This window comes from Amaranthus tricolor, chromosome 14 (assembly GCF_026212465.1).
Source record: "Amaranthus tricolor cultivar Red isolate AtriRed21 chromosome 14, ASM2621246v1, whole genome shotgun sequence".
In the NCBI taxonomy this organism is placed as follows: Eukaryota; Viridiplantae; Streptophyta; class Magnoliopsida; order Caryophyllales; family Amaranthaceae; genus Amaranthus; species Amaranthus tricolor.
In genome coordinates, this window is record NC_080060.1 from 199,898 (window position 1) to 342,688 (window position 142,791).

Sequence of the window (142,791 nt, forward strand, 5' to 3'; positions counted from 1 at the left end):
GTATTTTACTTATTGGATTAATAAATATAGTTGTAAAAAAAAATAGATACACCTAATAAAGAAAAGGAAAATTTGCAAAGAAACACTTTATAAAATCAGTTTTTTAAGAAAACACCTTTTAAAATTTTTTTTGTAAAAAAACACCTTTTAAGAGACATTTTATTAAAAAAATACCTTATCTCAGTTTCCGGTGACTTTTGTCAACTTTCAGGCGTTGACTATGCCATTTGAGCTCAAAAGTCAACGCTTGAAAGTTGACAAATGGCATAGTCAACTCAACGCTTGAAAGTTGACAAAAGTCACCGGAAACTGATTTAAGGTGTTTTTTTAATAAACAGTCTCTTAATGAGTGTTTTTTTACAAAAAAAATTTTAAAGGTGTTTTTTAAAAGAAACCGGTTTTATAAGGTGTTTCTTTGCAAATTATTCTAAAGAAAAAGTTATTGGTTAAAAAATAATTGTGTTAATATTTTAGTTTGAAAAAAAATATGTAATATTAGTAGCCATCAAACCAAACTTGAAAACATAAAGAAAATGAAGGTTTAATATAGCAAAGTATGAAAATGTCAAAGTCATGAATGGATTAGGCTCAAATCTTTTTCTCTAAGAAATTTATAGAATTAAGTATTAAGTTGGTTTCATATACGTCACTCTCATGATTCTTAGCACGATTTTGGCCAAACAATTAGAATAATATTAATCTTGGAAATTTGTAGTTTACCTAATACAATACTAGTCTATGTTTGAGTTTTCTAGAAGATCCATCAATTTATAAACACATGCACCAAAAATTAGGGAATCAAGAGAAGAGACCATGTATCTAAGAACTACAATGAATTATGTGTAGCCCACCACTTGCCAATCACAATCTTCGAGATACAACTTTGTAAACTATTTAGAGAAAATTCTATAATCTTAATTAACTTTTTTGAAATTTTAGACTTGGTTCAAAAATATATGCCGAGTCTTTGCTTTATCCAAGACCTCCCTACTCCCCCCCCCTCCCTTTTAAATTATATTTCGGTATTCTTTTTGTCTAGAAGGAGGCTAATTATTATATGGCCAATTAGTTGACGTCACACCATGCTAAATATAATCAAATCTTGGTCTACATACATACTAACATTACAACTTATTAACTTTGTCTCAACTAATATTACTAATGCTATTTATATATTGGTCTCAGATTATGGCTCTTTTATTTTTAACTTAAAAAATTAAAAAAAATTGATACTAATAATTTAATTTTTTTACCTATCCGTTAAGAATAATTTTATATTTTGAGTATTTTCTAATATAATCTAACCTTTGACCATACAATTGCTCACAACATAATACTTTATTACAAACAAAATTGGTAATAATAAGGTATGCTGTCAGCAAACTAAAACAAAAATTGAATTATTCACAGCAAATTAAGGACAAATATTGAATTATTAGAGAATAATCTAAAAATAGAATTATTAACATCAGACAAGCAAAAAATTACTTTACTAATTAAAATTTGTCCAAAAATTAATGTTATTAGTAGATCTTTTCTTTGGACAGGTTCCTATGCCCATGGTTCTAAGTCGTCCCATGTACAAATAAAAATGCAGTAAAATAATTTATTAACCATAAATAATTATATGTACAAAACATTTAAAAAAGTATAAATAGAGCATGATATAAATTTCTCCTATTAAAAAATTCATTCAAGACAGTTCATATTTTAAAAAATTATCATCATCATTATACACAGTGTATTTCTAGCGCTTTAAAAACTATGATCAGACTCTGATAAGGAATGGAAAACGGCAACCCATGAGTTAAGATTATCTCCATTACTTAAAATGTAATGGAGAGTCTATTACTCAATTTAATGGTTATAAATGTTTGATAGAAAAAAACAAAAAAAAAAATTAAAATTTTATTTAAATCTTATTCTAAAATAAATATCAAAATCTTAATATGATTAATGAGAAAAAGTAATATAGAGAATTCAAATACTTGGTCTTCAATGCCAATAAATAGTAACATACATATAAACTCTAGTTCACAGTCTGTGTTTGAGGCCCAACACGTCGTACCTTTAAATTTTAAAAGGATCAAGTGCTTTATAATTTTTTTTTTCTGCAATTTGCAGTGAGTGTTTCACAATCATCACAATTCGCAAAGTAGTTAGATTTAATTATGAATTACTTCCTCCAATTTATTATTAATATTTCATTTGCTTTATACACTCTATTTAATACACTTATTAAATCCTTAATATCGCTAAATTCTCGCATTGAGATAAATCAAACAAGATCCCACTTGACTATATTTTAACTTATAGATTAAGAATAAAATACAAATTAAGAGTAAGAAATGAATAGTGTCTAAAAAGCAAATAAAACATTATTAATGAATCGGAGAGAGTACTAAGATTGGATTCATTTTATATATATAATATATATATATCATGATGTCATGTCATATAAAAAAGTCTAAAATACAAGTATTAGATAAAAAAACGCGCTAAATACTCAATTATACTCACCCATATCTCAATGAATTTACTATTTATTTTGGTTTGTATCTTAATTAATAAATGTACTAGATATCCATATTTCAATATGGACGACATATTTCACCTCATCTTATTCACAAAGTTAATAACTCTTCTCTCATCCACTCACATATATATGTCTTTATATTTTATTTTTTGGTGGATGAATAATAATCATATCATATATTGTTATAAATATACGAATATTGTGTACAACTAATAAAATGGTATTTAGTACTAATGGTTAATCAAAAATAATTTTTTTATTATTTCTAACAATTAACTAAGATAGGGTTATATATGACTAAAATTTATACTATAATTTATTCTCATTGTTATTATTATTTAATATTAATAACCGAACCAACTGTTTATTTATGATATTAAATTAAGTAACAAGATGTTGTATATCGAGTACATGCATCAAGATCTAACAGTCCGAGAAGCCCATTAAATCTGAATCGAGGTGAAGCCCAATAAAAAGTATAAGCAGTCCAGCCCATTAAATCATGTTATCTTACATGCGCACAGTTGCACACCTTCCGAACCGTGAAGGTTTACTACGTCCGTTCCATTTGGTTGGCTTAATTCTAACATAAATTTTCATATGAGACAGTCTCACAGTTAAACTATTTTAATTAAGTTGGCCCAATATATATGTATTTTTAAAGTGATAACTTTTAATAGTCTTAAAGTTATCATTTATAACATTAAAGTGATCACTTACAATTTGAAAGTGATCACTTAGAGAAATGAGCTTATTTATATGGGCTCGTCTCATGGTGAGACGGTCTCATATAAGACGAGCTGTAATTCTAATTAGAGTTGTTAATATTACATTCACAAATTATTGTATGAGACGATCGTCTTATAGTAAAATAGTCTCATACAAGAAGGATTGTATTAAGTTATAGTTAATATATATTGAAAGCAGTCTAGTTCATCTATGTGTTTCCATACCATATTCACAACCCATTTGGTAATTATTATTAAATGATGGAAATGCTAATGAAAAGTTAATGTGGTGCGATAGAAAATGTCTGACAACGATGATGGTCATGATAAATTGTGAATGAAAAAACTTTTCTATGATCAAAGTGAGATGACATACTCCGTATATTTAATGAATATTTACCCTTAAAATCATTCTCATTAATATTGTTTATTACCAACAACCAAAGGGTATTATTTGTAACTTAGTGTTTTGTAATTCATTATTATCTTATGAGTAATTGAAAGTATGGAGATTAATTAAATGCCTAAATTATTAAAAAACTACGGTTATTTTAATTAAAAATCTAAAATTAACTTTTTTATTATATTTTCTAAGAATTTGAAAAAGTTGATAATAATGGGATTAAAGGCCTAAAATTAACTTCCCTATCATTTAAAAGCAACGATTATTTTTAATAATTAAAAGCCTAAAAATAAGCCTTGTGAAATTGACATTGTTCGCTGTTACTGACGGCGAACAAAGAAGCTTAGTCAAAGATGGTCAAAATCTTTGTTCGCCTAACAGCAAACAAAAAATTTAACTTTTTAGACCAAGCTTCTTTATTCGCTGTTAATAATAATGAACCCTGAACCTATGCTCTGGGTAAAAGTACTTATTTTGGGAATTAAGTTTAGAAATTGCTTATTTTTAAAAAAATTTTATATTAATTAATTTGGTTTTTGTTTTCAAATTTTTCCATTTTAGTAGGAATAGTTTCTTATCTTATTATCTCTTATTTAGCTATGTATTATTTCTTATTAATTGAATGAAAAGGAAATACAGGAGAGTCTTATATATAAGACTAAGACAAGGAATAAAAGTCATCGAGTAAGTTATAACAAACTCCTAAACAAATGGAAATAAACTCAACTCACTATAAAACAAATTAACTATATTTCACAAACATTAAGGATGTAGAACATTCTTTATCTATGGACCAACGTTGGTTATTAGATTTCTCTATAAATGGAAAAGAGGTGCTTTGGATCCAGAGTGAAAACTAGTGATAAGGCAAAAATATTTAGACAATTTTTAAAATATAAATTGTTGTATAAGAAGGTTTTACTAGAGATGTGCTTCATATATTGATTAAATAGTCTATTTAATACATACTATGAGAATATGATTAAGTTTCTAATCATATGAGGTTGTCTTATCAAAAGATAATATGGATGATATGATTGAAATAATGTAGGTTATGGCACAAGTAGTACAAATACATATGTTAGGTAATGGGGCCTGGGCAAATGATTGATGAAGGTGGGTAGAAGTTACTGTTTGGTAATTAGTTGATTAAAATGGAGCACAAGTGGTCTAATTGTCACTCATGACTACACTATAAATATATGAAACAACAGACTGTCTATAACGTAACCAGTTATTAGTTGACGAAACTCACACATCACACACGGTTTGAAGACACAAGTAAGGAGTAGCAGCCCCCACCCCAACCCCCACATACACCCACGGTATTGAGCAACCCACACAAGCTAAGCTAGCTGTGGGCTGTGCCCTGTGTCACTGTGTGCTTGCTTTCTTAATTTCGCCTCACATTCTTCTCTCTCTTTCACGTGCTTCTTTCGTTTTCTATCAATCCAATCCCCACTTTCATCTCACATTTTTTATGGATTAAGGATTAGCTTTTTAATTGATTTTTAGCTTTTGATTTGTTGATTAGTCAAACAGTTAAAAAATATGTTTGGTAAATGGTTTGTAAAGCAGTTGAAAAGCTAGCTTTTAAGCTAAAATGAAAAGACCACTCTAGCGAGCTTTTTTGTTGGTTTTTGGCTTGTTTGTCCACTTTTTCTCTAATAAACAGTTAACAATCAATACTTAAATTTACCAAACATCTCTACAAATAGCTAGCTTTTTCGGGTAACTCAAAAGCCAACAAAAAAAATCAACATTTCCAGCTGGTCAAACAAGCCAACTAAAAAGCTAACAGCCTACAACTAACAGCCAATCGCCAAACACCTCTTAAGTTGTTGAATCTACATGCGTCTTACCTTTATTTTTCACCGAATACATTGAGAAAGGTGGAAGTTATTTTAAAAACGTGATACTTACTTTACAACTAAGACAAAACCAATTTGCAAAATTTCCCTTCCCATGTGCTTGCCAGCTTGTATATACCTAGTAACATACTACCTCCTATTCAGCCTAAATGTCCCATTTGATTTTTAACACTATTCACTTATCACTCTTAATTTGTATTTTACTCTTAATCTATAAGTTAAAACATAGTCATGTGGGATCTTGTTTGATTCGTCGCAATACAAGGATTATTAATATCAACTTTTTATAATTTTTAATTATAATTTTTAATTAATTAAGAATAATTTAAGATATTAAGGGTTAAAATGTTGTCTCAACAAGTTTAAAATATCAAATGGGACATTTAGGCTGAATAGGAGGGACATTTATTATCATCTTTGTCACCATACTAAGTGTGCTTCGCTCAAAAAATCTATGATAAGAATTTCGGTAGAGGTGGACGACAACAAGACATATCCAAAATTAACTCAAAACACATTTTAAGATGAGTATTAGACTCAATTAACATCCAAAATTCACCACGAGTCTATTGGAATTATACATTAGTAATTTTGATTAAATCGAAAAATGAGCAATGTAAAATAACTCGATCAATTTAACCATATTTTATTGTCCAGAAACATAACAACGTCAAAATAGGAAAACATGAAAATATTACAAAAAACGAAAAGAATTTAAATATAAAGTAAGAAGTTGATCGTTGTGATTATATATATATATATATATATATATATATATATATATATATATATATATTATTCTAATACAAGATTTCAAAACATGTATTGTAAGATCTTTGAAGAAGGATACAAGTAATTAGAATCGATGGATCATTCAATCTGCCCTTTGAGCTTTTATGATCAAGTACAAAACCTAAATGCTAATTGTCCTACCATTATCCCCTTTTGGCCCTTTCCAAAACAGATTTACAAATTCCAATGAAAACGAACCTTTCACACTCTTTATGTTTAAACACTTCTCCGAAAACTTCTACTCTTCCTACTTTTTGTTGGTGTTCCTATTACATAACATTAACATACCAAATGGCATCTTTAATCCCTGCAAAACAAAAGGAAAACATATATTTATTAAAAATGTATAAGGAATAAATATGAGTATGATTATAATTTTAAAAATATTCATAAAAAAGTATTTAGTATAATTAATTGGCAAATAAAAGAGTTATGATTTCAATATTAGAAGAAAAAGAACTACTACTAGTGAATGTCATATATTGATGATCTTTTATTTTCCACTAAAAAAAGACGATACAAATAAATGTGCTAATCGGAGATAATTTTATATTTGCTCAACCAAATTTAGCCTTGAATTTTCATCTTAAACATTTCACAAATTAGCTTTTACGTATTTATCACTATTTGTGCAAATATTTAGCTACTTTATTAGTAAGCTATTTCAAGCCTATGTTTATATGTGTCGTTTATTTAAGAGAAATTCTACATGATAGCATTCAGTTTTCATGAAATGTCATTGGTAGCACTTTTATAAAGTTTTTCCACATGGTAGCATCCAGTTTATGCACTATCTAACTGCCTTAATATTTTCCGTTAAATTGTTGTTAATTTCCGTTTAATTCATCATTTTGTAAGATTTTTTCACATTGTAGCATGCAGTTTTTGCTTTCAAATATTCAGTTTACCATTTTAACGTTTAATTCACCGATTAATTTATCAACGCTCTTAAATGTTGTAACGATTAAGTAGATATGTATTAGCGCTTGGAATACACCTTTTGAACTTATGAAATGCACCTTTTGAGCTTATAAAATGCGCCTTTTGAATTATTTATTAGTGTTTATAATGCACCTTTTGAACTTTATTATGCCAATAATTTGAATGAAAATAAAATTGTTACAACATTTAAGGGCGTTGATGAATTAATCGGTAAATTAAACGTTAAAATGGTGAATTAAACATTTGAGAGCAAAAATCGAATGCTACCATGTAGAAAGATCTTACAAAATAATGAATTAAACAAAAATTAACAAGAATTTAACGGAAAATGCTACGGCAATTAGATAGTGTATAAACTGGATGCTACTATGTGAAAAAATCTTACAAAAAAGTTACCATTGACGTCTCTTGAAAACTATATGCTACCATATGGAATTTCTCAAAATTTAATACTATTTTCAAGCATCCAACGATCTTGTAGAGCAACATACAAAACACACCATGAATATGCATGACCTAAATAAACATTAAAAACGAGTGCACGGTGCACCCCCAATGCATTTTTAGTGTATATGTATTTATTTGTATAAATAATTAAATATCTATCATTTCATAATTAATAATCAATTGTTTAATTCAAAATAAATAAGAAACAAAGTTAATTAAATACTCTACTACCTTCTTTTTTCGTTCTCTAATGTTCTTCCGATTTAAAATATTTCAGTTTGAGGAGAGAGAAATTTAATTGAGATTTTATAGAGATATTGAAAATTTAAATTTACTTTAAAAATGTACAAAAAATAAATTAGAAGAAAAGAAAATAAAGAAAGTAATAACATGTATGACCTGCTTCCGTCTTATGTTTACCTAATTATAATTATACATTTCAAATATTTTGTCAAATTTAAAAAGAGAAGTAATTCAACAAAAGATACTACAAGCCTACAAGGACAAAACCACAAATTGAACACGGGAGGCATGCAGGTTTGAGCAGCAACCACAAAACGCGATGGACAAGATCAAGTTGTATCCATCATTATTCAACCTCATACCAATGCTCTATTTTGCCTAACATCATTTTTCCCCATTTGTACAATTTGTCAAATTGTTAAATATTTCCCCAATTGAATGATTTATCTGTTGTATTTAATTTTTATACCTTCATCTGATATTTGATTTGTCACTTTTTAAATATCTCTCCAATTTGATGATTCATTTGTGTATTTAAATATAATTACACAATTTTCAAATGATACAGCCTTACGATGAAATCATTTTTATTGGGCTAACTCAATATATATATATATATATATATATATATATATATATATATATATATATATATATTGTTTTAAAATAATCGCTTATAATATTAAAGTGATCACTTATAATTTTAATATAATTACTTTTTATAGTTTTAGAGTGATTACATATAACTAAAGTAATTAATTGAAGAAATAGACTATTATATGAACCCGTTTCATGGTGAGACGATCTCATATAAGACGAGTTATATATTTATGTTTTTTGGATTGTTTGTCGTCCAATGTGGATTAATTAAATACAATACGCACACACTTTGTAGGCATTTTCCTTCTTCGTGTTACCATATATTTTTCAAATGATATCTTTTTAACATATAAAGAAAAAAATCTCATATTTTCTTAATTATATACTAGAATTCACAGTAAATTTCACAAATAATTATAAAAATCAAGTCTACGCATTTTAAATCCACATGAACAATGTATTGGTATTTCGTACTATATGCCGACCTATATGAACACAATTATAGCCGACTTAAACACAGGATGACTTACTTCATTATAAAACCACAGTTCACCATTTCCAAAACAATTACAGATTAAAAAAGGCCTAATTATATATTAATTAGATAATTAATTAGAGCTCACCTTAGCGCCTTTACATGATTTGATAACAGCAACTAATAGTCTATCCCCTGCTATTTGTCTCACTATTTTTATTAGCTCTGCTCTTGATATTTTCCTTTCCTGTCAATATTAACAATTAATTAAGTTAATAATTCTTATCAAATAATCAAATTAACCTTAATTATAATTATTAATATAATATAATATAAATTTAAAGAATAAAAACTTACTTTATATTCTTGATGATACTTGCTGATCAAAGTAATTGCATCAGATGGCAAGAATCTTCCCAAAACTGAAATCAGTGCAGGAAATGAAATCCATGGAGAAGCTGGCATTTTCATCCCATTCATCTTTGAAAATCCTAATTAAGATAATCAAAAAATCATTTTAATTAATTCCAACTAATAGAAGTATATGCATAATAATATATTACTAATTAATACTTAAGAATTTACCTTCAATTGGATGAGGACTAGGAGGCAGAGTAGTGAAGCTAAGAACATATTCTGGGAGAATGAGAGAATTCATATTGTGACTCCAGAATATATATTTCTTTGGATTTTGGAAATCATCCACCCCTGAATCAAACTCGTCACAACTCGGTTCATTTTGAGTCGAGTCAGGATGAATCAACTCTGACTTTCCTAGTAAAACTCGGCATAGCAACAAATGTTTTACTCCATCTTCATCTGGAATACATTTCTCCAAACTAAAATAGAAAAATAAGAAATCAGCATTGTAATGATTAAATTAACGTCGCCAATTCGCAAGTATCGTTAAAATTTGAGGATAAAATTTGCAATTCAAATAGATACCTTAAAGCAGGGAAATGATCGGGGGACAGACAAATGGCGGCACTATTAGGATTATCTTGAAGATCATGAAAACTAAAACCACGAGATAAAATCTGTTGTATTCTCTCAAATGAACTACCATACCAAGCATACTTAAAATTAGAATTACCGCCATTGTTATGATTCTTAGAACTTAATGCTTTAGCATGAAGTTGAAACGAATGAGCTCTAGCTTGAGCTACAAAATCTGACGACCAATTTCTCTTATGAATCGAAACAACTTTCGTATTATTTCCCATTGCAGAACTGAATCTTTGATGAATAATCTCATATCCTCTGTCCTCATTACTTAATTCAACAGCAATAGATTCATCCAACATTCCACGCCGCCTTCTGTAGGGAGATGTAGAAGAAGGTGTTGATCCTGTAACGCTGCTTTCGCAATCTGAAGCGTAAGATTCATCGTATTTAGCTGGGGAAAAGGAATCTCCGGTAAAGAACTGAATTGTTTCCATGGATGAAGATCAGGAAGAAAAAAGGGCGAAATTGGGGAAATTTATCTTGGTGAAGAAGAAAACAAATCAAAAAGAGTTCATTTCAGAATATCTGAATATGGGTTTTCTTTATGATAAAGGAAGAATTAACGGGTATTTTTCAAAACTTTCATTTAAATTGGATTGTAAAAGATCGATAAGTTTAGATTTATATATAAAGGTTGTAGATAGAAAAAATACGTAACAGAATGGGCAAGTCTAACCGACTTTAAATCCGGTTTCTGATTTAATAGAAAACATATATTTAAGAATACATTTAAAGTTGGCGGTTCATAACGCAAACAGTTTTTCTAAAAAAATCTTAATGCCGTCGGTTTACTAAAAAAGGTAGGAAGAATATATTATGGACTTTGAAACTTGGGTTATTGGTTATCAAAATAAATTTTAAAAACTCGAGTGGGACCTACTTTTGTAATTACGTTATTATCCTTTTGTGATTAGGCAAAATTTGTGGTGTTTTGGGTTGGATGAATTGACTTGCATGAGAAGTAAATTGATAGAACACTATAGCGGATAATTGTAGCCTTTTTGCTACGTACGAAACGTGGGCTAAAGGTGTGAGAAAGATGAGCGTTTAATTAAATGTCTATTTTGGGAAATTTAACATATTTGCCCAAGGCCTCTGTTGAGACATCGTCTTTATAAGATACGGCTCTTCAGGCTCAGGTTTAATATTTAAAAAAAAAAAGAAAAAACCTAAAAATTGACGCGCACGTTTGACCCTATTTGGAGTTGGTGTTATAACCTATTAAAGTTAGTATTTGAAGTTGGTGTTATAACCTATTAAAGTTGGTATTATAACCTATTTAGAGATACCAACTTTAATAGGTTATAATACCAAACTCTAACAAGTTATAATACCAATTTTAATAGGTTATAACACCAACTCCAAATAGGATTACACGGCGCGCGTTTTTCTGGTAGTTGTTTTTCTAAGTAATAATAGGCCGATCTATTTGAGAAGTATCTCTTATAAAGATGGTCTTAAATAAAAATTTGTGTTAATTATTGAATTTGGTGGGTTTTACTTTCAATATTTGACAAATATTGTTAGTTAATAAAATTAATTGATTTGATCGGCTAATTTTTAAATTTACTATAAACACTTTCTTTCAAAATAGTTGTTTAGAACAAGAAGTAAAGTTATTTGGTCAAAAGTTCACCAAATATTCACCATCTAACAATTTATTTATGTCATCATGTTCCGTTATACCTCATTATCGATTTTGTAAGTAATTCTATTTTGTAAGTGTAGGCTAGAACTAGAAGCATGGGAAACTAATTTAGGAATTGTACGTTTTCTTAGAAAATTGGACATTTTCCTTAAGTAAGAGTACATAATTAGGAGTAGTTTATACTCGGTAAAAGGATATCATTAATTAGCATCAATACTTAATGATGTTGATTTTGAAACATAATATGATTTGATAAGTGAATTAGAAAATATTTTATTTTTATGTTATTTTAGGATTTGGTGGTACACTTTGAAAATAAAGGTTTTAATAAAATACTCTATTTTATTTTTCGTTAAAAAAGATAACACTAGATAACACTAGAGTACTTGTACGTGTTGCTGGATTTAGGTTCAATTGAAGTATAAGTCTAATAGGGTCCAATCAAATAAATTAAATTGAGGCATGTCAAGCTTTTAGCCTAAAAACCTCATTTGGGGTGAATTTTAAATTTTAAGTATTTAACTAAATATTCCATTAATTATTAAATTAAGGAATGAAAGGAAAAGTACTGAATTATGGTTAAATTAGGTATATATCTACACTTAGCTTCAACTGAGATTATAGCTTATTAGTGGAATTGAATTTTATTATATATTTTGAGTACAATTGGTTGATTTAATTGGGTAATCGGACAAATAAATAAGACTTTTTAGTTGCAAATATTATTAGATTCTCGGTAGGAAGGAAAATTTTCACATATAAATTAAATGATTTGCATTAAATATTTCCTTCACATTTTATTAATTAGTACAGTTTCTATAGTAACTACTGTTCATCAACTAATCTTATTTGGTATATATTTTTTCATATATAATATAAAACATAGTTAAGTGAGATATTGTTTAATTCGTCTTAATGCGTATTTTTTATAATATTAACTTTTTAAAATTTGTTATCATATAAAATTAAAAATATAATATATTAAAATCGTGCATTGAATAGCGTGAAAAATAAAAGTATAGTAAATATTAAAAAAGAGAAATTAAGTGATCGGACATAAAAAAATAAGTGAGTCCTGGATTAAAAGACTAATTAGGAGAGGTGATGAGTATATCAATGATGTGTTGACTTTGTTTTTGGAAGAAAAATACTCCAACCGAATAGAGTAATAGACATTGTTTGTTGATAAGAATTAGTAGAAGTCTAATATTACTTCCATCTGGATGCAAGTATAAGTAGCTGTTTTTGTGGTATGACAACCAAAACAAGCTCCTATGTTGCAACTTTTATATAATATGATGTAATCCTATTACTATTTTTTTATAAAATAACTCCTATCTTGGGATAATTTGATCCGACCCGAAAATGAACCTAAGACCCGACTTGACAAAACCCAAACTCGATTGACCTGAAAGCGACTTAACCCGAAACATGACCGACTGGATTATTACTGTAACACCTGAATTTCTTCCCATCCTTCACGATTTTGGTCTCGGGTATTATAATTATCCGATCGAAAATGACCCGACGGGCAACGGACCCGACCGACCCGTTTTGACAGGTCCAATATCAATTTTTAGAGTCCTTTTATCCATCATAATTATTTTTCTTTAAAAAAAAGGATGTTATAGTTATTTTAATTGATAATATATATATATATATATATATATATATATATATATATATATATATATATATATATATATATATATATATATATATATATATATATATATATATATATATCTTGTTAAATCAATCAAATGATTATTTAATTAATCTACATTTCAGTACGCAAATCGATATAATTTATAAGAACGTTTTGCACATTTGAATGAGTTTTTTTGAAAATGAATGTCGCTACCTTAAATTAAAAAACGCGTATCTCATAAGTCGAAATAAGTACTTAGTTATTTGTATACCTTTCCAGCATTAAAATTGTGAAGATATTTTTTGTGAGGAGATGAGAAGATTTTTAACGTTATTTTTATCTAATGTTACAACTTTAATAAACACAATAACTTTATGAAACGCGTATTTTACAAGTCTTTCAAAATAAGTACTAATTCCCCTATTTTCCTTACACTTAAATGAACCCGACATATGAACTATTTTTTGAAAATCTTACATCTGATTTCTCAAATGTGACACGTATCTCACAAATCCAACTATACATAGAAATTTAAAGTTTGGAACACGAGGGTCGCAATTTTTGGTTTCTTATAACTTGAATTCAATTGTATAAGGCTTTAATATTGTGTCAATTGATATGTGGATTAATATCAAAGGGATGAGAAATAGTTTTTTTTTATTAAAAAAAGTTTCATAAATAATAAAAAATGAAAAAATCAATATTTAAATTTTATAAGTCATAACCCGTTGGGCCAGATCGACTGACCCGAAACCGGAAGTGATCCGAGCCAAAAATAACCCGATCAAAATTAATCTGATACATAACCCGTCCGATCGACCGTTTTGCCAGCTTTACTCCTATCAACTGTCTTGACTTGATCTTGATGTAGCTTACTGCCAAAACCCACAACTTGGAGTATATGTGGGTTTGATTTTATTTTTATATTTCTGTTTTCTTAATTTTACCTCATAATTAACCATTTTAAAATATTCTATAGCTAATTCAAATTGATAGAATAATAAATTAAGTATATTATTTTTAAGAAGATAGGGGCAAGCTATATGATTAATCCTCCCTTAGTTTCATTGGATTTGCAACAAATCCACACAAAACTGAAAGCATATGGCTACAATGGAGTTTTGTTACAAAATTTGTCGCGAATAGCTTTTAGTGACAATTTTGGTGACAAAACCCTTTATTACCACCAAATCTATCGTTAAAATAAAATCTTTTCGCCAATGAAAATTTGACAGCGGCGAAAGAAGCACTTTATAAATATTGCAAACTGTATGTGATGGATGAAGTGAAATTCGATAGCGACAAATTAAAATATATTGACGTTAAGCCGTTTATATTTAGTGCTAAGTTTCCTGGCTATTTGGTCTTTTAAATAGTATTCATTAACTTAATACAATATTAAGTTGATCATCATATAAAAATTACTCCATTTATGTGGAGTATTTTATTTTAACAGTAATTATTGATATTTGGTAGTGGGGAGGATCCAAATAGATGGCCATCCTGAGTCAAGTACACAATTGCATCAAAGTGATGAAGAGCAAGAGAAGTTGCTACATCATCAATATTTCAATCCTCTTTGAGCACATAGAGGAAGAAGCACAATACCACTAGTGACTAGACCAAAATTATTTATTGGCTCAATATAAATACTTCTATATGAACAACAGTCAATGAGAAATATTATTATATTAAAATAATTAAATCGAATATGTAATTATGGTTGATGCATCTCACTAAAATTATTACACTATTATTGCTATATCGGTGGTATTGATGGATTGTTTTTGAAGTTAGTAGAAGATTTTACTGTTATTACTTATTACTTGTTAGCAAGTCATAATAAATTGTCACTCTTGTGTGTAACACTCTTTCAGACACGTGCCAACATCGCATTGGATGTTCAAACATGCGCTAAATTTAGCATTGACATACAGTCACCATTGTAAGAGAAAAAGACAAGACACATATCTTTTTGTAACAAAAAAAGTTGTTACTATGGGTGCCCTAAGAAAGCATTAGAGATTTATAAAAATAATTTCAGGACAATTTCCCACTCAAAAGAAAACTATATATTTATATGATTTTATAATACATAGGAGTATATCAAAAAAATAAACTATATTATGTAGAGTTATTTTGTATATAGTTTAGAATCGGGTATGTATAGTTAGTTAGTTGTAACTCATTGATCCCCCTCTGGATGGTATTATGGGCCAAGAAATTGTTGGTGGAGTCAAAAGCCCAAATTAAAGACAATCATAAATACCTTTTTTTCCGCTTTTAGATGAGATGATATGAAGTATACACTTGCATTATCACTATTTACTATAGATCAAATAGTTGGTGAGTGGAATTTAAAGTTCTTATATACTTTGTGCCTTTTAAAATACTTATAATATTTGCTTTATCATGCAGTTTAATATACTAATTCAATTCTAAATATTTCTAATTACGTATAATAAAAGATTATAAGAATTTGATATAAAAAACTTTGTAATAAAACGAATCAAACAAGATCTCACTTGACCATATTTTAACTTATAAATTAAAAATTAATCACAAATTAAAAGTGATGAATAAATAATATCATATATTCTAATATTGTAACTAATATGGAACAGAGGGAGTATATCCTAATTTTTGTTCATTTCTTTGTTGTGGATTGGTTGATACTCTATCTACATTATTTTCTTAACCCACTAACCAAGACACTAAAAAAAGCTATTCTTTTGAAGTACAGGTAGGCTAAGGAGTAAGGAGGGGAATAAATACGAGTTTGATTGTTGCTAAATTAATGAATATATGGAAATAAATTCTCTAAGAAATATAATAGTAAAGTAAAATTGTACAATATTAAAGCTTCAATTAAATAAATAATAATATGCGGGCAAATGCCCTCATACTTGGATTCTGAATTGTTAGAGTAGGAATTAAGGGTTCCAAAAACAACCTTTATGAAAAGCCAAATGTAGCAGAATGGAATAAAAAACTAAATCAAATCTTAATTAGCTTAGCTTGTTGGTTCCTTTTTCTTTTTTTTTTTTTGGTGTTTTCTTTATATATAATAATAATAATAATGCAACTATAGTTGTAAAAGTATTTAATTTCTTTTCAATAAAAGCTTTGAAGCCTATTGGTGACCAAAACAGTATCAATGCAACTACTACTTATAAGTTATTATTCTGAGTTGGATACTTCAGCATTAAGGTGTTTCCTTCTTCCATGCATTCAGCTTCACCCACAAAAATATTCTAAGTTTTGCCTTTTTATTTACTTTTACCAATTATATATATATATATATATATATATATATATATATATATATATATATATATATATATATATATATATATATATATATATATATATATATATATATATATATATATATATATATATATATATATATATATATATATATATATATATATATATATATATATATATATATATATCATACATTCATGCTGATCTTAATTATTGAAGTATCAAATTCTCCAACAATGCAGCAGCTCCAACCATCTTAGAATCTTACTTTTTCTGAAGGAACATTCATCCACTTTTTTTATAAATTAAACTTTGTGTACCTATATGTATGGTGTTTTATTCACCGTTCATTAAAATTTTTAATCAATGACAAAATCATGAACTACTTTATAGGTTAGGGGTTGCCCTATTATGGGCAAAGTTGCATGAAAACATGTTGAGGTGGTTTGGATATGTGAAGCAAAAGAGTGAAAATGCATGGTAGAAAGCCTTATAATAGTAGAGGGTAAGAGAAGTCGGGGTAGATCTAAGTGAATAAGGGAGCAACAACTAAAAGTTGACTTATTTGACCTGCATCGCACCCGTGGGCTTGAGCCCATAAACCCACGAGTAACGAGCGTTGACTTGCATATAATACTTGATAAGTTTCACTATTTTTCAAAATCATATGGTATTAAATGAGTTATTCATCAAGTATTATGTGCAAGTCTACAATCTAATATTTTAACGTTGCGAGATCTACCATATAGATCTCACATATGAAGTATATTCAACAAGATCAGGGTGAAAAGTGGTTGCACGTTAAATAGAGGCGCCCAAAAGCCATTGAGGGAACATCACTTGTGAGATTGTAGACAATTAATGGAGCACAAAATTCATAATTAATCTACATTTTCTAAACATCGTTATCTTCCACGCACATTCCAACTTATCAGTTATACCAAATTCTTGTATGCAAATTCTTAAATGACATAGTGTTATAGTAACAGATGTTCAATATATGTGTTGAATAATTCACGAGATACAAATTATTTAGCATATAGTAGCTTATGACATATCATTGGGTTCGGTTATCAGGTTAAGTTTTTGGTTGAATTGTTCTTTGACATATCAAAGCCAACGTGATATAATGATATATTATGGGTTCGCATCTCATCTAACTTTTATTTTAAGTGGAATATTTAGTACCATTCATGCATGTATACGGATTATAGAGGGCTATGGGGCTTTAATTATTATATCCACTTACATTTTTTGTTAAAATGGTTCCTTATCAATTAGCCGTATTTTTTATGTGAATTTCTGATGTTATAAACTAGTCTCGAAATGCTAGCTGAGCCCGCAATGTTTTTGTGTGTGGGTGAAGACCAAGGAGGCCAGAAAAAATCACAAGACATAGCGGATATTGTTGGTAAAGGGCCAAATACTTATGTTAGTTTCTTTCGTTGACTTGGCCCACACACCAAATGAGAGGATTGTTTTGAGTATTTGGGCTAATCTTTGAAGTAGCCCAACATCTTGCAATTGGAATCTTTGGCCTCAACTCACCACGACTTAAGACTTAAGAACCCCGAGAATCATTTTTCACAAAGTCATTCTTTTCGTTCGGCTTACCCGACAATCCAAAATCGACTTAAGAGCGTCAAATCATAACAGATGTCCCGAAATGACAACAGAAAAGAAAGTTAAAAGATCATTAATCGGGTAGGAAACATGAGGAGGCACTAATGTTTCAGATACATTGGGTCAATTTTTGATAAGGATATGATATATGCCCAAGACATATGTTACATGTTCTATCCTTATTCTTTTGTCTGTATATATCAATTATAGTTAGTCCCTCCTTAACCTATATTACTTGTCTCTTCTTGTACAGTTAGTTTTCTTCCAATTTCATTGTCTTTTCCTAAAGCTAATATATAAAGCCACCTACTGTTCTTTTCCATCATTACATTAAATAATATTTTTCTGTTCTTCTTTCCTTCTCTCAAGTATTGTTAATTTTTCTTATTTGCTGTTATTCTCAAAACAATATCATGGTATCCAGCAACCATAGGTGCTTGATGTTTTTTTTTCTTTTCTTTTTCTGCCATTAATCTTCATTAAGAATCCGTTTCTTGCTTTTTCTTTTCAACTATTTTTTATTCTCACATCCTGTGTTCTTTCTATCAAATAACATGGAACAACAAATTGTTACAGCACCAAACAATACAGCAACTGACCCAACACAAAATTCAAGTAGTGTGTACTATTTACTGAAACAAGGTAGTAAAAAAGGAATTAGGGTTTGAATACTTCTTGTATTGAATTTGATCAATGGCCAATGTCAAAATATATACACAGCTATGAAACTAAGAAAGGTAAGAAAATAAATACAGAATAAGAATATTACTGAATATCCTAAATATGTTAAAGAATATTTCTAAGTATCCTAAATATGTTAACTTTCCTACACTCCCCCTCAAGTTAGGTCTTCGGGTCACCGATACCTAACTTGCATAGTGTCTGTTTGAACACCTCAGAACTAACAGCCTTTGTAAGGATATCAGCAAGCTAGTCCTTTGATCTGACAAAAGGAAGGCTGATAATATTATTTTCCAATTTCTCCTTAATAAAATGTCTGTCAATCTCCACATGTTTGGTTCTATCATGCTGAACTGGATTCTCGGAGATGCTAATAGCAGCTTTGTTATCACAAAAAAGTCTGCAAGTTCGTCTTCTCGGAAAGTCTAATTCACTTAGGAGCTTCTTTAACCACATAACTTCAGCTATTCCCTTTGCAATGCCCCGGAATTCTGCTTCTGCACTTGAAAGAGCAACTACTTTCTGTTTCTTACTCTTCCATATAACTAGATTGCCTCCAATAAGAGTAAAGTATCCAGATGTAGACCTCCTATCATCTCTGTCTCCTGCCCAATCAGCATCTGTGTAGGCAATAAGATCTAAGTGTCCATTCTTCTTATAAAATATCCCTCTGCCACTGGTACCTTTAAGATACCTTAGAATCCTCATAACAGCTGCCATATGGTGAGTTTGGGGTAGGTGCATAAATCTGCTTACAACACTAACTACATATGCAATATCTGGTCTCGTGTGAGCAAGATAAATAAGTTTCCCGACCAACCTCTGGTATTGTCCCCTATCTGCAAGTTTCTCCCCTTCAATCATCTGTAACCCGTGATGAGTCACAATAGGAGTCTCTGCTGGTTTACAATCAATCATACCAGTCTCTGTAAGTAAATCCAAAATATATTTCCGTTGGCTTATAAAGATACCCCTTTTTGACCTCAGAACCTCAATGCCAAGGAAATATTTTAGCTGCCCCAAATCTTTCATTTCGAATTCTCTGAAGAGTTGCTTCTTCAAAGTATCAATCTCATGTTTGTCATTTCCAGTAATAATCATATCATCTACATAAATGATTAGACATGTGATCTTTCCTTGTCGCCGTTTGAGGAACAAAGTGTGATCTGAGTTACTTTGTTTATACCCAAACTTCCTCATAGCTGCTGTGAACCTTCCAAACCACGCCCTAGGAGACTGCTTCAACCCATAGTGAGCCCTTTTTAGCTTACATCCTTCTCCTGGCTTATAGTCACTTGAGAACCCTGGAGGAGCTTTCATGTATACTTCTTCCTCTATTTTCCCATGGAGAAATGCATTCTTCACATCGAATTGATGCAAGGGCCAGTCTTTATTTGCAGCAACAGAAAACAGGACACGAATAGTATTAAGTTTTGCAACCGGAGAGAAGGTTTCTGAGTAATCAACTCCATAAGTTTGTGTGTACCCCTGAGCTACAAGTCTGGCTTTAAACCTTTCAATCGTACCATCTGCTTGATATTTTATAGTGTACACCCATTTGCAACCTACCGTTCTCTTTCCTTCTGGTAGTTTACATTTTTCCCAAGTTTCATTCTTGTTTAGGGCAGAAATTTCTTCTTCCATTGCTTCCTTCCATCTAGGATTCTGTAGGGCTTCTTCAATATTTCTAGGTATGTTATTGGAGTAGAGAGCAGCATTAAAGGCAACAGCTGAGAGAGAGAGATTGTCATTATTTTCTTTAAGAGGATATCTCGATCTTTGTGCTTCGAACTCTGGATCATATCTCTTAGGAGGTATACCTCTCGTACTCCTAGGTAGCAACTCATACCTGTGTGGCAACTCCACATCTGCAATATTGTTATCAGAAATGCTTTCAACAATTTCAGGAACATTAGAATTTACCTCCTGTAACTCCTCCGGATGCTCAGTGGGTTGGACAGCAGAATCAATCTGAAGATCAATCTGAAGAGGAGATACTATGTTTTTAGTGACAACATCAGTGGTTTCACCCACTTGTTCTTTTGGTTCCTGATCAATAGTAACTGGATATAATAACCAGCTCAAGTCATCACTAGTATTCTCCCCCTGAGGACGAGGCTGGGTATAATAATAAGACTGTTCAAAGAAATCACAGTCCATGGTAGTATACATCCGATTATGTACTAGATCATAACACCTGTATCCCTTCTGATGTATCCCATATCCCACAAATACACACTTAAGAGCCCGGGGTTCAAGTTTGGTTTGGGTGTGTGGAGGAAGATGTACATAAACCACACATCTAAAGACACGAGGTTGAAGAGAATGGGAGGGAGGTATAGAAACAAAAGAGGCTAGGGTTGCAAGGGAGGTTTTTTAGTGGAGAGGTTTGGAGGGTAGACGGTTAGGAAAATAGGTGGCAGTGGCAACGGCTTCAGGCCAGAAAGAGCCAGGTGTATTAGACTCAAGGAGTATAGCCCGAGTAATATCGAGAAGAGTACGATTTTTTCGCTCGGCCACTCCATTTTGTTGAGGAGTATATGGGCAAGAGGTTTGATGTATCATGCCATGATCAGAAAAAAAACGTTTCATAGAAGAGTTAACAAATTCTCCTCCATTATCAGAACGGATAATTTTCGGGGTGGCTTGAAATTGGGTATGAAGCATATTATAAAAAGTAACAAACACAGAAAAAACTTCAGATTTGTGTTTAAGAAAATAAACCCAGCTCATACGAGTGCAATCATCAACAAACAGAACATAATAAGAATAAGTACTAGTAGCAAAAACAGGGGCTGGTCCCCAAACATCCGAATGTATCAAAGAAAAAGGTGTACTAGTACGAGAAACACTTGATAAGTAAGAATGTCTATGGCTCTTAGCCAAAACACAAGTTTCACAATCAAGAGTCAACATTTTATTCTTAACTGAAGGGAACAAAAAATTTAAATAAGCTAGGGAAGGATGACCAAGACGTCGATGCCATAACCAGAACAATTGATCAGATGAACCACGAGCAAGCAAAGCTTGACCTTTTTGAGTCGTCTCATCAACATAGTATAATCCTCCTCGTTCAGTACCATGTCCAATGACGGTCCCGGTCTGAGCATCCTGCACAACACAACCAGTGGAAGTCATAAGAATAGTACAATCAAGTTCTCGAGTAAGCTGACTAACAGAAAGTAACTTATGTGATAAAATCGGAACCAATAAACAATTTTTTAAATGCATAGAGGGAGACACATGAATAGAACCGGCACTTTGAACTTTGACACACTCTCCATTAGCAGTTTTAATATGAGATCGATGGATGGGTTTATGATGGGTCAAATCTTGTGGGTCGAAGGTCATGGTGTCGGTGGCTCCACAATCAAAAATCCAAGGTGAATTATTAATTATGGAGCTATGTATTTGGGTTTGTGGGGTATAAGTGGGCCGGTTTTTATGGTTTAAAGGGGAAAAGGAATTATTTTGATTTTTTTTATAAATGGGCCGTGGGTTTGTGGGATGCTTAGGGTTTGTGTTGGTGCTGCTATAAAAAGCCAAAAAAGGCAAGTTTTCATTTTCACTCCCTCCTTCACTTGTGGCCGGTTTTTCCTTTCTCTCTCTAAACCATGCGTCAGTCTCTCCTTCCTCATTTCTGGTTCCTTTTTCATGAGCATCCTCCATTATTTCTTCCTTATACAAACCTCCATGGTTGGGATCCTCTTCGCCGGTAACCTCGGCTGTACTGAGGAGGGCTTTGCCGCCGGCCCGGTGTACCGGTGCCTTGGTGGCAACCTTCTTCTTCTGTAGATCTTCCCACCAATCCGGATAGCCTACGAGCTTGAAACAAGTGTCCTTGGTGTGTCTCGAACCACCACAGTAAGTACACTTCAGGTTTGTTCTATCCTCTCGCCGGAGTGACGTTTTTTCCGATCGGTGATGTGCGATGAAGCCACAACCAATTTCTGAGGGGTGATGTGTAACACCCCGGCCCTTCGGACCGCTGGTGACTACTCTTGGAGACTGTAAACTAGCCCCACAAATCAACACAAGTCTCTCCAGCGCACTTTGGCCTCACTCGTGCGCACCTGGGAAAACTTCCCAGGAGGTCACCCATCCTAAGATTGCTCCCCACCAAGCACGCTTAACTGTGGAGTTCTTAGCAAATGGGCTCTCTAGAAAAGAAGATGCACCTTGTTTATATGAGTAGTCTATCAATCCTTTTTTTTCAAGCTAAATCTTGGGGTATTACACTCACCCCCACTTAAGAATACAACGTCCTCGTTGGACCATAACTTCAGGATCTTTCCCCTCGCTAGGTGCACTGAACACTATCAGCCACGGTCGCAGAGTTGCTCTGATACCATTTGTAACACCCCGGCCCCTCGGACCGCTGGTGACTACTCTTGGAGACTGTAAACTAGCCCCACAAATCAACACAAGTCTTTCCAGCGCACTTTGGCCTCACTCGTGCGCACCCGGGAAAACTTCCCAGGAGGTCACCCATCCTAAGATTGCTCCCCACCAAGCACGCTTAACTGTGGAGTTTTTAGCAAATGGAATCTCTAGAAAAGAAGATGCACCTTGTTTATATGAGTAGTCTATCAATCCTTTTTTTTCAAGCTAAATCTTGGGGTATTACATGATGCCCCAATGATGATGTGTGGACCATAATTCCACGCCTTGAAATCTCCCTTCGAACCGCCGCATAAGCCATATCTAAAGTTGGGAGAGACACTTGATTTATCAAATCTCGTCTCTCCTTATCAAGAGTTTCATCTAGACCGGCCAAAAACTGGTACAATATCTAAGTTTGAATAAATTTATTGAAAATGGTAATGTCCTCATCACTTTTCATAGGATTCGGTTGTCTCCGATCTATTTCTTTCCAAATGGTATTTAGTTTACTAAAGTAAACCTCAATAGTATCATTATTCTGTTTTATTGTACTTGCCTTTGTACTGAGATCAAAAATTTGGAGCTCGTCTCTTCCACTGCCAAGAAGAGTTTCAATACCCTTCCATAAATCCCATGCTGTATTGTAATCTAAAAATTGATTAACTAGATCAGAGTCAATATTTGTGATAATTTATGAAAGAACTATCGGATCTCTTTGTCTCCATTGTCTGTAACTTGGATCTGCAGGTGTGGGGGGGCGGCAATGATGTGTTTGAGCCGTCCTCTGCTGTCTAAGGCTATGTGCATTAGTTTGCACCATTTTGTATAGTTGTGGTAGGTTAATTTTTCGGATATTTTTAGATCTGGTATTGAGTGTTCTGGTTCTGGTTCTGGTTCAAGTTTGTTGGTTTTGTTTATCTGTTGAAACAGACGAAGCACATGCTCCATCTGTGCCATGGTTAAAGTTTGGTTTTCTGTAATTTCGGAATCAGCCATAGGTAAGGTAAGGTTTAGAATAATAAAAGTAAATGATGAGGCCAAAAAATGTTCGACAGCCCTGGAACACCTTTCGGCTCTGATACCATGAAACAAGGTAGTAAAACAGGAATTAGGGTTTGAATACTTCTTGTATTGAATTTGATCAATGGCCAATGTCAAAATATATACACAGCTATGAAACTAAGAAAGGTAAGAAAATAAATACAGAATAAGAATATTACTGAATATCCTAAATATGTTAAAGAATATTTCTAAGTATCCTAAATATGTTAACTTTCTTACATTTACATCCTTTAGATTCAGCAAGTTCTAAATTGGTGTCTATAGTCTTTGATGAACAAGTTTTAGTGATTGGAAGAGATCGATGATTATAAGTCTTGATGCAAAAAATAAAATCTCCTTTGTAGATGGTAGTTTACCCAAACCTGCTGAAGGATCCTCAGATGAGAGAGCTTGGAACAGATGCAGCAATATGGTCAAGGGATGGATAACTGCTTCCCTAAAGAGACATGTGGCCAAGGGCATCATGTATTTTAAAACAGCCACTGCCATTTGGAATGATCTTGAGGCAAGATTTGGAAATCCTTCATCATCTCAAATTTATAGATTATAAGAAAGGCTTATTAATGTTTTTCAATAACCCAACATGAGCATTGCAGAATATGTTACTAGAGTAAAATCCTTGTGGGAGAAATTGATGATCTTCGCCCCTTACCAGTTTGTACTTGTAATTTGAACAAAAATTTTCTAAGGCTTCAACAAGATCAACGAGTGATGATGTTCTTGATGAAATTGCATAAAGATCTTTCCGAAGTTGCTGAGTTCTATCACATGTTACTACAAGAAGAAAGCCATAAAGATCTTAGTAAACCCCTCACTGTTGTTGAACCAATGGCAATTTGCCACAGATAAATGGAATTCCTCGCACAACAATAAAACTATTACCAATGGCAAGAAACCAACCTATTTTTGTGAACATTGCAAGGTAGCAGGCCACAACATCAATAGATGTTTCAAGATACATGGGTATCCAAGTCGAAACAAGAATACTACAAACAAGAAATATGCAGCTGTTATACATCATGAAGATCATGCAGAACATACTCCTAATGGTAATCCCTTAGGATTAACGAATGACCAGTATACTAATTTGTTATCTCTTCTTGACAGAAATGACAATGTTGCTCATAATCCTTCCCCAGCAGCCGGTTCTGCTAATCTTGTAGGTCTTCTTTCTCTAATCTCTCATCTAACCACTACTAAATGGATTATAGATATTGGCTCCACTGATCATATTTGCAATGACTTATCGTTATTCACTAATATGACAAATATTTCTGGTGATAACCACAAGATTACTACCCCTGATGGTACTCAACATCAGGTTACTAAAAAGGGGAACATTGAACTATCTAATAGTATATTACTCAAAGATGTTCTTTATGTTCCTGCATTTCATTTTAATCTTCTCTCTGTATATAAAATAAACTTGGATTTGGGTGTTACTATTTCTTTTTCTCAACAAAGTTGTTTTCGCCAAGATCCTTTAATGAAAACCTCTTTGCATCTTGGTAACAATCACCAAGGTTTGTATTACACAATGGTCCAAAGAAATTTGTCTACATTCAAGCAACACGCATGTTAGCCTAGTGCTGCTTTCACCTCATCAAAGCTAATGCTAGAACATGCCAAACTTAGGCATTTGAGATTAGGTCATGCACCTTTCTCAAAGCTACAAGCTATTTTTCCAGATTTTAATGCAAAGACAATAAAAGATTCCTTGATTTGTACTATTTGCCCAGCTTCAAGACAACCTAGGCTTCCTTTTCATGATAGTTCTATTAAGAATAGTAATATTTTTGATCTTTTACATATAGATATATGGGGACCATATCCTCATAAAACACATCATGGTTGTAATTTTTTCTTGACAATTGTGGATGATTTCGGTAGAATAACTTGGTTTACTTACTAGTGTTGATATGATTAAACATTTGTTTGCTTTTATACACACTCAGCTTAGCGCTTATTTTAAAGTTGTCCGTACCGATAACGCCTAGGAATTATGTGAAGGTAATATGCTAATTTTGTTACAATAATTTGGCATTGAACGTCAACGCAATTGTAGATACACCCCACAACAAAACGAGATGGTGGAACGTAAGCACAAACATCTTTTGGAAACAGCTCGCGCTTATATTTCCAATCTCATGTCCCACCACACTTTTGGGGTGAATGTGTTTTTTGTGCTGCATACTTAATAAATCACCTACCTCTTTAATTTTTAAATAATATATCACCTTACAAAAATTTTTTTGGGAAACCACTTAATAATAATCATTTGCGTTCTTTTGACTGTCTTTGCTTTGTTTCAACACTAAAACAAGGTTGCACAAAATTTTCACCTAGAGCTAATCCATATATTTTTCTAGGTTACCCCTATGCATAAAAGGCATACAAAGTCTATGACCTAGTTACTTATAAATTTATTATTTCTAGAGATGTCATTTTTCATAAAAGGCACTTTCCCTTTCATCAAAAGACTATAAGCAAATCTCCCTTTTCGTCCTTTTATCTGCCTACTTGTACTACTCTTGACTCCTCTTTTCTTTATGATTTTCCTTTAAACAATCCATCCCATATCCCACCTACTACTACCCCTATGGACAATGACCCTTCACGCCATATCACTACTCTTCCTACACCGTTTAATGTTCTTGACATAACTTCTTCACCACACATACTTTGCCTAATGTTTCTCAAGTTTTCTTGGCTAAGCAATCACAGTGGCATGAACCGAAGTCATACAAAGATGCAGCTTTCGATCCAGTTTGGCAAGAAGCAATCGAAAAAGAAATCCAAGCCTTACATTCCAATAACACATGGGATTGAGTCCCTCTACCCAGTGGCAAGAAAGCTATCGGTTCAAAATGGGTATACAAAGTGAACTCCGTTCAGATGGCAGTTTAGAACGACATAAGGCCAGACTTGTTGCTAAGGGTTATCAACGACGACATAGGATTGACTTTCAAGATACCTTTTCTCCAGTTGTCTGCTTCACCACGATCCGTTGTCTCATTGCTTTGGCTGTCAGTCGCAATTGGCCCTTGTATCAGATTGATGTCAATAACGCCTTCCTTCATGGAAATCTTTACGAGGATGTCAACATGACTGTTTCGGATGGCATGTCTTGTCCTCCTTACCTGGTCTGCAAACTCAAAAAATCACTCTATGGTCTTAAGCAATCTTCCAGACAGTGGTTCTCCAAACTTACCATGGAATTTTCTCTTCAAGGGTATACACAATCTAAGAAAGATTATTTTGTGTTCACCAAGAAAATGACTACTTCCATTACTATTTTGGCCATTTAAATTGACGATATCATCATCACTGGAGACAGTATTTCTTCAATTTAGTCCACCAACACTCATCTTCACAAACTCTTTGGGATGAAAGATCTGGGCAAACTTAACTACTTCCTTGGGTTTGAGGTCACTTATGTTGATGCCGACCTTATGTTAAGCCAAAGAAAATTTACCACTGACCTTTTAGCTGATTCGGGTATCACATCTTTCAAAAAAGTGGTCACGCCATTACCTCTACATCTCAAGCTCTATTCTTATGATTTCCCTCCTTTTTCTAATCCAACCTTATACCGATCCCTTATAGGCAAACTTAACTTCCTCACTAATACCCGTCCTGATCTATATTTTTCTGTTTAGACTTTAAGCTAATTTATGCAAAACCCAACTGAAGCCCATTTCAAGGCTCTTACTCACACCTTAAACTATGTAGCTGCAACCTCTGGTCAAGGAAACCTTTTCAAGGGCAGTGACTTTCTCAAGCTTCAAGCCTACTCAGATTCAGACTGGGGTGCGTGTTAGGACACTAGGCGATCCACAACTGGTTATGTGATACTTTTTGGCAACTCCCCTATCAGCTGAAAAAGTAAAAAATAATCTACTGTCTCTAAATCGTCCTCTGAAGTCGAGTATCGCGCTATGGTCACCATAGCTTTGGAGATCACATGGGTTGTCAGATTATTAGAGGAAATGGCGTTACTAATTTGAAGCCAGTCACTTTAGAATGTGATAACAAGTCTGCCCTGCAAATGGCTAAGAATCCGATCCTTCATCATCGAACAAGGCACATAACTATTGATTGCCATTTTACACGCGAAAAGGTTCTTCAAGGTCTCACTGAACTCCGATATCTTTCTACAAACAAGCAACTAGCTGATGCTTTAACAAAAATAGTTCCTTCTCATCAGTTGCAATACTTGTTGTCCAAGCTTGGTATGACTCAACTCACCCCAAGCTTAAGGGGAGATGATAAGGATATGATATATGCCCAAGACATCTGTTAATAGCATGTTCTATCCTTTTTCTTTTGTCTGTATATATCAACTATAGTTAGTCCCTCCTTAACCTGTGCTACTTGTCTCTTCTTGTACAGTTAGTTTTGTTCCAGGTTCATTGTCTTGTCCTAAGGCTAATATATCTTTTCCATCATTACATTGAATAATATTTTTCTGTTCTTCTTTCCTTCTTTTAAGTATTGTTAATTTTTCTTATTTGCTGTTATCCTCGAAACTGTATCAATTTTAGACAAGAACGAAGATATTGATTCAAGTACTTCAGGTTGATTTTCCATAGGAACAACACATATATTTAAAACTTTCATGCTAGCCTTCGGCTATACTTAATGAACTACATTATGAGATGTCACTAAACTTGAATTATTGCCTCGTAAGTGGTATGGATTTCATCATCCATATTTCAAAATTCATACTCAGATTTTGTTCACAAAATTATAAAAGTAGTTAATTAAACTCATCTTTTGCACCAGATATTTGGATTTATAAATTATTAAGTTTCCATAGTTTATATGTTCCAAACTCTATGAAACCAACGAAATATAGTCAACTTTTATTTAACGTATCACATCTTAATTAGTCAATAATATATATTCCTGCTTGTATAATATGAATGTTAAGATAAAGAGTTGGTTTTCTATAATGATGCTCATTTTTCTTATTTAAAACATTTTTTATACTTCCTCCGTTCCAATTTACTTGCAATATTGGAAATAATTGCACTATTTACATACATCTCTTTATTTGTGATTAATTTTTAATCTATAAGTTAAAACATTGTCAAGTGAGATCTTGTTTGATTCGTCTCGACATAAAGATTTTTAATATCAAATTTTTATAATTTTTTATTATATATAAGTATAGATATTATGAATTGAATTAGTGTATTGGACCGCATAAAAAATAACATTGCTAGTATTTTGAAACGGAAAAAGTATATATATATATATATATATATATATATATATATATATATATATATATATATATATATATATATATATATATATATATATGCAACCTTATTATAATTTATTTATAAGAGCTAATCATCCCCTCTATAATCTTTAAGTCAAACTTGAATCAGCTTGATTTATATATTCATTATGATTTAATACATAAAGGTTTTGTGATTTGTTTATAAGATAAGAATGCTTCTTAAACTTGAAGGAAAGAATCTTGAATTGACACATAAAATGATTTACGAATTACTAGAAATTAAATAATAAGATATATAAGGAAACTTGCTACTCACACCTGTTATAACTTGCACAAACCACCAACTAAATCTATACAGATATTCCAACTCCAATTCTCCAAACACTGGTGGGCCTCCACTGCTAAGATTTGTCAGCCCCACTCTCCGTGTATAAAGACAAAAAAGAATGCTGCATAAAGTTAAAGTCAAAGACTCAAATTCTACCAAAACCCCATATTATTTGTGTGGAAATTTTTTTTTTCAATTCTTAGAAATTATTATTTTGAACACTATCAAAATGTCATCATTCTTATAAAATTATATTGATATTTAAATCTTAATATGATACATTCTACAAGCATTACTAAATATTTTGATGACATTTAACAAATATGATATTGATATCTTAAATGTTACAATTGATATTATTATTTATAGTATTTTTACCCTCTAAAATCCAACAAATACAAATAATGAGAATATAATTAATTCAACAAATACAAATAATATATGTAAATAGCTAGATATATTGAACCTCAAACATATATTTTGATTAAAACATATATATATATATATATATATATATATATATATATATATATATATATATATATATATATATATATATATATATATATATATATATATATATATATATATATATATATATATATATGAAAACACAAATGGAAACATGAAAGCAAACAAAGAGAGTGAAATAAAAAGTGTTGACCAAAAATTAGTCCAACCAGCTAGTAGAAGTTTAATAGAGGTAATGTGACCAGGGATGGTCATGGGGCGGGTCTGGAGCGGGTCTGGCCAGACCCGGACCCGGACCCGAACTCTTTTATTTTTTTGGATCCAGACCCTAAGTGTCCAAAATTTTCAGACTCGGACCCGAAATCTACGGATCTGGCGGGTTTAGGGTCATTAATGGGTCTTATACAAAACCTCTTTGATTTGTCAAAATTGAACCTTTTTCGAGTCTTTTTGTATTTTTATATCACAATCAAAAAAATTCTTAGTATTCAGAATAATTATCAAGTAAATAAAAAAACAAATAATCAATGAAGCTTACTTACTTTAGTGATAGAAGAAGTATTATTCATTCATACTAATATTTTGTTCCAAGAAGTATTATGCATCAATTTCAGAATGATTTTTTTCATAATATTAGAATTAAGAAATCATAAATTCAAAATATAAAATTTAAAAGTTTAGGGTCCGGGTTCGGGTCTTCACCTTAGGACCCGAAGACCCGGACCCGGATCCATCAGATTTTTTTTGATTCGGACCCGAATTCATCAGATTTTTTTGGATCCAGATCCGATGGGTCTCAAAAATTAAGATCCAAATCCTTAAAAAAGGGGCGAGTCCAACAGGATGCTGGACCCATGACCATCCCTAAATGTGACTAAGAAGCTATGCTTCTGTATTCACTCAACTTTTTCTTTTACATGAAACCTCCTTTTCTTCTTTTGATCTCATGTCTTTTAACTTTGTTATTTTATGATAAATTAATTCATCCACAGATAAGGATTCAAAACATATGGCATTTTATACATATTCTCGTATTCTTCTTTTACATTTTACTTTGATCTTTTCTTTTTGTTATGATCTTATAAATTTCAATTACTTTATAATAAAATGGAAATATAGAAAGGAGGTAAAAAAATGAATTAGTTTGTTAGATTAATATATAACAAAAGAAATATACAAAGGATAAGACTTTATAATGTGGCCTGGCATGCATATTTCTGCCTTTTATTTAATTAGTGTCTAACTATTTATGCATATATAATATAGGATATAATTTCCATCAAAAGAAAGAAACATGTTTTTATGACTAAAGTTTTTAGAAACTATGTTATATATATCATTGGAGTTTAAAATGAGTTTTGTATGAACATAATATACTGGATATGATGATGATGATGGAGTTTAAAATGAGTTAAAATCATTGATTATTTCTTTGTAACATTTATTTACTACAATTACATTTTAAAATTTGGGAAGCGTAAAGATAATTTATCAAGAATATTATGTAAAAAGAAAGATAGTCTTTTATTTTTTGTTTAAATTGTGTAATTACATATTTTTACAATATTAATTTGTTATAATTTTTTAATATTTATAATTTAAGATATAAACAATCAATACAAGAAAGGAACGGAGTACTTATATTTTGATCCATGGGACAAAAAGAGTACCTTATTATTTACTAGTAGATTATTTGTATCCATATCTTAATAAAGTGTGGTGACATACTAACATGAATGGAAAATGAGTTACTATAATAATAAAATTATAAAATAAAAAAAAATAAATTAAAATAATAAAATTCTTATCCTATCTTACTACATAAAGATGAGTTGTTAACCTTACAAATAACTGTTATTTATTAAGATTTTCTCAAAAGTAGGAATCAGCTGCTTCTCATTCATAGATGGATCAGACTAATGAAGACATGATCACAGCCGTCAAATATATACGAAGTTATTGAGGTAAGAGAGTAGGATTCATTATTGTAAGAGTAGACAAGACTAATGATATTTGAAAGGGACTCAAAAGTGGGACCGAAAAAATTGTCATATACCGTGGACGCTTCTTTGAACACCGCAGTTTTTGGTATCTGAGACGACATCATATATCTATCATTATTACATCGTTTAATTTCATCACATCATCTCATTCGTTTGATTGTATTTAGGAATACTTCTAAAAAATAGGGCTCATTATTTAATTTCCCTTAATTGAATTAACTACTAGAAGTACTCAATATGAGATGCAATTAAACTTGAGAAATTCTTGATCCATTTTAATAGAAAATGCATCTTTTGAAAAACTTATTATTATTATTATTATTATTTTAAATTGTCGAGTTGGACTAGAAATAAAAATGATAAATAAGAATCTAACTCAAGACGTCATCTATATATAAAAAACAATGTTTAACTTTTACTGAAACAAGTTGTCATCCTCGAATAAAAAAACTTTATTAACTCAAGTTTTGCTAAATAATATACAACAAGTGCATAAAAATAATGTGATAATAATGTTAAATTAAAAATACTAGTACTTTCTTTGTTTTTAAAAATATTTGTATATGAAAGCGCAAGCTTCAAAGAGGTTCAACAAAGAAAAACAAATGAAAAATATAATGCAAAATGAGAACACAAGTGTTTATGAGGTATCTTGAATACCTCCCCCTCAAATGTAGTTTATTATAATGAATTCAACAATTACAAGTATAATAAACTCCCTTATCTTGAGAACAATCTCTCAAGATCACAAATACTAGAGCAAAGTAAGAACACTCTCAAGTTTCTAACAATGCAATAGCCCTCTCAACAATATGTGTGTTTGTGGTGTGTGTTACTATGGGTGATGAATCCTATTTATAAGCAAGGCATTCATCACCCTTAGTATTCCCTCATAAATCACCATAAACCACAATTAACATCCAATTTACTATGACAATAAACATTACAATAAACAATAGAAGTAATGCACCACATAATTGCATAGCCATTTCACATTCTGACGAAAACAGAATCCAATGTAGCCTTCTGAACTTCCGCTCGACCCGAGCCACTACCTCGCTCGGTCGAGCGAGCTTCCAGAGAAGCTACTGACCTGATCTGCACATCTTGCTCGACAAGTTGCTCGACCGAGCCACCCCCGCTCGACCGGTCGAGCGAGCCCTTACTCGATCGAGCGGCTGGTCGAGCCACACACAGCCTGTTCCTCTTCTTGTTGCTTCGATCAAACAACTCTCATTAACCGTTCCAAACCTTAAACCACCCATATTCGACACATCTTTATCGACCCTCTCTAAAGTACAAGACAAAGCATGTTCGACTATATGTTTAAAGTTAACGTCATCACTAAGATTATTGGCACTTGCTTTAACAGTATACAATTTCTAGTTTATTTTATATATTGGGGTTAATGTATAAAAAAATATAGTCAAGAGAATCTTTATTATACCGTTTAGATAATACATATATATTTTCATAATATCAATTTTTTATAATTTTTAATTATAAATAGTTTAAGATATAGATGATTAGAATTATATATTAATTATGTAAAAAGAAATTAAATGTAACAAGTATGTAAGCATGTTGTAATTGTTAACCCCGAGGGCGGGGACGGGGACAGGGACGAGGCCCGGGCTGAAGAAAATAGATAATGCAATGAAGAAAATAAAATGCTGGAATTGGGTTTTTTCATCTGTTTTCATATTCATTTGATATGACTTGTAGCTACATTTATACACAAGATTAGCTACTAAACTTGGAAAGAATAATAAGAATAATTACATCAATATTATGATTCCCAAACTTATGTTATTAGAATATTTGATCTATTCTACTTTCCTACACTCCCCCTCAAGTTAGGTCGTAGTGTTCGCCGAGACCTAACTTGCATATAGCATCATTAAATGCTTCGGATGCTACTGCCTTGGTGAGAGTATCTGATAGCTGATCTTTTGACCAGACAAATGGAAGACTAATGATCCCCTTTTCGAGTTTTTCCTTCATAAAGTGCCCGTCAATTTCCACATGTTTAGTGCGATCATGTTGAACTGGATTTTCCGAGATGCTAATAGCTGCTTTGTTATCACAGTAAAGTTCACACGCCCCCTTTTGTGGGAAGTTTAGTTCCCCTAGTAGTTTCCTGATCCACAAGACTTCAGCGATTCCCCAAAATTCAGCCTCAACACTTGAAAGAGCTAATACTTTTTGTTTCTTACTTTTCTATGTGACAAGATTTCCCCCTACTAGAGTAAAATATCTTGAAGTCGATTTTCTGTCATCTCTATCATCTGCCCAATCTGCATTTGTATAGGCTAGGAGGTCGAGATTTTCATTTTTCCCAAAGAGAAGTCCTCTACCGCTGGTACCCTTAAGATACCTTGGAATCCGCATTACAGTCGTCATGTGTTGTATATGGGGCATGTGCATAAATCTGCTTACCACACCAACTACATAGGCAATATCAGGTCTTGTGTGTGAGAGGTAAATAAGTTTCCCTACCATCCTCCTATAGCGATCTTTATCTGCCAATTTTTCCCCCTGAATTATCTGGAGTCCATGATTCTCTATGATAGATGTCTCTGCTGGCTTACAATCAAGCATGGCGGTCTCTGCCAGGAGATCTAGGATGTACTTTCGTTAACTAATGAAGATCCCCTTATGTAATCGTAGAACTTCAATGCCAAGAAAGTACTTTAGATTTTCCAAATCTTTCATCTCAAACTCACATGATAATTTTCTCTTCAAAACTCAAATCTCCTTTACATCATAACCAGTAATAACCATATCATCTACATAAATAATCAAACAAATGATCCGGTCGCTTTCCTTCCTGAGGAACATAGTGTGATCAGAGTTACTCTGTTTATACACGAATTTCTTCATAGCAGAAGTGAACCTTCCAAACCATGCTCGTGGAGACTGTTTTAGACCATACAAGCCTTTCTGAGTTTGCATCCTTCTTTTGGAGTGTAGTCTTCTGAGAATCCTGGGGGAGCTTTCATATAAACCTCCTCTTCGAGTTCACCATGCAAGAAGGCATTTTTCACATCGAATTGGTAGAGCGGCCAAACTTTATTTGCTGCTATTGAGAACAGAACCCGAATTGTATCGATCTTAGCCACTGGAGAAAAAGTTTCAAAATAATCTACTCCATGTGTCTGAGTGTATCCTTTAGCTACTAGCCGAGCCTTGTTACGTTCAATGGTTCCATCTGCATGATACTTGATCGAGAACACCCATTTGCACCCTACTAGTTTCTTTCCTTTAGGTAGCTAACACTTTTCTTGCGTCTCATTTTTCTTAAGAGCTGATATTTCTTCCTGCATTGCCTTTTTCACTTCAGATTCCTGAGAGTCTCTTCAACATTCTTAGGCAAAATGTTAGAGTAAAGAGAAGTATTAAAGGCCATAGCTATATGAAAAAGAATTTCATTACTTTCTCTACTCACTGGATATCTCGATCTTTGTGCCTCAAATTCCGGGTCATATCTCTTCGGTGGTATTCCCCTTGTGTTTCTAGGCGGTAACTCATACCTGTTTTGTATCTCAACATTGGGCATATCAATATCATTAAGCACATCGTTAGACAATAACACATCATCAGTTGGCACTGTACCGGGCATATCATCAAAGAATAGTTTAGGTGTTACCTCTAGCTCCCTAGGATGCTCATCAGATAGGACTGGAGTAATTTGAGGAGAAGATACTATGTGGTCAGTAGCAGTGTCAGCGGTGTTACCTACTTGCTCTAGAGGGTCCATCCTTGCTGGATATGTCAGCCAGCTTAGGTCATCACCAACACTCTCCCCCTGAGGACCAACTTGGGAAAAATAGTAGGACTCTTCAAAGAATTCACAATCCATGGTGGTATACAACTTATTATGAACTGGGTCAAAGCACTGATACCCTTTCTGAGTAACCCCATAACCCACAAAGACACATTTAACAGCCCGAGGTTTAAGTTTGTTTCCATCCCGTTTGAAGAGATGAACATAGACAACACACCCAAAAACACGAGAAGGTAAAGAGTGGGAGGAAGGAATAGGGGTATGAGTTTGGAGGGTATATGGAGGGGTTTGGAAGTTCAGAGTTTTTGTGGGAAGAAGATTCGTCAAGTAAGTGGAAGTAGCAATGGCTTCTGGCCAAAAATAAGGGGGAACATGTGATTCAAACAGAAGGGCTCTGATAATTTCTAGAAGGATACGATTTTTTTTTTCAACAACCTTGTTTTGTTGGGGGGTATCAAGACAAGTGGTTTGGTGAATTAGGCCATGGTCTGAAACACATTTTTTTCATGTTTAAGTGAACATATTCACCCCCATTGTCAGATCGAAGGATTTGTGGTTGGGTTTGAAATTGCGTGAGAATCATATGATAAAATATGACAAACACATCAAAAACTTCAGACTTGTGTTTCAAAAAATAAACCCAACTAGTTCGAGTACAATCATCCACAAACATGATATAGTACTCGAAATCATGTGTATTACAAGTGGGAGCAGGATCCCAAACATCAAAATGTATTAAAATAAAAGGTTTAAGACTATGAGCTGAACTAGGGGCATATGAGTGTTTATGACTTTTGGCTAAAACACACGATTCACAATTTAAAGAGGTATTGCAATTAGAAAGAGAAGGAAAGAGACGTTTTAAGTACTCTAAAGAAGGATGACCTAGACGTCAGTGCCACATCCATAATTAATGATCAGGAGACCCATGAGCAAGCGAAGTGTGACCTTTTGGAAATGCCTCGTCCACATAGTATAGGCCTCCTTTCTTAATACCACGCCCAATGATTGTCCCGGTCTGAGCATCCTGCACAATACACCCATCAAAGGTCATGAGAACAGTACAATTAAGGTATTTAGTCAATTGACTAACAGATAACAATTTATGGGATAGACTAGAAATTAAAAGACAATTTTTTAAACGAAGAGAAGGAGAAATATCAACACTTCCAACCCGATCCACACTGACACATTCACCTTTTGTAGTTTGTATATGAGTACGAGAAGTAGAAACAATGGATAAAAGATCAGACGGATCAAAAGTCATACTATCCGTTGCCCCCACAATCGAAAATCCAAACGTGGTTTTATGAGTGAGTAAACCCACACCCTTTAAATAAGACGTGGGTGCGTGGGAAACCGGGTGGGTTTGTGGATTTTTAGGAGTACTAGTGGCTAGGGCTACACACGGTCCGGTCTGGTCTGGTTTGACAGAAAAATCAGACCAGACCAGAAATTCCGGTCTGGAAATTTTTCAGACCAGACCAGACCAGTCAAAAGACCGGACCAGACCGTTCTAGAACGGTCTGGTCTGGTCTGGTCTGCGGTTTTTTTTTTTTGTATTTTTTTAATTGAGTGAGAATCTAAGATAAACGATAATCTGTAGACAAAATACATTTTCTTGCATTTTCATCGCAAACTATAAAAGGTTCATCCATCGACATTGCAAACTACAATTGATCATCAACAATCTATTTAGTCTACAAAGACTAAAATATCAACCAATATCAACAACATATATTATCAACCTTAATTAATGAGGATAGTTTCTTGCATTTTCTTGCATAATACAGCAGCAGCAACATATTAACATTCAACATATCAAATGATTAATACCAACATATTAACATTCAACATTCAACATAATTAACAATTTAACATTCAGAAATGTAGATTGTGATTTTGGGTTGATTGTGATTTGTGATTGTTTAGTTTGTGTTATAAAAGAAAGCTAGAAACATTTCTTCATTGTTAAACACATTCTTGCTTCTGATTTTTCAAGTGCAAATTGTGAAGGTGTAAAACTGTGTGAAAAGTAGAGAAGATGAGTTTTGGAACAAGTCCAGGAAATGTAGCTGTCCACCATGGAAGCTGCACTGCTAAAGTTATTGAAAAGAGGGTGAAAATTGCAGAATTGGTTTTAAGGGTTTTGATATTTGGGCTTTATGTTCTTGCTGCTTCTCTTATTGGGTTTGATTCTGAAGTTAATGTCATCTTCTCCATCACAAAAAAGACTAAGTTCATTGATATGAAAGATTCTACACTTGAAAAATCAAAACAGAAGGCTAAATTCTCCAGTAAAACAGAAGGCTTGAAAAAACCCTAAAAAATCAAGCAATATACTTACATTACGAGATTCTACACTTGATTCCGTGGTGAATGCTGAGATTCTACACTCGAAGAAGCACAGAAGCACTGTCGATACTCGATTGTCAATGGGTTGAAGGCGAGGAGGCAGGCGATTATCAGAGAAGCCAGGAGCACAGAAGCCTCGAAGAAGGAATGAGAGAGAAGGCGAGGAAGTCTGAAATGGAGATGGAGATTGGAGTGGAGGCAGCCAGGAATTTCAGATTAGGAATTCATGAAATGAGTACTGACTTACTGAGTAGTTGCCCAACCCTAATGCCTAATCCCCTAAAATTTGATTTTAAAACGGTTTTACGGTCCGGTTTGGTTTTAAAATTTTAAAACCGGGACCGGACCGTAAACCGTTTAAAAAAAAAACCAGACCAGACCATTTAGACCGTAGACCAAACCAAATATTTAAATTACGGTTTGGTCCGGTTTGGTCTACGGTTTAGACCAAACCATGTTCAGCCCTACTAGTGGCCTCCATATAAAATACTTTGGAATTTCTCTCTCCTCTCAAAAAATCAGTTTCTTTTTTTTATGGTTTATGCTTTCTCTCTCTACTCCTTTATTCTTCACTAAAATACTGCCATTGTTAATGCTTCTCTCCTCTCCCTACTGCCTTGACACTATTTTTAAAGGGCAGGCCGTGCCACAGGTTCGGATTTTCGAGTCCTTGGTGGCGGCCTGCTCATGATTGAACGAGAGTAATTTTTCCTTCGCCGGATAAATAGGAAGAAAGCAAAGGCTAACTTCGATTTGGCTGACTTTGATTTTTTCTTTTTCACTGTATATGCTAGATCTGGTTTTGTGAAGTTGGGTGGGTTTCCCAACTCCGGTCAGGTAGTTCATCGGAAAAAAAATTCCGGGATTAGAGACACTTTTGTTGGTGTTTAACTGCTCAAGTTGCAACAAAGGTGTGGGTGAAGACAACCGGATTTTTATTTCCATTTTAGGTAAGTTATTTTGGGTAGATAATGAAAATCGATAAGGTGAACCGGTTATAGGTCGTCAGAAAACAACATCGACACTGATACCATAAAGAAAATAGATAATGCAATAAAGAAAATAAATAATGCGGAAATTGGGTTTTTTCTTGTGTCTTTCATATTCATTTGACATGATTGGTAGGTACATTTATACACAAGATTAGCTACTAAATTAGGAAAGAATAATAAGAATAATTACATCAATATTATGATTCCTAAACCTATGTTACTAAAATATTTTTATTCTACTTTCGTACACGGGCCATATCCAGTTATCCAGCAGCATCACCTTTTTGTTCCTTCATATTCACGATGAAACCCACTCAATACTCCCCACTTTTTCTCTATTACTTCTCTCTTATTATCTTCAAAACTAACTTTCTCTCTCTATTCCTTCTTCTTCTTCTTTGTATTATATCTCTCTCTGTAGTATGCAATGTGCAAATTAATTAATCTCTCTCTGGATCCATAAATAAGCTAGCTAACCAGTCTCCATTAATTCAATTCATAATCCATTATCCATAATCCGTTAATCATGGCGCATACTTCTCTACAAGTTTGCATGGATTCTTCTGATTGGCTTCAGGTATATTATATTATTATTATTATTATTATTATTATTATTATTATTATTATTATTATTATTATTATTATTATTATTATTTCTGCCATTAATGCCAATGTGAACCGCCTCCACCACCTCCACCTAGCTCATACATACCGTCGTCTTTCTCATTGTCTTCTAATTAAACTTCTATTTGCTGCTTCTTTTAATAATAATTAAATTATTATTATTATTTATTATTAATATTAATATTCTAGGATAATGATGATGTAATCATGCATGTGGTTGCCTGGTTGGTGTATTTCTTAATGGACAATAATTTACATTATTATTTGGCAATCATGTTAATAAATTAAGTTAATTATGACCTACCTACATAAGTATCCCTGTTATCATGAGAATTATCAAGCCTCCATCCATGACTCAACGACTCATTTGTTTAAAACCTGGATAACATATAACACCTAAAAATGGTTCCTATAATTTTTGTTATCAAGAGTGTAGTAATGTAGCTCACATATTTAGCTAAGCTTGTCCATTAGGCAGCTGCTGATGATTTAGCGATTGGGCGTGATTAAATGGCGATCCTCACCGTAGTTATTTTTTAAATTGATTATCTACACACTCATAGTGTTCAACCAACTCTGATCATTTGTATCCTGAATTTGTCACAACCTTTCATTTTATTTATTATATTTTTCATTTATGTACTTAATTGTATTTTAAGTTAAAATGCAGCAATTTGAATGAAATTGATTGTTAAATATTTTATATGAATTGAAGATTAAATTGATCTAAAATTAAATTATTCAGGGTACAATGTCGGAGGAAATATCAACAGGGTTAGATTCATTATTATCCTCACCGTCAGGAGGAACTACAAGCGACTGTATGTTAGCAGCACCATGTTCGTCCAGGACGGTACCGCCATTAATGGAAAGAAGGTTAAGGCCACCCCATTACCAAAACCTAAAATGTCCAAGGTGTGATTCAAGTCACACCAAATTCTGCTACTATAACAACTATAGTTTATCACAGCCTAGGTACTTTTGCAAGACTTGTAGAAGGTACTGGACTAAAGGAGGAACCCTAAGGAACATTCCAGTTGGTGGAGGTTGTAGAAAGAACAAAAAGTCGAGCTCAAAGAAGTCCAATAATGAACCACAAAACCAACCCATTTACGTCCAAAACGGGCCTATTACGGGTCTTGGATCCCCTTTTACTTCTAATAACCCTATTGATGTTCATCCATTATCATTCCCTTATGAAGTTCAATTTCCTCCTCATCTTGCAAACCTAATTGGCGCACAAATCGGGCTTGGAGGAGGAACTTTCATGCAGGCTGGAGGGATGATTAGACCAATTGATTTCATGGATAGTAAGTATGAAGGTACCGGTTTTGTTGGAGGAAATAGAGGGCATGATTTCATGGGAAATGGTAATACTAATAATGGAAGTGAACATGTTCGTTTTTTAGGTGGAATTGGAGCTGGTTATAATACTGCTAATTTTGGCACTATTTATTCTTCTAATTCCCCATTTGGATTGGCATCTACTAATAATATTCATGATTATGAAAATTCAGGAATTAGCGTTATGGATGAGAGGCTATTGCTCCCATATGATGGTAACAATCATGATCATCATGAAAGTGGAGTAGATGTGAAGCCTAACCCTAAGCTTTTATCCCTTGAATGGCGGCAAGACCAAGGTACCGGTTGTGCTACTACTTATCACAATGTTGAGAAGAACACATCTTTTGAGTACGACTGGTCTTAACTCTTGGAATGGCTTAAACCCATTAGTCTAAATTAAACTCATGTATACTTAACTATTACACACTATATAAATTATATTAAACAGTTAATCCATATATAGCTCCTTAATCCAATTCCAAGATCGAGTATTTTGAAATTTGTTTTGAGTTCTTTGAAGTAATTTAAAGCCGTATTAGTATATGAGCTAATTAAGGTAATGAAGTGCATCTAAGGAAGGTGGGTTATTATATTGCATGCAAGATCTCCAATTAATTAGAATGGCAATTAAAAAAACATGATGATGATGATGATGATAATAATAGTGTGAATGGGAGCTTGTTTAAGTCAAAAAGGGAGTACATAATATAATAGCATGCCTAACTAAGTGGAGTATTATGAGTTCTTGTATTTTTGCTTTCATTCGATTTACTCTTACATATATACGCTTGTGTTAGTGCTTTCTAATTATTAATTAATACACAAATTTCATGCATGAAAGTTGTTTATTATTATGTAGTGCTTCACATTTGACAACAGATATTTGGTATATGTGTATATTTGGACTTGGTGCAGCTTTTTCTACTCCACCAAATTAAACATGATAATGATGAGATCAACTATATCCATATAACTATATCCTTAAGTTTATTGATCCACCTATTTATTTAGTTGCTAATTAGAGATTAAAAAAATCACAAATAGAGTAATTTATGATAGAAAATTAATTTTACTAATTTATAAGTTAGTACTAAATTTTCCATTTATGCCATAAACTTATTAAATTAGTTTATAGACATTATAACAAAGGGACATAGGCCAAATGGTGGTCTAGACTTACTTTAAACCTATTAATTAGATTTAGAGTTTGAAACATAAGAAGCAGAAAGAGAAAGCTAGAATATGAAAAAGGGAAAGCAAGAATATGAAAAAGGGAAAGTAAGGGGTGGATGAAAAACATTTGATTAACATTCACTTTAAAACCTGATTGTTGGTGCAAAATTAATTTGATTAAATTAAATATCTTGACCAAATGGTCCTATATATACACTTCCTCCTTTCCATATTAATTGCAACAAAATGTACTATTTATTCATCACTCTTAATTTGTGATTAGTTTTTAATTTATAGGTTAAAATATAGTCAAGTGAGATCTAATCTAATTCGTCTCATTGCAAATATTATTAATATCAAATTTTAATAATTTTTTATTATACCTAATTAGAGATACTAAGGATTGAATTAACGCATTGGACAGCGTAAAAAAGCAAATGTTGCAAGTAAATTAAAACGGAGGAAGTATGATGATATCGATTCTAAACCAAATATAGTGTTGATAATTGGTGACTCGATTCGAGTCTTAATCGTGGTTGTAGATGAGTTGAAGAAGAACGAGTGAAGGTAGAGGTCAAAGACTTACCGACGAGTCGTCGCTTCTAGAGTAGAGAAAGTTTGCCACGAGTCATGGCTTTTTGGGGGACGACTCATCGCTTTTTGCAATGAGTCATTGCTTACTGGAGATGACTCGTCGCTTTTGACGGTTATACGTTTTCTCTTATTTGCTCGTGGGTTTTGGACAGTTATTTGAGTTTTTTGGAGCCCAAGTATCTTTTAGTTAGGTTTTAGTATATATATCTCCTTCTATTAGTGCTAGGGTTTCATTATTTACAAATAGAGAGATCACAAGAGAGCCATTGTAATTTGTGAGTGAAATTCTTGATTCATCTTGTAATTCTTTCCGATCATAGTGAAATTATTTGATCTCGTGCTGGTGGACGTAGCTATCACATTGGTAGTTAACCACGTTAAATCTATTGTGTCATTTTCTTATTGTTTGCATTAAATTTTTTTATTGTTCATCGATCTTAGTTCTTGTGTCGCACAACATATAGCATGAGTAAGGTTGGGTTTAAAGGTTCAAAAGACAAGTCTAGCTAGCTGCTTCCACTTTAAATCATAATCATTTAGAACCAAAATATGAAGTACTTCTACTATGTTTCTCTTTTTGATTTTTGGAAGTTTAATTTTACTTCTACTAATTACTACCACTTGGGATTATTTAATTTAACTCCACTTTATTGAACAAACCAAACAATGATGGAACCTGAATATTTCTCTAGCAGTGTCTTCCACCAGTAAATTCAAAACAATATATAAAAGTTCTTTGTTAAAATTATTTTTATAATTCTTAGTAAGAGAATTAGACAAATTAAACATGTGTATGTTTGAGACCAGGAGAGTGATTGAGAATGTGGATATATCGCTCATAACAGGAATGTCAGGTTATAAACAAATTACAAATATAGTAACATCAGTAATATGCTTCTTAAAGATAACATATAAATTGTATCGTTTAATTAGTTTCATGATTTGTGCTCAAGAGGGATCGTAGTTGGAGTCTCTGAATGAGATGATGTTTATCATAAAAATTTGCATATTAATTTTCATAATGTGAAATTTATTATATAATAATAAAATACATGTAAAATAAAATGCTCAGAGTTTAGAATTTTGTATTACTCTCCAAGTTGTTGAATATTTTTGACCACCAAGAAGTGAGTTTATCAATTAAAATTATTGCCTAGACAGCTACGACTGATGAAAAGTTATATTTAAGCCAGCAAGAATGATGGATGAATATTTTAAAAAAAAAAAGGGGCGTTCCGAGAATCGAACTCGGGACCTCTCGCACCCAAAGCGAGAATCATACCACTAGACCAAACGCCCTTGTTGTTGTGTAGTGAAATATCTTAAGACTAAATACAGGAATCCTAATTTGTAACTATTTGCAGTTGTTCCCAAAATGACACATTCGGATAACATTTTTTGGTCTTTGGTATTACATTACATGAAATCAAACCAAATAGAAATCCAACATCCAAACTTGAAACTATTTGAAAGAAGTTCTGCATTACATTACATGAAATCAAACCATCTGTATTCTGTACATAGAATATATTGAAACTCTGTTATTAATTATTTGTAAATGAATTTCATTTTAACAAAACTCTTAGTTTGATGGCTCAAATCTGCAGACACAGTCGTATATGTTTCCATTAAGCAACTTCTCTGCTAATCTCTGGTTCTTCACCATTGCCAGCTGCAAATTGTTATTTCAGACGTCAAATTAAACATTGAATGAAGCAAAGCAACGAATACGATAAAGGGTAACACTACTCACTACTCACCTTTAAAACATCACATTTAAACTTTGCATTGAAATTGGTATGAATTGCTCTACCCATGCCTTCCAATATTATCTGCATTGCATTTGCATACATCACATTTTTGTACCATTTCTCTTTGCAATTAACAAAGCAACAACGTACCAAATCGGCATCTTTAGCAGCCGCTGCTAACTCAGAGCTGACTTGCCGTAAGTCAATACACGGACTACCGCATCCATTCTCAACAACCATGAGTGGCACTGAAGGACATTCTTCTTTTGAACTGTCTTGGATATTTATCATTGCGTCCACAAGAAGACCACCAGCTTCAGCTGCTCTTCGCAGGATATCACAGTTCTGACAAATGAACAATCAACTATTTTTAGATTAGGAGTAAGGACACATCCAGCCCCTTTTATTTGCTCATAAAAATGCATATTAACACAAACAATAAACAAATTCTGTATTTCTTCTAATCCAGCCGACCAGCCCCTTTTATTTGGGAGCAAGTAGCGACACAATTTGTAAGGACTTGAAGAAAATAAAGATGAATGAATACACACCTTTGCTGCCTCTGCAACAATGTCAGGAAGCTCCATTGCAGTAACATCGTTCAATGCGGGAAGCGAGTTTGCTACGAGAACAACCTGCAATAAAATCACCACATCAATTAAGTACATTCATAACCCACAGCAAAGTTTGTATTAATTCTCTGTTCGCTTTCAAATACGTTCAGATGTCCACAGTACCAAAACCACCAGTAATCACTTCAAATTACTATGTGTAGCATATCTTTTGTTCACTAATGTCAGTTTGCATCTAGTTGATTTTCATGCATATAAAGTCCAAAGCAACAACACCCAACAACAAATCAGAGAGAAAAGGAATAAACAAAACACCCCAAAGAGCTAGGAAACAACCTCAGGGAAATATCGGGAAAGGAAATGGATATTTTGTTTCATAAAACCAGACTCACCTCAGTTCCACACCGAAGAAGCTCTCTAGCAAGTGGAAGCATTCCTAATACAACGTCAGCACCTGAATTATCCACAAAAAGCAACGCTCGTTTATGTGCTGATGGCTTCTTGCCATCAGATCCAAGCATTTTCTCCTTAAATATGTCATAATCATCCACCTGATGCACAAGCTCAAATGAGCAACTGTCTTAATTTCAAAGTATATTATATTAGTACTTAATAGTAGTTACTACTTAGACATTGAACTGTCACTAATGATATATACTAATGACCTCTGTCTGTTTGTATCAAATGGCAATTATTAATAATGAAAATTTGATATTTTGCTAAAAAGTTCACTTGATAATCATGTTTGTCCTACACTAGCTTTCTTTTTTCTTCAAAAAATTCATTCTCATCCACTACCTTTTCGAAATGTAGTATTTGGTGGTAATGAAAAATTTTGAAGAAAAAACATCATCATGACAATGATGAGGCCTTCATTACCATGGGATAATATGGCACATCTCATCAAAATCAACACAAAAAATCATTCTTATTACTGCCATTCAATACCATTAACCAAACGGGACGTAAGAGTGAGATGATTTCACTATTTGCCATGATGTTTAACTTTGCCACTGAAAAGAAACACAATCAAAAAGTCAAAACACTTAACCCGCCATGGTCTTTGCATCTTTTTGCGACTCATCCTGTAAATCTCAATAATTGTCCCTTTGTGATAAAGCTCCACACAAGCACGGGATCCCCAGTCAAAAATGTTTGCTGCTAGCACACCCTCAATCAAAGTAAACAATCTAGCCTCCTGAACAAATAATGAAATCAGGTCATGTTGCATGGATGCGTTCATTGTGTTGAAGAGATGTGAGATCACATACATACCTCGGTCATGCTATCAAGCTCCATTAGAAGGTCAGGTAAAACAGCAAGGGAAGCCTCATTTTCTCTGACACGTGATTGAATAAAAATTTCAAATAATGGTTAACGAGAGTACATCTCACATCGGCCTCCAAATCATCGAGTACCATACCTTTGTTTTATGCTTCTATATGCATCAGTAAACTGAAATTCCCTCAAGCACTCCTCCCTTAGTTCCAGTAGATTGGCCAGCCCTAACTTCCCATAAGCAGCAGGCTCTTCCATCAACCTTGGTAAGGAGTTAAAATCAAAATTTCATGAATTTTAATCCCAAGGAAAAAATTCTCCTTCGATGTACAGGTTGGTGAAGTTCTTAAGAACCACACTCATCATTTAATTGAAGCCAGTTGGCATGTTAAAAAGGTCTTCAGGTCTGTAGTAAGGCAGTAAAGGTTCTTTGAGATTCCAAAGCAAACCCATTTGCAGATAAAATGGTTTCAAACACAAGTCAATGTTTCCAACAGTCGGAAGCATTTCCTGCTGTTAATTATGATATTTAATAAATATACTTTATTTAATTGGTTGTGCATCACCCAAGAAGGGTGAATGCTGATATCATCATCACTAGCATAACAGAACTTGGGATCTCCAACATTAAAGGCTTAATCAGAAGTATAAGAGTGCACTTATATAGAAGTATAAGAGTGCACTGAGATATGTACCTGGCCAAGTGCGCAGAAAATGCACGAGCAAAAGCATCACCCCTCCTTTTAGCATCATCAGTTCCTCCTTCACTAGCCACAGCCTATGAATGTACAACCAAAAATTGATTCCTCATACCAGTAAATTACAACACAAGTAAAGAAATATTAACTATAAACCTTTACCTTGTCCACAAGATCAGGCAAATGTTCAGACAACACAGTAAGCCAATACCTATGATACAAACAATAAAGAGTACTATTAGCGTACGAGACATTTTAATGGTTGACGCTTTAAATATCCTAGTTGAAACCAAGTAATAAAAAAAAATAGAAGTATGTGACTTACTCTAGCTCACCAGGGTCTGATAAATCAATAGTGTTAGGTTCATATCTGCGCAAAATAAATATTATCTTTAGCGCAAGTAATCAATAAATGTTGACGAGAATTACAATTCCTTTCCAGGAGATATAAACTCCTTTTTCAAAACAGCTCGAAACTATTGTTAAAATAGCATTTAAGGAATAATCTTCAAAATCATAGTGCAAAGAAAGAGATGATTTTAGACCACTCAAAATTGATTCCCATGTTATTCTGCAGAAATATATGAGACAACATTAACAAAGTGCCAGATAAGATGGTTGAAGAGTGTTCCTACGTTTTTGGGTCAGCCAGCAAAGGAAACACCTCCAGAGTAGGAACGAGGTGCAAAACCCCAACATTTAAGCTGCTTGCATCAGAACGCAAAGTATCTCCTCTTGATAAAGGGACATCAAAGCCCCCAAGTCCAGTTGTTGCAGGAGAGGTCATCGGAACAGGAGCAATTATTTTCATTCCTTTTTGTACAAATTTTTCCATCCATGATATCTGCAATTTTGAAGCCCAAAGACTTGTCTTAGAAGCTATGTTAAAAAACAATTACTTTCTTAGTTGAGGTTTTATTTTTACTTCCTTTCCAAGAGACCATCAAAGGCATGGCGGTAGTCATGTGGAAAAGGAGGATAAAAACTAGATGAGTTCAAGATGCTTTACTGATACTAAATACAACTAAATAGTCTCAAGGGTTAGATATGCAAAAAATTAGCAATTATGAATATCTTGTCATCCTACACATTTACTAGATTCTGCCTTGAAATAGACTCCATTAATGTACAAAATACATGTAGAACAGAAGCTTTATATTATCCATTAGAACACTCCAATCCACTGCAAAATATTAAGTAGAAATGTAAATGTTATTGTATTAGTGAAATTCAAAAATACATTGATCATGATACAAGCTTTCGAGAGGCTTGCAATCTTTCAAGAATGAGTTTAGGACTCAAGTAAAAGTGTGTACAAAATATTCTGATATCTATCTCTAGTCTCCCTTTCTTATTTATACTTGTTTTCCTTTCCCCTAATATTATAACTAATACTAAAATACCTACAGTAGACATTGATATGACACTTTATCACACCTATTCTCATCTAGTTACATATAAAATTGCGAAGAAATTACAGTTCAAATTCATTACCAAGTACAAATAGCACACAGTTTACTATCGGCATGTGGCTTGAAACATGGACTACTTTGACAGAACACTTCGATCACATAATAATTCTATGAAAATATGAACTTACATATTCTTTCAGTTGGTGAACATCAATAATTTCAGGAAGTAATTAACAATCAAAATAGATATACGTTGATAAGGGAATAATTTGTGCAAGTATTAACTATGAAGTTTATTTATTATAGTTACCCACTCCTATGTCCTAACTAGTTCTTCATAATACACATTCTGATATCAAAGTTTTTCTTTGACGTTGTTTGCAGTCGTCATACTTATAAAAGAATATAAATCAGCTTAGATAAGTTTGAAGCAAATAACAGAATCAAATATTAAAATTAGCTTCGAATGGGTTGACAACTTCAGCCTTGATCTCCGTGTCGTACAAATAGTTTACTGTAAAAATCATTTTTAACGACTTTCTATCGGTTAAACATCATTTTTCTTTACAACAAAGTAAAAATAAGAAGAGAACATGTCTTTCCTGTCATGCAGGATATAGATGAATAGATCACAATCCAATTTATGTCCTGCACCTTCCATGTTTTGATATGTCATTGACTTAGCATAATTGATTTAAGTTAGTGATGAATGCAAATGATTGCGCAGAAAGAGTTAACCTAGGATGACACTCAAACGGACAAATTTAGCTGTCTCGCAATACCTTCAGGCTGCACCGCCTTAGCAAAAATGGGGGTTGAGAATGCTGGCATCACACATGTTATTAGCTAACAGGCTTTACCTTGATGAGTAGATAGGCACAATGCATGAAAAAAACCACAGTTTTCTCATCTATAACCATCAAAACCCAAAGTATTAATGGCATTTTTACCTTCTCATTAAGATCTCCCAAAGGTGGGCCATGTATCTTTCCCCCGACATATGGTGCACCCATAGGGAACCGTTCCACCATTTGATGGACCATCACATCGTCAAGACCATGTTTTTCATAACTCATAAATGCACCCAAAGCTCCAAGAAAGCCTTCATGCCGCAAAAACATCGCTCTGGCTTCCCCTTTGGACCTAGATAAAGATCATATACAGGAACAAACGTTGAGGACCAAACAGTGAGTCTTCATTCAACTAGTTGGCCAAGTTGAATGGCCCATGTAGACTATCATCATTCTCAAATCTGATCTAACAAACCGATATTAATTATTACCAGAATTGCACAGCAAAAGAGATGGTGTCCATTGTGTAGGCATGGCCTCTGATAAAAAATCCTCCAAAGAATATGGTTTTAAGGCCAAAACGGAGAGCATTTAAATAGGCTATCTGAAAATAATCCAACATAGAAGAATGAAAATTATTTCTTCCAATAAAGTAAAAATTTAGGCATAGGGATATACAGTTGTGTCAAATTGGAATCATACGAAAAAACCCATATATATGACTATATGAGTATTATACGGTGAAACCTGATCGAATACAACTACGTTTATTCATCAACAAAGAAACTGATTAGGAAACACCCCTAAAAAAATCCAGTATTATACGGATAAAGCATGAGATGGTATTTCTTGTCAAATCACCATCGAAAGAATTTTGAATGTCATAAATTTTCAAAAACACGGGTTACTTCTATTGTTGAGCTATTATCATGCTTTTCTTCTAAATCATACTGGTCAGTGGTTATGGAAGAGCAAACTTCTATTTATTTTTTACCAAAAATTTTTGCAATAACCTCTATGGACTATTGTCCCCTTCAAGTAATAGAAGAATTGATCACGTAGACACAAAGGCTGTGTACAGGTGTCACTTCTATACACGAGGAGTCAAGCGCTAGAAAAATTATCCCCATAAGCTATCATAAGAAAAAGTGACTCAATCAATAGTAATTGATCTAGAAAAGAATGAAAACTGTGACAATTACTATAAGCCAAGGAACCAGGCTACTGTCAACCTGTCTATCACATAGTATTAAATAGATATTGCTCATTCCCATCATATAGTTTACCTGGCAAGTGCCACTAATCCAACAATTTGAAAAATCTATGAGAAGAGAAACATTATCATTTTCAGTTCTAGAAAAGTTTACAACACCGACACCATATCATATCTCCAGTATACCTGTCCAATGTTGTATGAAATCATTCGAAGGAGTGAAAGGGAAATATCTTCAGGTCTATAATTTTCAAGCTCCTTGTTTTCAGAAATGGTCTTGCCAAAACTAGAAGCAATGGTTGATGCAGATAGACCAATCTGTGAACATTAGAAGTAAACATAGAGCATAATTACAAGCGATAAGAATGCACATCAAAAAGGTACCAAAGAACTTAAAACAACCTTGGAATAATCCAGACCGCCATAAATATCTCCAACAAGCAAGTCTATGGTTCTATTATCTCCACGTTGGCTCAACTCTAAAAGTTCATCAAAGCTGCATGAGGGAACATGGGGTAAGGCTTAGTAAAATTTTAGAAAGGGACAAAACTCGAGAAGGGACATAAAAAATACACCCAATATGACCTCTTGCACTTGGTCAAGAGCTTTCCTAGACCCCAATATGTACCACCTCCAACATTAGTACCACTTACGCGCTCAAACTTCCCATCCCCATCAACCTATATCAATTGCGAGTTCAAGCACAACATCATTATCAGACATTGAACAATAAATAAAAAATAGCTGTAACTAAAAAACATTTATATTTCTGTGGAGAAGGGAAGTGTAAAAAAGAATTACCTTTATCATACTAACACCAGATCCAATGTTTACAAGGAGGTAAGGGAATAGATCATTTTGATCAATCTGCACAAATTCTTTCTGACCCTCTATATGTGTGAAAGCCTCATGACGAATAGCCTATTCAGGAAATCAAATGATACTCAGAGCATGCTTGGATTGAGTGTAAATATTTAAGGGGGAAATAAAGTCAAACTAATGAAATGAAAGCAAATAGAGATGCATTTAAAGTAGTTGAGATAGTTGTGAAGAAGGTAAAATGAGCATGAAATAAAAATAATAATGGAAAAAGAAGATGATTTCCTCTACTATAGAGGTAATACATTCCCCCACCCTCCCCTAGGATAAATATTTACCCCACAAAATGAGAGCTCCCTTCATTTTTCATCACTTTGCGACCATTCTTCCACCACTACAACAATCAAATTTCACTAATTTCTCATTTATCAACTTCATTTTCTTACTTTGACTTTTTTTCAACCCTTAAGTATTTACACCCAATCCAAGCATGCCATCAGGGCATTTCCTCTTAAAATTTGATAGCATCATATTAAAAGCAACCACTATAAAATTTAAAATTCGTTTTCTTTAATTGTTAGGCATGCGTATTGTACTAATAATAATGCATAACAAACCTAATCTTAAATCTTACAAGGAATATGATGACTATCCTAATTCAAACTAAGTATTCTAAGATAAACTAGGATCTGATAATTAAAACTCAGAGAAAGTAAACTTACATAGCCTATTTAATTAAAAAATAATAATAATAAATCAAAATACATTAACCCTCACTTAAGAGTAAGGAAAAACCATGTGATTGACATACTGAAACAATTAAAGATAGCATAAGAAGATGGTGATTCGAATTATATGATTATTGGGAACCAAATTATTTCAGAAACAATATAATTTATTACAAAATTAAGGAAATCAATAGCTGGATGATATTACTAACTGCATATAACCAAAGTCTGCAACCATAATATTTATTTATTCAAATACTACTAGTTGAGAAAGCTATCTAAACCATTTGAACATGCTAACACAAAAGATAACATCCATTGTCCAAACCAATAAAAACACTTTACCCAAAAAAAAGTGTTGACCCAATTTCTTCCATTGTCCAATACCCAAAAACCACAATACAGAACAAAAGAAGCTGTTTGAGCTAGCTATCTAAACCAATTAGAACATGCCAAGATAAAAGACAACATCCCTCACTCATTTTTATCAATTGATGTTGTTTATTATATTCATAATCAAAACAAAAGGCAAAAGAACTATCAGAGCAGTATAAAAGGAAAAAAAATGAAGGAATTACATGTTCACCTTGAGCAAAAAATTCGCACCAGCTACAAGACAATTCATTTCATCCTCCTTGTCAAGACTAACACCAAGTCTTTCTTTAAAAAGATCTGCAAATTTGTACGCTCCACCTCCTGTGGCCTTCACTCAAATCCAAGAAAATAAGAGACAAAATGTGTACAAACATCACTAATGCATAAATGAAGAGCCAAAAAAATACTAAGTGGGGTATATGCACATTATATGCTGATAAATATTGAGAATCCAAGTTGGCAAGCATCTTGCATTTGTATATGAAAGGCTTACAGAACTAAAGAAAGATATATGAGATTCAATTCTGAATAAAATCATAACTTCACCACTCAAGCCCCCCCCCCCCCCTCAAAGCAAGAAAATACATGTATGTGGACATAAAATGTAGCGTCCAGCAAAGTGTGTATGCAATAGTCTCCCCTTAAAAATTAATACAAGTAAATGCAAGTAAGCAAAATCATATCAAGTGATAATCCTCTGAGACGGTTCCGATGATTAAGACGAGATATCAAAAACCAGTTACCTTGACTACGACATTTTCATTTGACAATGCATCAGAAGGCCAACGAGCCACCATCCCTGCATCATAAGTGAATTTTATTTTGGTAGCAAGTGTATATAATAGAAATTTCACAACAGCTACACCAGAATCCAGAGGAAATAGTGATATACAGTCATGTAACCTAGTATTACTAATGCAACATTTTTGCAGACTTCTCATAAACAAATTAAAAAAGGGCCGTCTCACTTGAGAAAAAGGCATACCTCCACAATGTAGTTGCTTTGACTTGATGAAGTCCAAACAATCATTTATCTTGGTAGTTTCAAACTTAACAAAATGGAGTCTGCCACCAAGTACTGGATAGCTTCTCCACGTACCATTGGAAATACCAAATCTTTGCTTCAATGACCTCTTTCGCTTATCTTCAACAGACTTATCCTCATGTCTTGAAAAATAGACAAGCTTGATGAGGGATCCTAGCACATAGATAGAAAGACGTATTTCCAATTGTGTCATGGCAGGAATTACTACCTTGAACATAATAAAAAGTGACAAAAAGGAGCAGGTTCGATCTGACTTTAGCAACATGGTAGCGAAACACGACCAATATATGTTTCTAAATCAAACATTATTAAACAGCCATTTGTCATTACCACAATGCTGAGTGGCTCCCGCTTAGGCGGGATATCGGGATTGGATGTTCACATTACCCTTGTAATAACAATTAACGAAGATGTTTCCAAATGACTATCGTAATAAATCAAACTTTATCAAAGTAGCAGCAAGATTGCATGCTCACAATACTGTACTAAGACATAAACAAGTCTTTTAGACTTAGATGTCTTCCCAATGCACCTTATTTCCCACAAAGCCAGATAAAATCCATACTACATTTTCGCACAAACAACAAATTCAACATACAAAGTACAAACAGATGACCCTAGTTAGATAACACTCACATCAAGTGTTATATCTATGTTTCTCATTCACACCTCAACCTCCACTTCCCTTGCATATACTATACAACAGATCTCATCACACTTCATTAATGACCAAATTAGTAGTATTAGGATTTGGGACATTCAACAAGAATTATCAGCACAAAGTAGCACTCTAAGAGTGACCTCTGAGCATGGTGCATAATTGATTCTAACATTATCCCTAACCACTTCAGCATAAAAAGAGAAGCTCAATAAATCCAATCAAATAAAAGAAAAACACATTTGCAAAAACCCAACTCAAAATTCAAAGTTACAAACTTTCATATCAGACAATCAAAACCTAGTCATCAAAACAATGAAATGCCAGTAAACTAACCAAAATTAACCTAAATAAGTCAAAATTCAAACATAACAGTTAACACCATAATAAAATTTGCAAAAACCCAACTCAAAATTCACAAAATTACAAACTTTCTCAGCACAAATCAAACCCAATCAACAAAAACTATAAACTAACCAAAATCAACAAAAAAAAAGTCAAAAAAAAAAAAAAATCACGCACAACATCAAAAAAAAGATGAGAAATTCACCTCCAATATCCAAAGCCAAATGAGAAATATCATCAGATTGATTAGGGAGCAAAATAGTTGGGTCTCTTTCCTCAGTATTCCCTTGAATAGCAGCACCACTAACATCAAGTTGTGGTCTTGAACTTGACCTGTGAATTGAATTACCAGTAGCAGGAGCCATTTCTTTTTCTCTATCCTCTAATTTTCTGTCTTCTTGTAATTTAGTAGTAGTATCATTTTCTGAATTTATTTCGTGAATTCCAAGAATTGGGTCTTTAGGTAAACCAGCCATAATAAACTACCGGAAAAATCGCCTAACTCCCACCAATATTTTCTGGGGTCAGACTCACACTATCAATATTTGTCTTGTTTGAAACACCCAGAATTTAACCATCTTTTTTTTTGACATGTAGTAGTGTAGTGATATAAAAAGGTCAGAATTAAATTAAAGTAATTTTGTCCTAAAAATTAATAAAATTGCACAGAAAATTGAATTTATTGTATAAAAATTACAACCTCTCTGGTATAAGATGTCTCACCATGAAACAAGTTCATACAATAGATCTATTATGCTTAAAAGTTACTATTATTGAGCTATTCAGATCAAATATGATTACATCTCACGGAACACACTCTCATATAAAATATGTGTGAAAATTAAAATACACTATAGAAAACTCCTACAAAAAGATTTTTAGTGCATATGGAAATAGAGAAAACTCCTACAATTACCAAGTATTGTATAAGTGATCTTTGACTAAGGAGGGATATTCTGTAGGTTAAGCAAATCAAGATTTGATGTCCATAGACCATAGTATCGCAAATACTCTATTTGGAGTTAACCAGATATTTGCCCTCAAGAATGTCTTTTGAGAATTTATTTCCCACTATATGTTTATGCGAAACTTATTTCTCATGATACCGTTTATGTAGAAGGGTACACAAAATAAATTTTTTATTTATTTTTTTAGATACGCTTTGGTATAATTTATTTTAGAAAACCGCTATATGAGAAGGCAATTTAATCTAAACTATAATATTAAAAAAAATTTTAAATCTAAGAGTAAACCGCCATCTGAAATAGCAATTTATCTTATTTAAAATTTTTTAAAGAAAAAACAATTATGAGTTCTCTGAGAGCTTGAGAGGTTGTAGGCCAAAGCCATATTCATTAGTTAAAAACTATAGGAAAACTTTTACAACATTGAATTGCATTGAGTTAGGTAATAACAATAATTTGAGTTAGTGATTTGTTATCGAAATTTTTTTTTTTTTTAAATATTATTGATATGGAAGGAAAAATATTTCACTAATATGTAAAAAGGGAAATATTTTATAAAAAGATAATATTTTAGGAGTAAACTCGAACTGACCAATCAAATTTGGACTTCTATTAGACTAGTGGGTGTATTTCAAAAACATATACAAGTACAAACTATCTAACAAAAAATGAATAAAAAAAAAGTTAGTAGGACTGGATTGAAATTCATTGAATCAATTTTAAATTATATACTCTATTTTGTTAATTGTGAATCACATTTATGAATCATCAATAATTAAGTTTAAGCTTACATTTAAAAGATAAAGATATACATTAAAAATTAAATTTAAAACGAAAAGTATTAAAGGTTTTTACTTTCTTATAGATAATTTTAATAATAAAAAAAAATCTATTTCAAAGATATAATTAATTGGACCAATCAATAAAAAATTTAAAAATTTTAGTGTGTCTAATTTACTCAACATATATAGGAGACTATAAGAGCCTTTTTTGAAAAGTGGAGGAAATCAACAAAAATTAGAAGTTTGGATTAATCACATTACTTTTGATCCATCCTTAAAAAAGGAGACAAATTACACACTAATCAATACTCTCGTAGCTTTTGATAAAACAAAACTTCACAACAGCATAATTCAATATACTCCTAATACTAATACAAAGGTTTAAAATCCATTTTCAAAGACAATTTATTTGTTTGTATTAACAGCCAAACCATAATACTAAGAAGTAAGCCCAGTTGATTGTATCCTCAGCAGCCTTGTTGGATGATGCAGACACCGAGCTGCTACCGTTTGTCTTCGGATCTCTTTTTATATGTAGTAGTAGTAGTATTGAACAGCTTCTCCACAAGCATACTGCAATGCAGTTTCTCAGGTGGGAGTGACAAACGTTCTGCAATTTCACTGTGAATGAATCAGAAGTCGAATACATCAATATTCAAAACATGCTCTTCCACAACAGTTCGACTACGCAAATGTTTTGTAATTTCTCTTCAAGAGTCTCATCACAAAAAGGCTTACCAATTTTAAAAAATTGGCTTGCCACAAAGCAATTATGATTTAATAAAAAATGGGTCTAGAACGTCTTAATCAAAGTTGAAAAGCACACAAATGTTCCAAAATTAGCTCAAAATATCAAAATTTCTATTATGGTCGATTCACTTGTTTGGGAATCATAAAATTCAGTTTTAAAATTTGGTCCAATTCCAACCCAATTTCTATCTTCTTTAAAATAGTCCACTATGAAATGACAATCTAAGTCCTGTTATTTCAATTCCAATTGGCAATTTTTTTCAAAATCCTATTTTTCATCAGTTACTCTCTCTGTCTTCCATATTCTGTGTTCTCTCTCCAGTCTCGATCCCTCATTGTCACTGGAGTTCATTGCTCACAAGCTCTTCGACATTGATTTTCAGGTATTCTCTTCTTTCATCTATTTTGTTGCAATTGTCATTGTTTCTACAATTATGATCGAGTATATTGGTCATACCAACTTAGTATATGAGTTATTCTGTAGATTGCGTATATGAGTTGACTGTAAGAGTACTTTGAGAGATTGTTGCTGATTTTGTTTAAGTCTACAATCTGATCCGCGGATGAATTGATAAGCCCTACAGTCATACTCGGTATATTGTTTGGGAGTTGTCTATAGTCTACAATTAGAAAGATATTTTTAGTCCTGTAGATCTTAGTAATTGATGCAATAGTAACTGGAATTAGTTTCTCCTACTTTGAATTGATTAGAAATATGAATTTAGGTTTGTTGCACCCATTAATGACTTGAATCTTGATTTTCTATTTGGTTGCCTATTAGCATTGTGAGATGATAAGATATGGTATTCTATTTAGATGCAAAATCATTAATGTAGTATCTCTCCTGTTAAAATCAAGTTAATTTATAATTAAGGAGAAATATTAGATTTTTCCATGAGTATACAGCAAAATTGAATAGTTGGAGAATAATAAAGTTAATACTTGGTTGTTTGATCAAATATCTTGTATGCTTGCAAAGAGATGATAAGCAGGTGACTTCGTTTCTTTCCCTGATTGTATATATATTGAATGAGTAGATATTAGTTTCTTGGGTTTGGTAGGAGTATAAATTTTATAGTGCTGAATCTTTAGTCCCTTTAAAACCGTATAATAAAGATTTCTAGGTTTTGCTTTTTTATGAAAAATCAAATTGTGTACTATCAAATTTGAAAGTTTCGTCATTCTACGAACTTTATTTTCTCATCACTTCATTATTGAATCTTGTCCCTCTTCTATTATTTTAATGTTTTATTTTATTACTTCATTTACATTATTAAAGGGTTAAAAGTTAAATCATATACTTCTACTAGAAGTGTCAAAGATTCTTAATGCTAATAATAATTTATACAATTTGTAAGTACTTATTAATTGCAAAATACTCCCATGTATCCTAAGTGACAAATATTTTTTTTTGTGGGAAGACAAAAAATGTCTGATCAACTCAGTATTCAAGAATCCAGAAAACGTGCAAGGGAGAATGTGGATAAAGATAAGAAAGTTGTTATGGCATTTGTAGGTTTTTTCATGATTGTTATTGTGGCTTGGTTTGATTTGAGGTATGGAGTAAAGGAAATAACATGAAATCAACAAGAACGTACGAATAGACGAACAATTTGGATGGACACGTTGATGACTGATAGAATATGTAGGGAGTAGTTACGTCTAGACAAACGTTGTTTTGAGAAATTGTGCAATATTTTACAATCCAAGGGTGGTTTAGTGACTACAAGATATGTTACAGTGGAAGAAATTGTTGCAACGTTTCTTCATGTTCTTGCACATGATTTGAAAAATAGAACAATACAAGCAACCTTTGCTCGTTCTGGAGAGACTATTAGTCGACAATTTCACGTAGTCCTTAAAGCACTACTCAAGCTTGGAAAGTATTATATAAAGCCATGTAATAACCAGAGCAATTATACAAAAGATACAAAGTGGAATAAGCTTGAGGTAAGTTATAGTATTAAAAATAAATCTATGTTTTTACTTTCTTAGGAGGTTTGATTTGTCGTATTAACTAGCATAAACCATATTAGGGCGTTGTTGGAGCTCTCGATGGGACTCATATTAAAATGACTGTGCCTATTGAGGATCGAGCTCGCTATCGAGATAGAAAGGGGGACATTAGCACCAATGTTTTAGCTGCATGTGATTCAAATCTTCGTTTTACTTACGTTTTGCCTGGTTGGGAAGGTTCTGCTTCGGATCTACGCGTTCTTCGTGATGCTCTTCAAAGGCCTAATGGTTTGAAGATTCCTAGAAGTAAGACTTTATATGTATAACAACCTAATAATTTACACCAAATATAAAATGAAATGCTAATATATGTATAATAATTATATAATGCAAATAAGTATTTTCTTGTGGATTTGGGATTTGCTAACGCTGAAGGTTTTCTACCTCCTTATAGAGGTACGAGGTACCATTTCAATTTGTGGAGAGCTTTTTAATTTTTAATTTTAAAATTTTACAATATTCTTCAGCTCGAAACACAATTGATAGGGTTTTTGGGTTATTGAAAAAGCGATGGAGTATACTTAGAGATCCAAGTTTTTTTGAGAAAAGACTCAAATTAGAATTATTAATGCTTGTTTTATTCTTCATAACTTTTTGAGGGATGAAATTATGGATGAAACAAGTCTTATTAATGAGGTAGATGAAGATTTACTAAATATAGAGACAATTGATGAAGAAGATGTAGAAGATGATTACATTTTTAGTACGCAATCAAGTAATGAGTGGAAAGTGTTTAGAGATAATCTTGCTCAAAAGATGTTTGAAGAATATCAACAGCGAAGGACACATGTTAATTGAGATTTTAGTTAGGAGATCTTTGTCCTAAATGTCTTAAATGCTTGTAGATATTAAGCTAGATTGGAAGTCTTATTACTCTCTTAAGTATTATTTGAAAGAACAACTTAATTATGTATTGGTACTTGCACTAAAGCTTTTAAAGTAGGTTGTTTTGTTGCGTACATAAAGACTTGTTTAAAATCATATGGCTTCATTATTTGCACTGCTACTCGTAATTGTTCATACGTAATTGTTTCGCTGCATATTCTGTAATTTGTCTTTATATTGCTGAGGACATGCTTGTTAATGTTGATTGACTTTGCTGAGACATACTTTTAGCATTCGTCATGAAGAGATCCTAAAAAGAGCCAATGGTACCAAAAAAACAACCAAAACGATCTTATCTTACTTGGAACCAACAAATGGATGCTATACTTATCTCCACTTTGTTTGAGCAAATCAGTGAAGGAAATAAGGGAGATGGAAAGTTCAAACCACAAGCATATCAAGCTGTTGCTGATAACCAAAGGAACCAATTGGGTTTATTAGCTACCACCGAACATGTAAAGAATCGAATCAAAGTATGGAAGAAACATCATTCAGTTATCACAGATATTCGCACTTACACCAAGTTTAAGTGGGATGATGATAAGAAGATGCTTGTTATCCCAATTGAAGACCACGAGGAATGGAGTGTCTATTGTAAGGTATAATCTCATAAATTGACTTCATCTAAATATTTGCTAGTAATGTTCTTAATTAGTTTCAATTTCATATTATCATCTATTAAAATTCTCCACCTTATTTTCAGTCTTTGCTTGTCTTTGCCTTTTGTATTATTTTCAGCCCTTGGTTTTTATATGAATTTCAGTGCTTGTGATACTTTTTATAATAAATAAATAGAAGTATAAATAACTTGTATTTTTGATCTTTATAATATTTATCTAGTAATTTTTTAAATAGGTCGATCCCGTGGCATCTGCTTATTGAAATAAGAATATTGATCATTGGGATGAAATATGCACACTATTTGCCATGGATAGAGCTACAGGTCAAGAAGCTGAGCAACATGAAGAATCTATGGCAGTTATGGAGAAAGAAAATGAAACTTGCAATGCATCTGAGGTAAACTCTGCATCATCTAACAGGAGGTCAAAGAAAGATTCTATCGTGGATGCTATTTCTAAATTTACAGAGTCGTTTGAAAACTATCTACAATCAAACAAACTTCCACCTAAGCCCGATTCCAAAGAGGTTTATGATGTTTCAAAGGTTGCCGGACTAGATCGACATGAAGTCTTGAAGGCAACAAAGCTGTTTTTGAAGGATACAGAAGAGTTTGTTATGTTAAAGGGACTACCAGAAAATGAGAAATTAGACTGGGTGTTACTATGTCTTAACTCTTGAGTAGTTTTTTTCAGATTTTATTTTTGTTTATATGGACAGTTTGGATGTGTTTAGAGTAGTAACTATATTTTTCCAAAAAAGATTTTGAACCATTATGTTTGATTAAATGTTACTATTGAATTCAAGAATTGTAATTCTTCATTTTTGCCAAACAATGTTAAAATTTGGAACTTAGAAATTGAAAATCTCATTGATTCCAAACAAATTTTAAGATTTGTAATTATGAAATTGTAAATTCTAAGATTTTCCAAATAATAAATTTGAAATTGAAATTCAAAATTTAGAAATTCAAAATTAAATTCTAAGTTTTCAATTCAATTCTTGGTTCCCAAATGCTACCTTAGGGAATTAGGTAATTATAATAGTAGTATTTCCCCAAGCAGAAAAGCACAAATACCCGAACAAAAACCAGTTTCAACAATTTCACACAAGCTGTATGAGCTAACAAATGAATGAAATCATCAACCCATTAAAATTTTCCAGCAGAGAAAAAATAAAACTAAATCCAGAAGAAACAACTCCAATCAACCAAACCCAGAAGCTAAAACACACAATAAAAGAAAAAAGAAAAGATTAACTTACCAAAAGAACAACAAGCAATAGCAGAACCACAATCAAAGGTTTTAAAACGAGCATCAACAATCTTTTCAGGTTTATCATCAACTTTAATCTGAAGTTTTGTCAAGTTCTCACCAAAAGCATTTCCCACATACGGATCATAAATGCTTAAATTGCCCACATTTCTTGGGTTATATATTGCTCTGCTACCCTCTAATGGTAGAGGATCCGGTGATCCTCGCAATTGAAATTGGGTTTGCCCGATTAACTTCTTGCAGCTTTGACGCAACAATTTTTTTAAGCAGATTGTTGTATGGAGAAAAGACGAGTTATTTCTAGCAGGGCAAAACCAGAAAAATATAAAAGTAATAATAAGTGACGTCGAAAATTAAATATATACGTTCAAGTGCGTGAAAAAAATTACATTTACCCTAAAAAAATTGAAAAATTCAACAATAATACTACCTTTGAACCATCATACCATTTAATCACAGTTTAAACTTTAATTATTATTTAATCATTATATCATCTAATTTGAATAATACATCTATGATCCATATTCTATAATCATCAAAATAACACAAAATTCAAAAGACCTAATTCTTAAAAACAAACCCTAAAAAATAAAATTTACCTAAGGATTAAGAACCAGTTCATCAAAATGATATTGGTTCAAAAATCAAAATGAAATTGGTTCAAAAATCAAAATGAACTAAATTTGGGTCATCAAAATTAAATTGGTTCATCAACAGTGCAATTTAGATTAAGGATTTTGCATAGTTGAGTACAATTATCAAATAACTTCTATCCTTTTCATGATTCCTTCACCAACCAACAACTAAAACTGAACTACATAAGGTACCAATTAAATCTCACTTATTATCAAATTTCCAAAAGACCAACAATTTACAATCTTTGAACTTATTTATGAACTGCAGAATTGGATTGAAGACACCGTAGATTTCAATATTTAAAAGCTAATCAGGTCTAATGTTCAACAACAATAATAAGATCAATCATTCACAAAAGATATGCATTTTGTAATAGAAAAATAGTATACTCTTAAAAACATACTCCCATAGAAGGAAAAACGAAAAAAATAGAGCAAAGAAACAGATTGAGAGAGAAGGGAAGAAGAAAGGAGAACAAAAAAGAACGTACCTGGCGCGTAGCGGTCGACGGCAGAGAAAGAGGCTGGCGGAAAGCAGGAGCGGGTGAGGGCGGTGTTGAGCAGTAATTCCAGTAAAGATGGGGCAAGATGATAATGGCAAGAAAGAGAGAACCTCTCAGGCTCTCCTTCGAAAGTTTCTAGGATTTGTGTACGATAAAGAATTTGGATAATGGAAATGAGTAAAGGGTTTTGCAAGTATGGAAGACAACAGGATAGGATGTCAGCTCGTGGGTTTTACCAGTGTCATTTTGTTGCCCATATAATTGGAAGATTTCTATTTTTTTTACTTTTTTCTGCATACTAATAATGAATAATTAGTTCACCATCATCATACTCAGTAAGCAGGGTAATGGAGAAATAATGGATAATTATGTGATGGGCCTAAGTGAGATGTCTTACAAGCATACCACTCATAGTACATTGCAAGAGACCAAGAACATGAAATTGATCACAAAAACTTGGTCCAGAAGGTCTCATTTTGAGACCGTCAATTTAGACCGGCCCATTTTGCGTGTGTCATGACTTCCATAATTAACTTTCTTTTTTTTCCTTTTCTATTTTATTTTCTTTCTTGATTCTTGTCATTTTTATTCGTTCTAGTAAATGCAGTAATGGAAAATTGAGATATGCTGGCTTACGTTTCTCTTTAAAAAAAGTGAAGCGGGAAGCAATTAATTGATATTATATAACTGTATTTCTCTGAGTTTGATTCCTATTTTTTAGAGCTTTTTATAATTAAAAAGGCAAAGATAAAGAGACAGAAATAATATAGGGGTATAGAACTTCTATCACTGATCAAAAGTATTGGACAATCTTATCAGTGCAAATGTGCAATAATTTATATTATCAAATCTCAAAAAATAATTTAGGATTGAAAACTACTTACATTTTCATCATTGTTAAACACAAAGATATATAGTTATAAATAGTTAAAATTGAATACGTTAATAGTTAAATTATAACATATAAATTGACAATTAATGCTTTATAATCTAACTCATTTTAAACGTACAAGCTTTAATTATCATTTTAAAAATAAATATTCAAAGTCTATAAAGATGTATACGTTTTAATTCAAATTGAATATGTTAATAGTTGTATTATGACATATAATTAGACAATTGATGTTTTATATTATAACTCAATTTTAAACTTATAATCTTCAATTGTCGTATAAAAATAAGTATTCAAATTGCATAGATATGTTGTAAAATTTACTTTAAATTTAATATGTTAATAGTAAAATTGTGACATATAAAATTGACAATTAATGTTTTATGATCTAACTCAATTTTGAACTTATAATTTTCAATTATTGATTTATTCATTAAATCCTCCATTAGAAAGATTTTTAGAGTTTTACGGTTGAAGTGTCGATATTCTGGATAGATGATTGTTGCATTCGATTTTGTGATTGTGCTTGATCATGGTTCAGTATTAGGTTTTGGCATTTTCATCTTGTGAGTTTGATGTAGTTGTTAGAAAATAGTACATTTTTATTTGTTTGGTTTTTGTAGCTTTTGTTATGGACCATCACTAAAAAATGCTTCATTGTCCCACATTACAGTTGGTTGTAATGCTGATGTAGTGAACATGGCCGGGGAGAAGTACACATCATTCTTAAATGTACCGGAGATAGTAGGAAGGAGCACTTCCGTTTTCAGTCAGTATAAGTTTCCTACAACATCATATGATAACATTTGCCTGAATGATGCTGGTTTAGTCAGGAATGTGTTGAGGCAAGTCCCTGTCTCTACTGGACTTAAGCTTGCATATGGAGAAGAAGAGCCAAATACTTCCATCTCATCTGCTGGTGAATGCGTAATGCATTCATCGACAATGTGCCACAATGATAATCTGCTAGTAGAGTTTGCTCGGCAGAGTGATGAATATGATCATTTCATCAGAATACAGGTGCATTTCCTTTACTTGCGTTATGCAAATACCGCGTGTTTAATTTTGTTTGACGTTCTGTTTATACAATCCTGTTGGAATGCTGTTGTGGAAACGGAAATTTTCAAGGCATATCATATGATGATTTGAAGGGCTAGGTAGCAAGAATCGATTATAATAAGTCTTGTATCAACCCATTTCTTATCTTGCGATTTTAAACAGGGGGAAAACTTTAGGAAGGGCATCGCAGAACTAAACCAAAGGCACACAGTTTCTCTCTTGAATGCTCTCGAGAAAGAAGTAAGACACAGAATGCACGAGAAAGATGTTGAGATACAGAATCACAACCAGAGAAACAAGGAGTTGATGGAGAAAATGAGGCAGATCGACATGGAAGCACAGATGTGGCACTTGAGAGCAAAACAAAATGAGTCTCTTGTCGATGTCTTAAGGAACAACATCAATCACGTATTTCAACAAGGCGCTGCAGCATTGAAGGAAGATTGTGGTGAGAGCATGGCAGATGATGCTGTTTCTTCATGCAATCAGAATGTTGTAGATCCATCGTTCAAGTCTTCGAAAGAGCTGGTGAACTGCAAAGCATGCAAGAGTAAGGAAGTTTCTGTTCTGGTGTTGCCTTGTAGACACTTGTGCCTTTGTACAGATTGTGATGTTTCCATTGATGTTTGCCCTGTTTGTCGAGCGAACAAGGTAGGAACCTTACAAGTATACATGTCTTAAACTCGCGAAAAAGAAAAAAACCCACAATTGGATGAGTTTTTTGATCAACAAAGTTATATTGTAGTTCTTGTGGGATTTTCTTTCCTTATCGACTTCCTCATATCGGCCCATCTGTCTATAATACTATTTTTCCTTGCGACGATTTGTGTTGTACATAAGACGATAGGAAATTGAGAAACTTTGTGGCTAAGCTCATCAAAGGGAAAGGCAATAATCTGCCGACAAATTTTGAAAAGATATCATCCATTAACTTATCACTTCATGTACTGTTTGGATTTTGCTACATTTTAATTTTATAAACATATATATATATATATATATATATATATATATATATATATATATATATATATATATATATATATATATATATATATATATATATACATATATACATATATACATATATACATATATATATATATATATATATATATATATATATATATATATATATATATATATATATATATATATATATATATATATATATATATATATATATATATATATATATATATATCCTTTTAACATCATCAAAGTTAAATGAAAACATGCTTACTCGGTCTAACAAATATTTGTAAAGAATTAAATGTACAAATTTTTTTGACTTTGTTTCTTAAATGTCAAGCTTAACGTTTTGATGATTTGAAAATCGTTTCCCGTTAATATCAACCTTTTCTTGTTTTTAAACATAGTTATGAGTATCTCAATTTCGATAAATTTGCTACTAAAATGAGTGAATGACAATCTCATAATGATTGTGTACAAATTCAGAAGAACAACGGGGTATAGTAAACAACCTAAGAAGGGTAAACACTCCAATTAAAAACGTTCAGATCATAATAATTGTGGAGTGTTTTTCTATTGAGTTATTTTTGTGAGAGATTGTCTCTCGGAGAGACAATATCAAACAAAAAATCCATATTCTCATAATATGAATTATATGAGCAATTTAACCCCATTTATAAGACGTGTCTCTAAATTAAGACCGTCTCGTACATCAATTTGTATTTTCTATTAGGCTCTTAAATCTTAATGTACATTACTACATTACCATGGGTTTCCACTCTTCTTTGCTAGTAAAAGGAAGTGGAAAGTAGGAAAGCAAACTTAAGAGTGCAAAAACGTACCAACAACCCTCATAACAAGAAACATTGCACTCTATTCTTTGTATTTTGCATTACAAAACGATTTGGTGGTAATCTTGCAATCATACATGTTGGAAATCTTGGTTAAAATCCCAACATAGAGCTTGTTAGACCGAGTAAGCATGTTTTCATTTAACTTTGATGATGTTAAAAGGTAATATATATATATATATATATATATATATATATATATATATATATATATATATATATATATATATATATGTTTATAAAATTAAAATGTAGCAAAATCCAAACAGTACATGAAGTGATAAGTTAATGGATGATATCTTTTCAAAATTTGTCGGCAGATTATTGCCTTTCCCTTTGATGAGCTTAGCCACAAAGTTTCTCAATTTCCTATCGTCTTATGTACAACACAAATCGTCGCAAGGAAAAATAGTATTATAGACAGATGGGCCGATATGAGGAAGTCGATAAGGAAAGAAAATCCCACAAGAACTACAATATAACTTTGTTGATCAAAAAACTCATCCAATTGTGGGTTTTTTTCTTTTTCGCGAGTTTAAGACATGTATACTTGTAAGGTTCCTACCTTGTTCGCTCGACAAACAGGGCAAACATCAATGGAAACATCACAATCTGTACAAAGGCACAAGTGTCTACAAGGCAACACCAGAACAGAAACTTCCTTACTCTTGCATGCTTTGCAGTTCACCAGCTCTTTCGAAGACTTGAACGATGGATCTACAACATTCTGATTGCATGAAGAAACAGCATCATCTGCCATGCTCTCACCACAATCTTCCTTCAATGCTGCAGCGCCTTGTTGAAATACGTGATTGATGTTGTTCCTTAAGACATCGACAAGAGACTCATTTTGTTTTGCTCTCAAGTGCCACATCTGTGCTTCCATGTCGATCTGCCTCATTTTCTCCATCAACTCCTTGTTTCTCTGGTTGTGATTCTGTATCTCAACATCTTTCTCGTGCATTCTGTGTCTTACTTCTTTCTCGAGAGCATTCAAGAGAGAAACTGTGTGCCTTTGGTTTAGTTCTGCGATGCCCTTCCTAAGGTTTTCCCCCTGTTTAAAATCGCAAGATAAGAAATGGGTTGATACAAGACTTATTATAATCGATTCTTGCTACCTAGCCCTTCAAATCATCATATGATATGCCTTGAAAATTTCCGTTTCCACAACAGCATTCCAACAGGATTGTATAAACAGAACGTCAAACAAAATTAAACACGCGGTATTTGCATAACGCAAGTAAAGGAAATGCACCTGTATTCTGATGAAATGATCATATTCATCACTCTGCCGAGCAAACTCTACTAGCAGATTATCATTGTGGCACATTGTCGATGAATGCATTACGCATTCACCAGCAGATGAGATGGAAGTATTTGGCTCTTCTTCTCCATATGCAAGCTTAAGTCCAGTAGAGACAGGGACTTGCCTCAACACATTCCTGACTAAACCAGCATCATTCAGGCAAATGTTATCATATGATGTTGTAGGAAACTTATACTGACTGAAAACGGAAGTGCTCCTTCCTACTATCTCCGGTACATTTAAGAATGATGTGTACTTCTCCCCGGCCATGTTCACTACATCAGCATTACAACCAACTGTAATGTGGGACAATGAAGCATTTTTTAGTGATGGTCCATAACAAAAGCTACAAAAACCAAACAAATAAAAATGTACTATTTTCTAACAACTACATCAAACTCACAAGATGAAAATGCCAAAACCTAATACTGAACCATGATCAAGCACAATCACAAAATCGAATGCAACAATCATCAACAGGACATTAACTATTAAGAGGTGCGCATTAAACTACAATCATTAGGTAAACAGAACTCAAAATGGCAACAACCATAATTCGCTACCAAATCATTGTGTTCCTATATGCAATGAGCCCATCTTACAGTAATGGTTAAGTATATAACATAAATATTACATATCATGGGCTTCAACCAAAAGACGATCAACTACATGACATATGTTAGCCTTTAACCAAACGTTTTAATTGACGGTTGAAGTCTAAGCATGTGTTATGTACTCTATCAATTAAGACATTGCTTCCAACTACCACATCACCAATATTAGAAGTCCAAATAAACAAACAAAACCAGTAATTTGACAATTAAAGTTCCAATTAGTAGTAGGCGAAAAGAAAATGACTAGAGACTGACCATCTAATTGCATTTGAGGTACCACATTTGCATTGTAAGGCAATCTGACACCCTCCATTGATATAGGTTGAATAGGATTAGTATCATTTGTTCCAAACATGCTCCTACAGAAATCCAACCAAACTGTTTAAACTCAATAATAATGTATGCACATCATTAAAGATGTTCCAAACCACACAAAATACAAGGTAATAAGAAAACAGGGGATCATGAATGTTCCACATTTAGAAAACTAATAATAATCTACAATAGTTCATAAGTCAATGTCATTAAGAAGCTCTCATCTCAAAGGGTTTTGGGTATCGGATGTACACAATCTGCTCATAACAAAGAGACTATTTCTCATTGACCCATATTAGAAAGTATAATATACAACATCTTAATATAGTCCAATAAGAATAAACATCTTAATATAACAAACTAAGAGAGGAAGAATAAACTTCTTGCTACCATCATTTTTACTAGATTCTAATTTGTGCATATAAATAATCATTTAAGAAGACATCACAACAATAAGTATACATGATGATGATAAAACTGAAATAAAAAAAAATATGATATAGTGCCTACTTTAAGGTAAGTGGAAAAGCCAATAATACTAATTATTGGAAAACTTCATCACATCACAAGAAGATTCAAATATCAAGCATAATCAAAATCACAAACCAATTGAAGAACCTGATAGTACGAGCACAAGTTAAAATATAGAAAAGCAGGATCCATCATAATACAAGCATTCTATAATCCCAGAACATTAATCTAAACCTAATGAATGAGAAAATAAATAAAGATTTATTTGGTAGAATATTATAAAAATACAGAAAAATTTACTACCCTGTTTCTATATGCAATTCAAGAAACCAAAAGATTTCCTTCAAGTTTTGCAAAATTTCTAATACCCATGCAAAGAAATGAAGTCATAAACGACATTTCATAATCAGATTCAAATGGGATATAATTAACAAGTTTATAAATAGAACAAGCATCTTTAAAATCTACACCATCAAACCTAACATAATAAATCAACATTAAAATGGAATCTTTTTTAGAAACAAAAATAATTTCACCCACTTAATGACATTATAAATCAACCCTTATAATCAAACCAATATCATATTAAAAAACTAAAACTTGCTCATCAACACAGCTTTCACCAAAACAAAACAACCCACAAACCCAAATCAAGAAATGGACGAATTTCACATTTCAAAACAAAACCATGACAAAAATAGAAGAATAATGTAACCTTTACAAGAAGATGATGATAGCAATGAAAGAAAGAACAAGTAAGAACTTAGAAGTAGTTTAGAATTAAGGGTGATGTATAAAAGAAAAAGAAAGAAAGTTGAGAGAGAATCATTTGGAATTTTAGAAGAAAATGATTAAAATAAACTAAAAAAAAAAAAAAAAAGTAAAGAAAACTGTAGAATGGTAATGTAGCAGAAGTTACAGTTGTGAGGGCAAAAGGAAAGGAACGGGATTATAGCTCCATTCCATTTCTGAATTCCCTATCTTTCTCTTTCTATGAATCCTATGCCTAATTGGCTTATGTGCGTTATTATCTTTGCAGCTTTCTTTACATTTTTCCCACCAATAGTCACTTGCTTTGATTTTCTTTATTTTTTTTAGTTACTATCCGTTTTTTTCTTTTCTATTTGTTTTAGTGTTTAAGTTTTATATAAAATTGTCTCTTGGTAAAATGGATTTATACAAACAATTCAATTAATATTTTTTTAAAAAAATAATTAATTAAATAATTTTTAAGCTTTTTTAAAACTAAATATTAAGTCAGCTAATATTAAATCGTTTCACCATGAAACAGTTTTAATAAAAAATTATCATATTTCTTTTAATCCCTATTCTTTTTCCCCTTAATTTCATGGGGTAACGTTTACTATGCACAACTCACATCACAAGTCAATACAATGCAACATTTTTTTTGAATTTTTTTTAAAAAATTGTTGAGAGTAAACGGTAGAAAAAAACAAAAATATAATTTATTGAAAAATTGTGAGGATGAGAGGGTGGATTGCTCCTATACTTATAGGTTATAGCACTTATAATCGGCATCTTTAACTTCATGTCGCTCAAAAGGTTGGGATTGTGCCCCCAACCATGGGAATGGTTACATTGTAAAATGTAGCAAATCGCACTAAATTTGAAGGTACCCTCATTAGTTGCAATGCCAATGTTTTGCATGAATCAAGTCATAAAGTTCCATCAATACTAACTCATGGTATGCTTATCAATCCATAAAAAAAGAACCTTTTGTCTCATTAACAAACAAAATCACATCTCATATGATTCGTGGATGCCCATCCAAGGGAATCATGTAAGAGTTTCTAAATTATTTTGACAAAACAAGTACTCTTTCCGTTCTTTTTTTATCTTCCACATTACTATAATGTGTAGTTTCAAAAGTTCTTTCACTTTAAAATACTTTTTATTTTTAAAAAGTTTTTATCCCACTTTTACCCCTTAAAACCCCCATTTTCTTTTAATGTACCCCTTTTCTTTTATTTATAATTATTTGTTCTCTCATACTTTTAATACTATTATTACTTCACACTACTATTTAATTAAAATAATACCCATTACAATGCAAAGATTCTATCTTCCTTAATATGTGTAAAAACCCAAAATAGAAGATTAAAAAAGAACAGAGGGGGTATTTTTTATCTAATTACAATGTACTCATAGCATACTCTAATTAATTAGTTTGCATGTGATACGTAAATCTTTCAAAGTAATTTGTGATAGAATTAATAAATTATTAATATGACTAATGGTAATGGATTCAAAGAATTAGAGTTTAGGAAGGAAATTTATAAATCTGATATTATGATAAAAATATTTGTTGTGTTCATTCTCATTTATCTTGTTAAATATATAGAAGAATAATAAATTTAACCAAAAATTTACTTAAATATTTAAAATAATAAATAAATTATTATATGATAATACTTATTCAGTCATTATTTACCGAATTTAGGAAGACTTTTGGAGGTAAATAAAGTAAATAATTCAAAAATTTCAGTACCCATTTTTATCGTTGATCAAGACAAACGTAAAATGCATAGAATATTGATGAAAAGCAGTAAAAAGATGTAAAGTCATATTCTTATACTCCTATAATGTTATTTCACTAATGTACACAAGTATATTAGATGTATTTTCGTAGTACCATTTACTTAATAGTGTCATAAGTTTTTCATGCTATAGTATCTAGCATGCTTACATGACGTTTTACCTATTAACACCCCTTGTTAAATCTAGCTATTTTAAATTAATAAAAATGATATTTTTCTTCTAGGTGTATGAGTTGCCGGTTTGTTGCGACCTTCCTTTACTTTTTAGATCCTGATCATAGTTTCTTTTGGGTGGATTACACTGAATACATTGATGATGATAATTTGAATTTAAATCATAAACGGCGTCTAAGTGCTTTGAAATTTCACTTAAATCTAACTTGAATTGAATTTTTTGTAACGTGACCAATAATAAATATAGGGATAATTCAATTATGGACTTACAAGTTATGAATTTAATCATTTAATTAAAATCTTATTAAATAAATTACTGATAAAAATGATAGTTTACGAGGTTTGTTAATTTAGCATACATGAATAAAAAAATATTGGATCCAATAATGATTTAAATATAATAGTTAAAAGGGTGAAATTTAGGGTTTAAGTCATACATAGTACATGTTAGATGTGGTACACTCAAATTGGAAGACCACACTAGTAATGGTGAGTAGATACTTGGATAGTAGTCCACCACCAAGTTGATGGGAATTTAAAAAAGTGGGGGCAGCTTTAGTAGATAAACAATGGCCAACTTTGAAGTGATTTATGTGATGACTTAATTTAGATATAGACATAATATATGATGCTCCGTCACGAGAACCTTGTTTCTATTTTTATGTCATCATTTTGCGGGTGGGGAGCGTGCTCCACTCTTTCTCTTTGCTGGACTGTCGGTTCATTTCATTTTTTCCCTTCTTTTCTCAATTTAATACTCTATGCTTTCAAAATTTTGATTTTGTCTCAAACAAACTAAATATTACTTTTTCATATAAAATTTTGATTTTTATCTACCCTTTTTTTATTTACCTTCTTAAAAAACTACATACTCTTATGTTACTAATTACAAATTTGATTAATTATAAATTAATTCTACTGTATAATATTGATTAATAAAATTGGTAAATCTTTAGTATAAATACAACTTACTTCGTTTTGAAATTGTTGTTACACTATATTTATTGACATTATTTATCATTCAAGTTAATTTTATAAATTTTGGGTAATGTGTCAGAAAATATATAGTCATATAAAATCTTGTTCAAATTGTTTAATCGCATAATTTTATAATATTAATATTTATAGATGTATATAATTTAATATATAAATGATCAAAATGAAATATTGTATTGTGTAAAAAGTTAATACAAATCTTACTTAGTTATAATCTTCGGTTCATTTGAGATTGTTACTGACAATAATAATTTTTTCTCACAATATATAACTATCATTGCAATATGAAAATAACAAAGTGAATAATAATGATGGATTAGGCATTCTGATTATATCATCAAAGTAATCAATCTTTAAACAAATTAAAATGAGCTAATTAAAAACAGTTAGAAATGGATGAACAAATTAAAACAGTCAACATGAACGAAGTAACTAAAATGAGGACCAAGTGAGAACGAAGGAGTTAGTAATTATAAAAAGGTCAGAAATTACATTTTCACATAAATAGTAAATGGTAAATAATAAAAAAAGCAATTGAAAATAAAATTAGAAAGAAGAATAAGAAATGATAACAGGGTTGGGACTTGGGAGTGAGTGATAACTGATAACATAAAAACTACTCCTACAGACTACAGTACTATTATAGAAGCAGATTTCAGCACAGGTTAGCCATCATAATCCTGTACGGTACGTCGCACCAGACATGATGGTAGTCCCCATAATACTTCTAAGTTGTTGCTGTGGGCTCTACTTTTCAAATAGTTCCTCTGTTCCATGATAAAGTATTTACTACTAATAATAATATTTTTTCGTACAATATGTCACGTTCAATAGTAAGTAAAAGTGTAGTATACTAGTACTGTGCGATTTGATTCTGGCGTACGTTGTGTCTGCCTTGGTCTTAGGGACAGTCCTCCAAAATAAATGACCTGCAAAAAAAAACACAACCCAAAGTCCCAAACCCACGCAAACATAAAGAAATACTAGTATGATGAATTACCCCAACTCTTCCGCGATTCTCGCACCTTATACTTGATGATGTACCTCTTCCCTCTTTCACACCCTTTCCACTACTAAGTTAAATATTTTTACTACATTTTTATCCTTTAAACACAAAACTAAAAAGTTAAAGTATAATAAATTAAATCACTGGATACATACAAATAATAAAGGTCCAAGGATATAAAGAGTTAAAATAATTACACAAATTGTTGGGAGAAATGAACTCTCCGAAAGACACATAAAATCATATCTAAAATTAAGATTAAATTAATTCATTAAGCCGGATTAAAATAGAGCACTTGGAACTTTAATCATTACTCCACTTTTACTGCATTTTGTTTGAGGAGACTAATATTTTAGGGGCGTCGATCTCTGAATAAGTCGAGTTAGGTTTGGGTTCGATTGAATTGCATTGATGAAACATTTATATGGCTTAGTCCCGACTTTTTAATAGGGGTGGCATTTCCCAATTCATATGACCTTTTATATTTGTGACATTTAATCTATAACCCGTAAAAGCTTTTTGACTCGAGACTTGTAGCAATAATACATACTAGCTCCTTTTGTTTTGAAAATCATATATATAATAAACGTTAAAATTAAAAATGCTGAGCATTACACATATTTGTACACTAATTAAAAAACAAAAACTTTTGAAGATTTTGTGGATTGTTATCAACTTATCATCAATATCCTTTTTAACAATTGACCAAAAAGTCGCAATAAATTAAAGAGTCAAAGAGAGACGCACTTTTAGGTAACCAGCTCTATTTGGGTCAACGGAAAGTTGTAGCTTGTAAGTTGAAGAAAATTTGAAAAAAATAAGATGTTTTAATGAATTTATTCAAAAAACAAGCTTTGTTCAAACTTTATTCCCAAAATAAGCGTATTTGGATCCAAAGCTAGGTTTGGTGTATACTCGCACTTACTAACAACGAATTAAAAGAAATGGTCAAAATTTAAGTTAAACCTCAAGTCGCTAATACTAACAGCGAAATAAAGGTTGACTGGTCAAACCCTTATTTCGCAGTTACTAATAGCGACTTCAGGCGTGCCTAAATACAACAGCCTTCTTCCTCCTTCCTCATTTCACCCGATTTCGTATCAGCGACCTAACCCACGAAATCTCCCTCTTCTTTCCACCATTGAAATCAACTTCAATCCTTCAATTAATCTCATCAAATTCCAAGTTTCTACTACTTATTAGTTCTGTCACCTTCCTACATTCACTTAAGATACTATTTTTTGTATTTTTTGTTCTTTTTCTGAAAAATTAGGGTTCACAAATTCTTCATCAACTTTCACATATATGCAAGTTCATAAACTTGCAATTTACTACTTCTTGTTGATCTATAGCTTATTAAGGTACCTTTTTATTATAAATTTTTTAGTTCTGTTTGTTTTTAAAAAATATGTCATTTATAGTGGTCATTTACACTTTTACTCTATAAATATGTCAGATGTACTTGTAATTTTCCATGATCTTCATAATGAGGTTGTTTGTTCATAAATTTAATGTAGAAAATGTTTTGAGTTTAATGTAGAGAATGTTTGAATGTAAACGCTAAATTTGAGTTTAATGTAGAGAATGTTTGAATGCAAACCCTAAATTTAATCAATGTTGTTATATATGTATATATTTATGAACTTGATGGTGATGTTCATTTTGTACATATTGTTGTAGAAATGACTTTATTTCGTGCGACTGTTGTATGTTTTTGGAATGGCTCAATTCGAACAAGTAGTAGCAATGTTAAGTATGTTGGGGGAAGATGTGAACTGTTTGCATGCAACTCAAACATGGATTTGAATGAACTTAAACATCTTATATGCTCTAAGATTGGAATTGACACTACAAGAAATACTGTTAATGTAAGTTTTAAATACAATATGAGTGAAGAGTTGTTAGCTCTTTCGGAGGCTATGGATGCAATGTGGGAATATTCAAAGTCTACCTCTATTCCTTCTTTAGAGTTATATGTAGAAGAGGTACTCCTAGGGAATTAAGATGTCAATGTCGTAGAAACAAATGCATTCCTGAATGTAACTTCTTCTGCTCCTTATCCTACGCCCTTCCCTACTCAAGAAACCTAAAATCCCATTATGCCATCTTCCTCTTCTCCTTCTAATGATGATACTTTTAACTTAGAAGATACAAATGAGCCTTGGGATGATGTTAATAATGAGAGTAATGAATTCGTTGAAGCTCCTTCTGAGGACGAAGTGGGTGTGGATGAGGAGGCTTTAGCTAATGACATGACCTTAGGCAACATTCCAACAATCGTTGCTCCTAAACCTTATGCACTAGTTCCCCCTCTAGATGAACACGTTGAGGACAACTCTTGGAGGTCTTGGGCATGTGATACAACCTACACAGATGAAGGAAAGTTTCAAAAGGGTATGATGTTTGATAACAAGGATGCCTTGTTGGACGTGTTAGATTGTATCATATTCGTAGGAACGTTGAGTACCGAACTGAGACTTCGAATCAAACCGTGCTCACCTTGAAGTGTAAGAAAGGGTGTGCTTGGAGACTAAGGGCTAGAAAGAGCTCCTATTCACCTTCATGGGAGATTGTTACATATAAAGGGAAGCATGGGGGTTGTGTATTAATACTAAAAATGTGTCAGCTGGACACATTCATTTGACATCTTCCGTGATTAACAATGTTATTAGAAATTGTGTTGCTGAAGACCCATCAATTAAGGTCTCTGTAGTGCGACAAATTGTGAAAGACCAATTTGGTGTCGAAGTGACCTATAAGCGGGCATGGTGTGCTAATTGGGGGAAGTAAGTACACTTCACACGCCACAAGAATTATCACCCGTAACACTGAGAAGGCAAACTTTCATGAGATCGTCGCATTTGACTACAGATGAGGCCTTTTTCAAGTTAAGACTGGACGTGGTAATAGAGGATCCGCCAAGGGTGGTAAAATACAAAGTGTGCATTTGAGATAGATGAAATGCACTTGTAACAAACCATCCATATATCACTTACCTTGTTCTCATGTTCTTGCTGTTTGTATTAAAAGACACTTATCGTATGAGCGTTTTATAGACTCCTGCTACACTACCCAAACCTATGTTAATACATATGAATCCATATTCATGTCGTTGATTGATAAGAGGTCATGGCCTCAATACACCGGTGTTGAGGTGATACACGATCCAGATCACATTCGTGGAATAGAGAGACCTAAGTCAAGGAGGATCACCAACGAGATGGACGAAGGATCAAGGAGACGCAATGCTTTTCGATGGTGTGGTAGTGAAGGTCACAACACTAGAACTTGCACGTCAAGGTAAACAGTATCTGTGTTTGAGTATAGAAACATAAAGACTATGGAAACAAATAAATAAACATAAGTAATCAATTTGAGTATTTCTTAAGTCTTTTTAAGTATAATCATAACTACAACTAAGTTATTCTTGACTTACAGTTGTTACCTTCAAAATCGATTAACTAGAACAAGAATGATGGACTTTGGATACAATGAAGTAGGGAAATGATGGAGTTATTTATAGAACATAATAACAACAACTATTTTCAACTTCATAACAAATATTTTTCAATTTTACAACGGCTAGTTTAAATCATACAAAAAAAGTCAATAAAAGTCAAAATTTTAGTCAAGCCTGAAGTCGCTGTTAGTACCATTTCTTTTAATTCGCTATTAGTAAAAGCGAGAATACACCAAGCTTAGCTTTAGAGCCAAGGACGCTTATTTTGGGAATAACGTTTGGCCAAAGCTTATTTTTTGAAAAAAGTTGTTAAAAAATCTTATTTTTTAAATAAAGTTGTTAAAAAATCTAATTTTTTCAAATTTACGTAAGTTGAACGCACATTACCTAAAGAAACTCTGTAGGCCCATCAAGAAAAGGCGATGACATATTATGGGCCTATTATTATCCATTGCTTATCTTTGAAATATGTTGTTTGGACATTTAGTTATCAAAAAATCATCTTAATATGGGCCGGTTTGGGATGAACCCTCTTTATTCTAGAATATTTGAAAAAAAAAAGTCATTTGAACAAAAATAATTAAAATCCACGTTTTGTGCAAACTTTAATCTCAAAATAAATGTCGTTGCCTCCAAAGCTAGGTTTAGTTTATACTCGCTATTAATAACAGCGAATAAATATAGCAGTTGAAATTAAATCAAGTGTTTGGTCGCTGTCAGTAACAGTGAACAGTGATTTTGATAAAAAAAGGCAACATCTTTGTTCGAATTTTTTTTTTTACCTGCTTCCTAAGTTCGATGTTACTAACAGCGAACACAAACAGAACTTAACTTATAAGCCATAGACACTTCTTTTGAGATTAAAGTTTGCCCAAATTTTGAATTTTGACTATTTTTGTTCAAAAGGCTTTTTTTTTTCAATTATTCTAATACAATATAAAGAGAGTACACAAACTCTCATGCGGGACTAAGCCGACTCAATAGTCATGAAGGGAATTATGTTGAACAGTCACTCTTGTGGGAAATCTTCTAAGTGAGATTTGATCACTTGACCTTGTCTAGAAAAGACGTTATGTGCTTCAAATAAGGCAAAATCTAATTCTCAATATCTACTCGTATCTTTACTCCTTATTATTCAAATGAAATAATATAAAAATTACGATCATGATAATATACCACCACAATTAATTCGGAAATCACTAGCATAGACATAGTAACTTAGAATTGATGCAAGTTAATCAAAGATGCACCTAAAAGTGTTCCTCATCATGTAAAATTACTTTATTTTGTCAATCATCACTTACTACTTAAGTCTTAACCAAAGGTTATGAAACACCAAGGGGAACCATTAATTTCCAAGGTCCTCTTTACTCATACAAATTGTTTTCATAGGAGATGAATGATATGAACACATGGAATTTTCTCTTCCATGCCAACCATAGACCTTACTGTAAATCCATTATTTGTGGTTGTGGCTCACTTTTTAAGGACCACAAAATTGCCTAAAAATATCACACCAAAATAATGAAACAAATAACCAAAATTATCAAAAAAAAATTCTCTATGACAAAACAATTCATGTTAATCATTTAAACAATTGTCATTGTTAGTGGCAAGTTGTGTAGATTTAGAGAATGCCCACTTACAAGTCAAGTCATCAACTTATAATTTGTTGTATATTTAAGTATACATTAATATTATTAATTATTATTGAATAAAAGTTAGGTTTTATTTTACAATACATATTAATTTCAATCAATTTTTGTCTTGTTTTCCTATTATCAATCAATAAGAAATTAATTTTATACGAAGAAAAGTAATAAAATTAAGGGACAAAGAAGTATACTTGCTCAGTTGCTACAATTCTGAATTTACAGCAAATATCATTTTAATCTATCTTACTAAATTTAATACTTTTTTATCTATAATTTCTCACCCATTGTTGTTCAATCTAATTGATCTCTTTGTATCATCCATATATTTTAAATATTTTTTTTGTTTTAATCCTCCCTAAACCAAGTTTAGAAAATTTAATAATAAAAATTGATATTTATGACAAACTCACGTACTTCAAGACTCAAAGAGCATATAGTTAGGCAATCATGTAGACGTACAAAATAGTAATCTTTTGACAAAAACTAAATTAAAAATCTAGCTGTGGATACAATAAAGAAAAATCTCAACATTAAGATATTATTTAAATATACTTACATTTGAAGGCATCTTATTCTAAAAATCCCAATTTAAAAAAATTATTTCAAAATAAGTCCTAATATTAAAAAAAATTAAATGCCACATATTTATTATTTTTACATTTTATATATATTGATAATCAGAATGATAATGACCATCAATACTTTGAATGATTTGTCAAATGGGTGTTGGAAATAAAAATTTTTAACTTTAATATTCTCTAAAACTTAATTCCTAAAATAGTGTTTTAATGGGTAAGGAGTGTTACTAAATCAAAATATTTGGTTTGCAAATCCTATCCTAACAAACTAAATAAATTGTAGTCATGATATTATTTATCTTGTATTTATTGTCTTACCCTAAGCTTGTTGATGTTTACTTTGTTAGTCAATCTATCAATTGACTTTGTTTTACAATACTTTATTATTCATTGTTAATGCACTCACAGTTTTTATTGAGATTGACTGTAAACAAAGAAAATGGTCGCATTCACATCAAATTTGCTACCGCACTTTACCAAAGCTTATTATACCAAAGCTTATTATTCACGTCAAATTACTATTTTTATTTTTATTTATTTATTTTTTTACCAAAGTTTGCATCTCTCTTTTTTTTTATTTTTATTTATTTATTTTTTTACCAAAGTTTGCATCTCTCTTTTTTTTTATTAACAAGAGATCACAAGGATAATGCTATCTTTATTTAGAGGTAGCCTTGCACATTTCATATTTGTTAAACTGTTATGTTTTTTTTAGAGAATGTCTGTTGAATTTGGCTATGGTAAATGTGGATTTTTGTTTGGTTTGATATGTCTTATTGATTTTAATCATGGTAAAGTCACACAAGTTCTATGGCAGCTTCAACCAATTTGCAAATCAAGGATAATAGTTTCGATTAACATCTTTATTGATTTTGACTTTTAGACTTGATTGAAATTTTTGATTGTATATAGAAGTATTTTTTGGATATTTGGCTCTTTCTACAAGACTTGTGGATTTTTTTGAATTTTTTTAACGCATATATTTGCTTGACAAAACAGCATTATCCACTTGTAGGTTTGAAATTATCAAACTAAAAAAATTATAGCTTAGTAATACTATTTAATTATATAAGCACTATTTTGGGAATTAAGTTTTAGAAAACACCAAATTGAAATTATTTTTATTTTTCAACCCCAATTAGATAAATCACTTCAATACTTTAATAAGTTTAAGTTCAAATAAAGACAATATTATAATTTTATAAATAATGCATCTATAATTGGGATTTTAAAATCAAATTTTCTATAATATAGTAATTTGGTAAACTTCATTTTCCAAAACTGATACATGGCATATCCGGTAAAAAGCAATCTGTTTATTACAGCCGCAAATTCTGCTGTAAACAATTCCAAACTCGCGTAATACTGATTTCATTACTCTCAATTCTCAAATGTCATTCTCATTCTCCTTTCTTTTTAATCATAAACAACAGAACCCAAAAATCTTTCTCAGTTCTCACCCTTCAAATCTCAACATCCAACAAAAAATAGAATCTTTATTGACCATAATTTCTTACTAAGCAGAAAAAAGAAAAAAGATGCAATCTTTAGGTCTGAAAGTGTTCACTGATTTTGGAATAGTAGCAAAAAAATCTTACAATTCAAGAAAACATTCTAACGGGTTGTCGGATTTTGATGTGGGTATTCGGAAAAATTGGTGTTGTTCCACCATAAGGAGTAAAAATGGTGGGTATTGTAGAATAGTGGCTTGTTGGAATGTTGGTGGGGAGAGCAGCCCAAGTTCAAGCTCGGGCCCAGGCCCAGGCACAGGACCAAGTCAAGTTCCGGGTCAAAGCCAGGATTCTGGTAGGGTTCTTTCTCGAACCCAAACATATCAATTGCTTAAGCAACAAATGGAGGTGGCAGCTAAAGCAGAGGTATAATTGTTGTTGTTATGTGTGGTTGATTTTATTAATTTTGTTATGATTATTGTTTTTGGATTTAATTTTTTTGTGGGTTTTGAGTTTGTTGGAGTAATTATAAATTAATTAAATTGTATTTGTATAATTGGTTGATTGAGGTAACATTTAGAGGATTTAATTAGTGAATTGTGGAAGTGGAATTTTTGAGTATAATATGTAAGTTATTGATTGAGGAATTGCTACTTCTTATCTTATAAACATTCAACATGTGTTTGATCATTTTGGTTTTGCTAGTGTAGATAGATGATGAATTTACTGGTATTTTAGATAGTGGAGGGAAATTTGTTGAGACTTGACAGCACTGGTGTTAAATTATGATGTTCTACATGGGATCCTTGCCATCACTTGTGGAGTTGTGTATATTGAAGAAGTATATACTTAATTGTCCCCAAAATATGTTGATTTGGTTTGTATTGCTATAATGGGGTTATTTGATACTCCATGTTGCAAGGATTAGTTGAGGAGAGTCATGAAAATAGTGAAAGAGAGATGACTTAATATAGCTATTTTCAGTTTTCACTACTGTGTTCCAAGTCATTCAGTTTTCTTCATCCTCGTTTTCCGTCTCCCGAGCTTCAATTTTCGATCTTTCTTACCGGTTCGCTAATACTCTATCTTTGCACATGCCCAAACCATCTTAAACGATTCTCTTTCATCTGTTCCTCGATATTTGCAACTCCTAAATCCTTTCTTATATCTTAATTTCAAATTCTATCCCTCAAGGTATACCCACTCATATATCAAAGCATTCACGTTTTCGGAACTCCCATCTTTCTGCTATGATCCTTTCTAAAAGCCCAACATTTTGATCCATAGAGTATCATTGGTCTAATTGTCATACAGTCAAACTTGCTTCACCCATACTTAATTCTATGATTCATATATTATTGGATGTCCCCACTACTCTGAAATATGAACCCAAGGTATTTGAAACATCCACTTGGAGCGATTTCTTTCTCTTTTAGCTTTATAGTGCATTTGTTTATCTTGTTTGTACTAAAGTTACACTTTATGTGCTCTATCTTGCTCTGAATTAATTTGAAACTTCGTGACTACAACTTTTATCTCCGTTGTTCTTACTTAGCATTTACCCCATTCTTGGTCTCATTTACCAAAACAATGTAATCAAAAAACAACATGCACCAAAACATGTCTCCTTGTATTGATCGAATGATCTCATCTTGGACTGCTCTAAAAAGAAAGAGACTGAGGGCCGAGCCTTGATGAAGGCCAATTATGATTGGGAAATCTTTTGTTGCCCGTTCACATGTCCTAACATTCTTTTTACTTCTCGATATAGATCTTGCACTATATTAATGTTTTTCTTGGGAATATTCTTCTTTGTCGTTGCCACCAATATACTTCTCTTGGTACCTTGTAGTATGTTTTTTCCAAGTGAATAGATTTCATGTGCAAGTTTCTTTTTCTAGCCTAATAGTACTCCATCATTTGTCTCATAAGATGAATTGCTTTCATTGTAGATCTACCCAGCATAAATTCAAATTGCCCCCTTTCTCATAATTTCATAGTATGATTTATGAGTTTTATTCCTCAACGATTGGAGCAATCTTAGACGTCTCATTTGTTCTTGTAAATGGGCACTAAAGTACTTCTCTATTCATTAGGCATCTTGTTTGTTCCTCAAAATTTGTTAAATAGATCAGTTGGTCGTCCGTAAGCATTTCCACACCTCAATAGGTATACCATCTAGCCCAATCCTTAATTTTAGCTTCATTTATTATAATGTGTTGGTAGTTCTAATGATATTTTAAAATTAATTATTAATAAGCAATACATGTAGAGTATTTGTGAAGACTCTTCACGGGTCCTTTTTTGTTTGATTTCATTTTTCTAAAAAAAGGGTTCTTGCCTTGATTTTCTACGTTCAGGATTATAAAGAAGCTGCAAGACTACGTGATTCATTGAGATTATTTGAGGATGAAGAACCAGTTTTGCGTCTAAGGAGGCTTTTGAAAGAGGCTATCGCTGAAGAGAGGTTTGAGGTAAACATCTTGGCTTCAGTTCACCATATCCATTTTCAAAAGATACCAACTTTCTATCATCTGATATAAAGGGGTTATTCTCCAATTTATTGATGCAGTTATTTTTGTGGGCAATGTACATGGTCACCCAATTTGTTGCAGCATACATTTAGAATCATGCATATAAATTGGAACAAAGGCACCCTTTTCGCTGGCTCGAACATGATGCTTCATGTGCTGTGTTCATTTATATCTTATTGCCAATAGTTAGAACTTAATGGCTAACTGTCTACTTTTTCTTAGTCTACATTTTGTTCTTGTTTGTATGTTAATGTTCACGATAAAAATCTTCAGGTTGTTGGTTGGAATTGAATCTTTAATCGTACATTTAACTCTAGTTTGAATTATGTTGGTAGTATGATCTATCCTTGTTTTCAGATGTAGAGTTTAAGGAGTATTGAGTTATGATCTAGGTTAGCCATTGGAATGGACAAATACAAAAGAACAGAAAAGGATAACCCGGGTTAAGCAAACTGATATAAATGGCAGAATTGAAATATATTAATAAATTGCCTTAATCGACTTATATAGACTTGGGAAGGTCTAATGCCAGTCGTAACATGTTGAATTTTTGTTATACTTCACGTAAAAGACCGACCAAGTGTTCTTTTTATTAGTAGATTTAGCTGAGTTGATATCTCTGTAATGTGTCTTTTCTATTGCTTCATTGCTGATGACTCTCTTTCCTGATTTGTTTCTTTTTCGAAAATGATTTGTCTTTGGTGTTTGATGATCTAGGACGCTGCCAGACACAGAGAGGAACTTAAGGAGATCTCTCCACATTCTCTTTTGAAATGTTCGAGTGATGCTACTACCTTGGTACGCTATAGAGCTCTTCTTCTGTGAATCAATGTTTGATCTTTGATGTTACTTGTGCGTCTATTGTAACTTGAGAAATTCATTTTAGTTAGTGTGTGTTCTTTTTTATGTTCTATAGTTCTTTAAAGTTGTGTTTTCCTCGACTTTTCTTTTGATTTTTAATAACAATCTGTTCCAACATCAGAACTAGGTAGAGAAGCCTTATTTCTTGCTTGCCTTTTTCTCGAGTGGTGAACTATTGGGCTAGTAGTAACACGGTTACACCATTAAGAGGGGTGTTAGTCCTATTGACTGTTGATAAATGGTGACTCAAACTAGCAAGCACCATTGAAGAAGATGAGTATGGGTCAAAGAGGAGGTCCGCGGGGCGCGGAAAAGCTGCTGCCTCAGTCCACGGGGCGCGGAGAACTCCGCGGGGCACGGAATGCGTTTTGTCTCCATTTCGCGGCTCGTGTAGTTGTACACGGCTCACGAAATGGTGGTTTCTTTTCAGGGGAGGTGTCTTTTGGGACGGTTACTTTGTGTTTATTATGTAATAACTTCCTTTTATTGGGCATTAGTATATAAACTCCCATTTTAGGATTAATACATAATAATTCTCAAATTGAGAGAGATCACAAGAGAGTCATTAATTTGTGAGTGTGATTGAGATTCATCTTGTAAATTCTATGCGATCATAGTGAAAATATTTGAACTTAGTGCCGGTGGACGTAGCTATCACATTGATAGTGAAATACGTTAAATCTTTTGTGTCATTTTCTTATTGTTTGCATTGAATTTCTTATTGTTTCATTATTGTTCATCGAACTTGCTTCCGCTGTCGCACAACAATTGGCATCAAGAGCTCGGGTTTAAGTCCTTGGAGAGTTTTTTGAGTGGAACAATGGCTGGAGATTCTACAATAAGAATCGAGAAATTTACCGTGAAAAATAGCTTCGGGCTATGGCAAATAAAGATGAAGACTCTGTTGAAACAGCAGCAAATCTGGCATCCGTTGGCTTCAAAGAGTACTACTGCGGGGTCGGATGACGGATTAACTGACGGGCAATTAGCAGTAATGGAGGAAAATGCTCATTCTACCATTTTGCTAAGTTTGGATGATCATATCATCACAGAGGTCGCTGATCAGGCTACAGAGGCGGAACTATGGATGAAATTGGGGTCATTGTATATAACTAAGTTGCTGACCAACAAATTATTGCTGAAGCAGCGGTTGTTCAGCCTCTGAATGCAGTCAGGTACTCCCTTACGGGAATATCTTGAAAAACTTAACTCTATTTTAATAGATTTGCGTAACTTAGATGTTAAAATAGATGATGAGGATGCTGTGATGATTTTACTTGTGTCTCTACCGTCTAGCTATGAGAATTTTGTTGAGTCTTTTGTTGTTGGTAAAGACTCACTGACCTTAGAAGAAGTGAAGGCAACACTTCATACTAGGAAACTTCGTCAGAAAGCTATAGGTGATAACGGGGAGAGTGGCAGTGGGTTGTTAAGTCCGGAAAATCTAAAAAGAAGAAGGGGGTTAACAAGGGCAACAATATTGGGTCGGGTGCTGGAAACGGCAATGAGGGATCTGGTAAGACTGATGGGAAGACCTGTTATTACTGCAAGGAACCGGATCACTTTAGGGCTAATTGTCCGGTGAGGAAGGGTAAGTCCCAAGCTGCTGTAGTTGAGGAAACCGAAAGAGAACTATAATTCGGAGTTGGCATTAGTGAGTTCTGCTAAGTCTGGGGTTCTTTCTGATGATTGGGTTCTAGATTCGGGGTGTTCGTTCCATATGAGTCCGCGTCGAGACTGGCTTGACACGTATGAGTCTTGCAATGGGGGTAATGTTATTGTAGGTAACAATGCACCTTGTAAGATTACGGGTATTTGGGTTCATGAGATTGAGGACTAGTGATGGGCGAAAGTTGACATTGACTAGGGTGCGACATGTCCCTGCTTTGGGAAAAATCTGATTTCATTGGGTACCTTGGATGATTTGGGGTACAATGAAGTGTTTTTGGATGGGGAGTTGTCCATTTATCAAGGTTCGGAGTTGGTACTTAAGGGCATTAAGAGGAACACCCTCTATGTCTTTGAGGGTGTCACACTGTCTAGTTCTGCGGTTTGCGCATCAGTATCTCACCAGGAGATGACCAAGATTTGGCACATGAGGCTTGGTCATATGAGGGAGAAGAGGATGCAGCTATTGTCTAAGAAGGGTCTACTATCCGTGATCAAGGGGCGCGGAGTGCGTTCTGTCTCCATTTTGCGGCTCTCATAGTTGTACACGGCTCACGAAATGGCGGTTTCTTTTCACGGGAGGTGTCTTTTGGGACCGTTACTTTGTGTTATTATGTAATAACTTCTTTTTATTGGGCATTAGTATATAAACTCCCATTTTAGGGTTAATACATAATAATTCACAAATTGAGAGAGATCACAAGAGAGCCATTAATTTGTGAGTGTGATTGAGATTCATCTTGTAAATTCTTTGCGATCATAGTGAAAATATTTGATCTCGGTGCCGGTGGACGTAGTTATCACATTGATAGTGAACCTCGTTAAATCTCTTGTGTCATTTTCTTATTGTTTGCATTGAATTTCTTATTGTTTCATTATTGTTCATCGAACTTGCTTCCGTTGTCGCACAACATTGACACAATAAAATTCCACTCTCCCAACGCCATTTTGTGGCTCCTACTATGGTAGGGTTCAAGTTTCAAATGTATGCAAACTTATCCTTCTTAGTGATGACAAAGAGGTTGTTTGCGATTCACCCTGAGCAGCAAACATCAACTATATCTTCACATAAATAAAAAGTAGACATGATTTAATGAACCATTTAAAATATAGTCCATATGTGAGAAAAATAAAATCACCGCAGACTAGTGTTCCTTCTCACTGACCTACACATTACTTTTTGTTTACTCTTCAACTAGTATCATTTATAAAATATCCCCTTAACGCCCTTAATAAACATTAGTAAGATAGATTGTTGACTAATTTTGCCTCTTTTCAATTTATATGGAATCCATGAAAATCGTGTTAGTGTATTGTTATAGGTGCATTGGAGGGTTAAAATATGACCCGAGTTAGGGTGTCGTTATGGGTACATTTGGTAGTAAAATTGTAATTAGTTATAAGTGGATGTTTGTGTTAGTCTTAGACTCTTAGTAGTATAAAAGGGGACATAAGAGTGTATTAGAGTTTATGAAATAAAACAATATTTTTCTCCTCTTCTAAATTTGTTCTCTTCTCTTTCTCATTCCTATTCACATGGTTGCTTAAGATTGAAGAACCTTAACATCGAAAAGATTTGATTACCTTCTTTTGTTTGGCCTCTTCAAGTTGTGGGATAATTGGTTCTTCAATCTCAAGCAAACATGTGAATAGGAAAGAGAAAGAGAAGAGAAGAAATTTAGAAGAGGAGAAGAATATTGTTTTATTTCATAAACTCTAATACACCCTTATGTCCCCTTTTATACTACTAAGAGTCTAAGACTAACACAAACATCAACTTATAACTAATTACAATCTTACTACCAAATGTACCTATAACAGGTGTTTTTCCGTTAATTTTCTCTATTTATAAGATGGAATCATGAAAGTAGTTGCATTCCAAAGATTTCTGGATATTTGTCTTGGATTTTTGTATGAACCTTTCCTTTCTTGAAGAGGGAAATGTTTATACTTGAAATGTTTCCCTAGTAGGATTGTTCACTTATGATCGCTTGATGTCCACTTTGTTATATTGCAGGGAATCCGAGTCCAAGTTAGGAGTGTCTACATTGAGGGACGTAGTCAACCTTCGAAAGGCCAGTACTTTTATGCCTATAGGATCAGAATAACCAACAATTCCAACCGCCCAGTGCAACTATTACGGCGACATTGGATAATAACTGATGGCAATGGGAGAACTGAGAATGTTTGGTAAGTTGTTTCTTTCATGTTCGAGAACTTCTCAGCTATTTAGCGTATTCTTAAACTTTGTTCTTACATTATCTTTATTCCCTTTCCAGGGGCATAGGAGTCATCGGTGAGCAGCCAGTTATACTTCCAAGTACCGGCTTTGAATACTCTTCTGCATGTCCGTTGAGTACTCCAAGTGGAAGAATGGTGAGAAATTTTTTTCACTTAACCAATGAGGAAATTTCTGTGATTCTTTTGTTTTGTCGTATGCATATGGTCAGGTCGCTTTTGAGCTATTTTGGGCCAAATTGACTGAATCACGCATTAGCTAGATTCCATTACCCTCATGAAATTAAGTAGCCCCAACCTAGGTTGAGTTAGGAAGAGTCAGATGTATGCAACTTTACTTAAGTAAAACAAGAAGGTTATTTCCAATTGAGAAACATCATTTCTTCACATATTAAGAAAAGTACATGATTCATGGTTGATTACACGGTTATTTTTTATGCATAATGTATCGTAAGGCATAAGCTTCTTGTTGATGGTTTTCATGTTTTGTTTTTCCGTGTGGTTTGCAGGAGGGTGATTTTGAAATGATTCACATCGATAATGTAGGATCAAAAACATTCAACGTAGCAATTGCGCCATTTTCACTCTCAACATTAGGAGATGACAGTGATCCTTTCTGATACGAGACCTTTCAAAACCAATATATTTAGACTCAAGCGTAAGCATTTCGTAGCCCCCTGAAGTAAATTGGTTCTAGTTTTGTTCGTCAGTAACCACTGAAAGTAGAAGAGAACAACTTGTCTTCTTTGGTGTTGTAAAGATGATGTGGAAAAGCCAGTAGTCGATTATACGATTTAGTGTCGATGTATTTGTCGTGTTATATGTAGTATTGAATGTAATATAAGGCTCGACAGATTTGCAGACGTTAGATGTTAATGTGCAGCTTCCTAGGTAATAAGTTGATTGGCAACAATCACTTCTGTTCGATTTTACGATTTGGTGTCGATGTATATGTCGTGTTATGTGTTATATTGATTGGCAAGACACAAGAATTAAATTAACTCTGGGCACTTGCAAGATGCAGAAAGAATTGAAGCTGATTTTCCATCGAAATATACTTTGAATTAACTCTCGAACGTACAAAGTATTATTCGACTTTGTGACTTTAGAGATTGCGGGTTTAATTCTTTTAAGCCCTCGAGAAACAAGATCGAGGGGTCAATACGATAAGATTGAGTCGAATAAAAAGAGAAGAAATTTACATTCCCAACCTTAATTTAATTTTTTTCTCTGGCTTGGAGCACGTAATTTCAGCTACATGTCTAGTTACATATTTGGGTCAAATTGGAGCCTTCAATTTCCATGTCAAAAATGTGTGGGTCTTCTTAATAAGGCCAACTAAGTCCAAGGCCAATTGTCTCAACAAATAACATTAAAGTAAGTACATGAAATAACTCTTTCATTTTGCAACACTTATCACTTATAATTTCTCAATTAACTTTGCAACACTTTTTTAAACTAATTCTTATCTCTTTTCTTTCCACTTGCTTAAGTTGCCGTTTTCCTTCCTCTTAATAAACTAACAAAAATTAGTAGTAACAAATTTTAAATACAACAAAACAGAAGAAACACTATTGAATTTGAAGTGAGTCATATTGAAACGACGACGTGCATGAAATATGAATCATGATCTTGTGGTGTTACAACAATAAATGAAGTCATTCAAAAACCATTACATGCATAATTTATAATATTATATAATTTAGGGAACAAATAAAGAACATGAACAGTTTGCCTTAACAAATTAATCACAAGGAAATCATTACCCAATACACCTTCTATTTAAACCCACTTTATTCTTCCTCAATTTCAGTCTTAATTACAATTCTATTACTTACACAATACTAATTTTCTTGGACTTGGCTATTACATTTTTGGAGTATGTAAATGAATGGACAAACTTGCGGACCATGTCCTAAAAATAATGTATAAAAATACTAGCGTGCTTATTATTTTCTTCAAATGATCTTAAATCATATATACTTATAAGATCAGTGTGGTTCTTAAGAATGAAACGTTTTAAACAAAATGTCCTATGCTCTTTTGATAATTATTTTGTTTTTATTTAAAACGAGCTATTTTATTCTACTCATTAAATTTACAATGTTCACTAAAAATACTTTCACATTATAAAAATGATAGTAATTCTAACAAATTAAATAGAATGAAGAAATAAAATATGATAATTAAAATTTTTTGATTAATAATACAATAATTTAATCGTTAATAATAAAATAAAGGGTAGGTGTTAGAAATGTTGGTTTCATGTTAATTATTTAACAACTTAGTAGTCACACTATTGTTGCAACTTGCAAGTAACAATTTCAGAATCTTCTGAATTAGACGACACCATTCTTCTTTAGTCGCACTATAATTGCTTTCATAGGAAGCTTACGTTGGTGCAACAAGCTAAGTTAGGTAGGGCTACTACCCATTTGCTTCTCATACTTCCACATTTTATATCATCTCGGAAATAATCCTTACTCATGTCTTATACTTTCTCCGTCCTTCTAAACTTACATATCATATTTCAGTATTTTTATTTAAGTGTTGTTTGTATAGTGGAGGGAAATTCAAAGAAGTATTAAAAATATATTACGTGTATTAGCCTAATTTATTATTCGACTTTATATGATCTTAGGTTTAAGATTTGATATTATTATTATTTTATTTAGTATGAAAATGTAATTCAATTCACAAACATTAGATTCCAATTTAAAAAGAATTTGATAAATCATTTACCATTTACTAATTTATTAGTTATTGGAGTAGCTTGTTATGTCATGGTTTCACAACTTGTTAGAGAAGCCAAGTGTTAAGAAAGTATACTTACTATATGGAGTATAATACTAATATAAAGTAGAGTATACCAATACTTACTATATGGAGTATAATACTAATATAAAGTAGAGTATACCAATAGGCAATAGGCAATAGGCGATAGGCAATACGCAATAGGCAATAGGTCCACTCCTAGGCTGTAGTAGTCAATAATACCCGACTTTACGCTGTATTTTTACAACACATCTACATAACGTATGTCTTGCATGGGGATTACACTCTTGCCTACCTATAAATAGCTTTATACACACACCTACGCTTTCTTGTCCTGTCCAATTTACTTCTAGAATTGATCTAGGCTTTTTACATTACTTCTATAGATGTACTTCATTTATATAGTAATTTATAAATTATTTTATTTATTCATATTTTAATTTTATTTCATACCTCATTAAATCTCAATACCTTGCTATCAACCAATTATTTTTCTTAATATTTTTGTCAATTCTAAAATGGTGCAAGTATTACCAAACAAAAGTAGTATAAAGAATTACTTCGATAATACTTAATTTCAAATACTTGTTGTATTTCGATTATCATTTATCATTCAAACTCAATTCTATTTTATACTTCCTCCACACCAATATAATTGTTACATTTCCTTATTTGGCAAAATCATATCAATTGTCACATTTCTATTTTTATCAATCTTTTTTTTACCTAAAAATCCTTAGTTCACACAAGTAATTACGAATATACCCCATATACCTTACTTACCCAACTACCCTTCACTACTTACCCTTCACTAATTACCCTTCACTACTTACCCAACTACCACCTTTTTAATGGACCTCACACCACCCTTAATATTCATGCCCAAGCAAATGAGACATTTATATTGGTGTGGAGGGAGTATATTGTAGCTTTTTATATAATAAACATAGTGAAGTCAAATCTTGTTTGAATCGTTTAATCACGTACTTTTTATAATTTTTAGTTATGATTAATTTCATATATAAATGATCAAAATAATACCTTAAATAGCGTAAAGAGTCAAATAAAATAGGTATAATGCAACATAGGAACTATACTTCTTTTATACAATCTTAATATATTTTTGTTCATAATGTACTTCCTCCAATCTGAAATACTCGTTACATATTCTTATTAACATTATTCATTGTTCAAACTTATTTAATATATTGCGGCTAATGTATAAGAAAAAATATAGTTAATGGGGTCTTGTTTGAATCGTTTAATCGCACACTTTCATAATATTAATTTTTTATACTTTTTAGACGTGTATAATTCAATATATAAATTATCAAAATAACGTATTAGATTGCGTAAAAAGTTAAATGTAGCAAGTATAGTGAAACGGAGGAAGTATGTAGTGCTAAAGATATATCTATGGCAGGATATATTTAATTTTTGAAAAATAATTTGTTTTGTCTAAAGATATAAATGATATTTACTTTTCTTTTGTTTGGTAAACTATAAAAGTTTGAATTCAAATATTAGAAAATTTTAAATTTTTTTTCTAAACTTTAATACAATATGTCTTCAAATCCATACATAAACCATTTCATAGTAAAATTCTTTTATTTTGAACTTTTATTTGGGTAATAGGGTAAGCTGATGAAAAAGTAGGAGAATTAGATGAGAATCGAACTTATCAGTCAATAACCATATTTAAAAAAAAGTAATACATACTCCAATTAGTACAAGATACAATTTCTATCATTTTAACTTCATAATCAAATCAACTTAGGAAGAGTAAAACAAATTTAGTGAAAGTATTTTTATCAATCCAAAAAATTCCATAAGTAGTATTTTTTTGAAATTAAGATTATTATACTTCTACTAAGTATGTACTCTATCTAGTTTTTGCTTGTTCACATTTAAAAATTGTGACATTAAATAACAAGAAAAGTACTCCCCTCACTAGCTAGGGTTGTAAGTACAGAGACAGCAGGGTTGTACTCCTTGCATGAACCAAAAGCAGAAATGGCAGATATGTCTTGGACCTTTTGGTACCCATTTCTACACTTGTGTGACCTACTTCGTTGTCTCCTTACACTAACAGAAACCCTCAATTCTCTCACTTAGATCAATTAATATCCAATGATAAAAAGTTAATTTGATCATTTATATATTAAAATTTGTATATCTAAAATTTATAAAAATTTAATATTATGAAATTATACGATTAGACGATTTAAACAAGATTTTACTTGACTATATTTTTCCTTACATATTAGTCGTAATATATAAAATAAACTTAAATGATAAATAGTACCAAAAATTATAATGTAGCAACTATTTCAAAATAGAGGAAGTATTTAACAAATCAAATAGTGAATTTATTAAAAAAAAAAAAATCTAAAATTTAAAAAAAAGATAATTTGAAGTTTTGAGTTTGAAACAAAGTTAGATGAGACTTTATTTTCAATGTGGCTTTGCTAATGCAGAACCCATATGGCATATCCCATATATAATATGTGTAATTTTAAATTAAAAAGATGAGTTATTACTTATTACACAATTGAAGTGCAACTTGAATACGACACATGAGCTTAAAAAGGAAGCACTCATTACACAATTTTCACTCAATTATTAATATAATATAAATGCAATAGAATTTGTATTTTGATTGATGTTTTTAAAGCTTCTGATGGTACTAATAACAATAACATTCACAAGCATTTATTTATTCTAAATTAATTATCAAATTTATGGAAAATGGCAGCTTTATTTTTGCCTTTATTGTGAAGTGTAGTGTAATATGGAGTCAGGAGTATACTCTGTCTCTGTAATCTGTAATGTAGCCATGCAGGTGAGAGATTATTTACTTTAGTAGAGAGAAAGCATCTTCAACATTTAATCCAAATATAATAACAGAGTCTTGTCTCCCCTTGTTTTTTTACCTATTTAACTTTCTTTTCGGGGCTGCTCTTAAAAAAGCCAGATTTAGACTATATTCAACATGTTTAATCGTATGTGGTCTAAAAAGGTTAAAGGTCTTATTATTAGATTATGTATTATATGTTAAATATTTAAAGATATAAATTTGTTAGAAAAATATCATAAATTTTTAAAATTGTATAATATCTTTAAAAAATTTATCAATTTTTAGTCCCCGACGATGGTGAAACAAAAGGTGACAAGACATTCATATGTTTGAGGAGTAAGAGTAGACCCTTTAGTTTTCATGCACATTGCACATAGGGAGAATTGGAGATTGTGACAATTGATTCTTTTCTCTAACTAAATTGAGCTTGTGGTCCATGCTACACTTATACATTCATTAAGATTAATTAGGTTCGAAATGAAATAACTTCTTAACAGATTGAATTGAGTTTTATCAAAGAAGAGAGTAGAGAGTCTTAACGAGTGATGTTGGGTTAGTTACTTAACCACCTTGTGTCTTTTAGAATGAATTAGATATCAAATTAATTTTTTGTTGGTTTGACCTATTGAACAATTCTAATTAAAGCACAATGGTACAAATTACGAGATTTGAATTACGTAAAATGTTAAGTTTAAATGTACTTAATTAAAAGAGAAAAAGATCAGTAACAAAAGTATTATTTTATCAAGTCAACTAATCTAATTTTTTAAAATTAAGACTTTACATCGTTATTGTTGTATTTTTTATTTTTTTGTGTTGAAACTAAAATTTTAGAAATAATATCACCCATGTTTTGTCTAATGTCTATTGATGTCTATTGATGTAATTAATTTATATTCTTTAGTTAAGTGATTTTAAAATCATAATAATTAGTAACTAAAAATCCATATAATTACTTAAAATTATAGTTGTATTTTTATATATATTGATTGATTTTTTAAATAGGGAGTCAACTATTAATCAAGGTGCTTATATATATAATGTTTTCTTTTTAAGATATGGTGCATGTAAAAGAAAGAAAAAGGCTTGTTTATTGAGCATATTACTTAGCATTTAGCACAACATGCTTTAATTGTCTCCCTTTATATTCTCCTTTTCATTCTTGTCTTAATTCAAATATTTGTTTTTGAACCCAAAGCAAAGAACAAGAAGCAAAGCATCTCTCTTGCATACAATCCACATGACCACCTTTGCCTTGTTTTCCCATGCAAGTATCTAACCTTTCCTTTGCTTACAATTAAGATCTTTTTGGTGTTTAAGTATCATTCTTTTTTCTTATTCTCTTAATAATAATTCTACCCAAAAACATTTATATACATTATTCCTCCCAAAAATACTCCATTTTTATACATCTATAATGTATAAATCAATAAAATAATTAAAAATTCCTTCTTAAAGCTAAGAATCTTCTCTTTTTCACAATCAACTTATGTGGGTTTTGGTATTTTTGAGTCATATAAACACCCATTTTATCCCAAAAACCCCACAATTTTTTTAGGAGCTTTTCTTATTTAAACATTGATTTTCATTTTTCACAAGCTTATATAGTACTCCTACTACAAAAACACCGAACTTTCTAGTCAAGTTTCATGATTTTTCTTCATTTCCTAAGTTGATCTTTGATTGGTTTTCTATGTTTTATCAAAACCTTTTTTCCCAATAATTATAGTTAAAAGTAAGATGTTGAATGTTTGTCTCAAACTTTTGGTTATACACATTGAATATCCTTATTTGATCTTCCCATGTTCATGGCATTGAAGAACTCCCCTTTCTCAATCCCCTGCTTTTTTGTAATCTTCTCTAATCTTGGATTTTGGTTTAATTTTCCCATAAAAATCATCTTTTTTTTTCTTTTTTGTAGTGAATCTTTTCTGGGTTTTGTCAATATCCCCATTTCCAAAACAAAACAAATTATAATAATCCTTTCTTCCCTTTATGGGTTATCAAAAACCCAGATTCTCCCCTTAAACTACTACTTTGATGCAGAATTTTTGTATTAACCCACAAAAAATTAACCCTAATCATGTACAAGCAGTGAATTAATTGAGAGTAGAGAGTTAATCAGACTAATAATGGGTGATTTAGCAGGAACATTAAGAGCAGGTTGGCAACCAATTACAACATATGATACATCAACTTCAAGATACTGGTTAAATTGGAGGGTTTTACTTTGTTCAGTTTGGGTATTAATCTCCATGATTTTTGCAACATACCTTATATCAAGACATGAAGGAGTTAGAAATATTCCTACAAGAACAGATAATAGTATACAAAATGGGAGAGAAAGAGATACAACAAGAAGAAAAACAGAGGAAAATCAAGGAATTTTATATGGTGATGAAGTTTGGAAACCTTGTCTTAGAGGAATTCATCCTGGTTGGCTATTAGCTTTCAGAGTTTGTGCTTTTTTTGTGCTCTTGATTCTTCTCATTGTCAATGCAATATATGATGGTGGGTCCATTTTCTACTATTACACTCAGTAAGTTCATCATATTTACACTTTTTTTAATTTTTTATTTTCCCTCCTAAATTTCCAGTGCTAAGCATGATTCCTCAAACTTAATGGGTAATGGGTAATGGGTAATGGGTTATGGGTTTATTACGTAAATCATGATAAATTTATTATTTAGCATGATGATTGATTACTCAATGTTAATTGGAATGAGTTATGGGTTGATTACATAAATCACTTCAGCATGATTTGTCAATGTTAATGGGTAATGGGATATGAGTTAATTACTTTAATCATGATAACCTTAACATTTAGCATGATTTCTCAATGTTAATGAGTTAATTACATACATTATGATAAAGCTTAGGCTTATTTGTTTGTGAGTTTATGAAAAAAGGTGATATTTAATGTTCGGTTAATTCATTCAAACAAGCAATTCGACTAAAAGCTCAAGCTGATACTACAAGCGGCACAATGTTATATATTCGGGTTGAGTTTATGTTTTTTTAGAGTGATTGATCACAAACAAGACACATAGAGGGTTGTAAACATTGATATATTAAAAGTGGGTAATGGGTTTTAAGTACATTGTAATATACTCCAATGTAGTTCTATAATTTTGGGTCAAAATCTAAATGGGGTTTGTTATATGATGATGTTTTGTATTGATGTTCTAATGATTGGCAGGTGGACTTTTACTCTTGTCACCATATATTTTGGGGTAGGTAATTCAATTTCATTCTTTTCTAAATTCATAATTCATTGGGTGTGTATTCCATTTAGTTCCTTCAATTACAGTTGTTTACTTGTGCAAATGTTATTGGTTGTTATAGTTAGGATCAGTGCTGTCAATGTATGGATGTTATGAATATCACCAAAACATAAGTGGTGATAGAGTTCATAGTGATCAGATGGTTGATGCAGAAAGAGGTGCATTTTCTAATACATTCAAAACCTCATTAAGTCTTCAACAACCCATTAATCATCCTTCCCGCCTCGCCGGTTTCTGGTGTTATGCCTTCCAAATCATATTTCAGGTCAGAATCATCACTCTTGCCCTTGTTCTGTTATTGCTCTGCCTCTGAAGCAGGGGACTTGATAAGGCCTATTGTCTACTTATTGTTAATATTTTGGCCTTTTGGGTGTGCTTTTCTACACAGATGAATGCAGGGGCTGTGATGCTCACAGATTGTGTATTTTGGTTTATAATTGTTCCATTCCTTGCAAACACAAACAAAAACTATGATCTTAATTTTGTAAGCAAACAAAATCCCCAATCAAAACTTTGCTCATACAATGCAAATTCACCTTAAATGACCTTATCTTCCTATTACTAATATTATCATTGTATGAATAATATTGTTACAGTTTGTCATAAATATGCATACAATCAACCTTGTGTTTTTACTTGGTGACACGGTCCTGAATTGCTTGGTAAGTCACATATATTCCTGAACAATACTCTGTTTGTTCCTTTGAATTTGCTATATTATATAAAAAATATCAATTCAATCAAAATTTCTTACTAATTCGTATGAAATTTTACTCTCAGAGGTTTCCTTGGTTCCGGATTGCATATTTTATACTTTGGACATCATTTTTTGTCATATTTCAATGGGTTCTTCATGCTTGTATATCCATTTGGTAAGCTATTCTCCTTTAATTAATATGGTTCTTCATTGTTTGTAACAAGACTTTTCCCTGTATGTCTTATTAAATCATCATCTTGTGGCTCATTTTTTCCATCAATAAAATATTATCACAGGTGGCCATATCCCTTTTTGGACCTATCTTCATCATTTGCTCCCTTATGGTATGCATTTCAAATCTCTTACCTCTTTAGACTTTTATGAGGTTCCTATATTATTTTTAGACTTGCTTATGTTACATGTATGTCTCTCTCAAAATAGCTAAAGATTTATCATACTACATCTGTTCTATTAAAACTGCTTCTATTTCATTTGCGTTTTAATCACTATTTATCAATCAATATTAATTTAAATTATCTTCTTAGGTTAAAACATCGCCGAGGGCGAGATTTGTTTGATTCGTCTCTATGTAGGTTTTATTAATATTAACTTTTGATGATTTTTAATTACACATAGCTAGAGACATTACAATTCGAATTAGAGCATTAGATGTAGAGCAAATTTAATTGGACAATTGTGCCGGAAGAAACTGAATGTATAAATGTCAATAATGTTTGCAGATTGCAATCAAGAGTAAATTAGAAACAATTTCTTTGCTATTACAACGGTAGAATTATATATATCCGATTGGCACACCCTGTTTTTGTCTAGGCGGGAGCCACTTAGACATTTATTGTTGGCATATTTGACAATGAATGGCATCATATGCTTTCAATTGGTGAATTTGCAGGTATTTTGTAGTAGGAATAATGCACTTCCCATGTTATGGCATCTTCTTTTTGATAATGAAGCTGAAGCATAATCTCTTGTCAAAATATTTTCCACAATCTTACCAATGCTCCAAGTGATCAAGACAAGAAAGCTTGTCCAGTGTAGATGATAATTGATAACTCAAGTCTAAACTCAAAAGATTCCAAGATTTTGCACATATTTTATTGAAGATTGGTTTTCCCATTGTTTCCAAGGTAAAGTAGAGGTACAAAATTCAGAGCAAACTATACATGTCAGGATATATTTACAAGCTGAATTGTTGGCAAGTTTTGTTTTTACAAATTTGAAGATTGTTCCAAGTAAAACCATACAATATGGATCGAAGTGTATTACCAGAAACAGCTTTTGTATAAATATACATATTCATATACTGATGAAGATTATATAAAGTACAACCAATTAAGTTTATTGTTTTCTTAAAAAAATATATAAATACTCTTTTCGTTTCTTTGAATTTGCTACAAAGTATTTAAAAATGCTATTATTGTAATAGTGCAATTTTTGTAATGTAACAAATTTAAAGATACAGAAAATTAAAATGTTGTGACGAGGAGTTAGTAATAAGTATAGCCAAATATCTAAAATAATATTTGAAAATTAGGTTTTGACTCAATTGGAGAGAAGTATTTTTTTTATTAGAATTATAATCATAATACTTTGCTAATATACTATTATTAGTTGGGATATTGTTAAAAATTAAAATATTGTCAGTCATGTTTTTCAAAATATTGTTAAATGTAAAATGATTTAACTCTGTTGGAGATTAAATATTATTTGAAAATTAAAGAATATTTTAATTATTGCATGTTGTTAGCTGAAAAAGGCATGTTTAAAGTAGCACATAATTACTGTATGGTGTTCTTTCATCTTTGGAGCGTTGAGTGCTGTAACGAAGTACTTCATATTTTTAGATTACTGAAACTTGGAAGACTGGAATTATTTTACATAAAGTGGATCAGAAAAAGCCTAAAGGTGTAGTCAGATTCTTTTACTATTCAAATTGGTAAATTAATTACAGGTTATTATAACTTTAAAGCTTTAGTAGGGTGATTCTCAATTTTTACTTCTTTAGGTTTAAAAGTAAGAGACACTAGTAAAAAAATCAAAAGTCCTGAATAAATTTAAAATATGTTTAGGTATTTTGTCTTTATCTATTTGTTTTTATTATTGATTTTTATTAATGTTACAACGTGTTGTTATTTCGGGAGAAAATTTAAAGGATAGAGAAATATATAATGATGTCCTCACCGAAAAATTATTGGTTGGCCACTTAGCCTCGTAATAGAAGTTTAGTCAAAAAATAAAAAATAAGAAGGTCGAAATTATATGAAGAGTATAGTTAAAAGTATCTCACCTCTCCTCTCGTGTAATATGCTGAATGAACTTGAGTATTGAACTATGCACAATTGCTGCTAAAAGGACTCAAATCTTCAACCCATGCAATATAATCATAAAAGATACGAGAGCAAACAAAAAATAGATCGCTTTTCCTTTTGTCTTTATAATAAGGATATGATTTTCACTGCCTATACTAATATCAATTTCCCTTCCCTCTTTGGACAAAAAGAAGCTGAAATTGCCATCATTGCAGGTTATTTAAAGTGAATTGGCATAACAAAAGAGACACTTTAAAATGAGATGAGGCTAAAAGGAGAAGAACCAATTAATGATATGAAAGTTTGATGCTCAATGTTAGTGATGCAGCTAAAATAATAATCTTAGATGATCATAGATGCAAAGAAAAGGCAAAACATAAGTGTTTACCGACAGCTTTTGTAGTAAGACACAAGTAGTAGTGTTTATTATCAAATCAGAACCTGAATATATAAGTTGTAAGCATGCACTGCAGTATTCTTTTATTTACCTGTAGTATAAATTGAATTCTTCTACAGTAATGCAGCAACATAAAACAAGCGCATTTAAGATATTAGTATAAACACTCAACTCGTCTACTATTATTTTATTGTTTAAGCCAAAAAATTATACTATTTTCGTGCTATCACCAAATATTGATGTATAGCAATTAGTTGTACTCCAATGTAAAAGATCTTTATCTTTTGAGTTTGATAATGAAAGCGACATTTTTCCTCACTTATCCATTTCTGTAGCATTTTCAAAGGAAAAAAAATACACCTTAAAAACTCCTTGCAAACCTATAATTTCTTTTAATTATTCGTAGTTTTCAAGTCATTGGCTCTTTGTGCAATGTGATTCCCATAACCATTTTCTTGATACTATTGATCCTTTTTAACTCAAATTAGTTAACTAGAATTTATACATTTGCTAATGATTACTTCCAATTCAGATTCTTAATTAGAAAGTTTCATTCCTGTCATTACCTTTTTTGCCCCATTATGAGCTACGCTTCTCTTAGCAAGAGTGGGGGAAAAATGTAATGAAGTGACAGAAATGTATGGATATGATGAAAAAATAAGTTAAAGGGTAGATCATATTCAGTAAAAAAAAAAGGAGTGAGTAATGACCACCAATAAAAGTGTAGCACTTTATGGAACAAACATAAAAGGAAACTGTAGCAATGAGGAAGTATCTGAGGACAATAGTTGTAGAAGCTACATGGGGAAAAACTGAAGCATCAACTGCAGATTTTTAGCTTCCAAAAAGTTTAGAACATTTAGTACAGTATGTGAGAGTCATTTAGGCACACCTCACACCACTAGTCTCTCCGTCTTTGTTTGAGATACTTGAATCAAAAGTGTTGACTCAAAGGGACAACGCAAGTAGCTCTATCCTCTGAGTCGAAACCACAATCAGACTAGAGAAGTTTGAGAAAAAAAATAATGAAGTACCTACATTTCTTCTACAGCGATGGCTCTGAGTCTCATGTTTTACAAAGTTCTAGAAAAGTCAGAAGTCATAACAAGAAACAAGAGGGGGGAAGAGAGGAGGGAAATGGAAACAGTTTTTGCCCTATCAAGGCTTTACATGCTCTCTAATGAATGCCTCAACTTGAGAAATATCACCTGTCAGGCCAGAGGCTTCAGCAAGAGTGACCTTGTTATGACATTGTGAGAAGGTGAATGGCTGCCCGGATTCACCGAGGGTGTATTCGCTAGTAATATCGGCATCTGACATCACTGTCCTCGAAGCCCGCAATTTATCTCTGCTAGTCAAAAAGTCATTATTAGTCTCGAACGCGTATTTTTTGTGAAGGGTAGATAAAGCGGGCAACTGATAGACGTAGTTCAAAATAACAAAAAAGCCGAATTCACACTTCTAAAAAAAGTGACAGAATGGTGCTATGACAATTCAACTCAGTTTCGTATTATCCATACTCAAACGAAGCAACATAGTGGTGGGAGCTAAATAATGGATAGAAATGCAACCATTAATAAAAACTTTTGAACAGCTAGGGAAACCATGAAGCAATCCAAATTAGAGTTTGCAATAGGGGAAAGAAATTCCCTCTAGCAATTACAAAACGGCAAATATGAAGCATCATTGGACAACGTTGACAAGATTCCTCAAAATGTATTTTGATGTCTAGCACAGAAAGATAAAAAATAAAAAACTTTGTTACGCAAAGATGAAATCAGAAGCAAGACGAAGACTTACATTTCTTTCTCCAGCTGTTTGCGAATGAAATCCTTAGAATGAGCAGTAACTTTTTCAGTTTTGTTGCAAACAATAAGTAAGGGAATACTCTTCTTTACAACACTAGCCTTGGTAAGGATATCGTACAAGTACCTAAAAAACGAAAAAAAAAAGAATAAAAAATCAGAAGATTGGTTTAGAAAAAGAAAGGGCTAAAACAAAGTTCAGAGCAGAAATATCAATTACTCTGCGGCAGAGCGGCAATTAGGCAAGAACTCTAAAGAATCAACAACGAAAATAACACCAGCAGCCTGGGGCATATAATCGTCAAGCTTAGGCCGAAGACGCGAGTGCCCAGGAACATCAACTAAATGCACAGGTTTGATTTTCGCACTCTGCCCATATAAAAGTTAGAACATTGCTCAGAAATTATACTCAAAAAAACTTATTTCCTCACAAATAAATATTCTTGAGCTTGGCAGTGTTGCAGACCAAGCAACAAAAATTAAGTACTTTAAGAACCAAACAGAAGTGGTCAAAGCTTCCAAAACTGTACTTATAGACTTATTAGTTATTAATCCCTAAAGTCCTCTCGTTTTCTTTCCACCGGCCCCTACTCAAGACAGCAACTAACAATGACAATGAATTATTAACTCGCAAAATGATGAATAACATGGAAGTTTTAGTGAATGCTATAAGCCAGTTTAAAGTTGAACAATTGAACTCTTGAAATATAAAATGCAACAGCTGAAAGCCATATGGAAGTATGAAAGTGTAAAGCAAGCATAGCAATCTAAAGAAATTGTCTCTAATCACTCATTCCAGCAGCATCCATTAGAATTTGAAATATTCTTACCAAGGAAAAACTTGATAAACAACAAAAACCCCAACCATTAGTGGTCTTCTACTCTTCTCAAACAATTTTCAACTTTGGATACAACTTCCTTTTAGAGCAGTTACAAGATGTTCATACCTCTTACTCTACGTCTCTAAATTACATAAAGTATAACAGGGTGAATATAATAAGTAAAGAGGTCAATAGCGTTAAGCTAAAATTACATAGTTGTCAATTGAACACTCATAAACCCCAAAATAATAATGGACATAGATCTCAGATATGGTTTATGAAACTACATTTATAGGAAACGGCATCCTTCAAAGATAAATCAATTCATTAGCGTACCTTGCTAGTTTCCGAATGCAGCACAAACGTACCCTCATTTGGGTCCATCGATGTCACAGTTCCTTGATGAGAAGAACCATCTCGAAGCTGATAAGAGAATAAGATCTCATTCATATCCACAAAACATTGAAGATGAACAAAACTAATGAGATAGCAACTTAACTATTAAAAGGAAATGTAAAGAGAAATCATCGTCTCACCTGGTAAAAGAGAATAGTTTTCCCACTCCCAGTAAGCCCAGCAAGCACAATAGTGTTGGACTTTTTACGCTTGAACAACCGCACTAACATAAACAAAAAAAAAAGAATGTTAAATCGTACACATTTCTCTTACATAAATTAAACAAAAGAGAAACTTGAAGTTAAGTAAAATGTATCCTTGAAAGAAAGTGACAGCAACAAACAATATATTAAAGAGCAAAAGCTTTCCACGGTGACAAAGATATGCACCCAAAACATTACTCATGAACAGAATATAGTTCATACTATGAAGATAACATGCACTCCATTATAAGTGGAAGTTGAATTCTAACTATTTTTATCTGGGAAACAGATAATACTTGACTAAAATAGATGTACCAGATACTATGGATTAAACATGAGTATGCAAGGTGCTACAGTGTTAGTGAGACATACCCACACTTTATAATGAGACCTCACTATTTTGGGGTATGATCATGATATGTCTTTATTTGGTTGTGCAGGAATTGCCAGAGCTAAATGAGGTTTCAACTTCCCAGAAAGCATTAACACAGTACAGAAATCTTATGAAAATCATTGTAAATTTAGTCAAAAGGAATTTGTCATCAACCAATGTCTCATTTGTTTTATTAGAGAATTGTTATTCCACAAGGATAACTTCACATCTTACGTCACGCCTCTTAGAATCAGAGAATACAGCTGTGCACCGCAAAACAAAGAAAATGATTTTTGTTCTCCTTGATATTTCCATATTTCCATATTCATAGTAGCAAAAGCAAAAAATAAGTAGAGATAGCTTCATGTGGTTGAAACTTGAAACCAAGGGTATGCTTAGATAGGGAGTAGTGTATTGAAGGAACATACAAATCAAACTAAGCAACATAAAGAGATGAGGCGGTTGTAAAATAAATCGAGGGGAAAATAGGTGGTCATAAGAAGAAAAGGCGATGGTTATATTATAAAATTAGAGATGGGAAACGATTCATTTGAGAGTTAGTAATCCCATAAAAATGAGAGAATAATTTGTTCCTTCCTTACTCTTTTCACACTACCACTACGGTGTTTCCCTTTACCACCATAGTTGTTTCCCTTAATATCAACTCTTTCAAATTTATTTTGCTTAATTTGACTTTCATAACACCTTTGATGCATAATCCCAATCTAAACATACTCTATGAAGTAATACCGTTAATCAAAGCTCATTAAAATCCTCTATCCTCCAGTGGAAAAGGTGATAGATTTCCCAAGTTAAATTATACTTTCCATTCTCCCTACAAATAAAAAAAGAAAGAAATATAGAACAATACAGCCACACTACATTAATTTAGCTAGCTCATATTCCCCTCCATATGTGGCCCTGTGAACCCTCCTGGTATCTGCTTGAGTGCTACATTAAGCCATTGCTACGCTCTCTTATCTAACAAATCTTAGCCCAACCACTCGAACCAAAAAAAAAATATTGATAATATGCCTCTTGCCTACATGGCAGAAGATTAGCATCATAAAGTACAAGATCAGATTATCGCCAAAAATCCAAAAGCTCAAAGAACTATTGTTCATAGCATTTTAGTTAAGACAATATCCACATCATCATTAATGTTCTATATAGCAATGCACATAGAAATCAGCACAGAAGAGCATGATAGAATAGAGAGCTTACAAAGCAATGAAACAAGTATGGTTAGGAATATAACAGAAGCTGCAATATACAACTGGACATCAGGGTTCTCTTTGATTTTCTGCTTCAAATCTGGAACATCCTTAAATTTCTGCTTCATATCTTGTATGTCTATCTCTTTAATTTTCAGCTGTGCTTGAGCAACAACATCCTGCATCACACCCTTTCCCTGCTCGACCACGTCAAGAAGTTTCGCCTTCCACTGTTCCATGCCATCCATTTCGTGGTTCAGCCAACTATAAAATAAGAGGAGACAGAAATGAAAATCAATTCGCAGAAAAACCGTGCTGTTTCAGATAAACGTACAGGAAAATAGGAAATGATCATGAACATACAAATGCAAATACCAATAACACAATTCACTCACATAAGAAGACTAATATAAGACTTATTTACTGAAAAAATTCGATGTATCATTGATTTTAGCAAAACTAGATTATACAATCATCCACCAATATATGCTCTTTTTGAACCCAAATCAATCACAAGGTTAAATTCTCATTAATATGAGTTTCAAACTTCCAATTAATCAGAAACCTTCATCGCCCAAATTGAGCACCCAAACACTTCCCCCTTCCTTAAAATCACCAACACATGCACATCACTAATAAATACATCACCCTTTCTCTAGTTTTATTACCAGCAATATTTGACCAAAATTTTGAAGCTTGTTTAATCAAAAAAAATTCATGATGGTAAAACAAATCTAACCCAATTTTGTAAAGATTAAAAATGATCTAACTTTTAGAAAACTAAAATCAAGTATGTGTTAAAGCGTTTAAGTTGAATATCAAAGATTTCAGAACAATTCACTCCAAAATTGAAATAAAGAGTGGCATTAACAACAGTAGCAAATTAAGTTCCTAATCAAAATAAAAATTAGAATCAACAAAAACAAAAACATCTTTAAACTTTAGCAAAAATAATGCACAAGTTCCAAGAATCATTTCAACGGGATTAAAAATGCAGATTGAAGGCACATAATTCTATAAGCAAATGAAAAATACGTAAGTCAGAGGATAAAGAAGCAAAGTACTGTAAGTTTTGAAACCCTAATTCGTGATTCCAGAGTGGAAACAACAACACATGAATCAAACAGTAAAAAGTAGATGACAAAATTAGGGTTACGAACAATTAATCATTAAAAGTTAGATAACAATTAACAAAAGAAAAAAACATGAAGAAGCGTACTGAAGAGTGAGAAGCAGGAACTAGGTGAAGAGAGAGAAATCTCAAAGCTTTGCGAAATTTGCAGATTGCTTTGCACTCTTTCTCCTTTGATTTCTGTGAAGGAGACCGACTGTTCTTGGGTTGGGTTGGGTTGGGTTGGGTTGGGTGAGTGGCGCGGAATTTCCCTTACCAAACAGTAACACCTATTCTTCTACTCCTATTATTTTGAATTTACCATTAAACATTTAAAAAAATGTAGACTTATTTTGTGTAATTTGCTACAAAACATATAAAAAATTAACTCTATTTTGTGTAATGAAGTAAATTAAAAAAGTTTAAATGAATATTTTTTTGTATTACTGAAACAAGTTTGAAGCATATTTATAATATTAAAAAAAACAAAATATATTGAAAAGACTAAAATGGTAGTCTAATGGAAATCCTTCCTGTATTGTTAGCTTAAGAATGAATAGTTAAAAGGAAAAGTCAATTTAATTAATGGAATTCATACATCATTAAGGAGACTAAAAAAACATAAGTACTCCAAGCAAACAAATCAACTGAATAAGATTTGAGTTAATTATTTTTCAAATCTATTAACACATATTAGTTTCGTATTTAAATTGAAATACTGTATAATATTTAAAGTTAATTAATGTATGTAGGACATAACAGTACATTATACAAAAGTAAATGTGTTTTCATCTTTCCTTTATATTTCCCAATTACAACCACAATTTTCATACAAAAGAATAGCCAAAAATTTTATACAGTACAAAAATGGATATACTTCTAAGAGACAGTTCCATTAGAACTTAGTCATAGTGAGTTATTTGGCAAAGACCCCATCAAGATAACATTATCTTTTTCTCTGTTTCCTTTCTCCTGCGCCGAAAAAGAGAACAGACTGGAAAGGAATCGTGACTGGCAATTTTGAGTCGGATTTCTTCACCAACAAAGATGATGATCCTACTGCACTGCCAGCTTTCACATGTCTCGGATTAGCCGTTGAATGATTTTCATCAACACGGTTGAGGATTGCTCCACATCGACACTCGACAAGTTTATTAAAACAATGCTTATGAAAAACCGATGTACAAGAGTTGCATCTCTGAATCACCTCCTCCTACGATATAATGAATGATTCACGACAGTCAGTATATCAAGTGAGGAGACAATAATGAGCTTCAAAAGTGATCACTTTACATTATTAGTCGTGCAATATCCCCCATAATTTAGGTTTGGAAAGATTTTACTTGGGTACTCTGTGTAATACCTTTCTTCTATCCATCTTCTATCCAACATTCCATTTCAATATTTAAAAATACAGCACAAGATACTTCTAATTTTCAGCAAAATATGCAACTTTCCTGGAGGTCTAAATTCATGATGCTTGGTGAAGGGGGTAGATTAATGTCACATGGAATAGACATTCAGTCATAAATCATAATCAGTATTCAGAAACATTCAGTCATAAACTGGCCGGTGCATGCGAGGCTGTGTTGCTTGGACTCAGATGTCTGACATGGATAGGCATACAAGGATCAGACTTGGCTATTTCTTGAAAAAATTCCCTAATTTTGATCCAAAATGCAGCTTCGAGGTGTCACGCTGATGTTGGAGTGCCATTATTCAATAGTTTGATACGATTATTTGAGGTGCAACGAAGAGTCCAACTAACATATATAGGCTAGAGTTTGGTGTTTCGGGCAAGATAAAATGAGCCCGACTTTATTTAATCATGGACTTAATAATTAATGACCCAAAAAGCATTGGAGCATCAGGCATAATGACATACTATCGAGGTTTTCTGGAGTCTGGAGTGGCAAAGAAAGATGTTCATGACTCCTCATCTTTAATTTACCTTGCTTCCCTAGCTAGGAGCAAAAATCAGGTGGGGGAAACAAATTGTAGGGAAATTACATAGGATAATCAAAATGTGATAAAAATACCTGAAAAGGGAAAATAAGAGAGGATGGGTTATCACAGGCCTGTCGAGCACCACACGGAACTCCATGGTCGCAGCACTCAAGACAAAGCTCCGTAATGTGCTCCTCTATTTTCTTCAAGACAGCTTCTAATATAGTAGGAAGACCTACATGAATGTCAAGCATAAATATCAGCACAAAAATCTATCGGTGTTGACTAATTAAATTTAACCTGAGCAACATTGAGCGACTTCATATTACATACAACACAGTCAAATAAAAAAGAAAATAAAAGACAGACAGAATCACGTCAACTTTTCAATTATCTCTGATAGATTGCATCAAGCTATATAAGCTTAAGTGTGATCTCGTAATATGACGGAAATCTAGAAAAAGAAAAAATATCACAGGCTTGGTAGCATACACTTAAATTTCTGAAATTGTGACCGAACAAAATTACCCTGGCATACTGGAACATAGGGAAGTTATCTAGAATCCAAAAACCCAATGCATAATATCAAATCAACCATAACATCCACAGAACATATTACAAAATTCTAAAGGTAGCTCATTTCAAAAGTAAGGTTCAGCATCCAAATCCAATATAATGGCAAGCATTGTAAACGTGTGAGCATCAAATTTTTGTTACAAGGGGGAGGAATGGCATACAGACTGTATTTAGAAGAAAATTTTAAAAGTATTAAGAATAGAGTATCTCCGGAATGTTAATACAAAACCTCACTTGAGCCTCATACGGAGGTAAGTTTAAGTTGCCCCAATATAAACTAAAATTTGTTATTCCACTGTATTTCATTACTTGCTACATTTTCCTTTTAGAGCTTTTTAAATCAAGTGCATTTCTTATTTCTAATGTTTGAGACAAACCTCTTTGCTATCACCTACGCTACTTGAACCACCTACGCTACTTGAACTCGGCAACTGATGTTAGATATTGGTACGTGTCCAAATGTCGGATATATCTAAATATACAATTTTACGCCTAACATGAAGTGTCTAAGTGCCATACAAATATCCGAGGATCAACGATTAGACACGGGTACGTAAGGCAAAATGAAGAGTCCGAGTAATATAGGCTATCACTAATAACTAATAAGTATAAAGTTGCATAATTGCCCATGATCTCATGCAATCCAACCCAGATGAGTAAAGTCAAGTTTAAACAATTGGAAAGCACTTTATACACGTTTGCGAGATCACAACATGCAACTGATTTGGGTTTTTTTATAGAGGGGGGAGGGGGTAATACCTGCAAATGCTCCTTTGGAGAGATCAAAGAGATCCCTTAATGCAAAAAAATCAGTTGTTTCAAGAAGATATTTACGATGTCCAAGTCTTTTGTAGATAGACCTCCGAAAAGAGCAGGTGATGTATGGAAGCATTGCCCCAAGTTTCCTCCTAACACCCACAACATGACGCAGCACAGAGACACGAGAAAGGAGGAACGGATTTGCTGCACTCACACAGAGCATAGGCTGCCAAATGAGGTGAAAACATCAAATGTGGCAACACGTGAGTAAACAATTTATCTGTCAGCTGCAAGTCAAAGGACACCCAACTCCCAAGCAATAATAATAACAATTACAAGTCTGACCTTTACAACAAACTATGTGTCAACTGTCAAATTTAGTAGGATATTTGGAAGGTAACTTAAATTTGAAAGAGCCATAGAGCTAGCGGGTGACATATGCATTACAGAAAAGATAACTTAAATTTCATCAAACGATAGACACTTGAGTGATGTTCTCTTCATCATATGTCTGCGACATGAGAGTTGTACTGATTATTACTAAATCTAATGAATTGCTTTTTTCGAGTGATGTTCTCTTCACCATATTGTCCGCTGACATGAGAGTTGTAGTGGTTATTACTACAACAACAACAACAACATTCCATTACCCCAATGTCATTAAGTGGCTCTCACCTTTGTAATAATGCCAAAGAGATTATTTTCGATAGACCTTTGGTAGATGACATTATTTCAGCTTCACACAAATACAAAGTGCACGTGATTTAATGAGCCAATTTCGTATAGCCCACTATAACCGAAACTAAAGAACTATAAATCTTTGGCCCCACGGGAATAAAGAACATGTAGTGGTTACTACAAATTTACTGAATTTTTTTTTTCTTTTTTTTGGATTAAAACCGATTTTAGGTTTTGGGAAATAAGAAATAAAGGGAAACAAACACCTGAGTGGTTGAATCACCTTTGTGTGTTTGTTAAGCAAAACTTTGATTCTCTTTCTCCTATTTCTGATGTGAAATCACCCCAAAGCCTCTACAATGAGTGAAATTTTGATCGGTGGTAAATGGTAATCAAGAAAGTAAAAAGGTAATGATAGAAAAACGTTCTTTATACCTTTTGTTAGTGCTTGGTCTGTCTTTTGTTTAAATTTTTTTGACTCATTTCACAATAGAGTTAAATTGATGTTGAAATTTGTACAAAAAATCAGCTACCTTGTCAACAATTGAATCCAGATATGACTTGGCCATTTGAGAAACTGGATATGGAGTAAAATCCCAGTTATGTAAAACTCTGGCAGGCAAAACGGCATTTTCATTTGTATGACATGAAGAACAAAACAGCTGTCCAGTATATTCACAAAATCGTGGTTTGCCCCAAACAAAGGTCTGTAAAATCTCTAAAATGCGTGTCTTACCATTGTCAAAATGAGTATGGCACCCAGCACATGAATAATGTTGTGCATCTAGAAGCTCATTCACAGACTTGTGGGGTCGGATATCAACTATCAAAGATATTTTCTTCCCTAAACTAGGAACTCTTTCGGTACGTGCCCCCACATTAGGTTGCCTCATCACATCATTTGACTGAGCAGAATTCAAAAGGGCTTCTGGTGGAGAGAGAAACCAAATCAGGGCACTTGGAGGACTGCAATAATACTTGGATTGAAGAATGGAACTTAAGCATTCTTGGATAAGAGAACTTCTCTCAGCAACAACATTTGGAGAAGTGTTACCAAAGAATTTTCTGGATTCTTTGTCCACATTAGACCACACAAATGGAAGAATCCATTCTCGAGCGGCAAAAGATGTTTTCAGTTGATGATAAAGTGCATAAAAGTCACGATACCTACGCTCAACCTCCCACCGATTCTTACCACTCCAAACCCGTATTATGTATGTAGTATATTCCTTAATCCCAACCAGTCTTTCACTAAGTGAGATATCTCCCTTTCTCTGCTTTGCACCCACTACTTCAACCCCATCAATCCTAAGAGCATGATGAATCAAGGGGTTATCATCCTCAAAACCAGAAGTACGGGCACTAGAATTCCCACCATTCAAAGATGATGACTGCTCAGATTGGAACTCAATAGTCCTTTGTGTTAGCCTCGTCAAAGGGGAATCACGAGATTCTAACAAAATCTCTTCCATTTCATGTACCAACTCATCATAAATATCATTCAACTCCAAATCTCTGTCCTACAAAATGAATTCATTCTGAAGTCATGATACCAGCGACACAAAAGAGGAGAGAAATAAATGACACTTTGTTGTCAGACAAAGAAAATAAAATATAAATGACACTTAAGCTAAGATCATCACAACCATGTGAAGCACATCAATCTTTATATACATGGACAAACAGAAGAAACAGATTAACTAATAATTAGATCAATCCTAAGACTACTATTAAGTCTCCTTATCAATCAACAGCAAAATAGTTACTTGCGATAATCCACATGCATACAAAAAAGATACACTAGCAACACATGTCTTGTATAATTGTATAAAACCATTGTTCATAAAAGGTGCAACCAGAGAAACTGAGATGCTAATAAATAACTAGCTCCAATCAATGTCAACAATGCTGTCAAAAAATCCTCACGTTCGTCAAATAATCAACTAGGTCAAGCTAGATTTAACCAAAATTGACTTACCTTTCTGCTTGTGCATTGACTCCCGCATAGATTTATGTCAGTGTAAATCCTTCCCTCTTCACTCTCGAGCCGCGTTGATGTTGAATTTAACAAATATCCCTCAAAACATTCCACTTGAGGACCTTGAAGGAGATCCAACTCAAGATTTCCATGGGCATCATTTGCACGAAAAGAAGCTTCCCCACCAGCCTCAATATCAGGCAGAGGATTCGGATATTGTTGTGCGACCGGAAGGTCATTGTCACCACTTATTGTATCACTAGTCATATCCAGTTTCGTTCTTTCCTTCTCGCATGTTGTTGAGACGATTTCCGAGACAACATGTATAGAAGGACATTGATACTTTTGGAACTCGTTGTATAAAGAACAATTATCAAGATACTTATCCATATCATCATTACTGATAGGATATTTGCACCTTACTGATATGTCTCCGGTGCCCTCTGGAGCCCCAGATTCCACAAATTTAGGCGTACAAGGATTCATAGCTGAACCAAGGGAGCACTCTGGGACATCATCGTTGTCTGAACAAACGTCCCTCTCATTGCTTTCTTTCTCATGCCAAAGACAATCTTTGCTGAGAGTTGGCCTCATCAAAGTCAAATCTTGAGAATCAATTTCGTTTTCAGAACCTGATTTCTGCCTTGTCCAAAAATTATCAGGAAGCTGCTTTGTATCTCCCATTCCATCTAACTCAAAATCTTCCAAATCATTAGACCCAAAAGCCACCGACGGATTCATCAGCATTAAATTCCCACTTTTTGCATCTTCACCATGATGATCCCCTGCATTCCTCACATAGTATGCACTAGGATTTGATCCATCATCAGAACCATAGTTAAACATTGAATCTTCACCTTCTGAGTGATCATACCTAGAAGACGTCTTGTCTACTTCTCTACATCTCTCATCATCCATTTCATCCGCTTGATCATGTTCCAACAAGTTCTCAGCAACACTTCTTGCAGCAACTGCTCCTTGCAATAAAGCATTCTCAACATTCTTTAAAAGTACAGCCAAATCTTCCTTCCTCCCAACGTCCCCATCAAACAACTTAACTCTTTTAGCCTCCGCTTTGCTCCCTAACACTTCCATTTCTCGACGACTAGACGATGAACTCCCCGCATTATCCTTAATCCCCATCTTCCCCTCATTTTTTGACTCACAAAATGCATCATCATCCAAACTATTACTTAAACCATGCTCCCTACCAAACATTGAATCCGCATTCCCCTCGAACTTCCTAGGAATTGCAACACCATCCAACATAAAACCCTCAAACCTCTCCGATGATCCACCAACACAACTCAATCCTTCCTCCTCATTTTTTGACTCTCTAATTGCATCATTAATCGAACTATTTCCCAAACTATGCTCCCTAGCTGACACCAAATCCCCATTCCCCTCGAACTTCCTAGGAAGTGCAACACCATCCAACATAAAACCTTCCAACCCCTCCAATAATCCACCAACACAACTCAATCCTTCCTCCTCATCTTCCAACTCGCAAAACTCACTGTTAATCGAACTATTACCCAAACCATGATCCCTACCTAATAATGAATGAGATTTCCCCTCAAGCTTCCCATGAAGCCTACCACCACCCAACTTAAAACCCTCTAAGCTCTTTAATGACCCGAAATCAGAATCCAAAGAATCATGAAAAACTCCCATAAAACTACACACGCTAGGAGTACCCATCACCGAATTTGCACTACAATATCGATCAAACTCCGATTCACCGTCACACGACGAATACTGTGAAGATATTGGGGATAACCCTTCCTCCCCTTCTTCACCATCAAATTTATGAAACCCACCATTTAAATAATCTTGAGAATTTCCCTTTCCCTCCATTTTTTTTCTTCCTAATACATTTTCTATAATTTGGTAAATTCAACCCAGATAAAATACAAAAATTTAAGCAATTTCCCCCAATTTTTTCATAATTTGGTCATTGTTTACTTGCAGAAATGCATAATGGAGCAAAATAACGGAATTCATAAGGTGGGTTTTCGTTGTTTTACCTGAAATGCGAAGACAGAAAGATAATCTGTATATTCAATCGACGAATTTGGCAGTTGAAGAAAGTGCATAACTCGTAAGAGCTTAGTTTTGCATCGAAGTATCGAACTTTTACCTTTCAAATCGATTAGTTGATTATGAAGATCAGGCTGCCACGAATAGTGAACATAACATCGAGATTTGTGTTTGGGGGGGGGGGGGGGGTTTCTACGAGTAATGGTTGAACTGTGTTTCTTCTACGGAAGGTTGAATCATCAATGGTTCATGTAATCATGTAAAACTAGCGATTAGCCACGAGTCCGATGGTGTCAGCTTCTGGCTAAAGCATTAACGCTTCCGCCCCTATTCGATTTGGTTGGGGTAGATAATCCGAACGCTAATCCGACAATCTCTATTGTAAACTGTTAATTTTGATAATGAGAAATTGTAATTATATAGTATATACTAGAATTAACGAGTATTACTAATACTATTATGAGAAGAAAAACTAACAGTAATAGGCTATAGCTATCAAACTATTATTTATATTTATATAAAACATAATTATTTTTTTCAGAAAAAAAGTTAGTGTTTGAAATTATTGTTCTTAAAAATTAACTTCGACTTAATATTCCACCGGTAAACACAATTTGCATTCGTAATTATGATTCACAATTAAAAATAAGCTTGTTGGATCATTTTTTTTAATAAATAAAATAACCAATAGACTATACATAGTTTTATCAAATATATTTCTAAACAATTAGTTTATATGTCAATAAAAAAGACTAATACTTTCAGTTCAACAAATAAATTAAATAAAAAAAAATCAATAGCTAAGAGACAATAACTATTTACCAAACTAAACATTATATCGTTGTTTTCTTATTTTTCTTTGTAAAATATATTGACATGTCATAATCATGTTTGAAAGATAAGTTAATTGAGGTTTGTTATTCAATCTATTCATGTTAAATTGTCCACTTGCTACTAAGTCTCACATGTGAGATTGCTTAACATCTCATTTGAAGTATTTTTTTTTTTCTCCCCTTTAAATAACATTTTGTAAAAACAAAACAAATTGTTTTGGCTAATAATATAAGTTCACATTTAAACTAATATCAACTTGTTTGCAAAACAATTTTTACTAGCCACCTCAAAAACAATTCCAAAGAGTAGCACATTTTTTTTGTCATTTTTGTTTGTATTAATATATTATTGATTTTGACAGTTTAAGATTATATTATATGAATATATTGAAAATTCCTAGAATTATCTTTTGTCAATATTGGAGAACTCACCAACTTTTAGGAGTTCATTTAAGTACTCTCAAATTGGATTAGGGAAAAAAATGACTCTTCCATTACGTGAAAAGGAGTTTGACTAAAAATAAAATATACTACAATTCTAAATTTTTTTTCCGTCTCCATAGTCTATAGATTCTCCTCAGTCCTCTCCTTCAAATTCAGTCTCAATCTCTCAGATATTCATCAAGAACTCTTTATAATTTAATTACACATTACAAATAGGCAAAAACATGTTTGCTTCTTCATCACCAACAATGGCATTATTTCATGGTCAAAGTTCACCAATTTGCTTCTCTAAACCATTTTCAAATCAAACCCAATGTATTTTCCCTACAATCAATCAAACATCCCCATTTTCTTCCAAACTGTTCTTCAATCGTCCACTTTTTGCAAGCCATTCGACTCCTATATCTTCATTTTCATCTACGTCTTCATCTTTCAAAGAGGTTAGCTTTATTTGAAATTTGAATTCATGGGTTTTGGTTTAATTTCAATAAAGTTTTATCCTTTTTGTATCTTTATTTTAATGGGTTTTGGTTCAATTTCAATGAAGTTTTGTTCTTTTTGCTTGTGATTAAGATTTTAACCCTTTTTTTAAAAAAAATTTAATGGGTTTGATTTGATTTCAATAATGTTTTGTTCATTTTGCTTTGTGATTGAGATTTTAACTATTTATGGGTATAATTTAATGGGTTTTTGTTTAAATTTTAATGAAATTTACTATGGTTTTCTTGCAGGTGATTGAGAGTTTAATTGATAAAAATGATTTGTCTGAATATGATGCTGAGAAATCATTGAATTTCTTGCTTGATGATCCAAATGAAGCTCTTATTAGTGCTTTTCTTGTATTGCTAAGAGCTAAAGGAGAAACCTTTGAAGAAGTAAGGAAATTTCTTCTCAATTTTAGTATTTTGATATCTGTTTATAACCCTTAATCTCAAATTTGTGCTCAGAATTTTTGCAACTATAACAATGTCAAATATTTAATGCTTTAGCCAACATTGATCAACATAAGAAATTTTGCAATCAAAATTTTGGGGGAAATAAAAAATTCAACGTTAAAATTGCAAATTTTTATGGGGTTTGACTATTGAGATGACTGATTAAATGAAGGGCTTAATTTGATCCTGCTTAGCAAAGTTAAGCTTGAAGAGTAGAGCCTTAACCCAGAATTTCTTTCTAAGATCAATAGTTGATGACTTGTGAAGTTGTACTTTTGGAACCCAGAATTTCTCTTCAACAACGATCTTGATTTTATCAATTCAGAGTGTTATATGATCATAATTGTTAGTATTTGTTAGTTTTTAGTGGTGATGTAGACAACAACAACAACGACAACAACAAATTTCATTAACTCAATATCATTAAGCGACTTCTGCATAGGATGAGCTTTTGAGGATCGAATTTACACAGTCTCACCCTTGTTACTTGTCAGTGATAACAAAAATTTTGTTTCCGATTGACCCTTAGCTATGTTACTTGGACTCGGATACTAATGTCGGTACTGGTATGTGTCTAAGTGTCAGATACGTCTGAATATTCAATTTTACGCCTAAAATGAAGTGTCTATGTGTCATACCAATCTTCGAGCACCAAGGATCAGACAAGAGTACGTGAAGCAAAACAAAGAGTCCAAATAACATAGACCCTTAGTAGCAAATATTACAAGCAACTTCAAATGAATTCGAAATCACATGATTTAATGTGCCGGCATGTATATAAAGGAAAAAAAAATTCTTTTGGGGGGGCATAACGATAAACTGTAGGATTTCTATGACACACTTCGGAATCTTTTTTTTACATTTAATGTGCACAGTACACCTAAAATAATGATTTTTGGGTTTTTTGTCAAACTGTTTAATTTTTGATATTTTAATTATATTGAAGCCCCCTAATTTGAATTAGTCTAACACAACATCAGCTGCAGCTAGAAATCTACTTTGAATGAGTTATCAATTTTAAATTCACTTACTTGTTTCTGTATCTAACATCACTAAGAACCCAACAACCATAACTGTTAGAGTTATCAATTTTGACTTTAAGAAATTTAATTCTGCAATTCAAGATCAAGAACACCAATAATCTTAACTTTTTTTGGATTGAATAATCTTTAACTTTGATTGTGTAACTTTATTTGATATCCGAAATGATTTACCTGTGTTTCTAATTCCTCGATGGTAATTCGGGATGACAGATAGTTGGACTGGCAAAAGCAATGATGAAACACTGCAAGAGTGTAGATGGTTTGGATGACATGGTTGATATTGTCGGTACCGGTGGCGATGGTGCAAATACGGTGAACATATCTACCGGCGCCTCCATACTAGCTGCTGCGTGTGGTGCTAAAGTGGCCAAGGTTCAATCTTATTCTCTACTTCTGCAATCAATGTTGAATCAAAACTAAAAAAAGGTCCTCTACCCCCTTGTGTTGGGGCAAGAGTCAAGTTTATATTGTGAAATAATGGTACAGGTTGAAAGTTTGTGAAATGTTTCAGCTAAATATGATACTGAAATAGCTTTGTTTTCTGCGTATAAATGTCACTGTAACATAATTCGCCAACTATTTTGCCTTTTGAATTCACCAAACAGACTATAATTCACTTTTTCGATCTTCGATTCGTGAGAAGATTAGTGAATCATGTAACGATGATAAATACGCATTTGATCGGTTTTGATGATGTGTTGTTGCGTTTTTTTGTTGCAGCAAGGGAACAGATCAAGCTCTTCAGCTTGTGGAAGTGCAGATGTTTTAGAGGAATTAGGTGTTGCCATTGAGCTGGAACCTGAGGTGTGTCCTTGCTATTTATACTAGTTTTTGTGTTACTTCTCTGTTGCAATGCTATCATTTATGTGCTTGCTCCTTATATGACTTTCATAAATGCCATTATGGAATCATTTATGAGCCTTAGGTAGTTGTTAGTTCTGGGTTTTTTGATATTTCAGAAGCATTAAACTGGAAAAGCCACCTGTCATGATGCTGTTTGCCTTAGTATGCACAATTTTTTTAGGATGTGTTAGTTACTGACTTACTTCATCTGTCCAAAATATGTCATTTTAGCTTAAAATTTATGCCGCTAAGATAGAATTGTAATTTCATGATGTTGATAAGTAAAACGAAGCTAGACCATTACTTTCGAAATTCGGTGTAACATAATTCGCTACTTAATTAGCCTTTTGAATTCACAATTATGAACCAAATATAGCCCAAATCATTCACAATTCGCTTTTTTCTGATTCTCTATTAGCAAATCATGTGACACCATAAGTCACTAAGATCTCATTTGTTTTCTTCCGGTGATAACATCAAAATTCAAAAGTATTATTATTTCAATGACTAGTGAGTAGGGGGTTAAATCTCCCTCATCAATTATTTTTGTTTTCACTGCACATATAGCTTTGATTTACTTGAAAAACATTTGATTTGTTTTAACACCTATTAGCCCTAGACCTAGACCCAAAAAACTCTAATCTTGTTATTACAATATCATATAGCAAATCCACTACATTTTATGGTTGTAGTCTTTTAGAGCCGTGCACGAAGCAGTATATAATAGTTGATAACCAAATGTCTGAAACTAGTATCCTAATTGAGGAACTAAGCTTATGATATTGAGTAGGAGTATTTGTTTGTATATACAAGACATTTTTTTTTCTAGCCTCCATTCACTACTTGGAAAACAATGTTATTCAGTCATTGTAGCTTTTAGAATATTGTCTGTCATCTTCTGCTAGAAACTTGCATAACAGAGGCATCAAGGCAAACAATTACCATTCTTAGGTAACACTTGATGTGCAATGCACAATCACCTGCGTTTTGGTTAATACTTAAATTTGTTGGAAGTTTGCACCTATATATACTGAATTTCTATTATATCTCAATCTAATATTCTAATATTACTTAAGTTATTATTTTTTTTACTTTTCTCCTACCCTCTTGATTAGGGAATAAGAAAATGTTTGGCAGAAGCAGGAATTGGGTTCATGATGTCTCCAACTTACCATCCTGCCATGAAGGTTGTTAGACCAATCAGGAAGCAGCTAAAAATCAAAACTGTGTTTAACATATTAGGTCCGATGTTAAATCCAGCTCGAGTTCCTTTTGCAGTTGTTGGAGTTTATTCCGAAGATATGGTAAGTCGACATTTTAGCACGTGAGTCATTGTTCGTTGAAATTGAATGTTTTGTTTTACTGATGTGCATTTCTTTCTTTCCTAGGTTGCTAAAATGGCCATGGCCCTTCAAAGATTTGGCATGAAGAGGGCATTGGTAGTGCACTCCGAAGGATTGGATGAAATGAGCCCTATGGGTAATGCCCTCGTTTTATAGAGTATTTTTGTACAACCTGTATTTATAAATTTACGTTTTTGTGAAGCTCGTACATTCTATTAACTAAAATGATTGAAATTGCAGGCCCAGGAATGATTCTTGACGTGACTCCGGAGAGAATAGACAAATTTTCTTTTGATCCATGTAAGAATTTATCAGAATTTGTTTCTATGCCTTCCCTTTTGTAAAAAGAACCAAATTTCACGACTTTACCCTGTGTTAATTGGCAGTGGAATTTGGCATACCTCGCTGCACGGTGAAGGATTTGCGAGGAGGTGGACCGGAGTACAACGCAATGGTTCTGAAATCTGTACTAGGAGGAGAGACAGGATCCATAGCAGATGCATTTGTGAGTACAGCCTTTTTAGTTTTTACTATATTGCACATTACACGTAGACCGTAGAGGTTCTCAAATCCGACCAGGGGGACCCGGTCTGAACAAGCCTGTACAATTGACGAAAACTGAAACCTGGTCCAAAGTCAAGTGGACTTATCCCATAAAGCCCAATTTTTGGGCCTGACGGCCAGACCTATGGGCTATCGGCTATCAGGTAGTTTATGAATTCAAGATGAATCATTATTTTTAGGTTGTATTCCCTATTCCTGTTTTCGTTGGGTACCATTCTAAATGTCGAGTAACAATGTGACTAAAATAAACCATTACAGAAGAAGCTTTTTTCATACATCATTTCGTTATCTATCAGTTAAATAATATTGATTATGGTTTATTGTGTTACAAAACTAGGTACTAAATGCCGCTGCTGCGCTCTTGGTTAGTGGAAAAGTCAAGACACTGGGTGAAGGAGTAGCTCTTGCTCGTGAAACACAAAAATCTGGCAAAGCTTTAAAAACATTGGAATCATGGATAGATGTATCAAATGTAAGAAAAGTGGACTACGTTTCTCAAATTTCTTTTTGTGAGTTCATACTCTTAATTTTTATTAACATTAAAATTTTGCTATGTTACAGAAAATGAAAGAAGCTGCAATTGTGGCGGCTTAACTCAACTAAACACCCTTTACCATATGTCCTGTGACTTTTACCATATTTTCTGTATGAGGAAGCAATGTTGTAAATTTCAGAGCTTGAAATCATGTATTGTTTCTTGTGAGCATCATTGTATTACTACAAAGTTTTTATTGCTTGCAGTTTTTGGTTACTGCTACATGAAAATGAAATCACGATAAAGAAATAAACAATACAAAGCATAAGATGTTTCTGAAATTCATCCTTTGTAACTAGTTGTTTTTTCTTGTACTAAATTCATCTCTATCTCTATATGAAAGAACATATTGATTCTAATTAATGACATGAGAAGGAGCATTTATTTACTTAGAAGACTTGACAAACAGACATAAATTCAGACAATTAAATTTAGCAAAAGTTACATTTCAATAGAGGAGTGTCAGACCCTTGCAGTAGCGCAAGGCATGGACCTTGCTTGAAGATCCCAAGTGCAAGCACTTGTGGTGGGTCTTCACTCTTGAAAATTTAATTTAATATCATTGTGTACCATTGGCCCACGTATCAAATATTAAACTGATAAGAACAGATTCTACGCCTGATCTTAGCCAAAAGGCCCAGAAAGGTATGAGTTTAAACTTAAAGCCCTTGACTTTTTATATTGAAGTTGTACTGATACAAATTATAGATCTTCGATGTGGGATTCAGCCTTTACTTAGTAATAAACTAATAGTATTAATGGAGATGCTATAGCATTATGGAAGGTTCTATTATCATATATCAGAATTACTTATCTTTATTTTCATGCATGAAAAATTACATCACAGGAGAAAATTGATAATCAATCTATCTATTAGCTTTATTTCACAACATTCATAAGCATCCATGAAAGAATTACAATAGCAAAGTATATACTTACATTCAAATACTTTTACTTGGATCTGAAAATGGCTTCCAGATCTTTGTATGAACTCCAAGTCTTGACTTAAAATCAGAAAATGAAGTCTTTGATGATGAACTAACATTCCCATAATCCCATTCCCTCGCCAAAAGTATTACTGCTTAAACAAAGAGTTCCACTCGTTGCAGATTAATGCAAGAAATCCTAACAAAAACAGACACAGCATGAATATGCCAACTGCTCTCTCAGCTCCAGTAGACATTTCTCAGTCTAGAATAGCCAAGCAAGCTGCAAACAAACCCATTTCACAAGCAATAGAGATCATGATCTCATTCTCAACTATATTCCACCTTTTTTCCTGGATAAAAGGCTTCTTGAGAACCAGGAAGAAAAGTTGGAAAGAAGTAATGCATAGCATGATAGTAGGACACTTAGAACATGATTTTTAGAAGTATAAACCAGCTAAAATTCCAAGTTAAAACAGCCTAGTGTATTCAAGTAAGGTATTGTAGATTCTCAGGATGCCTTCATGAATGAAAGGTGCTTCTGCACCCTCGGTCTCATCTTCAGAAGTAATGATTCAGACAGTAGGCATGTCAGTCCCACTGGTGGTCAACGACTCAACTGGTCATCGATAACAATCATAGCACGTACTTTGATTGGACTCATAAATCTACGGATACAGGACTAACCTTTTGTCGTATTCAAGTTCTTCCCCTTCAAATTTTTGAGCAATTTTCATGTTCCCTTGAGCAGCTTCTGTTTCCAACCAACCAGAGGCAATTTGATCTATAGAACTTGGCAGTTTGCAGAACCAAAAGCGAGTTCCGATAGTCAATCTTGCATATTTCTCGTTAATCTATCCACTTGTAATCTAGAAGGTAAATTATAGATGATTTTTTTTGGGAAAATAATATCAATGAAAAAAATTCTTTCACAAAGCAATCATGTAATATAAAAATATCCGAACCTCGTTCGAACAGCCATACATAGTCTAGATGACTCCAAAACATAATTTAAAATCCGATTTGATTTTACAATTACAAATTCAGAGATCGAAACAACAGCGTCAAGCAAGAATATCGGCCTCAGTAATCCAGACTCGAAGAAGTCTATCATAAAACGAGCAAGTAGCCACCACATTACCCTCTTTCTTCCCTTCCTGATCTGGCCTTTTTCGCTGCCAATCTGCTCCATAGGCAAGCGAGCCGTGCTTATTATATGTCTCAATTACTTTCAGATTTCCATTGTTTATTTTAACAATGGAAAAGCCATTATGCATACAAGCTGCCAACACGAGGCCATTAATGTGAGGATGATTCTTAATCCTCCAAACTCCGCCCCCTAAACAGATGGAAGTTTCGTGGACTGGCTTTGAGATAGACCTGACATCCCAGACCCTTAATTGTTCATCATAGCTACCGGTAAGTAAAGAACATGGATCATGAGGGTTCTTCACAATGCAACAAATCCCCATTTTGTGGACCTTCGAGTTTCGAAATGCTGGTATAGAAGTATCACTTCTCAAATCCCAACCAATGAATTTGCAATCATCTGAACCAGTGTACACAACAGATGGCTGATGGGGGTCAAAGGAAGCCGCCCATACCTCAAAGTCATGAGCTTTCCATTGTTGATCTTCAATGAGTTGTGATTCTGCAAGAGATGCAACAGAGACGGAACCATCAGAAAGCCCGACTGTAAGTGATGTGGCTAAGGGGTTCCAATCCAAGCAAAGGCACATTGAGGAGCTGATTTGAACACCACAGCTCTCTTTAAGTAAGGTTCCTGCATTGCAAAAACAACACAAAAAATAACACTGAATTCATAAGTATGGCGGATCTAGAAAACATATTTTGTGGGGTCGAATTGCAATTATAAAAATTTGGAGTGAATTTATAAGAAGATATACAAATATCTTGAATTTAATACAAGTTTTTAAAATTTTGAGTTTAAAGTGGGGTCAAACGACCCTCAATTTACAAGATGGTTCCACAACTGTTTACTATATCACTTAATAACCTTCTGCATCACAAGAGTTACCTCTGCAAGAACAACAATATCTTGTGCATTATCTCCTTTTCCTATGGCAAAACCACAGTATGTCCACTAATTAAGCTAGTAATTGACCATCTACGGTCTATACCCCATGAAATCATTTGACAATAGACACATTATGCTCTACTCCTCTGCTCTTTAAATTTCCTACTTGAAGGGACATGTTGTGAGGGACCTTTAGTAAAAAAACTCAAAGGGGCAGATGAAATATACATCTTTTTGAAAGCATACAAAATTTAACAAAAAAAATTGATTCCAAAACCATAATTCGACATATATATATATATATATATATATATATATATATATGCAAGACAGTAATCACTAATTAGCACAAAGATAGCTTTTTTCACATGAGAAAGACCATGAAACATGTTGTAAAAAGCAATAACAATATTTTCAATTGACATGAAATAAAAAAAAATGTTCTTTTGAGATGATAAAGGCAATAACTGAGAATGTTCAACTCATTTAGCTACTACGGTACTACCTAACATCATTAATATACATTTTTAATGGGACCAAAAATTTGTACTTTTTGATTTCAAATTCTAATAAACTAAATTATAGTGACTCAATGATTTATATGTAGTATTAAATTCGTGTTAATCTTGTGAAGTTGCAAATGATTGCTACCAAGAAGTTAATAGAAATTCAGAACAAATCATGTTAAGAGTATACCATAAACTTAAGCTTTAACTTTTGGTTGAGTTAGTTTCTTAATATGGTATCAGAGTCAACGCGACAAAAAGCTCACAAGTTCGAATCTCGTCTCAAATTCATGTGAAATATTTCGCGCTAGGTATGACGAGAGTTTGTGATGCATCCACCCTTCTACCCCAAAGGGCACTCGTATGATGGGTGTGTTAAGAGTATACAAAATATCCTAGAGCCTCAACCATCAGCTTAAGTTTTTGGTTGAGTTGGTTCCCCGACAAATCTCATGTTATCTTAACTAACAATGGTAAAGTTGCGTACATCCAACCCCAAAGCTCATCCTGGTGGAGGCCATTTATTGCATTTGGGGTAATAGAATGTTCTTGTAGACTTGTAGAGTTGTAGTGTCTAGCAATACATCATTAGCATTTAGCTCCTACAAGGTATGAAGTACATACAGGTTCAAACTTCAAATGAAAGTAATTATTATCTAAAATAGTAAAAGCTAAAAAAAATCAAATCAACCTGACAAACTTGATCCATTTGAAGAACACTCAAGCTCATGAATCCTCAAACACCCAGCAGCATCAGCTTGAGCAATCAAGGGACTCACCCCATCTTGAACTGGGTTCCATTTGATATCAAAAATTCCAGCAGTTTCAACATCGCCAATTTGATTGATACTACGGCTACTACCATTAACATCAAACAATGAAATACTCCCAGCTCGACTTGGCTGATCACCCTCTTGTAAAGTGTATGTAGTAGCAGCTAGAATGTTCTGGAACCCACTGTGGGGACAAAACTCGACACAATCAGCATTCCCATCAAGGTAACAGTGCCCAATATCCATAATAATTCTTCAAAGCTTTGGCGTTTTGCAATGATTGTATTAAATCAAATTTCACGATGAAACTTCAGCAGTTCAGCTATGCATTTCATCGAACATGTTGTGAGCAATACAACATACGAATCATTAATATACCTTCTTTTGGTTAATTTTCAACTAAGCTAGGATTGACATTCTCACTAGGGGTATGCAAACCCTATACGGGATCTTCAGATAATCAGATCGGATACCTAAATTATCCAAATAAATTTCAAATCTCTTCTTCTGCCAAGTGAATATAATGCTCACATTCCCACTGTTATTCCTTCTGTCTGTGAATGGTAATAAAAAAGAGGGGAATCAACTGAGTGAGTTATTAGGTAAATTCACAAGTCAGAACTCGGAGTTGGTCCAGACGATTTAACTAGCAAAGATATGAATTGAAATGCCCCCAGAATGTGCCTAGAGATGACATACGCGTATAATTATACGAGTTTTACTTTTGCATTCGCTCCAGGTGAAGCAGGTATATGTATGAATAATAAATTTGGTGGATAATCAATGGGTAGTGGATAGGTGGTTTTTATCCCTCTCATATCCACCGTCTGTGTTATTGACGTTCGCCATATATACAATTTTTCTAATTTATATTAAATTTATATATTTTTATTAAAAACTATTAACAAAAAATTAAATATATTATTTTTATTTTATTATATTATATGATATTAAAAAATTAAATATACAATTAAATTTGTAAAGACTTATAAAGTATATAACAAGAATTTAGAGTGTATGTGAGGCAGGTATAAGGTGGACATATCAATTATGGGTTTACCCAATTGGTCATAGTGGATGGTACTGGATTTAAATGTATATCCAAGTGGGTACGCGTTATGCATAGATTAAAATTTTATCTGATATGGGTGGTAGGTAGGCAGTAGGTATGAAAAATTTAGGTGAGTATAGATATGGGAAAAGTATACCGCAACTTTCCATCTACTTTATCATCCTTAGTTATTTGTGCGCCATTGCGAATTTAGATTTTAAAATGAAATTTTAAAAAAAAAGTTATTGTCAATATCATTATAAATTAAAATTTATAATATACTAAAATTCAACTGGGGTCAATTAACCCAATTGCAATATATCTTCCTATATCCTGGTTGTGGGATTCAATTACACCTCGAATAATACTGTGGGCGAGGGAAGAGGTCGCTCGTGGGGTGGGCGGGGAGGTAGGGGATGTAGTTACTAGTTCGTTGTGACTTGTGAGGAAAGGTGGGTGAGGGAAGTTGATGGTGGGAAATGGGTGGTGGTTGGAGAAATGGGCCAAGTAGTGGATGGTGAGGGGTTGAGTATGGTAATGGACAATTTGGATGGATGAGAAAGCGAGGGAGATTTTGTTTACAATTACTTTTTTTGGTAAAATTTGTTTTCAAAAATTTTTAAAAAATATATGTCAACAAGTAAGATGATGAGACGTGTCATTTTGATATACTTTTCGCATATGATAAAATCACCAAAATTTTTATCATTTTTTGTCAATTAAAGAAATAAAAGTACTTATTTTATCCATCGTACAACAAAGTGTAAATACATAATGTCAATTATCCAGAGTATCGGGGAGATCAATATTGATGTAATCCATTCAAGCAGGCTGGCTCGAGTGGAAAACAACCATTAGGGTGCTATGTGATAAAAAAGTTTTCCTTACAAAGATATTCAATTGAGTTATGATTAGACTTGCATTGTGTATGGGATAGAATGTTGGCACGCAAAGAAGTCCTTTGAACATAAGATGGATGTAGTGGATATGAGAATGACGAGGTGGATGTATGAGTACACAATGATGGATAGAATCAGAAACCATGAGTTGAGAAAGATGCTTAAGGGTTGCCCATTTGTTGACAAAAGTACATGAAAACAAATTGAGGTGGTTTGAACATATGAAGAGAAAAACTGCATACGCGCCAATAAGAATGATGGAAAACATTATAGTTGAGGGTAATCAAAGTCAAAATAGACTCAAAAAGACGTGGGAGGAGCAAATAAAATTGACTTGTGAGAGTTTCACAACTGTGAAGACCTGACCAAATATAATATGATGGAAAGCCTTTAAACTTTTGATAATTTTTGACTACTTTTCCTTTCCTTACATAGTTATGTCTTTGTATTTAGTTATTAATTTACTTTTTTTTTTGTCTCTCATTTACTTTTTCTATAATAGTTCAGTTACAATTTTAATATGTGTTGTAAGCTGCTTGTGTCATTTCAGTCGTATTGTGTGTTATTCACTTATCTCTTTTGAAAGAAGGGGTGTATATATCTCACTCAAGTATCACAAATCAAGTTTAGGTGAGTGTTTATGATGCGTCTTAGTGTAGAACCAAATAATGCAAGTTAATGTAATGAATGACAATAATTAAGACATAATCAAGACAAAGATTTACGGTGGTTTACCAATCATGGATACATCCACCATCTAGTATAAGATTAATATTAATGTGTTTAAATGAGAAATATAAACTAAAGAGGAATTACAAATGGAGGTTTAATGTAAAAAAGAGAGGAGCTAATTAGAGAGAAAACATAAGCTAGAAGGATGCTATATGCATAAGACTTTGGTGCATTAATAACTTAACATGTAGAAGAGTATTATATGAGAAGAAACCACAAGGAGGGGGCAACAACCTAGCATACCCAACAGAACGCAAAAATTGACAAAATGAAGGACAACAGCAGTGTATAGCATAAGGGCAGCAACTTTTGAGCCATTTTCTTGCCTTTTTCCAAGTACCCCATGGTCCCCATTTGTCCAATTACTCTTACACTTTTCCTTGGTCTGAATTCTAACTTTGGTGCCCAAGATTTGCTTCACCCAAACACCCTAACACTTGGTACAATGTACTAGTATACTTGTGTAGTTCCCAAACAACCAATCACAAATGTGTGACATGTCCTCTTCTAACTTCACTAACTAATATGATTGATTTTCTTAACATGTTTTGATTACTTGGTGGAAATCACCGATAATCATAACATCTTTGCAGTAACCTATCTTTTTGGGAATAATCTGAGTGCACAAATTTCTCCTTATTTTCTTATTGGAGGGGGCACGAGTATGATCTGCTTGAGAACCTCCTTTTGGATCATGAATTATGCGGGATACTATATAGAAGACTCTGACTCTATTTTATCTTTTTAAAAAAATACCACTATGGGCTATTGCGTACTCCATCCGTTCCTAAAAGAAGTTTTAATTTTATATTTTTAAATGTTTTATTTGTTATTCTTATAAAGAATCTTTTTATTTATATTATAAATTTGGGACAAACATAACCTTATTCAACCCCATTTTAATATTTTAATAATTAATAAATTTATGGTTCTCAGTTTCTCACATATTTTCCATTAACTTCGTTAAAAAATTTTTATATTACTTATAGATGGTCCTCATATGTTTCGTACAAACCTTATATTTTTTGCTTTTTAATTTTTTTAATATTTTTTAATATTTATGGTCTTTATTTTTCCTTCATAAAATTATTATTCAATAAAATAATATTTATTATTTAATGTTTTTAAAATTTTTTAAAATATTTTTTTATGAAAATTTCACAATGAGTACAAATGAACTCTCCCTCTCTTTTCAAGGGTAACCACAATAAGAGTTAGACATTGGTTCCTCTCAACTAATCACAACACCAACAAGGGCAACAACCGCTACCACCACCACTAACAGTGGCAGCGGCTGCCCCAGCCAAATGCGCCACTCCTTTCCTCTTTCTCTCACACGCACAGAACAACATCATCTTTGCGCCACCCCATCCACACGCTTAGCAGCCCAGCAGCAGCTCTAAGGCTGCCGCCAAACACGCCACCTCCATGGCAGCCTCGCTTCCTCCTCACAGACGCCACATCACCACTCTCAATTGATAACCATCCCTCTCACACCCGGGCTTTAGAAGAAAACTCCACCGCCCAAGTACCAGCTCCAAATTCCTCCGGTACTTCTCCTATCCCCGAGATTTCAAAAGTAAGTTATATTTTTCGCTTTATTTTTCGAAGAACAGCTGTATCGGTCTATGTAACAACTGTCTTTATCCTGTCACGTGCCTTAAGTTGCTTTTTAGTGTTTGTCACGTGACCTTTGAGAGGTTATATAAAATCAAATTTTCTCTCTCTTAGGGCTTAATAAGGAAAATTTCCAAATTTTGTTTTTTTGGAGAAGTTTCTATAAGAGGTTAGGGTTTGTGATTTTTTGAATTTGTGTACTACAAATATGTTTTGCAATTTGATTTGAGAGCAGCAGAAGTGCTAATTTGTGGGTTTATGCTGTTTTTGACTTAATATCTGTGTGATCTTGCAGATTTGCTTTATTGTGTTTGAAGTTGTTGATCTTGATCAATTGGTACTTGGTTGGATCTTACTATTTTTGTAGCTTGGTAGATTTACTTGGAGTTGTAAGTAAATTGCTAGATCTGTAGTTTCATATTTTTTCTTTCACAAATTTTTGTACGAGACGGTCTCACTGTGAGACGTGCTCTCTATAGTTGTGTTTAATAACCCAATAATGAAAATTTTTAGCCTAATGAACCTCTTTTATTAATTTGTTTCATGGTGAGAAGGTCTCATGTAAGAGACGTTCTTCTTTTAGCACAAATAGGTTTAAAGGTTTATGCTTTAATTTTTTGTGACTTTTGTCTCTCTCTTTTGATTAATTTTTTGGATACTTTTTGATTTGCTTATATTTTCAAAATCTTTTAAGTCATTTGAAAACCATTTTTCATTTGTTATTCTCTTAATTATACTCCTTCCGAACCAATTTAGATGTCCCATTTGCTTGGGCACGGTTAAGGATGGTGTGGGGTCCATTAAAAAGAATAAGTAGTAAAGGGTAAGTAGTGAAGGATAGTTGGGTAAGTAAGGTATATGGGGGTATGTTCATAATTACTTGTGTGAACTAAGGATATTTAGGTAAAAAAAGATTGACAAAAATAGAAATGAGACAACTAAAAAGACTTTGCTAAATAAGGAAATGGGATAACTAAATTGATTCGAAGGGAGTATAAATCTTGAGTACTCACTTAATTTTGGCATTCATAATTTATCATATTTTGTTTCAATTATAATTGATACATGATTAATATATTAGTGGTCAAAGTTGTGTCTTAGATAATGTGAATGAGGGGCAAAAAAGAAAAGACATAAAGCTAGATCTATTGCTTTTATATAACATACATAGTGCACAATATAATTTCGATCACGGTTGCGGACTTGCGGTAACGATCTTGAAACGGATTTCGTGTTCAATGCAAAGGGTTTTGTATATCTTTAAGATAATTTTTTGATCTAATTTTATCTAGTTACCCTTATTTTTCACTAAGTTTGCCCAAAAAGTATGTATTATTTAATTTTTGTGTGAAATTTGAGCATAAAAATAACATATAATCAATGTATAACGAATATAAAGCATAAACAACATGAAATTACAAAAGAACTAATGTTTCTTCAAAATAAAAAGTATCATAGTGCACATAGCGTTCATTAGGGTAAGAGAAAAATCTCATAACAACCTCTTTACGGAGATCGTGATGGTTGTAGACAACAATATTGCCCCCTAGCCTAATGGGCACATGTAATAGAGTGACTACCCTTGTCATTCAAAATCCATCCTAGGGTTTCCACCTAAATACAGAGTCCATGGAGGCAACCTTACTTGAGCGATGAGCATGGAGGCAACCTTACTTGAGCGATGAGTAGGCTTTTTTCATTTAGCAGTATCCATGACGACTTGCTGATGCGAAGGCTCTACTACACATGTTGTAGACATCTAGTGCTTGCGAGGCATGTGGTTGCCTAGGGATTGGTCAAGCGGTTGGGTTCGTTACCTATTATATCAATCGATGTGGGATTCCTGATATTCCAGAGACCTTCACCTAGGTGTGTAGCGAATTGCAATTCGAGTTGATTAGCCCCATTTTCGGGTCAATGGCAATCCAAATCGGTTATATGGCAACCCAAGAAAATCAAATGGGAAATTTGATTTCTAGATTAAGGAAGTTATTGAAGAGAGAAAAGAGGAAAAGAATATGAAGAAGATGGAGACAAACAAGAGAAAGTTGAAGCAAAGGAAGACATACTAATGTAGAAACCCTGAGGGGTAGCTCAAGTGGTTGAGCTCTTCGATTATATCTAGAGGTCACATGCATAGTTAACATGGAACGTGGAACGTAGTCACATTCCATGATTCGGGAACGTTCGTCCTTAATCACCACGAAACGCGACCCAAACGCTCAAGGTGACGTCCCGGTGTAGAATACCTTTTTTTGTAGGGCATTTTTACCTTCATTTACAAATTAAAGAAAAAAAAGGAGGAAAAACGAGATGAAACCTTGAAAATAATATACATAATTTATCTTGTACCCAATCGTTCCCGAGTCAATCTAAGTTGCATTCCTTGTTCTCGGTCTCGTTCCCCGTTCAAAACCAAATGTCGTTCCAGTCCAGGTAACAATGGTCACAAGTTCGAGTCCCATTAGGGCGACTAGAGGTTTTCTTGGTCATTATCTTCAGGCCCTTGTGAATAATTTGTGCACGTAAACTGCTCCAGATACCCGAGTTATTAAAAAAAGAGTTAGATTTTTCTCCCTTATCTATTTTCTATCTTGTTATCGACATAAATGTACTAATATATTCCTATTTTTTTCTCCTTCTTTTTCTAATTTTATTTGTCTTTTATTTTTTATTCACTTTTACACTTTCTCTTTATTTTCTTTTATTCTTTTTTATTCAAAAGACTTTTTTGGTTTTATTTTTCTAATTCTAAAATCTAAAGTATTTAGGGATTTTTTATTTAATAATTGACCCTAAATTGTACCTTGATCTAGATTGAATCGTTTTGCGACACAAGAAAACTCAAACCAAAATCTTATCGATCTGACCTTAGGTTTTGAAAATTGGTAAATTTTACTTTCAAACTTGTTCCGCAACTCGAATTGATCCTAATTTTAGTAAAATTAGTTTAAGATGATGTTGTGTTTTATCGATTATCTAAAAATTGAGTTAGGAAGAGAGTCGGATTTAAAAATTTGGCGATTTGTTTAATTAGATACGATACAACCTAATTTTGACAATATGGTTCTAATTTAAATAGGTCAAACGGGGTTGTAACCATGTCAAATGATCTTGGGTTCTTGGATGTTGTTTTTGACCTCCCTTGTGATTCAAAGTAAGAAGATCTTTTATATTGTGTAGGGGATGCTTTTTTGGGGAAATATGTGGAATTGTTGATGGTTTTTGTGCTAGGAAGGAGAGGATAAGGGCATCCAAACCGTTTGAGAACTTGGTGGCCCAAGGTGAGTTTAAATATTTAGGCCTTTTTCTAAAATACAGCCGGTCTCCTAAGAGACCGTCTCTTTGAGAGACGTCTCTCAGGCCCATCCCATTAAACCTTAATGTCCACTTATTTAACCTTAATGCCTACTTACAATATACTTGATGCCCACTGAAAAAGTACTTAAAATGCCTACTTATAATATTTTTAATGTCTACCGAGAAACTTAGCTTACTAGCCTACTTATCATATCCTTAATGCATACTTACAACATCTTTAATGCTTACTTACAATATATTTTGCCCACCGAGTAAGTATTTAAGTACTTACAATATTCTAAATGCTTACTTACAATATTCTTAATGCTTACCGAAAAACTTACTCTATATTTTCCTTTTTGGCCTAGTCCAATTAGAGATGGTCTTTTAAAAAGACCGTCTCTCACAAGAATTTGTGTTTAAAATATACTTTCTTCGTTCTGTTTTACCCGCTACACAAGCTTTTGCACAAGAATTAAGAAATTGATATTTTTGTGTTATAAAGACCATTATAATCTCTAAAGAGATATGTGTAAAAGTTAATGAAGTATGAATAAGAAAAAAAAAATGGCGTAAAATAGTTATTTACATAGTTATTCTATGCCAAAAATCGTAATGTAGTATGTAATTTAAAACGGTTAAATAAGGAAAGTGTAGCAAGTATAATGAAACATAGGACATAAATTAAAAAGTGCAAAATTTGTAAACTTGACGGCTAATGAATAGGTTTGTAAGTTGTAGCCATAGGGACCACCTTGGACTTTTTAAAAGGTATATTGAGAGATGTGGGTTTGATTATTGAAGAGGTTTGTAAGATGCTTGGTTGATAGGACTATAACCTACACAAGAGGGCTTATTTCTCTTTTGATTTGCTTTTGATACGTAGTCACATTTGTCATTATTCTATTCTTTGCACTTTTTGAAGCTTTCCTTTACATTCTTTTTTAAACTGCTTTCAATGGGCTAGGCATACTTAAGACTTGAGAGATTACAAGTTGGAGTTTTACTACATATTTACAGTAACGTAAGACTTTAGGTAACTAGTTGTGTGAGAATCACTTTGATGCAATAGTTGAACTTGCTACCATGTTGTAGGGTACTTGGAGTACATATGTTTTTATACAAGCTTTTTTGAGAGTTTTTTCTTTGGTAGAATAGATTCCAATATATGCATGAGGTATTTTTTTTGTGTTTTTCTTAAAGATTTTTTGGGGATGGGATGTCACATCGTTTCCTCATCTTTATTCTTGCTGAAGTTGCCATAGCTTTATATCTTGATTTTCTCCTTGGTGGATGGAGGATCTTTTTGAGTTATTACACTTGTTGCATTACCTTAGAGTTACATTTCCGATGAGATAATGGTGGACTTTCTTTATTGTTCAATCATATCTTTTATATGGCCACATTTAGAAGTTCTAACTCATACTGTTTCCATATGTCCACTTTTAATTAGAAGATTGGGGGGGCTAAAGAAGGTAAAACGTTGATTTGAATAGGTAGTTTCAATGATCTAAATACTTGTGGTGTGCTAGTCTCAAATAAACCAAGTAAAACTTTAGCTGTTCATATGTTATGCTCTAGATATTTGAAAAGCTATTTTTTGTACATGTATTTGTTTGTTATAGAGCTAAGAAACACTTCATGATGGCGTATCTTTATGGAGGGATGTTAGTGATGGGAGTAGGTTTTGCCTTTTACATTTTTGGGCCATGTATAAGTCTGAGAAGTCTTTATGGGTTCCAAGCTTTGTGGTCTTATTGCGGATATATTCACATCTCACTCTCACCTTTTGTGCAAATTTGAAAGGAATAAGATTAATTATAAAAAAAAGCTTCAAATAAGAGCAAAATCAACTTATTTTCAAATATAAGCGCCTAAATCCCAAACATGAGGTATGGGTCTGTTCGCATTTACTAACTGCGAACAAGTGGTTTGATTCAAAAAAAAGCCAAAGAAGCTGTTCGAACTTACTAACTGCGAACAGGGTTGACTTTTTTTTGACCAAATCACCTATTCGCAGTTAGTAAGTGCGAACATGTATGTCCCTAAATGCAACAACTTCTTTCTAAGTGCGAACAGAGGAGCCTGGTCAAACAGAGTCAACCTCTTGTTCGCAGTTAGTAACTGTGAACAGGGAGTTGACCCTGTTTGACCAGGTTGAGAACAGTTTGGTTGACTTTTTTTGACCAGTTTGCCTCTGTTCGCAGCTACTAACTGCAAACAGCAAACAGCACCGAACCTGAGCTCTGGGGCTGGAGGCACTTACATTTGGAAGTAAGCTGATTTTGTTCTTATTTTGTGCTTTATTTTTATAATTAATCTTATCTATTTCAAATTTTTACCTTTTGTTATATAAATTTGCTTAACTTTTTGATTTTGGTCCATTGTATAAGTCAACAAGTTAGTCTCTTCCTGAGATCTACATAAAAAGGGAGGAACTAAGCGAAGAACTAGTCAATTAGTATTCAATGTGTTTTACCGCATATTTTTTTATAATACAAATACAAAATTAAATGAAGATATTTATGGTGTACTTGATTTAGGTTCCATGTCCTCATTCTATGATTTAGCGTAAGACGTGAAATACAGTGGTGAAAATGGAAGAAGTTGATCTTAGTCATGTGAAGTCAGAACGCGGATTAAATGGATCTTTTATCCAAAACGGAGATAACCACTCATCTTATTTGGCCCCTCCTGGGTGGGATGTCCAACTTGGAGCAGAAGTATCTAACAATGATATATCAAATGCATTAAGCATTGAACACAATGAAGAGGCCAATATATTAGAAACAACACAAACTCCTATTGAAGATACAAATTTCTCTTCATCACCTATATGTCCGGCACCAATATGTCGACAATTCTGGAAAGCTGGAAACTATGAAGATGCGCTGAAGTCTAAATCTCATGTTCAAAGTTAGTCAATAAAAGTTTTACATATAGATAAAAGCTTTATGAATTTGCAATACAATATTAAGGTCCCTGATATCATCTATCATTCTCTTACAGGTAGGCAAAATCACTTGCATGTTCACCCAAAGTTTCTCCACTCAAATGCAACTTCACATAAGTGGGCTTTTGGAGGTTCATTTTGTGGATTTCAATTGTCAAATGTTTTGATTCATTTTTATGTAGGAATATAGTTGATGCTGAATTTTCTTTCACAATCTCTAATTTTTTTGTTGGCTTTTGTGTAGCTGTTGCAGAACTTCTTGACAATGCAATGGATGAGGTTAGTTTGCCAAATACTGTAAATGTTTTGAGTTGGGCTGTCGTAGACTTATAAGTTTGATTAGTTTGAAGTTTCTACAAGTTAATATAAAACGAGTTGTAATTTTTTATATTCGCAAAATGGAAATAGTAGTTACATTTTTTGGTTATTACTTTTTATCATTATCACCCAATGTAATCATCTTATGATCTATTTATTTTGCATTTGATAAATGATAATTTGAAAGGCTTTTTATTGTTCATAGTGGCGGCCATAACATTATGTACTATTTTTGTAAGCTTGCCATAATTGTTCTTGACTAGCACATCAAAACTTAGAATGCTTGGATTATATCGAACAATTTTCTATTAAAGAAGTTTGCAAGGTGTTTTTGACCATGAATTGATCTTCTAAAATTTGGTAACATTCCCATGATGTCAAATACATAAAATCTCTGTTTGTGGTTTACCATCAATCTTTTGGGCCAAATCCTTTGTTTTGATAGCAGCCTTTGGGCTACGTAGGACATTGCAAGTAACTATTTTTGTCTTTTCTATTTTGCTTAATTGAATAGATACAAAATGGAGCCTCTTTTGTAATTGTAGATAAAATTTCAAATCCAAGGGATGGATCCCCAGCCTTGTTGACTCAAGGTGTGTTGTTAAATTTATTTTGAAGAAGCATCTTTATGTTATGTATTTTTATTATGCTTCTCATGGGAGCTTCTAAAACTGATACTTCTGGCAGATGATGGTGGTGGAATGGATCCAGAGGCAATCCGGCGTTGTATGAGTTTTGGTTTTTCGGACAAAAAATCTAAATCGGCAATTGGGCGATGTAAGTCGAGCCTATAATTTTGAAGTTTTACTCCTGTTTAAATATCCGATTAGTGGAATAGTTGACCGTTTAACTTTCAGACGGTAATGGATTCAAAACCAGCACCATGCGACTTGGAGCTGATGTTATAGTTTTCACTCGGCATTTGAACGACAGGTGTGTTTAACTAATTGTCTCTTATCTGAATTGCTTTTCTTGCATCATATTTGGTGCTGAGCTGATCTTGTTTTCACTCATTTTGTAACTTGGTGTAGCAGTGGTTCACAAAGTGTTTTGCACACATATTTTGCTCCTATGATGAATTGTTATATTACTTATAAGACGAAGTATGAGCTAATCTTTAATTCAAATAGTGAAACAAAAAAGTTCTATTGTATCAATTTGACCTACTCAAGCTCAAGTAGCTTTTGTACTGGTTATTCTCAATGAATTTTGGTCTTATTTGTTGGTTTCAGTTGATTTATTATGTTTTTTCTTGTTCTGGTCTTATGATTTTTTTTGATCATCAGGACATTGACTCAAAGCATTGGTCTCTTGTCATACACGTATTTGTCACGAACAGGCCTAGACAGGATAGTGGTACCTATGGTAAGCACTGATAAAAGGTTATGCTTTGTACAAAATGTTCTATTGGTTTCTATTTATTTATTGATGTTATGGATATAATACAACATAAGTTGCATCATTTTCAGTAGTTTATTCGCTGTTAATGTCCTGGATATGAATTTGTAACCAGGGTAATAGATTGTACTTGGCACCTGTAATTGCATTTGAAACAAGAAGTTTTTTCCTTGCCATCTCAATTATTTATTGTGACTTTTATACTATTTAACATAGTGTGATCAAGCAATGTTAGAATTTCATATAGGTGGGCATAGTGATCCCTTTACGTGGGTTCTAATTTATGTGAGCCTTTATGATTATATCCTGTGTTTTTTTAAATATTATTGGTTGAAATGGACTATGCATGCTAAATCATTCAACTATTGGCTTTGTTAGGTTGATTATGAGTACAACGTCTTAACTGATACCTTTGAACCTCTACATCGCTATGGTGGAGAGTATTTCAAGTCAAATTTATCCATCATTTTGCAATGGTCACCATATCAAAGTGAAAACGAGTTAATGAAGCAGGTAAGCATATATCTTTCTCTAATTTCTTTATTCTCGCAACCTGCTACCCTTTTTAGAGATATCATTATGCCAAGAAGTATCCTGATTCAGTGATTAATGATATGGAATCTAGACGCTGTATTTCTAGCATTCATCAAAGTAGTTGAAGTCGCTGCTTTGGAAAGGATTGAGCTTGCTGTTTTATCTCTCAAATTTGTGCTGGAGTGTGGGTATATGTTATGTTATGATAAGTTCAAGACTGACTTTATAGTTTCTTGATATCCCATTACCATTCTATCCAGTAACCTTACTCATGATGAACTTAGATAATTTTGTTCTATTGAAGCTGAAATGCTGAATCCATTGTTTTGTTTTACTTTTACGTTTATGTCCTAGGTCTTCTTGTAGCTTATACTATATGCCCTTCTTAAGTGGTCAACTATGGATGGTTATTGTTCTTCATTTTCTGGCTAAGGGTCTTTCATTACCTTCATGCTCTTCAGCCCCACACTCTTGTGGAGATTTTTCTGAACATTAAATTTTTAATAAAAAAATTCTTTACTGACCTCAGTGAGCTCTTGTTTTTTCTGAATTTTATTATTTCCTTTCCTATATTCGTTGGGTCTCCGTTATTGCTCTATGGAATACTAATTTGAAGCGTAGGGGCTAGTAACCCTTTTGGCTACATCTAACTGGGTTTGCCTGATATTGGAATGTACTAACTTCTTACACCATTTGTTTGCATTTTATGTTAGAGATTTTAATTCATAAACATTTCATTATTCTATGTATAACACATTGTTTGTGCTTTGCTCCTAAATTCACTATAACATTTTCCTTGCTATCTTGTTGTGCTTGCATGTTGCTCGCTCTTGTAACACCTTTAAATGGTACAAATGTTAAGAACGTGGTGGGGACATTGAAATAGTGAGGATAGTAGTAAAAGGAGCGAAAATGTGTGGATGAAAATTAAAAAAGTGGTGGGGACATTTCCAAAAAGGGAAATGGTGCAAAGTCAAAGCAACGAACGAAAACTAATTCATAAGGAAAGAGGGAGTATGTCCTTGGATATGCTTCTAGCCCAAGGGATATTTCTTTTATTGTTTGTATTTCTTATTTATGTGAATTTGCGGATGGTTTTGCTAGTGTCGATTGGAAACAACCTCTTAGTTATTACAAGGGTAAGGTTGCGTACATCTGTCTCCAAAAACTCAATAGGGTAATGGAATGTTGTAGAGTATTTGAAATGTGCCTATCATGATCAGCGATACTTGTAGAGCCCTCATTTCAAAAACTTGCTGTTCAAATTTGATTAACTACTTAATGGCTAGCTAAGTACAATGAAATTCAAGTGTAGTATAGCACTGTATAATGTCTTGTGTGTCAAGCTGTCGGCTATCCTTTAATGAGATTTTATGTTTCTTTTGTACGTGAAATTGATGGCAGTTCGAAGACATTGGGGCACATGGAACCAAAGTTATAATTTTCAATTTGTGGTTTACGGATGATGGGACATTAGAGTTTGATTTTGAAAGTGATCTCGAGGTTTATTCTTCATACTTTTAACTTGTATTAGCAGAAGTATTGTTAGTTTTATGTATTTCCCTGATCATTTATCTGCCATTTGGCCTCAGGATATTCGCCTGCGAAAATCGGATGATGCTAAGAAAGTAAATGCAAAATTGTTGATAAGCGAAAAGCACATTGGCAACCAATATCGTTACTCCCTTCGTGTAATTATATGTTTTTGCATGGTTGTGAAATTATTTTATGTATCAGAGGTTAAGTTCTTTTGGTATTACCTGCAGGTATACCTGTCCATCTTGTATCTACGGATTCCCCAAAATTTCTGTATCATATTGCGTGGGAAGGTTGTAGAGCATCACATTATAGCACACGATCTCAAATATCAGGAGTTTATCATGTATAGACCTCAAATTGGTGGATCGAAAGAGGTTACTTCTAACACTTCCATTTGCTTTTCATCCTTTACATCAATCTTATTTGGTGGTGCTGAATGACATTGATTACTTGTGTTAGACTTTATCTTTCAGTGTGAGATTTCATTGAAGTGAAATCTTTGTGGAGCAGAGACCATTTTTGTAAGATATAATATGATTATGCTTGAATTCATTGTCTTATAGTTCTGAAATTTGAAGAAGATTATGCTGCCATGCTGGTAAAAACTAAAAAAACTGTTTTTGATGGGTCACTTCAATTTTCTTTTTTTTCTAATTGGTGGCTAAGGCTATAGATTCCTTTAAGGGGGAGAGGGAAATTAATCCTTTCTATAGGTGGTGAGAATTGAATCCTTTTCACAATGATGAAAGAAAAAACCTTCAACCACTAGGCCAAACTATGATTCTCACTCCAATTTCTAGATTGTAAACAAAAACATGTTTCTCAAAGATTGTAGAGTTATGGTCTAGAAAAGCATAGGGGATTTTTGTTTAATCTTAGCTTCTAAACGAGTATCTCAAAGATTCACGTTCAGTGTGTTTGATACCTTGTAAAATGTTGCATCCCCCTGTTGTATTCATATTAATGTCTGTGCCCTAAATCTGAACATCTTTATGGCATTGCTTGGTGCTTTTTTTCAGGAAATAATGACAACAATAGGATTTTTGAAGGAAGCTCCTGATGTGTATATCCATGGCTTTAATGTCTACCATAAGAACCGTCTAATACTGGTAACTCCATTAAGCTTTTAATTTGATACAAGTTTGTATGTGATTGTACGTCCAAATATGGATTTGGCTGTTTAATGTGACATTTTCATGTTTTGGTAATCTATGTTTCAAAGTATCGATAAGACATACTGGAAAAAAAAATTCCCATATCATTGTTGGAGAGGTGAGGTTCTCACAAGGGTACTTAAGGTGACTAAAGAATGAATAACATAATGGGTGTGTGAGCTTGTACTTCCACATAGATAACACTTGTGGCTTTACATTAAATACTGTGAACTTGTACTTCAAAAATGAAGTTTCATGTTTGATGTTTCCACTGTGTTGGGTTATCATCTCTGAAGAGTGAATGGTAGCTGAGGTTAAATGAAGAATTCAAGTAGCATTTTCATAATTTATGGTTGGATTATTAATAGTGACGGTTAGTTTTTCTTTCCAATGATGATATGTTGGGGTTTTTTAAAATCATTTAAAACTTTTTTGAGAGAATCGCTTTGGTGAAGTTCAATAATGTGGCTTTATGTTGAAGGAGCATTATTGTGGAGGTTATATTTATATGCATGTACTTAATGCCTTCTGCATGACATAAGGGACTTGTATCTCATTAATATGTCATACATTGTTGTAGAGATGTTGTGTGGTATTTAAAAGATGTGACAATATTTAAAGATGTTTTTATTGTTCTTCTGGAGTGCAAGTCTTCTTAAGGATGATGATCCTCCTTGCTTACTTTTTCTCTTAACAGCCATTTTGGCAGGTTGTGAGCTATTTGGACAGTAGAGGAAGAGGGGTTGTAGGTACTTTATCTCCATCTCTTGTCAACTTTGCAGTTTTGCTTAAATGTGCTTGTTCTCACAGTTGTTTTGTTTGCTAGGGATATTGGAAACAAACTTTATTGAGCCTACTCATAATAAGCAAGATTTTGAAAGGACATCACTCTTCCAAAAGCTTGAAACTCGGTTGAAGGAAATGACTTGGGAGTATTGGTAAGCATTTATGTGCTCATTGATGTTTAATGTCGAACAATTTCATTTTAATTTGTGCCTTTAACTGTTTTTGAATCCAATAAACCACTTGCTTATCAGTGCACATTTTTGAATTGATTGTAGGGATCATCATTGTGGACTTATTGGGTATCAGGTTAAAAAGAAGGCTCCAGTAGCCTCACTTGTGTCGTCCTATGCTGATTCCAATGTTCCAAGATCTATAAGTGTGGATACAAGTTCAAAAGTGAGTCGATCACTAGTTGGTAGAGCTGATCCTGTG

At 32.9% G+C, this 142,791-nt stretch overlaps 13 protein-coding genes and 2 non-coding genes across 44 annotated transcripts in view; 6 read left to right on the forward strand and 9 right to left on the reverse strand.

Annotated features, from left to right (window-relative positions):
- Window positions 1–6,346: 6,346 nt before the first annotated feature.
- On the reverse strand, window positions 6,347–10,816 carry LOC130800140 (probable inactive poly [ADP-ribose] polymerase SRO5). The gene is made up of 5 exons (XM_057663504.1): window positions 9,983–10,816; window positions 9,623–9,876; window positions 9,395–9,528; window positions 9,186–9,284; window positions 6,347–6,637 (listed from the first exon to the last, which is right to left on the reverse strand). The coding sequence occupies exons 1-5, from the start codon at window positions 10,474–10,476 to the stop codon at window positions 6,578–6,580; spliced, it is 1,041 nt and encodes a 346-aa protein (XP_057519487.1). The 5' UTR covers window positions 10,477–10,816; the 3' UTR covers window positions 6,347–6,577.
- Window positions 10,817–39,082: 28,266 nt separating this feature from the next.
- Window positions 39,083–42,423, forward strand: LOC130800143 (dof zinc finger protein DOF5.6-like). Its single transcript, XM_057663506.1, has 2 exons — window positions 39,083–40,124; window positions 40,917–42,423. The coding sequence occupies exons 1-2, from the start codon at window positions 40,074–40,076 to the stop codon at window positions 41,880–41,882; spliced, it is 1,017 nt and encodes a 338-aa protein (XP_057519489.1). The 5' UTR covers window positions 39,083–40,073; the 3' UTR covers window positions 41,883–42,423.
- Window positions 42,424–44,512: 2,089 nt separating this feature from the next.
- Window positions 44,513–44,584, reverse strand: TRNAP-UGG (transfer RNA proline (anticodon UGG)). The gene has a single exon. It is a non-coding gene; the product is annotated as a tRNA-Pro (tRNA).
- LOC130800142 (pantothenate kinase 2) lies at window positions 44,577–55,554 on the reverse strand. Its single transcript, XM_057663505.1, has 22 exons — window positions 55,176–55,554; window positions 53,908–54,120; window positions 53,666–53,721; window positions 53,134–53,250; window positions 51,802–51,921; window positions 51,586–51,680; window positions 51,403–51,496; window positions 51,187–51,318; window positions 50,279–50,391; window positions 49,947–50,139; window positions 48,220–48,428; window positions 47,910–47,954; window positions 47,747–47,795; window positions 47,582–47,664; window positions 47,032–47,148; window positions 46,884–46,947; window positions 46,660–46,806; window positions 46,001–46,159; window positions 45,588–45,671; window positions 45,187–45,381; window positions 45,046–45,117; window positions 44,577–44,957 (listed from the first exon to the last, which is right to left on the reverse strand). The coding sequence occupies exons 1-22, from the start codon at window positions 55,444–55,446 to the stop codon at window positions 44,868–44,870; spliced, it is 2,718 nt and encodes a 905-aa protein (XP_057519488.1). The 5' UTR covers window positions 55,447–55,554; the 3' UTR covers window positions 44,577–44,867.
- A 1,311-nt stretch (window positions 55,555–56,865) lies between these two features.
- On the reverse strand, window positions 56,866–63,986 carry LOC130800144 (uncharacterized). Of its 3 annotated transcripts, XM_057663507.1 has the most exons (4): window positions 63,387–63,986; window positions 62,250–62,560; window positions 59,642–59,705; window positions 56,866–57,338 (listed from the first exon to the last, which is right to left on the reverse strand). In XM_057663507.1, the coding sequence occupies exons 2-4, from the start codon at window positions 62,325–62,327 to the stop codon at window positions 57,136–57,138; spliced, it is 345 nt and encodes a 114-aa protein (XP_057519490.1). In that variant the 5' UTR covers window positions 62,328–62,560; window positions 63,387–63,986; the 3' UTR covers window positions 56,866–57,135. The 3 variants fall into 3 exon arrangements, 1 of the variants encoding a protein (XP_057519490.1); XR_009039363.1 differs by lacking the exon at window positions 59,642–59,705 and having other exon boundaries at window positions 56,888–57,327; XR_009039364.1 differs by lacking the exon at window positions 59,642–59,705 and having other exon boundaries at window positions 56,888–57,338.
- A 799-nt stretch (window positions 63,987–64,785) lies between these two features.
- On the forward strand, window positions 64,786–66,287 carry LOC130800096 (E3 ubiquitin-protein ligase BOI-like). Its single transcript, XM_057663449.1, has 3 exons — window positions 64,786–64,830; window positions 64,879–65,310; window positions 65,512–66,287. Exons 1-3 carry the CDS (start codon window positions 64,786–64,788, stop codon window positions 66,028–66,030), a joined length of 996 nt encoding a protein of 331 aa, XP_057519432.1. The 3' UTR covers window positions 66,031–66,287.
- Window positions 66,288–67,460: 1,173 nt separating this feature from the next.
- On the reverse strand, window positions 67,461–71,027 carry LOC130800145 (E3 ubiquitin-protein ligase BOI-like). Of its 2 annotated transcripts, none has more exons than XM_057663509.1 (4): window positions 70,798–71,027; window positions 69,348–69,451; window positions 68,428–68,774; window positions 67,461–68,226 (listed from the first exon to the last, which is right to left on the reverse strand). In XM_057663509.1, the coding sequence occupies exons 1-4, from the start codon at window positions 70,842–70,844 to the stop codon at window positions 67,708–67,710; spliced, it is 1,017 nt and encodes a 338-aa protein (XP_057519492.1). In that variant the 5' UTR covers window positions 70,845–71,027; the 3' UTR covers window positions 67,461–67,707. The 2 variants fall into 2 exon arrangements, with proteins under 2 accessions (XP_057519492.1, XP_057519493.1); XM_057663510.1 differs by having other exon boundaries at window positions 67,463–68,226; window positions 70,594–70,949.
- A 10,524-nt stretch (window positions 71,028–81,551) lies between these two features.
- LOC130800146 (uncharacterized) lies at window positions 81,552–90,058 on the forward strand. Its single transcript, XM_057663511.1, has 6 exons — window positions 81,552–82,182; window positions 84,117–84,230; window positions 85,008–85,088; window positions 88,837–89,009; window positions 89,099–89,195; window positions 89,567–90,058. Exons 1-6 carry the CDS (start codon window positions 81,844–81,846, stop codon window positions 89,675–89,677), a joined length of 915 nt encoding a protein of 304 aa, XP_057519494.1. The 5' UTR covers window positions 81,552–81,843; the 3' UTR covers window positions 89,678–90,058.
- A 5,803-nt stretch (window positions 90,059–95,861) lies between these two features.
- On the forward strand, window positions 95,862–100,027 carry LOC130800150 (uncharacterized). The gene is made up of 8 exons (XM_057663517.1): window positions 95,862–97,228; window positions 97,889–97,922; window positions 98,035–98,238; window positions 98,362–98,457; window positions 98,570–98,635; window positions 98,754–98,845; window positions 98,967–99,014; window positions 99,581–100,027. Exons 1-8 carry the CDS (start codon window positions 96,822–96,824, stop codon window positions 99,696–99,698), a joined length of 1,065 nt encoding a protein of 354 aa, XP_057519500.1. The 5' UTR covers window positions 95,862–96,821; the 3' UTR covers window positions 99,699–100,027.
- A 2,180-nt stretch (window positions 100,028–102,207) lies between these two features.
- LOC130800152 (uncharacterized) lies at window positions 102,208–107,584 on the reverse strand. Its single transcript, XM_057663520.1, has 7 exons — window positions 107,426–107,584; window positions 106,217–106,470; window positions 104,557–104,639; window positions 104,357–104,443; window positions 103,420–103,568; window positions 103,195–103,326; window positions 102,208–102,742 (listed from the first exon to the last, which is right to left on the reverse strand). The coding sequence occupies exons 2-7, from the start codon at window positions 106,452–106,454 to the stop codon at window positions 102,553–102,555; spliced, it is 879 nt and encodes a 292-aa protein (XP_057519503.1). The 5' UTR covers window positions 106,455–106,470; window positions 107,426–107,584; the 3' UTR covers window positions 102,208–102,552.
- Window positions 107,585–107,993: 409 nt separating this feature from the next.
- LOC130800147 (uncharacterized) lies at window positions 107,994–118,859 on the reverse strand. Of its 4 annotated transcripts, none has more exons than XM_057663512.1 (6): window positions 118,722–118,859; window positions 113,256–115,681; window positions 111,811–112,797; window positions 110,600–110,825; window positions 109,357–109,499; window positions 107,994–108,530 (listed from the first exon to the last, which is right to left on the reverse strand). In XM_057663512.1, the coding sequence occupies exons 2-6, from the start codon at window positions 115,110–115,112 to the stop codon at window positions 108,264–108,266; spliced, it is 3,480 nt and encodes a 1,159-aa protein (XP_057519495.1). In that variant the 5' UTR covers window positions 115,113–115,681; window positions 118,722–118,859; the 3' UTR covers window positions 107,994–108,263. The 4 variants fall into 4 exon arrangements, with proteins under 4 accessions (XP_057519495.1, XP_057519496.1, XP_057519497.1 ...); XM_057663513.1 differs by having other exon boundaries at window positions 113,256–115,282; window positions 118,722–118,854; XM_057663514.1 differs by lacking the exons at window positions 107,994–108,530; window positions 118,722–118,859 and adding an exon at window positions 108,539–109,281 and having other exon boundaries at window positions 113,256–116,491.
- Window positions 116,565–122,198, forward strand: LOC130800149 (anthranilate phosphoribosyltransferase, chloroplastic-like). The gene is made up of 10 exons (XM_057663516.1): window positions 116,565–117,012; window positions 117,304–117,447; window positions 118,761–118,922; window positions 119,271–119,354; window positions 120,509–120,697; window positions 120,782–120,872; window positions 120,977–121,036; window positions 121,123–121,241; window positions 121,638–121,772; window positions 121,862–122,198. Exons 1-10 carry the CDS (start codon window positions 116,797–116,799, stop codon window positions 121,892–121,894), a joined length of 1,233 nt encoding a protein of 410 aa, XP_057519499.1. The 5' UTR covers window positions 116,565–116,796; the 3' UTR covers window positions 121,895–122,198.
- A 3-nt stretch (window positions 122,199–122,201) lies between these two features.
- On the reverse strand, window positions 122,202–126,894 carry LOC130800151 (uncharacterized). Of its 3 annotated transcripts, none has more exons than XR_009039366.1 (3): window positions 125,997–126,894; window positions 123,727–124,544; window positions 122,202–123,630 (listed from the first exon to the last, which is right to left on the reverse strand). XR_009039366.1 is itself a non-coding variant. In XM_057663518.1 (2 exons), the coding sequence occupies exons 1-2, from the start codon at window positions 126,322–126,324 to the stop codon at window positions 123,826–123,828; spliced, it is 1,047 nt and encodes a 348-aa protein (XP_057519501.1). In that variant the 5' UTR covers window positions 126,325–126,894; the 3' UTR covers window positions 122,202–123,825. The 3 variants fall into 3 exon arrangements, 1 of the variants encoding a protein (XP_057519501.1); XR_009039365.1 differs by having other exon boundaries at window positions 122,202–123,044; window positions 123,449–124,544; XM_057663518.1 differs by having other exon boundaries at window positions 122,202–124,544.
- On the reverse strand, window positions 122,290–122,484 carry LOC130800584 (U2 spliceosomal RNA). Its single transcript, XR_009039460.1, has one exon. It is a non-coding gene; the product is annotated as a U2 spliceosomal RNA (small nuclear RNA).
- A 3,033-nt stretch (window positions 126,895–129,927) lies between the features above and the next one.
- LOC130800153 (protein MICRORCHIDIA 6-like) overlaps window positions 129,928–142,791 on the forward strand; it is a 15,144-nt gene continuing 2,280 nt past the window's right edge. For 2 of the 22 annotated variants that reach the window (XM_057663532.1, XM_057663541.1), the window contains exons 1-17: window positions 129,928–130,339; window positions 133,561–133,661; window positions 136,221–136,593; window positions 136,687–136,761; window positions 136,875–136,909; window positions 137,463–137,541; window positions 137,636–137,725; window positions 137,806–137,881; window positions 138,235–138,313; window positions 138,725–138,859; window positions 140,285–140,383; window positions 140,473–140,571; window positions 140,647–140,793; window positions 141,439–141,528; window positions 142,271–142,322; window positions 142,400–142,511; window positions 142,635–142,791. The exon at window positions 142,635–142,791 is cut by the window's right edge and continues 58 nt beyond it. In XM_057663532.1, coding sequence (XP_057519515.1) covers window positions 136,275–136,593; window positions 136,687–136,761; window positions 136,875–136,909; window positions 137,463–137,541; window positions 137,636–137,725; window positions 137,806–137,881; window positions 138,235–138,313; window positions 138,725–138,859; window positions 140,285–140,383; window positions 140,473–140,571; window positions 140,647–140,793; window positions 141,439–141,528; window positions 142,271–142,322; window positions 142,400–142,511; window positions 142,635–142,791 — 1,644 coding nt within the window. In that variant the 5' untranslated portion in view covers window positions 129,928–130,339; window positions 133,561–133,661; window positions 136,221–136,274. Of the gene's footprint in view, window positions 130,547–130,672; window positions 130,767–133,560; window positions 133,662–135,867; window positions 135,952–136,220; window positions 136,594–136,686; window positions 136,762–136,874; window positions 136,910–137,462; window positions 137,542–137,635; window positions 137,726–137,805; window positions 137,882–138,234; window positions 138,314–138,724; window positions 138,860–140,284; window positions 140,384–140,472; window positions 140,572–140,646; window positions 140,794–141,438; window positions 141,529–142,270; window positions 142,323–142,399; window positions 142,512–142,634 lie in introns of all 22 variants that reach the window. The other 20 variants (XM_057663536.1, XM_057663522.1, XM_057663526.1 and 17 more) reach the window with 20 other exon arrangements.

Coding starts and splice junctions, on each gene's coding strand:
- LOC130800144 (XM_057663507.1), bottom strand. CDS start 62,327: ATGATAAACCTGAAAAGATTGTTGATGCTCGTTTTAAAACCTTTGATT. Junction 59,706..62,249: donor TATTGCTTGTTGTTCTTTTG/GTAAGTTAATCT, acceptor TCAAACCATTAG/GCCTTTGAAGAGCATCACGA. Junction 57,339..59,641: donor CCTTCCCAACCAGGCAAAAC/GTAAGTAAAACG, acceptor ATTCATTCACAG/TGAAATTGCAGAACGTTTGT.
- LOC130800151 (XM_057663518.1), bottom strand. CDS start 126,324: ATGGATATTGGGCACTGTTACCTTGATGGGAATGCTGATTGTGTCGAG. Junction 124,545..125,996: donor AAATGGATCAAGTTTGTCAG/GTTGATTTGATT, acceptor TTTGCAATGCAG/GAACCTTACTTAAAGAGAGC.
- LOC130800147 (XM_057663512.1), bottom strand. CDS start 115,112: ATGGAGGGAAAGGGAAATTCTCAAGATTATTTAAATGGTGGGTTTCAT. Junction 110,826..111,810: donor TGGATTCAATTGTTGACAAG/GTAGCTGATTTT, acceptor CTCATTTGGCAG/CCTATGCTCTGTGTGAGTGC. Junction 109,500..110,599: donor CTCCAAAGGAGCATTTGCAG/GTATTACCCCCT, acceptor ACATTCATGTAG/GTCTTCCTACTATATTAGAA.
- LOC130800143 (XM_057663506.1), top strand. CDS start 40,074: ATGGCGCATACTTCTCTACAAGTTTGCATGGATTCTTCTGATTGGCTT. Junction 40,125..40,916: donor ATTCTTCTGATTGGCTTCAG/GTATATTATATT, acceptor TAAATTATTCAG/GGTACAATGTCGGAGGAAAT.
- LOC130800145 (XM_057663509.1), bottom strand. CDS start 70,844: ATGGAATGGAGCTATAATCCCGTTCCTTTCCTTTTGCCCTCACAACT. Junction 68,775..69,347: donor ACCTCAAATGCAATTAGATG/GTCAGTCTCTAG, acceptor CCCACATTACAG/TTGGTTGTAATGCTGATGTA. Junction 68,227..68,427: donor ATCATTTCATCAGAATACAG/GTGCATTTCCTT, acceptor GATTTTAAACAG/GGGGAAAACCTTAGGAAGGG.
- LOC130800150 (XM_057663517.1), top strand. CDS start 96,822: ATGGGTGATTTAGCAGGAACATTAAGAGCAGGTTGGCAACCAATTACA. Junction 98,239..98,361: donor CCTTCCAAATCATATTTCAG/GTCAGAATCATC, acceptor TTTTCTACACAG/ATGAATGCAGGGGCTGTGAT. Junction 98,846..98,966: donor CATGCTTGTATATCCATTTG/GTAAGCTATTCT, acceptor ATATTATCACAG/GTGGCCATATCCCTTTTTGG.
- LOC130800142 (XM_057663505.1), bottom strand. CDS start 55,446: ATGGCTGGTTTACCTAAAGACCCAATTCTTGGAATTCACGAAATAAAT. Junction 51,922..53,133: donor GTGCGAATTTTTTGCTCAAG/GTGAACATGTAA, acceptor TTTCCTGAATAG/GCTATTCGTCATGAGGCTTT. Junction 47,149..47,581: donor TTTTCTGCGCACTTGGCCAG/GTACATATCTCA, acceptor CTCCTTACCAAG/GTTGATGGAAGAGCCTGCTG.
- LOC130800152 (XM_057663520.1), bottom strand. CDS start 106,454: ATGGATGGCATGGAACAGTGGAAGGCGAAACTTCTTGACGTGGTCGAG. Junction 103,327..103,419: donor AATTGCCGCTCTGCCGCAGA/GTAATTGATATT, acceptor TTCGTTTTTTAG/GTACTTGTACGATATCCTTA. Junction 102,743..103,194: donor AAACAGCTGGAGAAAGAAAT/GTAAGTCTTCGT, acceptor TTTGACTAGCAG/AGATAAATTGCGGGCTTCGA.
- LOC130800096 (XM_057663449.1), top strand. CDS start 64,786: ATGATTGTTGCATTCGATTTTGTGATTGTGCTTGATCATGGTTCA. Junction 64,831..64,878: donor TTGTGCTTGATCATGGTTCA/GTATTAGGTTTT, acceptor TGTAGTTGTTAG/AAAATAGTACATTTTTATTT. Junction 65,311..65,511: donor ATCATTTCATCAGAATACAG/GTGCATTTCCTT, acceptor GATTTTAAACAG/GGGGAAAACTTTAGGAAGGG.
- LOC130800140 (XM_057663504.1), bottom strand. CDS start 10,476: ATGGAAACAATTCAGTTCTTTACCGGAGATTCCTTTTCCCCAGCTAAA. Junction 9,529..9,622: donor TAGTCCTCATCCAATTGAAG/GTAAATTCTTAA, acceptor TATCTTAATTAG/GATTTTCAAAGATGAATGGG. Junction 6,638..9,185: donor AATCATGTAAAGGCGCTAAG/GTGAGCTCTAAT, acceptor TTTGTTTTGCAG/GGATTAAAGATGCCATTTGG.
- LOC130800149 (XM_057663516.1), top strand. CDS start 116,797: ATGTTTGCTTCTTCATCACCAACAATGGCATTATTTCATGGTCAAAGT. Junction 117,448..118,760: donor AAGGAGAAACCTTTGAAGAA/GTAAGGAAATTT, acceptor TCGGGATGACAG/ATAGTTGGACTGGCAAAAGC. Junction 121,242..121,637: donor GATCCATAGCAGATGCATTT/GTGAGTACAGCC, acceptor TTACAAAACTAG/GTACTAAATGCCGCTGCTGC.
- LOC130800146 (XM_057663511.1), top strand. CDS start 81,844: ATGCAATCTTTAGGTCTGAAAGTGTTCACTGATTTTGGAATAGTAGCA. Junction 89,010..89,098: donor GGGAGAACTGAGAATGTTTG/GTAAGTTGTTTC, acceptor TTCCCTTTCCAG/GGGCATAGGAGTCATCGGTG. Junction 89,196..89,566: donor GTACTCCAAGTGGAAGAATG/GTGAGAAATTTT, acceptor TGTGGTTTGCAG/GAGGGTGATTTTGAAATGAT.